The sequence below is a fragment of the Danio aesculapii genome, chromosome 14 (assembly GCF_903798145.1).
Source record: "Danio aesculapii chromosome 14, fDanAes4.1, whole genome shotgun sequence".
Lineage (NCBI taxonomy): Eukaryota > Metazoa > Chordata > Actinopteri > Cypriniformes > Danionidae > Danio > Danio aesculapii.
The window spans coordinates 51,046,749-51,183,307 of NC_079448.1; the positions used below are offsets into that span (position 1 = coordinate 51,046,749).

The 136,559-nt window shown below is 36.1% G+C and overlaps 6 protein-coding genes across 6 annotated transcripts in view; 4 read left to right on the top strand and 2 right to left on the bottom strand.

The window, feature by feature from the left end:
• Positions 1-1,762, top strand: part of mmp17b (matrix metallopeptidase 17b) — a 31,037-nt gene extending 29,275 nt beyond the window's left edge. The window contains 1 exon segment of the mRNA XM_056472749.1: positions 1,411-1,762. Coding sequence (XP_056328724.1) covers positions 1,411-1,739 — 329 coding nt within the window. The 3' untranslated portion in view covers positions 1,740-1,762.
• A 3,113-nt stretch (positions 1,763-4,875) lies between these two features.
• Positions 4,876-14,863, top strand: LOC130240387 (saxitoxin and tetrodotoxin-binding protein 2). The gene is made up of 6 exons (XM_056471870.1): positions 4,876-4,989; positions 7,713-7,855; positions 9,875-9,939; positions 10,024-10,134; positions 12,628-12,732; positions 14,741-14,863. Exons 1-6 carry the CDS (start codon positions 4,888-4,890, stop codon positions 14,785-14,787), a joined length of 573 nt encoding a protein of 190 aa, XP_056327845.1. The 5' UTR covers positions 4,876-4,887; the 3' UTR covers positions 14,788-14,863.
• A 5,636-nt stretch (positions 14,864-20,499) lies between these two features.
• Positions 20,500-89,946, top strand: zgc:154054 (Alpha-1,3-mannosyl-glycoprotein 4-beta-N-acetylglucosaminyltransferase B-like). Its single transcript, XM_056472222.1, has 15 exons — positions 20,500-20,769; positions 26,673-26,825; positions 31,419-31,550; positions 36,893-37,026; positions 39,122-39,168; positions 39,248-39,361; positions 39,449-39,524; positions 44,815-44,929; positions 48,090-48,220; positions 52,928-53,035; positions 55,080-55,273; positions 72,132-72,210; positions 78,269-78,344; positions 86,184-86,296; positions 89,704-89,946. Exons 1-15 carry the CDS (start codon positions 20,685-20,687, stop codon positions 89,719-89,721), a joined length of 1,575 nt encoding a protein of 524 aa, XP_056328197.1. The 5' UTR covers positions 20,500-20,684; the 3' UTR covers positions 89,722-89,946.
• An 8,567-nt stretch (positions 89,947-98,513) lies between these two features.
• scocb (short coiled-coil protein b) lies at positions 98,514-104,694 on the bottom strand. Its single transcript, XM_056472847.1, has 4 exons — positions 104,621-104,694; positions 104,121-104,223; positions 103,453-103,533; positions 98,514-100,941 (listed from the first exon to the last, which is right to left on the bottom strand). Exons 2-4 carry the CDS (start codon positions 104,137-104,139, stop codon positions 100,799-100,801), a joined length of 243 nt encoding a protein of 80 aa, XP_056328822.1. The 5' UTR covers positions 104,140-104,223; positions 104,621-104,694; the 3' UTR covers positions 98,514-100,798.
• Positions 104,695-113,983: 9,289 nt separating this feature from the next.
• Positions 113,984-123,995, bottom strand: si:dkeyp-121d2.7 (zinc finger protein 483). Its single transcript, XM_056472349.1, has 5 exons — positions 123,313-123,995; positions 123,026-123,147; positions 119,327-119,423; positions 118,275-118,516; positions 113,984-115,118 (listed from the first exon to the last, which is right to left on the bottom strand). The coding sequence occupies exons 1-5, from the start codon at positions 123,608-123,610 to the stop codon at positions 114,486-114,488; spliced, it is 1,392 nt and encodes a 463-aa protein (XP_056328324.1). The 5' UTR covers positions 123,611-123,995; the 3' UTR covers positions 113,984-114,485.
• A 1,377-nt stretch (positions 123,996-125,372) lies between these two features.
• On the top strand, positions 125,373-134,290 carry mif (macrophage migration inhibitory factor). Its single transcript, XM_056472978.1, has 3 exons — positions 125,373-125,634; positions 126,428-126,600; positions 134,069-134,290. Exons 1-3 carry the CDS (start codon positions 125,527-125,529, stop codon positions 134,133-134,135), a joined length of 348 nt encoding a protein of 115 aa, XP_056328953.1. The 5' UTR covers positions 125,373-125,526; the 3' UTR covers positions 134,136-134,290.
• Positions 134,291-136,559: the final 2,269 nt, after the last annotated feature.

Consider the following 136,559-nt stretch of genomic DNA (forward strand, 5'->3'; position numbering starts at 1 on the left):
ATGTACCGTACTGACATCGACGCTATCAAACAAAGGATCCGAACCCAACTGGATTTGTTTATAAGACTCTGAGTCAAATATTTAGCTAAAGAATCAATACTTTTACACAAGGTGCGATTTAATCCTCAGCTGGATGTTTTCATTCACAGTGATACACACTGCATGGAAGCTCATTTTCAAAAGCCCATAATAGGGGCTCTTTAACTTTAGATTTTTACATGCAATCTGATCCACACGTTCTCATATTACATCATTATGAAGTCATATTCTTACCTACCTTGTCTAATAATACAAAAAGTACAAAAGTAGCAAACACATTGCTTTGAAATGTCAATAATCTGCATATGTATAGCTCTGGGTTAGGAAGTTAATTGCAGAGCTCCTCTATTTAAATACAAACAAGTTCTCAGCCACCATAACGCAACGTAACGCATTACTTACCATAAAAAGAAATACAACTAGGTACTTTTTTGGGGAGTAGCAAGTGGCGTAGCGCAAAATGTGGGGGTGTGGGGGTGTTGGGGGGCCCTGCAAGGACTGTTGACGGGGGTCCCTGTCAGAAATCACGCTCAGTGGGGGAGTGGTGGGTATGATGGTCACGGAAATCACGCTCAGTGGGGAGGGGGGGTATAACGATCGCGGAAATCACGCTCAGTGGGGAGGGGGGTATAACGGTCACGGAAATCATGCTCAGTGGGGGAGGGGGGGGGTATGACAGTCGCGGAAATCATGCTCAGTGGGGAAGGGGGGGTATGATGGTCGTGGAAATCACAGTCAGTGGGGGGGGGTATGACGGTTGCGGAAATCACGCTCATTGGGGAAGGGGGGGTATGACAGTCGCGGAAATCATGCTCTGTGGGGGAGGGGGGGTATGACGGTCGCGGAAATCACGCTCAATGGGGGAGGGGGGGTATGACGGTCGCGGAAATCATGCTCAAAAGGGGGGGGGGGGGTGTTTTACGCGCGGGGCCCCTTGTCAATGCATTACTTTACAAAGTAACTTTCCCCAGCACTGCATAGAAGTTCTGTAACTCATTCAGGACATGCGTTAAGGCTTCCCCTACTGCAGTGGTCTTCAATTCCGGTCATCGAGCTCCCCTGCCCTCCCTGTACATTTTATATGTCTTCCTTACTTCAAACACCTGATTCAGATCATCAGCTCTTTATAAGAGAGATCTATAAACTGATCTTTGTCTGTCAAATAAGAGAGACATACAAAATGCGCAGGGTGGGGGGGCCTGAGTACCGGATCTGAGAACCACTGCCCTACTGTAATAAACCTAAAACATGGATTGTGGTTAAAACTTGTCAATGGCTGGGAAAGAGTTAATGCGCATCTTTACCCTATAGTACTGCATTCCATGTGGATGAATAGCAGTGTTTAATTATTGACCCCTGTACATCAATCAGGTTCAACCTACGTTTTCAAAGGCAATTCCTACTGGAAATTCACTCATCCAGGCTCCGCCCCTGTTGAAGGATACCCTCGTCTTCTGGCCTCTGATTGGCTGGATTGCCCTCAGGACTCCTCCTACAGTCCTGCTGACATCTCTCTGATCTCTCATTATGGCCAACAGGAGCTGCACGAACAGAAAAAGGAAACCATCATCGACCAGATCAGACACAGTGAAAATAATAAACCTCAGCGCTGGGACTGTCCCTGCCAGAACACTGCAGGGACTCAAAGGGGACATGCTTTACTGTTAGCCTTTCTGTTTCTGCTCACTGTCATGTGTTAATAAAGGGACAGTTGACCCAAAAAGTGAAAATTCTGGCGCCATTTTTTTAATACGAAAGAAGATATTTTGAAAAATGTTGGACACCTGTAACCATTGACCTCCATAGTATTTTTTTCCCCACTATAGAAGTCAATGTCCACTGATTTTCATTCATTCATTCATTTTCTTTTCGGCTTAGTCCCTTTATTCATCAGGGGTCACCACAGCAGAATGAACCGCCAACTTATCTAGCACATGTTTTACACAAGGGCTGTCCTTTCAGCTGCAACCCACTACTGGGAAACACCCATTCACACACACACACACACACACACACACACACACACACACACACACTAATGCCAATTTAGTTGATCCAATTCACCTATAGTGCATGTCTTTGGACTGTGGGGAAAACCAGAGCACCCAGAGGAAACCCACGCCGATTTCCAACATTCTTCAAAACATCTTAATTTAATAGAAAAAGAAATGGGCAATATTTTCTTAGTTTCTTTCTATTTTCTAAATATATTTTTTATTTTATTTCTAATTTATTTTTGTTTATTTCTATATTCTGTCACCCCTTTTTAACACAAAAAAGATATTTTGAAGAATGTTAGACACCTGTAACCATTGACCTCCATAGTAATCTTTCCCTACAATGGAAGTCAATGGTCACAGTTTTCCAACATTCTTCAAAATATCTTCTTTATTTGAAAAAGAAATGTTTTTTCTTTATTTCTTTTTTAAAAAGTAATGAGTATTTTTTTCTCTGTTTATTTCTATTTTAGAAATATATTATTTTATTTTATTTTTTATTTCAATTTTTTATTTTCTATCTCCATTTCTATTTCTTTTTATTTTTGTTTATTTCTTTATTTTGTTTAAGAATGGAAATTCTGTCACCTTTTTTTTTTAGCACAAAAGAAGATATGTTGGACACCTGTATAACCATTGACCTCGATAGTATTTTTTCCCCACTATGGAAGTCAAAGGCCCCCGATTTCCAACATTCTTCAAAATATCTTCTTTTACTAAAAAAAGAAATGAGTATTTTTTCTTTGTTTATTTCTGTTTTAGATATAGAAATTTTTTTTCTTTTTTTTTTCTTAGTTTATTCTTATTTTGGTTGCTAACACAAATGCAGTGGTTATTAACTTCTCATTCATATTAAACCTCATGTGTGTAGTGTAAAACAAATATCAGCAACTGACCTGACGTTAATCATTTATATCTGAGCGTCCGTCAGCTCACTGGAGACAAATATTTATTGTGCTAAAGTTTAAAAGTAGAATGACATCTCAAATATTTTGAGAAAAAAAAAAAAAAAAAAAGTGACTTTAAACAAAATGTGAATTGTTCATATTTTTTGTAATTTTTTGTTAATACTTGTATTCCTTTTTACAGGCTTTGGTTTATGCAGTTGAAATTATTAATCCTTCTGTGAATTTATAAGATTAATTTTAATAACTTATTTATGTCTTTGCCATGTAGTTATTCAGTGATTTTATTTGAATATATTTTGTAAGATACTAGTATTTAGCTTAAAGTGCAATTTAAAGACTTAACTAGGTTAAATTACACTGTAAAACTCAACAGTCAACTTTATCAAATGAAATGAGTTAAGTCAAAGTTTACTGAAAGTTGATTCTACTCATTTGAAATAAGTTTTTGAACTCAGTTGAAGGTAATCAGTTAATTAAATATCTCATTACTTCAACTTAAATGGAATAAGTTCACAGTACTCATATAGATTAGCTTTTTAACTCAAATGATTTGTTGCAATCGGTTTCCTCAAACGGTTTGAGTTGCCTTAACTTATTGGGGTTTACAGTACTCAGTTGGTTCGAGTTCTCTTCATTTATTGGGTTTTGCAGGGCTCAAATTGCTTCATTTACTCAAATGGAGTAAGTTTACAATACTTATCTAGATTAGTTTTTGAACTCATATGGTTTGTCGCAGTCGGTTTCCTCATTTTGTTTGAGTTACCTTAACTTTTTGGGTTTCACAGTGTACTAATAGGGGGAAATTCTTAAAGATGATAATAATATTGACCTTAAAATGTATTAAAAAAATTTTAATCTGTTTTAATTCCAGACAAACTAAAAGAAACTTTTCCAGAAAGTAAAAGATAATGTGAAAAGATAATGTAAAAGAAATGGTCTCGCTTTGTTAAATATCACTCGAGAAATATTTGAAAAATAATTACAATTTCACTGGAAGACTAATAACTTTTTATTCTGCATTAGACTTAATATATCTTATTTACACAGTTTTGTTCTTTTGTTGCTTTGGATGCAAACATCTGACTAAATATAATGTAAGTTTTAATTAATCAGAAAAAGACTGTGATAGTCGTATAGTACTGGGGAAAAATGAGTGCTTATTTAAAGTAATGTACTAATATTATGAGAAGAATTGTCAAAAATATGAACAGATCAATCAACTTCATTTTCTTTTCCGCTAAGTCCCTTTATTAATCTGGGGTCGCCACAGCGGAATGAACCGCCAACTTATCCAGCATTTATTTTACGCAGCGGATGCCCTTCCAGCTGCAACCCATCACTGGGAAACACATACACTTATTCACACACACACATACACTACGGACAAATTAGCTTACCCAATTCACCGCATGTCTTTGGACTGTGGGGGAAACCGGAGCACACAGAGGAAACCCACGCAAATGCAGGGAGAACATGCAAACTCCACACAGAAATGCCAACTGACCCAGCCGAGGCTCGAACCAGCAACCTTCTTGCTGTGAGGCGACAGCACTACCTACTGCGCCACTGCGTCACCCTTCAATCAACTTCAAATTAAAATAAAAAATCAATTTAAAAAATCAATTTAAATATGCTTCAATATATTTTATGTAAACTTCATGGTGTATTATTTTCTTTTTTCATGTACTCAAAACCTACGCCAACAAAAGTAGACATTATTTATTTGTCATGTTGTGTCACCAGCAGGAATTCCCTGGTCCTTTAAATCCACAATTTTACCAACTTCATTCATTTCACTTTACTGGCACTGGACTAAGAAAACAACCACTGTTGCATCACTTCAGAAAGTCCACGTGTTGATATGTGATAAGCAGTTGTATATAAGCTCTTGTTTCCTCTGGAGCTGCAGTATAATTTTTGTACATCATATTTCTGCTGCTATAATGGCTGCTTTTATGGCTTTGGCTGCTCTGGGTCTGTTTGGGACTCTGCCAGACTGTGAGGAGCTCACAAAACCACGGAGCCTGGAGGACGACTACAAAAGCGTGAGTGCATTTTTTATGTTGAAAACAAAATCATATATATATATTTGGGGTGGGGAGCGGCACGGTGGCTCTGTGGTAAGCACTATGGCCTCACAGCAAGAAGGTCACTGCTTCAAGTCCCGACTAGGTAGGCTGCCATTTCTGTGTGGAGTCTGCATGTTCTCCCTGTGTTGGCGTGGGTTTCTTCCGGGTTCTCCGGTTTCCCTCACAGTCCAAACACATGCGCTATGGGGGAATTGAATAAACTAAATTGTCTTTAGCATATGTGTGTGTGAATGTGAGACCATGTATGGGTGTTTCCCAGTAATAAGTTGTTGCTGGAAGGGCATCCTCTGTGTTAAACACATGCTGGAATAGTTGCTGGTTCATTCCGCTGTGGTGACCTCTGTATTATTCGCCCCCCTGTTTATTTTTTCGCAATTTCTGTTTAACGAAGAGCAGATTTCTTCAACACATTTCTAATCATAATAGTTTTAATAACTCATCTCTAATAACTGATTTATTTTATCTTTGCCATGATGACAGTAAATAATATTAGACTAGATATTCTTCAAGACACTTCTATACAGCTTAAAGTGACATATAAAGGCTTAACTAGGTTAATTAGGTTAACTAGGCAGGTTAGGGTAATTACGCAAGTTATTGTATAACGATGCTTTGCTCTGTAGATCAGTGTTTCCCAACACTGTTCCTGGAGGCACACCAACAGTACATATTTTGAATTTCTCCCTTATCTGACCCATTAACTTCAGGTGTAGGAGTCTCTTCTAATCTTCTGATGAGTTGGTTCAGGTGTGTTTGATTAGGGAGAGGTTGAAAATGTGTACTGTTGGTGTGCCTTCAGGAACAGGGTTGGGAAACACTGCTGTAGACTATCAAAAAAATCTAAAAGGGCTAATAATATTGACCTTAAAATGGTTCATAAAAAATTAAAAACTGCTTTTATTCTAGCCAAAATAAAACAATTAAGACTTTCTCCAGAAGAAAAAATATTATCAGACATACTGTGAAAATTTCCTTGCTCTGTTAAACATCATTTGGGAAATATTTAAAAAAGAAAAAAAATCCAAAAGGGGGCTAATAATTCTGACTTCAACTGTATATATTTTTTTATATTTTATTTTACCTATTTTTTTCCAAATATATTCCAAAATGAGTTTTTTTTATTTATTTATTGTCGTCTGTTTTGTTTTTATTTTTTATTATTGAAGGAAAAGAGTGTTTATATACAATAAAACAATAAAAATTACGTTTCCTTTCTATTTTTGTTTAAACATCCCAAACCATAAAGACCTGACCATCCCAAGGCAACTTCACAAAATAATTAGGGTCAGATACAATAGTTACATAGTCTGGAGTCATGCATGTCATAACATAACAGTGATGATGATCAAAAATTTAGTAAATAAAATAATAAAAATCACAAATAAAATGGGGAAGAAAAAATTCTGGACAAGCTACATTGAAAACAAAACACCAATATACAGATTTATAGAGATATACAGATTATTTTACGGCTGGGTAATTTTTTTCAAATATTTACAATATAATTAAGCACGATCTCCTCACAGCAAGAAGGTCTCTGGTTCGAAGCCGGCTCAGTCAGTTGGCGTTTCTGTATGGAGTTTGCATGTTCTCCCCGTGTTGGCGTGTGTTTCTTCCGGGTGCTCCGGTTTCCCCCACAAGTCCAAAAAAACCTGTGGTACAGGTGAATTGGGTAGGCTAAATTGTCCGTAGTGTATGTGTGTGATTGTGTATGGATGTTTCCCAGCGATGGGTTGCAGCTGGAAGGGCATCCGCTGCGTAAAACATATGCTGGATAGAATGGCGGTTCATTCTGCTGTGGCAACCCCAGATTAAAAAAGGGACTAAGCTGAAAAGAAAATAAATGAATGAATGAATTTACAATATGACTAATGACATCACAGCGGCGCAGTGGGTAGCATGATTGCCTCACAGCAAGAAGGTTGCTGGTTCGAGCCTCGGCTGAGTCAGTTGGCATTTCTTTGTGGAGTGTGCATGTTCTCCCCCGTGTTGACGTGGCTTTCCTCTTGGTGCTCCGGTTTTCCCCACAGTCTAAAGACATGTGCTATAGGTGAATTGGGTAAGCTAAATTAGCCGTAGTGTATGTTTGTTAATGCAAGAGTGTATGGATGTTTCCCAATGATGGGTTGCAGCTGGAATGGCATCCACTGCGTAAAACATATGCTGGATAAGTTGATGGTTCATTCTGCTGTGGCGACACATGATGAATAAAGGGACTAAGCCGAAAAGAAAATGAATGAATGAATAAATTTACAATATGATAAAATAGGTTCCCAATAAGTATAAACCCAGATTTTTTTACACTTCCATTTATTTATTTAGATTTGTCTGGAATAAATAAGTAAAATGACAGAATAAAAAGTAAAAATGGTCAATATTATTAGCCTCCTTAAGAATTTGATAGGTTACAAAACAAATGAATGACTGACCTAATTAACATAACATGCCTAGTTAACGTAATTAACTTTCAATTACACTTTACTAGTGTCTTATTAACTAGTGAACAGTTGTTAATTAGTTATTAAAACTATTTGGGAAATATGTATATATACTGTATATTTATATAAAGATTTAGGAGCACTGATAATTTTGTATTTCTGTAGTTCAGCTCAAGTGTTGTTTCATATTAAATCTAATTACACCTCAAGATGCTAAAACTGGTGTTTTCTTCTGAACAGATTATGGGTAAATGGATCTTTCATAAAGGTATAGCAGATCATCAGTTATTCACGCAGATCCTGAAGACGGTAAACAGCTCCTGGATTGAGTTTGGGCCAAGTGCTCTGGAAAACACTGTGACTCTGAGTCAAGGAAACATGCTGTAAGAATGACTGCGCCAAACCCAATAAATGCCATCATTATGAACAGTGCTGGGGTAATGCATTACAAGTAACCCAAGTTACTTTTCTAGTAACTAGTAAAGTAAAACATTACTTTTTAATTGCTGTTTTATCTAAAATCATCTTTTAATAAATAATGAGTTACTTTGTTGTTTACTATGTGCACTGAGAGAGCTCAAACAAGCTGCAAGATTAGAAAAAAACATGCATATGATGAGCTGTTAAGGTATATTTATGCATGTTGTTTACTTAATTTTATGGCAACCATTTTAGTCACTTTTCTTAAGCCGATTAATGTAGAAAAACATTGACAAACTGAAACTTGGAACTGTTGAATTGATTTAATTTTTATATTTATGCTCATCAGTGGTGTAGTCGGGGCAATACGCACGTATTACTCAGTATGCCTACTTTGTTTCCACTAGCTGTTTGGGTATTACGACTTTTGAGGATTATTAATTGCGTATACCCTCGGTACACTGAATAAAGTGTTGCATGCAAAACTGTTGCAAACAATTTATTTGTGTTAAATTTAAACAAACAAATTAAATTGAGCAATGTTTAACTTAATTTGTTTGTTTAAATTCAGCCCAAATAAATTGTTTACAACCACTTAACGTAAAAAATTGAGTAAATCCAAGGAATCATCTTTGAGTAATTTTTTTCAGTGTATACTCACTTGTTTTGCTGATTAGACTTGCCTAATTTACGTATATTCGCATCCCTTAACTGTATACCAAATGGTTTTTTTTTTTTACTCTCATCTTAATTTGTTGCAATTGGTGCATTTTTGTTTATATTTTGCGCCATTCCCCGCCCCCTGACAACCTCAGAAGCTGTGAGAAAAAGTCAACTGAATGATGTCTCGCTGAAACGTTCAGGTAAAATGCTAAAACAGCATGGGCGGGTTGGGGGGTTAATAGTACACCACTTTTTTTTTAAGCACTACACCACTGATGCTCATCATTTACTTCATTTCAAGGCCACAGGATTACTCACATTTTAAATTAAAGTCAATTAGCATAGAAAAACACTAACAAATTATATGTTGGAGCTGTCAAGTTGAAATCGTTTTTATATTTATGCACATACTTCACACTAGTATGTAGAGTATAGTTAGTATTTAGTACTTTTTAACGGGCCATGAAACCCCCCTCTTTCAGTTCAAGTCTTTTCTAAAAATGCTTCGAGATGAACGTGGATTACCACAATTTGTTCTATCATTATAAAGATAATCAGGTTTAAATAAAGGACTTCTCTCCTCCTCAATCTACGGGTCTGAATGCAGACACAGTGGAGCAGTGCAGCAGGTCTCTTCCTTGTCTATTTCAACCATTAACCCTGCCGGTAATCTGGAGGATTTTACACATATAGGCGAACACAGCAGCACGGATGTAGGCGATGTGTCTGAATGGTAACAAACTCAACTGATAAAAGACAAAGTCAGCAAATTCTCGTACAGCTCTCTCGACAAAAATGCTTTGCTGTATCAGCCCTGACTAAATCGCGAGGAAAAACGCCGTGGATCAAGGAAACAAACACATACGTCTCACCCAGTCATCGGGTCTCACAGCTTGGCTGGTCTGCCATGCTTTCGGAAAGCACGTGCTCTCATAAATAATTAAGAAGCAGGGTCTCCACATAGCATAAGTAAACTCCGCTATGAATATTAATGAGAACCGATGCATCATCACTCCACTAGCAGATTTACGCTACATCACCGATTTTTGATCTTGACCCAAAATTATTTTAATCCCGGAAGATGAAATTAGCTGACAAAAGCTCCAAATTATCCTGTTTTACCCACAATTAAAGCTGAAAGGTGCCAACGTTGTCTTAACTGATGCTCAACAAACCTGTTAATATTTCCAAAAATGTACTCCAGGATGTCTTGAACCTTCAAAGAAGTAACCGGAGATTGTAATGCATTACTTTTAAAAGCAACTTTCCACAACACTGATTATGACTGTCAGTCTGAATCTGACTTCTCTCCCTCTCAGAAATGGAAAGTGTGAATTTAGCACCATCAACGCAACTATTAAAGACAATACCATTTATTCCTACAGTAAGTTATCAAAGCTATTTCTTGCAGACAGTTAAAATTGAGTTCTGAGCACTAATGAATCTCATCCTGCTGTTTGCTCTCCAGAAAACGGCACATTATCAGAGGGAAAGTTTTTGCAGTCCTGTCCTGACTGTCTCACCATAAGCTTCGTCAGTCAATTCCGAAACGAGACCATTAAGACGCTGTACTTTTTCAGTAAGTCACAAACATCACCAGACACATGCATCTTCAGAAATGACATGTTGCTTTAAGGACCTGAAAACTGATTTCCAAAGGCATTTACTTTTCTGTCTTTTGTCACATGCTTAAATTTAACCCCTTACGTCAATGTATTATACTATATTAGCCATAACAAAAAAAGTTAAGCATTTAAACAGATAGCAAACCCAGCAGGCACAGGACGCCATCATGAAGTCAGATTGATGTTATACCCCAACGTTGTGACGTCAGAATCCTTCGTCAGGCCGACGTCAAACCTAAAATCAACCAAATATCAGCCTCAAATGATGTCACAGCTTGACATTGTGTGGACGTTGCCAATTTGACGTCTATCAGACGTTGGATTTTGGTTGTCATACATGACGAATAAATGTCAGTATTTGACGTCTGTATGTCATTGGTTTAAGATGTTGGCTCAGCGTTGGTTTAAAATCTAAAATCAACCAAATATCAACATCATTTGACGTCGTTATTGGACATCAAAATAACGTTGTCCTTAGATGCTGACTAGACATTCAATTTTAGTCACCTGACGTCACGACCCAAATCTAACCTAATATTAACGTCTTATGATGTTGTGTGCCTGCTGTGAACTTTTATGAGCTTCCTGTTTGTGTTGAACTCAAAAGAAGTTTTTTTGAAAAATGTTAGATAGGTGTAACCATTGACATTCAAAGTAGGAAAAACAAATACTATGAAAGTCAATGGTTACCAGCTCTGGTGAACTGTCGTGCCAATATAAAATCGCCACTTTTAAGATCTGATTTCTTTCAAACTCAGTGATCTTCACTGCCTGATTGATATATGATATAAAGTGGGTCTCAGACCGGACAATAAGCACTGCATTCAATTTTATTTCTCCATGCCATGTCTTTAAAACATGGAAATTTATTTTACCCCAGTATTTTCAATGGAGTTACTGTGCTGGCCTGCTGTTACTGACGTCACTAGTCTCATTTTACACTTCAACAAATAATTAAATGCAATTAAAAGTCTATTAAAGCGATTATATTTTAATTACATTACATCATTGATGTTGTAAAATGAACCTTATTAAATTAAAAATCGTCGTATCAACTGTTTCTCCTTTTTTGGCTGAAAAACACTGTACCTATAGCCCATTGGATGAACTAAATTGGCCGTAGTATGAGTGTGTGTGTGTGAATTTGAGAGTGTATGGGTGTTTCCCAGTACTGGGTTGCAGCTAGAAGGGTATCCGCTGCATAAAACATATGCCAGAGTAGTTGGCAGTTCAGAGCGATGCAGTGGTGCAGGTAGTGCTGTTGCCTCACGGCAAGAAAGTCGCTGGGTCGCTGGTTCGAGCCTCAGCGTTTCTGTGTGGAGTTTGCATGTTCTCCCTGCGTTCGCGTGGGTTTCCTCCGGGTGCTCCGGTTTCCCCCACAGTCCAAAGACATGCAGTACAGGTGAATTGGGTAAGCTAACATGTCCGTAGTGTATAAGTGTGTGTGTGTGGATGTTTCCCAGAGATGGGTTGCGGCTGGAAGGGCATCCGCTGCGTAAAAACGTGCTGGATAAGTTGGCGGTTCATTCCGCTGTGGCGACCCCAGATTAATAAAGGGACTAAGCTGAAAAGAAAATGGATGAATGAATGAGTTGGCGGTTCATTCTGCTGTGCTAAATCAGGAACTAAGCCAAAAGAAAATGAGTAAATGAATGAATGCACCATACAACTTCCCAGCAGTCGGTATTTTTAACCAATAAAACTGAACAAGGAGAGAGTGCTGAACTACTGAAGCGTATTTAATACTTTATATAAAAGGCTTTTTTGATGATGGCAGCTTTAGGACGCCTCTCATATGGAGAATGAAGTCACGTGAATTTCTCAGGTGTGAGTTTTTCTCAGACTTCCACAGAGTGTAAAAAACTTGATGGTTCTGTGGGTCTCGTCTATCAAATCTGAGCTTTACTTTGTATTTATTATTAGATTCAGGTCAGGTGATTGGCTGGGCCATTCTACAGCTTGATTTTCTTTCTCTGAAAGCATCCTTGGCTGTGTTTTGGATCATTGTCTTGCTGAAATGTCCACCCTGAGTTTATCTTCATCCTCCTGCTGATGTAGATGTTGAACTGAAGCAGCTGATTTTCATTTACACTGAGGAAGGGCTGAGGGTCGCTGAAGAACTACTGAGAGATTTCAGCTGCTGTCTGGGCTTTCACTGCCCTTTCTTCATGTGTTCAATACTTTTTCCCTGTGTCATTTCATTTTATCATGCATAACTTTATCTGTAAGCTAATTAGATTTGTTTTCTTTGCATTTTTGGATTTCTTTGGTTGTCACCAACATCACCAACACCAAAGTCAACAGCGCCTTTAGAAATAAGTTTTCTGAGAAAAATGTGACGTGTTCAATACTTATTTCCCCCACAGTAAATACACTGTCAGTCTATTTAAAAAAAAAAAAGCTGAATGTTTTATTTTCAACTTAAATGCATGTGTTTCTCCCTGCAGAAAGAGACAGTAAAGCAGAAGAGGTGGATGTAGACATGTACTGGAAGCGAGCCGAGTGTCTCGGGTTCAAATCTGAAGAGCAGTACACTTATGATGGAGTAACAGGTCAGTTTAAAGGTCACATGAAGTACTTTACATGCGCATTTTTATTCAGTGTTTGATGTAATCTCATCTGAAACATGAACAGAGGGTGGGACATAGAGTAGCTCCTCCCCCTTTTAAAAAACAGCCAATAGCTTTTAGATTTGATCACAGCTCTGCCAGTGAGAGTGGTTGAGCTCAAGCGCATCAAATGAGTAGTGTCTTGAAGGGGGCGGGGCATGTCAGATACTAGAGAGCATTTGATTGGTCAGAAGATTTGATGAGAAACTGAAGTATGAGGTGACCTGAATAAAATAGTTGATCTATTTAGGCGGAAGTGACAAACTTTATATGTCTATATCAATGAAATTTTGAATTTTGTCACTGTTTTGGAGCACACTAGCATATAGACATCAGTAAAATTAGCACTGATACTAACATCTAACAAACTATTAAAGTACTAAAGTATTTAAATGTTTAAATGTAATTTTAAACTGAGATTTTAGTTTAGATCTGGATAAAACAGGATTATAGCATGAAGTATAGCACAAAAAGATGGTTTAGATGCTCACAATACTGATGACACAGTATTGAAGCGCACTGAAGCTAAGCAGGGCTGGGCCTGGTCAGTACCTGGATGGGAGACCACATGGGAAAACTAGGTTGCTGTTGGAAGTGGTGTTAGTGAGGCCAGCAGGGGGCGCTCAACCTACGGTCTGTGAGTCCTAATGCCCCAGTAAAGTGAAGGGGGCACTATACTGTCAGTGGGCACTGTCTTTCGGATGAGACATCAAACCGAGGTCCTGACTCTCTGTGGTCATTACAAATCTCATGGCACTTCCAATAAAGAGTAGGGGTGTAACCCCGGTGTCCTGGCCAAATTTCCTCCATCTGCCCTTATCCATCATGGCCTCCCAATCATTCCCATCCACTGAATTGGCTCTATCAATGTCTCTCCACTTCACCTATAGCTGGTGTGTGGTGAGCGCACTGGCGCCGTTGTCCTGTGGCTGCCGTCACATCATCCAAGTGGATGCTGCACACAGGTGGTGGTGTGGAGAGACCCCCCTCATGATTGTGAAGAGCTTTGGGTGTATGGCCATACACGATAAATGTGCAATATAAATACACATTACATTCCAATAATTATTGACTGTTTATTAGAGAAGATTTATGACTACAGTATATTAATGACTATATTAATGCAAGCGAATTAACTGAATAAAATTGATTATAGGTTCAACAAAGAGTTAACTTAAGCTTAGTATTTGTACAGATTTATATATTTGTTTTAATATTCATTCATTCATTTTCATTGGGCTTGGTCTGTTTATTCATCAAGGATCGCCACAGCAGAATGAACTGCCAACTTATCCAGCACATGTTTTACGCAGCGGATGCCCTTCCAGCTGCAACCCAGTACTTGGAAACACACATACACTCATTCACAGACACACTCATACACTACGGCCAGTTTACTTACCCAGTTCCCCTATAGCACATGTGTTTGGACTGTGGGGGAAACCGGAGCACCCGGAGGAAACCCACAGCAATATGGGGAGAACATGCAAACTCCACACAGAAATGCCAACTGACCCAGCTGGGACTCGAAGCAGTGACCTTCTTGCTGTGAGGCGACAGTGCTAACCACTGAGCCACCATGTCACCCCTGTTTTAATATTATATATGTTTTTTATTTATTTGTTTTAGTTTATTTATTTAATTATTTAATTATGTATTTAATCATTACTTATTTTTTTATTTTCACTTAAATATATTTGTTAATCTGAATCACAAAAGTTACATAAGTGCACACTTAAATTCTATTAAATCTGCTTTAAATGAACTTAAAATCACTGTTATAATTTACACTGTTATAAGGCCAAAACAGGAAGTCTCGTTGTGGAGTCATATAATAATTTACACCAGAAGCTGTGCAATGTTTCTATTAAACCGATTCGCTGATTTCACTTGTTATGTAAAGTATTTTCCTTTAATATCTCATTTTTATCTGTTTTGTCTCTCATTGCAGAATTCTGTCGTGTTGCCAAAGACAGCTCATCTGTCCAGAAACCTTGAAGCTTGGACCGATCAGTTCAATAATAAAAGGCTGCTTTTTTGCATCTGAATTAGTACAAACACAAAAAGAAAAGAGAAATTAAATAAATGTCATTGTTAATATTATTAATCTCTTTGTGTTTGTTTTATTTAGGAATAACAACCAGTGTGCGAATTAAACATTGACAATCGGTGGGGGTCAACTTTTGCAGTAATGTTAGTTTGTGTAATACATCCTTCAGTCATTTATGTATTTATTCAAATTACATCTACTTTATTATTAATAAAATACACTAAGTTTTCAGTGTTTTGATGAATATTTAGTGTATTCTGACATACAGTATCCTCTGATTAGCTATTTCAGACGTCAAACTACACATCTATTTTGATTTTCAGGTTATTTGTACATGCAAACGCCTTGTAAACACTTACAATGTCTGGTGCTCTAGATCTGCCAGTTTCAGGTTGTTGAATGATTTTTTTTCTGGCACAGACTGATTGGCATGGTTATGCATTTGCAATGGTGTGAACTGTTATAGCGACGCGGTGGCGCAGTAGGTAGGTCACTGGTTCGAGCCTCGGCTGGGTCAGTTGGCGTTTCTGTGTGGAGTTTGCATGTTCTCCCCATGTTCGCGTGGGTTACTTCCGGGTGCTCCGGTTTCCCCCACAGTCCAAAGACATGTGGTATTAGTTAATTGGGTATGCTAAAATTGTCTGTAGCGTCTGTATTGTAGTGTGGGTGTTTCCCAGTGATGGAAACACCCATACGTAAAACATGTGCTGGATAAATTGGCTGTTCATTCTGCTGTGGCGACCCCTGATTAATAAGGGGACTAAGCTGAAAAGAAAATGAGTGAACTGTTATAGTGAAGGTCAAGTGTATTTATATTATTATTTCAATTATTAACATTATTATTTAAAATACAGTGAACTATTTCACAGTATTAAAGAGCTGAACCCCCACCCCCCACACCCATACATCGTTCGTTCGTTGATGTCTTTCAGGGGGGATCAAGCATTAACTAGGGAGGGTCTATCCCCCTGTAATTTGCACCCAGATAACAACCAATTCATATTTGGTTTTTGTTACTAATAAAGCCACTTAATTGTAAATACTTATAAAGAAATATGTTAATGTATTATTTGTACAGTTAAAAAAGTCAACAATGCAAACTGAAACATTTACTGTAAAATATACTGCTAATTTTGGTTGCCAGTAAGACTGTAAATGTCAAGCACACTCTAAATAAATAATTATGATTGTTCTGTATTTTTACTACACCAAATTGGGCATAGTGTATGAGTGTGTGTGTGAATGAGTGTATGGGTGTTTGCCAGTACTGGGTTTCAGCTGGAAGGGCATCCGCTGTGTAAAACATATGCCGGAATAGTTGGCAGATCATTCCACTGTGGCGACCCCTGATAAATAAGGGACTAAGCTGAAAGAAAAATGAATGAATGAATATATGAATGAATGAATGAATGAATGAATGAATGAATGAATGAATTCATTGACGATCGGTGGGGGTCAACTTTTGCAGTAATGTTAGTTTGTGTAATACATCCTTCAGTCATTCATGTATTTATTCAAATTACATCTAATTTATTAATAAAATACACTAAGTTTTAGTGTACACTATTCTCACATCCAGTATCCTCTGATTAGCTATTTCAGACGTCAAACTACACATCGAATTTGATTTTCAGGCTATTTGTACATACAAACGCCTATATTGCGAGAAAACAGTTCAGTGAACACTCATGATGTCTGGTGCTCTAGATCAGTGGTTCTCAAACTTTTAAACCAGCGACCCCCAATGTAAGATCGTCAAGAACTCGCAACCCCCACTACTGAAGCATATCCAAACAATAAAAATAACTTTATTTTAAGCTGTTCACAATATTTTAACTATATTTACTATACATTGTAGGGCTCTAAATTAACAATTTTGCTTGGTAGCTCTGGTGCTCCTAACTTTTTCAATTTAGGCGCACCAGCCAAAATTTAGTGGCACCCACCAATTATCGCACTGTTACTACAAGTTTTATAAACAGATTTATTGCATTTGAAATCAACACTAATCAAAACTAACAGGCAAAAAATATATGCATGTGTGTGGAAAATATGTCTCAACGAAATCCCGTTATCATGAGAAAAGACATTTTTATAACATAATAGGGTATATGCCAAGCTAGTGTGTTTCCCATACTGATAAACTTCCGGTGACCTGCTATTGTGAGGTTTTTTCCATTTTATACGGTTCCTTTTACAGCATCGATGTTTTAATGCAACTCAAATACAATCAGTTAAACAGACTTTGGCATTTATTTAGTTGCTCAAGCGTAAAACGAGACAAAAAGCCGTTTACTCGCACGCGGCCGTCAGAATCGGCAGGCTAGCGCAGAAGCTCCATTGAATACACTGGGGTAAAATGAATGCTCATATTATAAAGACATGGCAGGGAAAATGTTATTTAATGTAGTGCTTCCTGTACAATCTGAGACCGACTTTATATCGGATATCACTTAGCCAGTGGAGATCGCTGCTTTTTAAAGATAACAGACCTTAAACGCGCCGAATTTGCATTAGCATACAATTGACCGGAAACAATTAACCCAGGTTACTGGCAAATTAAAAGTCCTATTAGCATACTTCGGCATATACCTCACTGAGTGACCAAAAGATACACGGACGAACCGCTCACCAGCCCTGCACGCACTGTTTGACATGAATAAATCTGTTAACGTTAACTGTGCTGTGTTCTCACGGGTGGTGTCTGATATTGCAGTGATGCTTTTGACATGAAAGTATTTTTACATTATAATTGCAGTTATTATTTTACTGTGACAGTAAATAAATAAACAGTAAATCTGCAGGTATACAGTATTGTGTTTATATGCTGCCAACTGTTTACACAACTCTTTAACTTTTCTCATTTTGACTGTAGTGTAATGATGTGCACCTTTTGTATAAAATAAACGTGAATTGAATTGAGATCAAAACGAACTTAAAAAACATCTAAATTATTGCACTTTTTTTACAAACACTTTTGTAATAATTGGAGGCCAGACAATGCTTAGACGAACGGTGTGCTTATTACTACAGCCATACTTCCTTAACACAGCGTGACAACCATAGACTGTAAAATGATGATTACACAGGCATGCCTTACTCAGAGTGCTTGCGTCCCTTAAAGAGGCAGTACAACACAAAAACATATAACCCTTAATTTAAGTAATAATAACCTAACATCATCACATCTCCCTCCTAAGAGTCAACCCAACTCAATGTAATTTTTCACACCCCCTTAAGGCTAACTACTGACTTGTTATCTATACTCTACAAATTAAGCCTTTGTGGTGCTTTCCTTTGGCATTCTGGTCTCCTTAAAGTCTCTACAACTTTTAAAAACAATTAAAGATGTGTCACACATAATCATGATAGAAGAAAATAAAACGTATGATTATATGAGAGAGGAAACAAAAAGGCAGAAAATAACATGCAAAAACATGCCAACATGTTAATGGTCAGATCATAGAAATGTGACGAACTTTGCATGAATTACACAGTTCTTTAAATAAATATTTGTTTCTTAGTATAAAGAACATTTTGATAGTCAAAAGAATCTTGCTATAGTGTAAATAAATAAATTAATTAACAAACAATTTAATTTAATTTAACTTAATTTAATTTAATTTAATTTAATTTAATTTAATTTAATTTAATTTAATTTAATTTAATTTAATTTAATTTAATTTAATTTAATTTAATTTAATTTTAAATACTTGTGTATTAGAAATTTCTATGGATTCCTGTGCAAACCATTGAGGACCTTGTTGTTAGAGACTCACGACACTAGATGTCACCCTTCACACACAATAATCAGTCATAAAACAAGAGCTCATCCCTTATTTAAATATTACATTCATATAAATGTGTGTATTTAGACAATGACAACTCCACATGTAAAATCTCTTACCTTTTCTTTTATTTACTAAGCTCCTATGTTTAGGTCCAGTAATTCAATTTAACGACACAAAAACATGCAAATTAATTTTATTTTTTCACATAAGCATATACATTTTAAGGTCAAACACTTTTGATACAGTTTAAAAATGTGTAGCTTTAAATTCGCTTTATGCATTAAAATGTGTCTTGTTGATTTATTTGTCTTAAGCTACAAAGAAATACTGCATGACCTAGGCTACAATTATAATTCATAAATATATAGGCAATTATAATTCATATTCAATAAATAAATAAACACACAAATAAGCAAATAAATGAGTAGGCTGAATAAATCCATATATTCCTGCATAAATAAAACAATAAATGAATAAATATGCAAATAAATAAATAAAATGTATATAAAAATCCTCAAATCCCTGTATTCATTAAAATATAAATAATTAATAATTAAATAAATTTCATGAATGTTGGGTGAAAGGGAAAATGCTAAACTGAAGGTTGATTATTAATGTAACTATATTACGTAACAAAAATCTTGTCGGGTCTATTTAGAAACACTTGACTTATTGACATATAATTTACATTGTAATACGTTACAGCAATCCTTTTAACCTATTTGTCTGCAATAATTTTCTGCTAATTAAAAATGTAGTATAATCACATTATTTGAACTACTGCCGCTGTTATGGAAAGTCTAGTTGTTTGTTTGTAAATTGGTTTAATGTATAAAAAGTAGTACTTTATTTCTCTAGCTATTCTTTAGTATAATCACTTAAAATAACGAAGCAAAGAATTAGTATAATATAATATAATATAATATAATATAAATAATATAATATAATATAATATAATATAATATAATATAATATAATATAATATAATATAATATAATATAAATAATATAATATAAATAATATAATATAAATAATATAATATAATATAATATAATATAATATAATATAATATAATATAATATAAATAATATAATATAAATAATATAATATAATATAATATAATATAATATAATATAATATAATATAATATAATATAATATAATATAAATAATATAAATAATATAATATAAATAATATAAATAATATAATATAATATAATATAATATAAATAATATAATATAATATAATATAATATAATATAATATAATATAATATAATATAAATAATATAATATAAAATAATATAATATAATATAAATAATATAATATAATATAATATAAAATAATATAATATAATATAAATAATATAATATAATATAATATAATATAATATAATATAATATAATATAATATAATATAATATAATATAAATAATATAATATAATATAATATAAATAATATAATATAATATAATATAAATAATATAATATAATATAATATAAATAATATAATATAATATAATATAAATAATATAATATAAATAATATAAATAATATAATATAATATAATATAATATAATATAATATAATATAATATAATATAATATAATATAATATAATATAATATAATATAATATAATATAATATAATATAATATAATATTCATTAATATATCCTTTCATCATCATTTTACAGTCGCACAAACAAAAACACAAATTAAAACCAGCACCAGCCAACCAGCGGCAGCAACACCCTCATGAATATTAATAAGCCAGATGAATATTCATGAGCAGGACAGGTGGAGGAAGGCGCCGCTGCGGTTTGAAGGTGTGAGTGGATTATTTTTTAACCAAGTTCCTCGTGCGGTGTCAAGGCATCAGCTGACAGCACATTTCAACACAATGAGTTCTGCTAGTTTGCGTTGGAGAAAGTAGGAGTCATTTTACAAGGGCTCTCGTCAAATGCGGACATCAGTCCAGCTCGTTTAGACGCGGCTGCTGTTGTTGTGTCGTGTCTTCTTGGGGAGTTTGCGTGTATTTCTGAGGAATGAGGTGAAATGAGGCTCTGGAATGGAAAATTTTTATTTATCGCGGGGTTTGTGTGTATGTTGATGTTAACATTCAGACACACGTCCAGACCAGGTGAGTGTGGATACCTGTACATTAATCCCAGTAGCTATTGGTTGATTACATTCAATATTATTGCTATTTTATTTAGTATTTATGTTGTTATTGTCGTTTTATGTGTCAGTTTATTAAATAGACACTCTGTTGTTTTTTAAATTGGTAAAGTTCCCACATTAACGTACAACTTTAAGTCTGTTATCATTTCAGATTTAGACTTATTTACATTTTACTTTATATTTTATGTTATATTGGGGATGATTACACAACCAGACTTTATTTATTTAATATACTGAATATGTTTTGGTTAAAAAAGCATTTAAAAAGGATGAAAAAGACATATTAATAAGTATATTTTGTTCAGGATTCGATCAAAATATCTGAATGATAAGTTAATAAGTTACCAAGATCCTTAAAAGTCGTATATTTTCTCTGAATGATAAGTTAAAAAGATAATTAAAACTTATTTTTGTTCAGCTTTTGATCTAAACAACTAAATGATGAGTTAATAAGTTTAAAAGATTATTAAAACTCGTATATTTTGTTCAGTTTTCGATGTAAACGTCTGAATGATGAGTTAATAACTTAAAACGATCCTTAAAACTATTAGAATTGTTTCAGCCTTAGATCTAAAGATCTGAATTATAAGTTATTAAGTTAAAAAACATCCTTAAAACCTGTATATTTCTTTCAGCTTTCAGTCTAAACATCTGAATGAGTTAAAAAGATCCTTAACTTGTATATTTTGTTCAGCTTTTGACCTGAATGATGAGTTATTAAGTTAAAAAGATCCGTAAAACTCTTATATTTTGTTCAGCTTTTGACCTGAATGATGAGTTAATAAGTTAAAAAGATCCTTAAAACTCTTATATTTTGTTCAGCTTTTGATCTAAACACCTGAATGATGAGTTAATAAGTTAAAAAGATCCTTAAAACTCTTATATTTTGTTCAGCTTTTGATCTAAATCCCTGAATGATGAGTTAATAAGTTAAAAAGATCCTTAAAACTCTTATATTTTGTTCAGCTTTTGATCTAAACACCTGAATGATGAGTTAAGTTAAAAAGATTATTAAAATTCGTATATTTCATTCAGCTTTTGATCTAAACATCTGAATTTTAAGTTAAAAGATCATTAAAACTCTTATATTTTGTTCAGCTTTCGATCTAAACATCTGAATGAGTTGACAAGTTACAAGATCCTTAAAACCTGTATATTTCTTTCAGCTTTCAGTCTAAACATCTGACTGAGTTAAAAAGATCCTTAAAATTCTTATATTTCATTCAGTTTCAATTGAAACATCTGAATTATCAGTTAATAAGTTAAAAAGATCATTAAAACTTATATGTTTAGTTAAAAAGATCCTGTAAACTAGTATATTTCATAATTCGTTCAGCTTTCGATCTAAACATCTGAATGATGAGTTAGCAAGTTAAAAGATCGTTAAAACCCGTATATTTCTTTCAGCTTTCAGTCCAAACATCTAAATGAGTTAAAAAGATCCTTAAAACTTTTATATTTTGTTCAGCTTTTGATCTAAACACCTGAATGATGAGTTAAGTTAAAAATATCCTTAAAATTTGTATATTTCATTAAGTTTTGATCGAAACATCTGAATTATCAGTTAATAAGTTCAAAAGATCATTAAAACTCATATGTTTAATTAAAAAGATCCTGTAAACTAGTATATTTCCTAATTCGTTCAGCTTTCGATCTAAACATCTGATCTGTACAGATGGTCACAGTTGTTTTAGAGTGATGTTAAGAAGTAAAATATCTTTTTCTTAATCTAATACTCTTGTTTCCAAATGCTGAGTTTTAAAACTGTCAGCCTGTCAGAGTGTTGAAAAACAACATCATATGCAACAAGCCATAGAGGAACTTCTATAACTCATAAACAAACATGTGTATTAACTCCACAAAACTTCCTTATTGGATAACACTGTAGCGCAGAGCTTCCCAAACATAGGGCCCGCAGGCTAAAGTTGGCCCATGCACTTTTACAGTACCTAAAAAGTTAAGGGAAGTCAAATTGTTTGAGGAAACCGATTGCAACAAGGCATTAAAGTTCAAAAACAAATCCTAATGAGTACTGTGAACTTAATCCATTTGAGTAAATGAAGCAATATGAGCACAGTAAAATCCAATAAAGCAAGAGAACTCAAACCAACTGAGTACTGTAAAACCCAACAAGTTAAGGCAACTCAAACCGTTTGAGGAAACCGATTGCAACAAATAATTTGAGTTAAAAAAACTAATCTATATGAGTACTGTGAACTTACTCCATTTAAGTTGAAGTAATGAGGTATTTAAATAACTGATAACCTTCAACACGGAGTTCAAAACTCTTTTCAAATTAATGTTCAGTAAATCTTGAGTTAACCACACTCATTTCCTTTGTTGACTATTGGGTTTTACAGTGTAGTAAACTTTCATTTGGCCTACCATCCCATATGAGGAGAGAGTGAGAATGATAGGGAGGATCAGAGCGAATGCCTTTAACAGAAATCGTAATTTCTAATTTAACACAACTTTTTTTTATTCTTTTATTGCTGAGCTAAAAAAGGCAATCTGAATGATATATTTCAATTACATCTTTGTAAATGAATCAGATTTTTTAATTTAAAATAGAAAAATACTGTCATTTGACAGATGGAGGACAATGCAGAACATACTGGAATAACACACTGTGCTGTTATAACACACTTTAACTGCAATAATTTCATTGTAAAATTAAAAGATATATACTGCATTAGTTAAAATAAAGCAATGTTTTCTAGTTATTTTGATATATTAAGTAAATTAAGAAATCAACAATGGCAACTTTAATGGAATAGAGTTTGGTATATTTAGCTTAGGCCCACCACACTCAATCAAGTTTGATCTTCATAAGAAAAAGTTTGTGCAATCTCGCTATAGGGTATAGTTCATTCATTCATTCATTTTCCTTTGGCTTAGTCCCTTTATTCATCAGCGTTCACCACAGCGGAATGAACCGCCAACTTATCCAGCATATGTTTTATGCAGCGGATGCCCTTCCAGCTGCATCCCAGTACTCGGAAATAGAGCTTAGTTTGCGTTTGGAATATTTTTAGTTTGCAGAAAGCCAAAGAAATCAGTTTGAAGTGTCAACATTATATGGAAACTGCAAAAGAATACTCAAGTTAAAGTACCATTACTTGTCAAAAATGCAGTGCAAATAGAGTAAAAGTATCTGTTTTAAATACTACTCAGAGTATGAGTAAAATGTAGTGCTTCTTAAAGTACTAGAGAGTACGCTATGAAAATGATTCCACTTTATACCATGCAAATTATTAATGTAGTGTACATGAGTGCCATTTTCATTCAAGGGTGTTTGTTCAGTGCAATTTTAATTATTTGCCATTCATGGACCATACATTTATAATTAATGTGAGGTTAATTTAATGTGAGATCATAATTAAATAATAAATTATGCACCCATATGTTCTTAGCAGCAAATAATTACTGGAAACTTGGATTAAAACGAAACAAACTGTTTGCTAAAGTTGTTTGTTGTACACTGAAAACGGGAGCGAACTCCGAACACACACTGAGTCAGTTCATAAAGCATTCATTCATTTTCTTTTCGGCTTAGTGCCTTTATTAATCTGGGGTCACCACAGCGGAATGAACCGCCAACTTATTCAGCATATGTTTTACGCAGCAGATGCCCTTCTAGCTGGAACCAATACACTACGGTCAATTTAGCCTACCCAATTCACCTGTACCACATGTTTTTGGACTTGTGGAAACCAGAGCACCCTGAGGAAACCCACAGCAACATGGGGAGAACATGCAAACTCCACACAGAAATGCCAACTGACACAGCCAAAGCTCGAACCAGTGACCTTCTTGCTGTGAGGCAAACGTGCTACCCACTGCGCCACCGCGCAGCCGTTAAAGCATGTATAAAGCATATATAAATGTCAAATAATTATTTTATTTTGACTATAAACCCAATAAATGAAACCATAAAAATCATTCTTATTGTCATACTGAAGTTGAAGTCACAGCACTATGATAAGCCAACAGAAAGCATGTTGACGTGTTAAAAGGAGGGGGGGGGGGGGGTCTAGCTGTGATGCACTTTAAACTTACAGCATTGATAGAGTAATTAGAAATTGTGCATGTATTTGAAAACATGCATTTATTTATTGCTCAAGGCCATATGCAATCATACAGTTGGCATACATCTTCTTCACGTCAGTGATATTCAGTCTAAATAGCCTCTTCATCATTGCGTGTAATGAATTTGCATCTGCTTGAATGCTTTCCACAATTTCCCAGGATCACAGAATAGGCATGGGCCGGTATAAGATTCTGACGGTATAATAACTTGGATAAAAATATCATGGTATTGTGATTACTGCTCTAAATATATATTCTTTTTAAATGTCTGGGTAAAAAAACTAAAACTTTTCCCCCCTTTTTTATAATAATTTATTTCGGGGTTTTTACCTTTATTAGATAAGACAGTAGAGAGTATTGACAGGAGAGCGTGGGGAGCAGAGAGAGGGGAAGGATTGGCATAGGACCGCGACGCGGAATCAAACTCGGGTCGCTGTGAGCACTGGAGTGCATGTGTCTACGCACCAACCACTACACCACTAGCACCATCAACTTTTTTCCCCTTTAATCACAATATATTTTATTTTTTGAAAGATTTATAATAGTTTGGAGCAGTAAACATGTCAGGCTAAATGATTACACTGAATCATTGACTTCTGCTGTCTTCATTAGTTTAAAAACACAGATTTCTTTACAATTTACAACAGCATCTTTGGATATTTTTTCTGCTGGAGATACTGTTGTCCTAAAAAAAAAAAAAAAAAATGTAAATAAAAAAAATCTTGTACCTTAGGAACGGTATTACAGAAAATTTTGGCGGGTTTAAAACCTTGACTTTTACTAACCACGGTATACCTTGAAAACGGTTATCGTCCCATGCCTATCACAGAATGGATTATTCTACCTAGCCAATCACCATAGACAAGAAAAAATAAACTTACAAAAGCAGTGACTGCATGTTGAAGGAAAATATTCTGGTAAATGCACCGATACAACACTAAAAATCTACTCAAGTACACATTTTTTAAACCACTAAGTAGTGTACAATTCTTGAGAAAAACTACTCGGTTGCAGTGAGCGTTGGTCTCCAACCTGATTTAACCCACTAGGACATGTTCCTGGATTAACATCTATGTATGTTGATCCTTGAACATCATTCATTCATTTTCTTTTCGGCTTAGTCCCTTTAATAATCAGGGGTCGCCACAGTGGAATGAACCGCCAATTTATCCAGCATATATTTTACGCAGTGGATGCCCTTTCAGCTGCAACCCATCACAGAATCATCCATAAACACTATGGACAATTTAGTCTACCCAAATCCCCTATACCACATGTCTTTGGATTTGTGTGGGAAACCGGAGTACCTGGAGGAAACCCACACTCCACACAGAAACGCCAACTGACGCAGCTGAGGCTCGAACCAGCGACCTTCTTGCTGTGAGGCGGATGTACTACCCACTGCGTCACCCTGCAGCCACATTCCAATCAGCCAATCAGAATTAAGCGATACGTTTACAGTTGGTGCTCAGTTTAGGCTTACTGTTTATGCACTTCTACATGATTAATATCCAACTATTATTCTGCTCTGATTTTGTGAGTAATTTACAGTTAAGATTGGGTTTAGGGTTAGGGAATGGGTATAGATTACATTTTCAAACAGATATGATGTTCCAGGATCAACATAGATGTTAATCCAGGATCACAGCGTACTTGGCAAAATCATGACGTGCGGGAATTTGTAATGAGTTATTTTATACCAGTGATTATGATGCTGTGTTTACACGTCTGTAACTCAAATCTGAGGTTATTTCTGCTCTTTCTTTTTTTCAGACAATGTGCCATCGCAGCTGCATGAGGTCTATAAGCGGCTACTGCGAGCAGAGCAGCGCGGTGAGGTTTTATCACAGGAGCTGCTGAAGGTGCTGGGTCACCTACAAAACCGCAGCATTGCTCAGTCTAATCTCTCTATCAGCAACTCCTCAGGTCAGTAGAGCTCACTAGGACTGCACTGACAGCGTCATTTGCACATTTACATTTTTTTATTCATTTTTAAATACTTTTTTTGGAGTTTTTGCACTTATAATTTAAAGGAGTACATCACACCTTCCCTACCACAATCACCGCATGGAAAGAGAAGAGAAAATCAACAATATACTGTATACCTACACATATACACACACATTCATTCATTTTCCTTCAGCTTAGTCTCTATTTCAGAGGTTGCCACAGCGGATTGAACTATTCCAGCATATGTTTTATGCAGCAAATGCCCTTCCAGCAACCCAGTACTGGGAAACACCCATATAGTCTCACACCCACACTTATACACTACGGCCAATTTAGTTTATTCAATTCCCCTATAGCACATGTTTGGACTGTGGGGGAAACCGGAGCACCCAGAGGAAACCCACGCCAACACGGGGAGAACGTGCAAACTCCACACTGAAATGCCAACTGGCCCAGCTGGGACTCGAACCTGCGAACTTCTTGCTGTGAGGTGACAGTGCTAACCACTAGAGGAGTGAACCTACACTGGTCTCGCAGTTCGGTTACGATTATCATGCCATCGATTCGGTTCATTTCGATATCTCGGTGCATTGACGATGCTTTCCGTACACTGTTTTATATTTTCTTCACAGCAATTCTTGTATTAAAATGTATAAATATATTTATATACTATTTGTAATACAATTTTGTCCTTTAATACGAACAGTCAGATTTATAAACGTGTGCAATACGAGCATTTATAGCAAATAAACGCATAGAAATATCCCGCTCGCTTTCTGAGTCCTGTCTAGCAACAAGTTCTTTCTTACTCCCCTTTGATTGGTCACACGCTCAACTGAAAGGGCTGCGATTGGCTCTACGCGCTGGCGCTCTTCACAGATGAGTAAAGCCTGGTTTAAACACTGATAAACGGCAGTGGCGATCATAGCTGATCCATAATAGACGCGGTGGAGAAAACTCTGCAGACACACTCTCGTTTCTGTATTCAGAAGTATCGCTGTAACAGCCGAGAAGAGAGGAAACGTCACGCCAGCAGGTCAAATGGGCCACGGTGAGAGAGAGAGAAATGGAGTTTACTTTCATTCCCTCAATAACAGTGAAATAGGTCAGTGAAAGACTGTCCAGCAAACACCAAGCGGCAACCTCCCGCTCTCCCTCGGGAGGCCAATACGGAAGTAACTAAAAACTGCAATTCATCAAAATTCCGCTAGTCCTGGCTCCATAATAGAGCAAATTGCAATTGAGCCCACTGTTAGAATGGCCAACTTTACAGCAGAAAAAAAGGTGTTTACAGCCTGGTACAAAGAACGATTTTGGTTCATATAGCTATTATTACCCTCCATGACAACTGTGAGGGGGGTGAATTTTTTTATAACTCATCCATTTCCTTTATATTAGGTTATATTAAGTTTGCATAATTAAGGGCGTGGCCACTTGAGTGACAGCGAGGTCTCGCTGGTCGCCGTCACTTCACCTCAGCTGAATCCGGCAGATTAGCCACTGATCTCGGCATATTCATCGTATTTTTGTGTTGTTTCATGTGGCTTTACACAGTCAGCTGCCTTTTGGACTTATTTCTTACAATTATCAGATGATATGGGATGCTGTGTGCATTTAATTGTGCTCACAAACCGTTCACGTGGCCTCCGTTTCCCATGTGAGTAAAGTTATATACTAATATACCATCTCTATAAATGTATTTGTTTTATTTAAGATCATTTATCATTAATATTTTTCTTTAGACCCATAAAGCACTCCAGAATGTGACAGATTGATTAGCTGTAGGCTCTAGATCAGTCATCTGAAGCGTTATCATACAGTGTTGTACTGGATTTTATCAATAGTCTTGCATTTACTAACACACACACACACATCTGAAGTGTTTGGATGTAATTCGCGTTTACCTCCTGTAGAAAAACGTCATAAGAGCAATGTTTAGTGGCTCAATGTATTACAACAGTGTTCTTAAAAGTCTAAACACTTTATTGATATAGTGTACAGTCAAGCACATGTGGTCAGAACACAAACGAGTCCCAGGTAATAGAGTATCAAGCGTTTCTCCCAAAGTAAAGTCTGTCTGTCAGGTCTAAGCAAAGGGCCAGCAGGTGTCTGTAGCTCCGCCCACTCTCCGCCTCTTTGCCCTTGTTTGGTATCCCGCCGTGGGAGCGATGACGCGCGAACAAAATGGCGACGGTTGGCCGCGCCTACTTGTGGCTCCTTTTGCGCTCTTCAGAAACCTATGGGTGACGTCACGGATGCTACGTCCATATATTTTACAGTCTATGGCAAACACACACACAGTGAAATTGTGCACAGTTTCTGTGTTTTTAAGTAGTTAGAGCGTTGTAATTACTCGCACTCACCTCCCTCGCCATAGTAAGCTACGGCGACAAGCGCATATGAGATAAATGAAGTCAGTACATAATAACCGGTTATGATTTTTTGGTTATGATACCGAATTGTCATCGCAGTGCACCGAAGAAACAATTAATTTTGACACCCCTACTAGCCACTGAACCATTGTGCCAACTTGTACATGAAGAATAATGTCAATACAAGGCCAGTATTTGGAGTGGGCACCTTGTTAGTAAAGAGTACTTGTATAGAAGTGACAATGTGCTGTTGATGCCTTGACGTTGCTAAATATCTAGTGTCTGCCATGTATGTAAGATGTGTTTCCTCTTTTGGTTGTAAAGTAAAGCAAATTCACACTTTGCTGATGAAGCGTTAGCAAACACAGCAACAAAACTACCACATAACCTGCTATTGTTTTGTGTTTGCTTGCGCTTGCTTTTAATCTACACCTCCCTAAACATGTACCAAGCATGCACATGATATCATGTTTTATAGACTTTCAAGAGTTCGCACTTAGATATTGCTTGATAATAATAGCAGGTTTGGCATGCTGTCCCGGGAGAGAGCCCTGAGCTAGGAGATAATTGAGCTCAGGGCTCCCGCCTGGTCAGTGAGCATGTAAGGGGGTACGAGATCAGGTAGTTCTCAAGAGCTTCCCCTGGTAAAGGAGGAGATGGGGTGGATGGGGGGTTTCTTCGTAAAGCAAAGATAAGGGAGTAGTTTTAGATAGGCTACTTATAGTGAGTTTGGGTTAATCAGATTGGCTTACCATTGATTATAGATGAGAGACCAGCTGCGATCAATCATATCACGTGCTCCTCTCGAAATTAGTTTGTCGAACTTGTTTTACACGAACATGAAAATACCAGCGTTTTTAAAAACTGCTACTTTGAAAACCTGTTTATTAGATTTATGCAATTTCAGTCTCAAAAATGTCATGCAAATGAGTAGGCAAATGTACAGTTGAAGTCGGTATTATTAGCTCTCCTGTATATTTTTCCCCAATTTCTGTTCAACGGAAATACGTTTTCAGCACGTTTCTAAACATAATAGTTTTAATAGCTCATTTCTAATAACGCAGTGGCACTGTAGGTAGTGCTGTCGCCTCACAGCAAGAAAGTCGCTGGTTCGAGCCACGGCTGGGTCAGTTGGCATTTCTGTGTGGAGTTTGCATGTTCTCCCTGCGTTTGCGTGGGTTTTCTCCAGGTTTTCCCCACAGTCCAAAGACGTGGTACAGGTGAATTGGGTAGGCTAAATTGTCCATAGTGTATGAGTGTGAATGAGTGTGTATGGATGTTTCCCAGAGAGGGGTTGTGGCTGGTTGGCGGTTCATACCGCTGTGGCGACCCTAGATTAATAAAGGGACTAAGCCGAAAAGAAAATGAATGAATGAATGACTAATAACTGATTTATTTTATCTTTGTCATGATGACGGCACATAATATTTGACTAGATATTTTTTAAGAGTAGTATTCAGCTTAAAGTGACATTTAAAGGCTTAACTAGGTTAATTAGGCAAGTTAGTGTAATTAGGCAAGTCATTGGCTGCATCTAAAAACAGCATGTGAGCCGAGTATATCCGAATTCATAGAATTTGAAAAACAGTATGCAAGAAGCACCCAGATGACCTATTACTTCCGTTGAGATTCTGAAGTGCACATCTGATGGATGCTACACTATCCCATGATGCACCGCAAGGGAATTCATGAATAGGAGTGAAGCGTCACAGCTGACCGGGTAGGTCACGTGATGATGACAAAATGGCGAACATAGTGTGTCCGATTTCAATTCATACTATTCACATTCACACTGTATAGAGCACACAATTCTAGTACATTTAAATTCAAATGCAGTACTTACTAAGTAGTTGGCGATTTAGGACGCCATCATTGTATAACAGTGGTTTGTTCTGTAGACAATCGAAGGGGGCCAATAATATTGACCTTAAAATGGTTTATTAAAAAATTATTACCTACTTTTATTCTAGCTGAAATAAAACATTTTTTCTTCCAGAAGAAGAAATATTGCAGGAAATACAGTGAAAATAAATATTGGGAAATATTTGATCAAAGAAATAAAGTAAGGGTAATAATTCTGACTTCAGCTGTATATTAAAATTATTTTTTTGCTGAATATGTCATGTAAATGGCCAGTTAGTTCAAGCATTATTCTTTCTGTCATATTTGTATGTTGTTTGTTTTATCTGTCTTTCAGCTATATTGGAAGAGCGAGTCCTTCGGCTGCTTTTGCCTTCGCAGCCGAATGCGCTGGTGTATTTACCTCACCTGAAAGAGCACAAGGACAGTTTAAAACCCATCGTTCACCTGGGCAGACGACGCAAGGGAGGTCTGTCAAACATTTGCATTTTTGAGTTTGTTTTGTTTTGCAGTGCAGAAATTTGACATGCACTATCTGACAAAAGTCTTGTCGCCTCTCCAAGTTTTAGGAGCAACAAATAATAACTTGACTTCTAGTTGATGATTTGGTATCAGAAGTGGCTTATTTGAAAGGAAAAGGCCTCTAGATTACGCTTATTTTACTAAAATAAAATATGATCATGCCTTGATTTTTCAGTGATTTCATTAGGACAGTAAGGTCTGACTTTGCTTAGACTAAAGTCTTGTCACTGAACAGAAATAATGTCCAGTATAGAATATGTCGTCATGCTGCAGTGGAAACAGAATGAATATTGTGTCTGACTCCATCATGAGCTTGGAGGACTGCATCCATACATCTCTGCACTGACTCAAATCACTGATTAATAAAGTCATCTGGAATGGCAAAGAAAGCCTTCTTGCAGGACTCCCAGAGTTCATCAAGATCCTTTGGATTCATCTTCGGTGCCTCCCCCATCTCCTCCTTCCAGCCTGGAGCACCTTGACCTTCTTTTCTTTCAGGAGCTTTAATGTGGAGGCTGAAGTATGAGAAGGAGCGCTATCCTGCTGGAGAATTTGCCCTCTCCTGTGGTTTATAATGTAATGGGCAGCACAAATGTCTTGATACCTCAGGCTGTTGATGTTGCCATCCACTCTGCAGATCTCTCTCACACGCCCCCATACCGAATGTAACCCCAAACCATGATTTTTCCTTCACCAAACGTGACTGATTTCTATTAGAATCTTGAGTACATGAGGGTTCCAGTAGGACTTCTGCAGTATTTGTGATGATTGGGATGCAGTTCAACAAATGATTCATCTGAAATATCAACCTTCTGCCACTTTTACAAATGATCAACTAGAAGTCAGGTTATTATTTGTTGCTCTTACAACTGGGATCGACGACAATACTTTTGTCAGGTAGTGAATTGTGTTAAAGAGGGCATATCATGCATTGTCGTTTTTTTCCCTCAAAAGAGATTTAACATAGAACAGACTTGCCTAAATCACACTGACCTGTATCTTTTCCTTTCACCCAAACATTTACATCAGCATTTGAAATATTAGCATAATCCCTTAAAGGCATATGCAAAGAAAGTAGGTGAGGTTTCCTTGAACTGCAGTGCTGTCATTGTGATGTAGACATGCTGTGGTGTGTTTTAATGCAAAAACTCACCACTTTGAAACATTTTCCTGTCGTTGTGCTTGAAAAGTTGGTTCTGAATTATATAATTTAATAAATCCACAGCAATAAACAGTTATATGTGCTTTAGAAATCTTGGAATCTGAAAGGCTGTTTTAGAAATGCATTACATTTCTGATGCAGTTTTTGGGCCCATTTCCACTGAGTGGTATGGTATGGTATGGTATGGTATGGTATGGTATGGTACGGTTCGGTATGCTTTTATGGCCGTTTCCACTGTCAAAAGTACCAAAACGCAAACCGCACCGCACCACTTTTTGGATACTCTTTGCAAAGGGTCCCTAGCACAACAAAAAGGGCTCCAAAAGACGGAGCTAGACATGCAGCTGAACGCTCTTTGTTTACAGAGATACGTCACTCACTCGTCCAGGAGAATGAAAACAAAGGAAGCGCCATTTTAAAATACACAGCAGAGACATTACACCATAATAATATATACATATAATAACAGGCCATGGTCAACCTGAGCTCAAACAAACCTTGTCGTTGTCTTGATGAACAGCCACAAGCCAAAAATAACTAAATCTGCAGAGTCTTGTTGTTTACAAGCTCGTCAAATCATGTTCATAGAAAGGTTAGTAATGAGCATTTATAGAGTATTTATGTGTATAAAGCATCTGTTTTGTGAAGTGCTTCTCATATGATATGTGAAGGACCCGTACAGCTTTACTTTGACATTTCCCTGAGTGAGAATGGCATGGACTGACACTTTCAGTCGTACACCACGCCCACCATTGGTACCCTTTTGGCAGTGAAAAATCAAGCCTGATTAAGGTGACCCATACTGACCCGTACTGTACCGTACTTTACCACTCAGTGGAAATGGGCCATTTAAGTGCTAGCTAATTTGTACACTGCAAAAATGCTTTCTTACTGCAAAAATGTTGTCTTACTTAGAGTTTTTGTCTTGTTTCTTGTCCAAATATCAAAAAATTCTTAAATCAAGAAGCATTTTTTTAGACAAGCAACAAATATTGTCTTGTTTTCAGAAATTAAATGTAAAAATGAAGTGAGTTTTTTTTAACAATCAAAGTAATGTTAATTCAAAGTGAAAACAAGATTATTTAGCTTGTTTTAATGAAAAACTCACTTAGTTTTGACTTATTATTTCTGAAAACAAGGCAGTATTTTTGCTTGTCTAATAAAATGCTTCTTGATTTAAGAATTTTCAGATATTTACACTAGAAACAAGACAAAGACTCTAAGTAAGACAAGCATGTTTTAATGTATTGGCTAAACCTTACCATAACAACTATTGCAGCTTTCAAAATTTACATACATATTTATTACACGAATACTTGATTCTGATTGGTCAATCAGAACATTCCAAGTTATGTTATGCTAATAACAGGCTCGTCAGGATACTATAATCATCTTGAGAAATTAATAATTCAAGTAGGTTCGTTTTGGCTCCATCCAGTTGCTTTCTGCAAGCTTTACTTTAATTAAAAGAGCTAATACAGGGAGTCTGCAGGTCTTAAAAAGTGTTAAAAGTTGATCAATTAATTTAGAGAAGTTCAAGGCCCTTAAAATGTATTAAAAAGTCATAAATGTTATGTTCATTCATTCATTTTCCTTCGGCTTAGCCCCTTTATTCCTCAGGGGTTGCCACAGCGGAATGAACCACCAACTAATTTAGCATATGTTTTGCACAGCGGATGCCCTTCCGGCTGCAAACCAGTACTGGGAAACATCCACACATACTCATCCACACACGTACACTACAACCAATTTAGATTATTCAATTCCCCTATAGCGCATGTGTTTGGGCTGTGGGGGAAACAGGAGCACCCTGAGGAAACCCACGCCACAGGGAGAACATGCAAACTCCACATAGAAATGCCAACTGACCCAGCTGGGACTTGAGCCAGTGATCAGAATTTAGTAAATATACTGTAAGTTAAAATGTCACCAATGTTACAAAATGTATGGAAAGAGTCCTTAAAAGATGCTTAAAAGTGTGTGTGTATATATATATATATATATACAGTTGAAGTCAGAATTATTAGCCCCCCCTGTTAAATTTTTTCTCCCAATTTCTGTTTAACGGAGAGAAGATTTAAACACATTTCTAATCATAATAGTTTTAATAACTCATTTCTAATAACTGATTTATTTTATCTTTGCCATGATGACAGTAAATAATAATTGACTAGATATTCTTCAAGACACTTCTATACAGCTTAAAGTGACATTTAAAGGCTTAACTAGGTTAAATAGGTTAACTAGGCAGGTTAGGGTAATTAGGCAGGTTATTGTATAACGATAGTTTGTTCTGTAGACTATCGGAAAACAATATAGCTTAAGGGGGCTATTAATTTTGATCTTAAAATATTCATAAAAAAAAATTAAACTGCTTTTATTCTAGCCTAAATAAAACAAATAAGACTTTCTCCAGAAGAAAAAATATTATCAGACGTACTGTGAAAATTTCCTTGCTCTGTTAAACATCATTTGGGAAATATTTACAAAGAAATAAAAATCAAAGGGGGGCTAATAATTCTGACTTCAACTGTGCATATACACTCCAGTAATAAATTGGCTTGCACCTCAAGAGTGCGTCAGAAATGTAATGCATTTCTAACACATCCTTCAGCTATTTGGCTAATCACAACACACTCGGTTCAGCTGGCCAATCAGAGAGTTTCAGAAAGCTTGAGAAATCTAGATAAAAAATTTAGCTTTTATAGCATTGTATGGCCTCTTTAAAAATCTAATGATGAGTATCTTCATGTTTGAAATTAATGTCTCCCGTCTACTAAATGTACTGTTAAAATAAAATAACATCCTCATTTGTAAATCACTTTGGACTAAAGCAACTGCTAATTTAATAAATGTAAACTCTTTTAAAAATGCTGGGTTCCACACAATTCCTTCATGCTGTCCCAACACAAGTTAAGTTAACTTAATTGTTTTTGCAAATTTAAGTGGATTGAACATACAACAATTCAGTTGTTCCCAATAAACTCAATGATTGTGTTGATTCAGCTCATATGAAATAAGTTTGAACAAGTGTGTAGTATGACTGACCAATCAGAATCAAGTATTCCAGCGAGCAGTGTAATTACAATGCCGCTACCGAAGGTTTATTCACACATTATTTTTTTATTCCCTTAAGTTCTGTGCTCTTTGAAATTGTACTTTTATGCAATGCAAATTATTCTCAAATGTGCTTCATTAGATTAATAAATAATGATATTTTTGCTTGTGGTGGTCATACAGTGCCTCTTATTTACTGTAAATGATCTTAAAGGCATTAAAAGAAATGCTATTTGTATAAACAAGTTAAATAATGTCAAGTTTTACAGCCTTAAATGTTACTTTCTCCCATAAAGAATGCCTACAATGTAAAAAATGTGTTAAAACCAAGTGTTTTCCGTCTATTTACGGCTGTGAATTGTATTATGGGACGTTGATTTCTGCTTTGTTGACTATTGATGTTGAAAATTTTACTGTACAGTTTAACAAAGTGACTTTTATTGACATTTTAGTAGCTTGAAATAATATATAGAGAAATAAGTCTGTAAAATAACAGTATATGTACTGGCAGTTCATTACAAGGTGTTTGCAGTATAATATACAACACAAATCCAGACAATATAATACTGCAAAAATGTTAATAAACTCACTTTTTCAAACTTTTAAGGTTTAAAGTTGTTGGAAGAAAAGATCAAGCTCTCATAATGCAATTCAAAAGCATAAATAAACAGGGGAAAATTAACACATGAATCACAAAATACAGAAAACGGCTAATTATGGCTAGTTTTTTACAGTGTAGTTCTAAATTAAACACACACACAAACAAATAAATGAATAAATAAGATGATAATGATAACCACAAGCAAATATGTCATGCATATTAACTTCTGAATGTGTTGTAAGCCCTGCATATCTAATCATAATCAGAATCAGAAATGTAATATATACTGCATGTTATATATATGTATACTAATGTTATATATACTGCATACATGTTATTGTATGTTATATGTTATACATAATGTTATATACACTGCATACTGCATACATGTTATTTGACTTTATTTGAACACTGTAATGCAATCACCATAGGAAGACAAGCTGACACTCAGTATTAACTGTTCACACAGTGTCTATGGTGTTTGGCGTGCCCACCGTTCACAGGCAGAAACAGAGTTATCTAGTGAACACACTCCAATCTCTGCTTTTTGACCTTTCCACTGCACAGAAGAAAGATATTGTCATTGTAGTCTTTGTTGCTGAGGTAACCTTTGAACCCTTGTGCTCTTTGCTCTCTCAAATCACTTATGGCTTTATCTCTTTTATTGCTCTGGAAAGGTTTGCATGGGTTTATGATACTACATCAGGGTTTTATTTTCCTTTTAACCTCTCTGTTTGCTTGGGTTTCATGGTCCATTTTTGTAATTGTCTTTTTCTTTTTTTAAATAATTTTTAATTAAGCTTTTTTCTTTTTAAAGGGCACCTATCTTACTCTTTTTACAAGATGTAAGATAAGCCTTTGGTGTTTGCAGGATGTGTCTGTAAAGTTTCAGCTCAAAAAACCCATCAGATCATTTCTTATAGCCTCCAGAATCTGCCCATTTTGGTGTCTGAGTAGAGTGTAGCTGTTTTTGCAGCCTGTAGCTTTAGAAACTTCTCCTGCATTACATTAGATAAACAGCAGTCAGTGACGGATCAGATGCGTTTGAAGATGAAATACAGCTCATTAGTCCAAAATACCAAGTAAGTTTATTCCATGAATTTGTGGTGGAGTTTATTCAAGCCTTTCTGAAACGATAAGTCACACACCAATGCCGTTTGCAGGACACACACACACACAACTGGAAACTGTATGTTCAAAATAATCTAAAAAAACAACAACAGTCCTTTTAAAATGGTCAGAATTTGCAGTTTTGTTAATAGCAATGCATATTACTAATGCAAAATTAAGTTTTGATATATTTACAGTAAGGCAAAGCAAGGCAACTTTGTTAGTTTAGCATATTGCATACACAACTGTAATTAAAAGTGCTTTACATGCTTATTAATGTGGCACTTATTTGATTAAAAATAGAGTTCAAAACTGTAATATTCATTTTCCTTCGGCTTAGTCCCTTATTTATCAGGGGTCCCCAAAACAGAATGAATCGGCAACTATTCCAGCGTATGTTTTACGCAGCGGATGCCCTTCCAGCCACAACCTGGTACTGGGAAACACCCATACACACTGCCACTTTATAATTATCTTCATAATATTGTTATTAGCGTGAATGGGACTTAAGTAGTTCTTAGATTGATAGACTCTCAAATGGCTAATTTTTTGTCTCTGTTTGATTCATCTCTGTTCCTGTCCTTTATGGTGCACTTTCTTTATCTTTGACTGGTTCTTCAGATTCTTCTCTATTGTTTTTGAATGAATACACCCAATTGTTATTTACATTACGCACTACTGTTTAAAAGTTCGGGATTGGTTGACTGAAATGTTTTAGAAAGAGGCCTGTTATTTTTTTTATATGTGGCATTTATTTTTATCAAAAAATAGAATTCACAACTGTAAAATGACAAATAATGTGATAATTGTTCAAATTTATTCTAGTGCTGGACAAAAATTAATTAATTAATTGATAAATCGCATCCAAAACATGTTTTTTTTTACGTGTGTGTATATTTATTATGTATATGTGATACACACATATACAATCGAAACAAAACTACACAAAACTATTTTGTTACATCGATAAATAATAATTTGTATCATGTACATGTATATTTTATATCTACAGGTGACAATTTTCTCAAATATATGCATGCATGTATTTATATTCACATAATAAATATAAACAGTGCACACACTTAAATTGTCAAAGCAAACTTTTATTTTGCATGCGCCTAATCATGAAATGTTTTTGCCCAGCGCTAATTTATTCCTGTCATTCAAAGCTGATATGTTTAGCATCATTGCTCAAGTCCAGGGGTTCTCGAGCTCGGTCCTGGAGGTCCAGTGTCCTGCAGATTTTAGCTCCAACTTGCCTCAACACACCTGCAAGGATGTTTCTAGAAAGCCTAATAAGAGCTTGATTAGTGAGCCCGAGTATGTCTGATTGGGGTTGGAGCTAAAATCTGCAGGACACCAGCCCTCCGGGACCGAGATTGAGAACCCATGTTTTAGTCTTTAGTGTCCCATTGGTTTCAGAAACCAGTTATTTTTTCTGTAGCATTACAAATTTAACATTTAATAATGAATTTAATCCGTTCTTGCTGAATGAAATGATCAACTACTGTCGAACTTTACAACAGTAGTATTAAATTGAAATTTAATGGCATTTTGTCATTGACATGTTTGTTCGTTTTCCTCTTAGACTAATCCAGAGTTTGTAAAATCTGTTGTACAGAGTGTACAGGACAAGTGAGTGTCTCATTATTTATTACTCATTTACTTCGTTAGAGATATTTGCATGTTTCTACACACTCACAGTCCTGTTCAGTCTCCCAGATGCCGTCAGTTCTGGAGTGATTGAGGTGATCTCTCCGTCCCCTCACTTTTACCCAGACTTCAATAATCTGAAGGAAACTTTTGGAGATCCCAAGGAGCGAGTCAAGTGAGATATTTACCTGTGCTGAGTTGTGAAAATGCTGTACGTAATTACAAATCGATGGTGTTAATGTGAAGTGTATGCTGTTCACAGATGGAGGACCAAGCAGAATCTTGACTACAGCTTCCTCATGCTGTATGCGCAGTCTAAGGGCGCGTATTATGTTCAGGTATTGCCAATTTACAACTTATAGTTCTATATGTTTATATACAGATGAAGTCAGAATTTTTACCCCTCCAGAATTAATTAGCCCCCTGTTTATTTTTTCCCCAATTTCTGTTTAACGGAGAGATTTGTCCAACACATTTCTAAACATAATAGTTAAAGGGCACATATGGCGAAAACCTATGGTTTCACAAGTTTAACATGTTTTAAAACAGTGCATGTGTGTAATGAATTACAGAAATTTACTTGAGCTTTACTTCGACACCACAGCCGCGTGTTAGTACAATTATAAAGGAAGATGCTTCAATCCCGGTTTGTGGAAGTTAAATCAGGTTTATTTTGTACATTAATATAAGAGATATCCAAACAGCAGTGGAGATTAACCTGTATCCTGTCACATACGCGTGCAAAAAGAGTGCAAAGCTAAACGCGCGCTGTCTGTATGTATGTGCGTATCATGTCCGTGCTGGGTGTTAGTGTGTGTGCGCGTGTGCGCGTGAACTTTGTAACGACATTGTGTGTGACTCAACGTTGTAACTCAACACAACACTTGCATCAAATACTCATTGGTAAAGTTCTTTCTGTAGTATCTGCTTCCTTTATGTCTGTTTGTTATCTGACCCAGCCGAGGGAGGAGATTAAGGCACGCAGAGAGACACGTAGAAACGGTGGCCGGGGAGGACTAGGCTTAAAGGCACAGTACAGCAAAACAGCCACCCAGTGCAAAAATGTATAAAATAGAATCTTATAAAAGGTATAATGAAAAATCTGATGGTGTTTTAAGCTGAAACTTTACAGACACATTCTGGAGACAAAATAAATCTGAAAAAAGGGGTAACCTAGGTGCCCTTTAACTCATTTAACTCTTTTGCAATAACTAATTTATTTTATCTTTGCCATGATGACAGCACATAATATTTGACTAGATATTTTTCAAGATACTAGTATTCATCTTAAAGTGACATTTAAAGGCTTAACTAGCTTAATTAGGCAAGTTAGGGTAATTAGGCAAGTCATTGTATAACAGCAGTGGTGTAAAGTAACTAATTACAAATACTCAAACGACTGTAATTGAGTAGTTTTCCCAGGAATTGTAATTTACTAAGTTGTTTTAAAAATGTGCACTTTTACTTTCCCTTGAGTACATTTTCACTGCAGTATCTGTACTTTTACTCCACTACTTTCCTTTAACCTGTAGTCAATACTTTATGTTTTTTTTATCTGGAGATTAGAGGAATCAGTCCTGTGATTCTTGTCCAATCAAATCGCACATAGAAGGTAAATCGCATCATACTGAACTACTTCAAGACGTGGGCGCTTTATAAATGCAACAAACTGTTTGGAAGCATTAAAAGTGTCCAAGAAGATGTCCAAAATCTTTACACGCAATGATCCAGAGACTATTTAGATGCATGTCACTGATGAGAAGATGACAGGTGTTTACTGTAGGATGACGAAATGGTCTTAAACACCCAGCAGGCACAAGATATCCACATGACGTCAGGTTGACATTGTACCCTAACGTCACATAGAATAGACATTGAATTATGGTCACCTGACATCACAACCTAAATCTAACCCATTTTTAGCGTTTTACTGTGTAATACTCACTAATCACTACTATGGTCTACTATTTACTCATAATTTGAGTATTATTTACAACAGATACTACATTTTTGGGCAAATAAGAGTACTTTTACTTGAGTGCGTATGTTCAGTACTCTGTCCACCACTGTATAACAGTGGTTTGTTCTAGAGAAATTCGAAAACAAAATATCGCATAAGGGGGTTAATAATTAGATTAGATTAGATTCAACTTTATTGTCATTACACATGTACAAGTACAAGGCAACGAAATGCAGTTTAGGTCTAACCAGCAGTGCAATAGCAGCAAGTGCAGGATACAGGTATAAGTTATAAAGTGCAGTTATAGAAAAACTATGATATTTACAGATGGATGTACTATCAACATTATATAGAAATGTTATATACATAATAATATTTCCCTTATTAAAAAATGTAAAACCGCTTTTATTTTAGCCAGATATGTGTGTATGTCCAGATTGGGGGTTGAGTGTTGGGCTAACAACTCGCCTCATAAAAACTAGATATTATGAAATCCCAATATGGTGTGACTAAATATCAACTTCGATATAAATAGCCCTGTGAGTAAAAGCTATTGCAAACTGAATACGAAATTTTTGTCCATAATTTTTGTACGTTAAACAATACATTCGACCTCACGTTGTGTAAATTGTATTGTCACACTGCCTCTGAAGCTTTCGTCTGTCATAAAATAATCAAACCTGGTTTAAGAGGTGTTTTGATAGTTCAGAGCCACCGTACAAGCAAAAAGCTACATACAGAATGCTGTCATGTGCAATAGTATCTGGATGCAGCCTTTATGATGCAAGCTGAGATTGCATCTCTCATAGATGCAATGTCTGACACAATGCACTCAATAGAGCTAGTGACATCACTGTGACAGGTAGGGTTAGGGGTGGGGTTAGGTGAGCCCATTAAAAGGCTTGCATGCAGCTCTGATCGCATCTGCACCAAGGCCCAATCCCAATTCTACCCCTAAGCCCTTCCCCTTACCACTACCCCTGGTTTTGCGCGTTCACGTGAAGATTTTTCAGGACGACACTCGAAACCAAGGGGTAAGAAGATTTCCTAGAATACACCAGCCACAACGACAGTATAGCTGCACCCAGAAGTAAAGAGATCCATCATTATTATGAATTTTTACAACAAACAAGCACATGTTTTAATATATTCATGACTGCATTCCTGTTTTACTCTCATGCTTTAAAAAAAAAAAGCACTAAAAATAAAAATCGCTAAATTTGGCCATCTATAATCCATAATAATAACTCATGTATAGCAGTTACTGATACTCTATGACACTCGATAGCTGAAAATGAGCTTTTTACAGTGTCTGCTATAATGTTAATGTTGTTTTTGTTTGTTTGCATAGATGAATATGGCCACGGTGTAAATTCACAGCAGTGTTACGATCTTATTACCACATAATTACCATAATTACCAAAAAATAACACAACTGGAATAACTACAGCAGTCGCGATTGTCTGATCTCATATGAAGCAAGAGATGATGACCTCAAGCATGATGACATATGATGATGTGTGATGGTGCTGTAGTGCTGTCCCATTTCTTAGGGGTAAATTTTGAAGCCCTTCCCCTTCACACTCTGTTTTAAGGGCCAAGGGGAAGGGGTAGGGGTACAAAAATAGAATTGGATTGGGCCCAAGTCTGCAGCCAGACCACTCTCATCATTTGAGCCACAGATAACTTGATGACAAACACAGTGCATAAAATAAAGGTGTGTGTGCGTGTGCGTGACCGTGACCTTACATTTGACGTATTGACCTAGTTAGACTTTATAATAGAAAGTATGGTCCGCTTTTGGTCCGTTGCTTCGACACGTCAACGCAGCCACCATTATAATGTCTTTAGGTACTGCTAGTCTCTATTCAGGATTTGTTTACGTACGTGAATGTATGAAGTATCACAAGCAATGTATTCCACTGATTTCATGAAATAAACTTTGCATTTCAGGATATCGTAGCGCAGCTCTTTGATAATGAGCTAAACTCTCATTCCTCTTTATGTAGGCTGGTATTAAATGAACACAATATGTAGTCCATTCCTCTTTCTTTTTCTACTTTGGAGTAAAGAGAGGAGAACAAAGTATCTTAAACTGACTCCGAAATGTTTTGCGTTGTTTCGTGATGGATTCATTAATACACATCAGACTCGGTGTGCAATGTTGGTATATGTGACCAATTTTTCGCATATGAATATGGAAAAAACGCATACGGAAATTTCCGACTTCAGTGTGCAAAGAGCTTAAGTAAGTCATAATTATTCAACTGTATACAGTTCACATTTAATAAACAGGCCCAATTTAGATATATAGAGCATTTAGTATTTATGGCAGGGGGAGGGAACCTATGGCTCAGGAGCCACATGTGGCTCTTTGACCAAAAATATGTGTCTCTCCAGCTGTCTCTCTTCAATGATATTTAAAAGTTTCAAAAATTATAACTATCACTAGAAATCAGTTTCCTATTGAACATACAATTACAATTCCCTTTATGTTGTATTTCATACAGCAAAATGAGTAAGACTTTTTAACCAATGCGCATATGTGATGCTGGGGTTTAACTTGAATCGTGACACCAGTAAAGGGCAAGCAACTTACTTTCACATTACATTACATTCACACAACATTCATGAGTGGCGATGGCAAAAATAAAAAAATCTATAAATTGTTCATTGATCATACATTGCGATGCGACATATTCGTTTATTTTTGAGTTGGTCATAAACATAAACAAAAGTTTTGTTTATTAATAAATAAAGGTTTTGTTGTATACACCCCCCCCCCAATGGCTCTTTAAAAAAATACATTAGATAAACAAAATCAGAAATGGCTCTTTGCTGAAAAAAGGTTCCCGACCCCTGATTTAGGGTATGGTATACAGTATATGAAAATCTCTGGTAAATATCCATTCGAACTCAGAATATTTCCAAAGATGAAAGGTTTCTGAGTTGAAACTTTACAGGAATTTATGGGAATTTATTTTATTGTTCAGAAATTTTGAGGAATTTATTTACACTGTATATATAAAGTTAACTGTAAACATTTTGTTCATAAGCTGACATGCACACAAACTAATGCATATTAGAAATAACATTTTGGACTGATTTAATTGTAAGTGGAACTTTAAATCTTTCATAGAGCAACACAAAAGGATCATCTTTTTAGTGTTTAGGCAAGGCAAGGCAAGTTTATTTATATAGCACATTTCATACACAGTGGCAATTCAAAGTGATTTACATAAACAAGAATAAAAGAAACAAGTATAAGAGAAATAAAAACAAATAATAGAAATGGTAAAAATAAAATAAAATAAAAGCTGATAAAATGTGTTATAAAAGAATTAAAAAGAAGAGAAAAACATAGTTTATATGTGTTTCCACCTAAATGTTTGCTTATTCTGTGTATTTGTTTTTACCACGGTACATTTTGGTGCACAATAGCTTAGTAGGTTTTATGTTTAAAAAATAAATGTATGTAATTTAAATGGACAGATGATAATGAATATTAATTTGGGTGCACTTTGGGTGTATTTGTCAGCACATATTTGCACTTTTTTGTTTATTGTTGTCATACTAGGTTATATGATAGTTCTTCTGTTGCAGTCTTGATTTATTTATGAGTATGATAATACAATCTTCTAGCAAATGTTCTTGTGATTTTGTTTCAGCTCGAGGATGATATCGTAGCGAAACAAGGATTCTTTGAGACCATGAAAGCATATACAGATAATGTGCTTACAGAAGAGTGGCTTTATTTGGAGTTTTCCCAGCTGGGATTCATTGGTCAGTGTCTTCAAGTATATTTCTGTTGATCCTTGTGCAGTATTACTACAGAATAACCTGTTCTACCGCTTTTGTTTGAGCAGTTGTTTCGTTTCGTGCACTGTTCTTTTGTTTGTACAGCTGCGTTAGTGTAAAATAGTGGTTGTTCATAAATGCAAATAACTACAGTAGTGATGATAAGAGCTTTTATTAGTCTATGTAAAGAGGCTCAGAAACGGATGAGGAAATATGAGCTCTATCGGTTGAATAAAATTAATAAATGCATCGTCTGCTAGAATTAGTTTATTTAAATAGTCTGTTTTATCAGCTAGGTGACTTTCAGCTTCCTTATTTATGCTAAATATAAATCTGTGATACTATATACCAGTAAATAAACTAAAAGTAGACTAAATAAATAGACTAATATAGTATCTTAATAAGCTAGATAACTCTTAGCTCCTTTGTGCTAAATATAAAAATGTGATATATGTACACATGCTTTTTACACCTAAACTAGTATTAATAGATAAACAGTCGGCTAAAGCTGACTAGAGTAGTTTGTTAAATCAATTACATGACTTTCAACTTTTTTTTTTTTATTATGCTAAAAATATACTCACCGGCCACTTTATTAGGTACACCTGTCCAACTGCTTGTTCACGCAAATTTCTAATCAGCCAATCACATGGCAGCAACTCAATGCATTTCGGCATATAGACATGGTCAAGACGATCTGCTGCAGTTTAAAGTGAGCATCAGAGTAGGGAAGAAAGGGGATTTAAGTGACTGAATGACCGGCTGGTCTGAGTATTTAGAAACTGCTGATCTACTGGGATTTTCACGCACAACCATCTCTAGGGTTTACAGAGAATGGTCTGAAAAAGAGAAAATATCCAGTGAGCGGCAGTTCTGTGAGCACAAATGCCTTATTATATCTATAGCCAGACTGGTTCCAGCTGATAGAAAGGCAACAGAAGAGCATCTCTGAGCATACAACACATCCAACCTTGAGGCGGATGGGCTACAGCAGCAGAAAACCACACCGGGTGCCACTACTGTCAGCTAAGAACAGGAAACTGAGGCTACAATTCACACAGGCTCACCAAAACTGGACAATAGAAGATTGGAGAAACGTTGCCTGGTCTGATGAGTCTCGGTTTCTGGTGCCACATTCAGATGGTCGGGTCAGAATTTGGCATCAACAACATGACAGCATGGATCCATCCTGCCTTGTATCAACGGTTCAGGCAGGTGGTGGGGGTGTAATGGTGTAGGGGATATTTTCTTGGCACACTTTGGGCCCATTAGTACCAATTGAGCATCGTGTCAACACCACCGCCTACCTGAGTATTGTTGCTGACCATGTCCATCCCTTTATGACCACAGTGTACCCATCTTCTGGTGGCTACTTCCAGCAGGATAACGCACCATGTCATCTCAGACTGGTTTCTTGAACATGACAGTGAGTTCACTGTACTCAAATGGCCTCCACAGTCACCGGTTCTCAATCCAATAGAGCACCTTTGGGATGTGGTGGATGGGAGATTTACATCATGGATGTGCAGCCGACAAATCTGCAGCAACAGCGTCATGCTATCATGTCAATATGGAGCAAAATATCTGAGGAATATTTCCAGTACCTTGTTGAATCTATACCACGAAGGATTAAGGCAGTTCAGGCAATGGGTGTCCAACCTGGTACTAGTAAGGTGTACCTAATAAAAAGGCCGCTGTATATACATCTGTGGTACTTATTACATATACTATTACACTTTAACTAGAACATAGGTTAAAATAGACAAATAAAAAGAGTAAAATATGTTAAATAAGCTAGGTGACTCTCAGCTCCCTTAATTATGCTAAATATAAATCTGTGACACTATATACCAGTCAATACACTAAAAATAGACTAAAATAAATAGACTACTATTTATATGTAGTACTATTACAATAGTAAATACACTAAAAATAGACTAAAGTACATAGACTAAAAAAGTCATTTAAATAAGTTACATGACTCTACGCTTCTTTATTTATGCTAAATATAAATCTGTGATACTATTTACACATGCTTTTTGACATTCAAATGAGAATAAATCGATTACTAACAATAGACTAAAGTACACTAAAATACTCTGTTACATCAGATAGGGGACTTTCAGCTTCTTTATTTATGCTAAATATAAATCTGTGATACTATGTAGACATGCTTTTTACACTTGAACTTGTATAAATAGATTAACAGTACACTAAAGTAGACTAAAACAGTCTGTTAAATAAGCTAGGTGACTCTCAGCTCCCTTATTTATGCTAAATCTAAATCTGTGATACTATTTACCAGTAAATAGACTAAAATCAATAGAAATACATTGGCGATCCCTGGGTCTGGCGGGAGCACTTTTAGCTTAGCTTAGCTTAGCATAGATAATTGAATCAGATTAGACCGTTAGCATCTCTCTCAAAAATGAGTTTTGATAACTTTCCTATTTAAATCTTGATTATTCGGTTACATTGTGTACTAAGACTGACAGAAAAGGAAGTTGCTATTTTCTAGATCAAAATAGCTATACTCGTTCTGGAGTAATAATCAAGGAACTTACTATGCCATACGATGGCTGCAGCAGGCGCTATATTATGCACCGCCTGAAAAGCAATATAACAAACATGACCACCTGCTTTCTCAGGGAGTGTGTGTTGGTTAAAAGTTATCTAACTGGGGACTATTTTCAGGCACTGCGTAATATCATTGCACCTACCCATCATATGCTAGCAAATTTGCTTGATTATTACGCCAGAAGGAGAGTATAGTTCCTAACCATATCCATCTAGAAAATAACAACTTTTCTTTTCATTTTCCTTTGGTCTTAATATACAAATTAAGTACAGAAAAGGCAAGCTTTTAGATGGGAAATTGATAAAAAAACTCTTTGGTCATTTTTGAGTAGATGCTAATGGCCTAATCCGATTCAATGATTTATGCTAAGCTAAGCTAAAATGTTGCGATCAGACTCAGAGAACAGCTGAATGCATTCAAAAACTCTTAAAACTCAATTGTTAAACTCTAGAGGAGTTGTAAAATGAGTCTATGTACAAAACAATTGTGGAGTATTCCTTTAAATGTATGGTAAAAATCCCTTTCTGTGTCTCTGCATGAGTTCTCATATTGTGCTGTATATTCTAGGCAAGCTTTTCCGCTCATCGGATCTGCCGATGATTGTGGAGTTCATCCTGATGTTCCACAGAGACAAGCCCATCGACTGGCTGCTTGATCACTTCCTGTGGGTTAAAATGTGTAACCCAGAGAAAGACGCAGTAAGTTTGAAAATAATTTTGTTGAATAAATGTTCATGTTTATTTAAAGGTGCAGTGTGTAAGTTTGACACCCAGTGGTTGAACTAGGCATTGCATTCGTGGATCAAAACAAATGTAAGTGCAGGTTGCCAGATTGAGGACCAAGCCTAAAGGCTGATTTAAGTCATGTTCGATAAAATATTTCTGGTTTATAAAATATAAGTAGGAATATTTCCCATATTAAAAGGAGTTTTTGTTCTACCCAACACCCGAAATTTATATGTTAGAAATGACTTCTAGTTCTCACAGCTGAACATCAGAAAACTGACAATGATCACCTCAGATTTATTCAGTGTTAAATGCTAATAATGTGATTTTGAATAGCATTTTACATGACATTTATTGCTGTACTACTGAAAGCAGCAGCAGATAGTTCACCTCAGATCTTATATATGAAATAAACTGTTTGAAGTTAAACTTTAGAACTGTAACTCAAAACCAACACCTATCAGTGATTCAGCATCTACATTTAATAATGTTAAAGAGGATTAATATGTATTAATTAGATTATAAACCCTACCATTTGGTGAGTGAGTGCATATTCTGTTCTTCTGAATGACTGTATTTAAATTTCTGTCCTGTTTCGTCTGGATCAAACAGCCATCACTGCAAATCTCGTCATGTAGCGTGTTGTTAGGACATGGGGTTACAGTGTAACCTGCTCACCTAATGTTTACACTCGTAATATTTATATTATTTGCTAAATAATAATAATCATGTGGAACTTTGAATCTGCATCTCATTTCGGACGCTGCTGCTGTCCACCGGAGGTCGCATTTCGGTCGCAGACATGTGCTTTGAGAGCCTTCCTGACTGAATGAATGAATGAAATGCGCTGTTATCATGAAGGCAACATGGGGTGCTGAAATATAATTGGCTAAACTGGCAGTGGATGGGTTAAAAGAACCACAACAAAGGTGGCATTCCAGCACGGAAAACACATTTTCAAAGCAGAATATCTGACTTCAGCGTTGTTTTTCAGATAAACAAGAATGTTCACTTAGCATGTTTCTGAAATATATGCAAACATATTTTGGCATTGTTATGCTTGAGAAGAGTCAAAAACTTACATTCAGCACCTTTAAAGGAGTCACTGAGGCTACGTTCACATTGCAGGCAAATGTGGCCTGCATCTCCCCTCATGTGACTCAGGTAATGACAGTGTGAACAGCCCAAACCGCATCGAATCTGATCTTTTCAGATCAGATCTGTGTCACTTTCTTATGTAGTCTTAAATCAGACACAGATCTGATGTTTCTGCAATGCGACCGCAGTGTGAACTGTTATGTCGGATTTCATGTGACTTTTACATGATCTTCGAGCGACATGCGTCATAATTCTGTGATGCAAACATCATCTACTCCTCAGCAGCGTAGTAGAATGGCACACAGGGCGATTACTGTACCACAGAAAGTTGGTTGTTCATGTTGGATAAGATTTTGAAGGCAAAACTGGTGCTTGTTAACTAATCTGGTTAACGATTGAGGCACGGGTTGATCGCGAAGCTGAAGAGCATCATGGGTGTTGCGGATAGGGGATCCATGTGCAAAGAAGGGGGAACTTTCTGAGAGGAAAAAAAGGCAGGTTCTCGAGCACCCAAACCCCTCATCTGTACGTGTTTGTTGTTTATAATGAAGTAAAATTAAATAACTCTGCAAACGGAGATAAACCAGCTCCGCCTTCACAGTTCAGTCTGCGGCTGCTCATTAACCCTTGATGAGTTCACTACACCGCTGGTCAGAGCGCCACGCACCGTGCTTGTCATAAATCACAAATGATCAGTGTTTTCAATCACAAGAGAATTATTTTAGGTCTCAAATGGCGAAATACACATTAGTAGTAGCAGAATAATCATTTACAGTTCATGAAATACACCACGGTTGAGTAATAATCATAAGCATGATCTGACAACGTGCTTGCTTCATACAGTATACACATTGTGTGCATAATTAGACATTTTGTGCTGTCCGTATCAGTACTTTAGCGCATGCGGGTCAGTTTAAGAACAGGATCTGTTCACACTCCAAATCTGATATTGGCCACATTTATAAGAGCAGTGTGAACAGCCATGCAAAAAAATCTGATCTGAGAAAAAAAATCAGTTTTGAGCACTAAGATTCGCAGTGTGAACGCAGCCTGACTGTCTTATTTGAGGTCCAGTTTTTATTATAAACATTTTTACATCAACATTTAGAACTTATATTTTCTCTCTTGTTTTGACTCCTCACCTGAACTCAATGTTTGAATTATCAACTCGGAAGGACACGCCCACTGGTCTGATTGGCTGAGAGTTTTGAATATTTCAATATTTACAAAAGTTTGATTGTGGATTTGTGTGTCCATCGATGTCAATTCTACATGTATTAGTGATGCGGATAATCCATGGGTCGATGGGGAAATAAAAAATAAACTTTTATTAGTTGCGGGTGGGTCACTGGTGGATGAGTTTAATTATTAATGATTTTTGCTTTGTACTTTTTAAACACATTTGTTAAAGCAGAAATGGAGGCGAAACCGATCCGAGAAAAACTTAAAAAGGGAGAATTAAAAACAAAACAAAAGGAAGGAAAGAAAAGTGCAGCATGGGAGCGTTTTAGTAAAGGTTAACGAGGTTGAATCAAGTGCTGGGTATGTAATAGGTTATGCAACGGCTGTAAAGCGCTTTACATGAAAGCCACAAGACCGGTACCTCAAATATGAAACCTCATGTGTGTGCTAAATCGAAAGGACAGTCAAGTCAAAATCTGACAATCACTTTAAGTTCTTTCATTCGTCAGGACAGCAAAAAATACCACTGAAAGTTACGTGGATGCATGTGTGGACGGACCTGTGCTGCCTTGATATACAGTACACCCCTTCCATGTTGTCTCTGGCAAGGGATGCGCAGATTAGCTCACTGAATCTGCTGTTAATAACAAACAATCCACGCTTACCTATCATCATCATGCTTAAAACAAAGAATTAAAATGATTAAAGTGACAATCGGGTGCGGATATAGATATCACATAAAATTCGGGCGGGTGGATGATTAGTATGAAGCTACGGATTCGGGTGACATTTCAGCTGATCCGCGCATCTCTAACATGTATTGACAGCCTACATCACATTCATAGAAGGACACACTGCTTTAATTTGTTTGTTTGTTTGTTTGTTTGATTGTAATTTAAGTGTCATTTAAGTGATTTAAGTTTGAATTGATGGGCGGAGCTAACAGTTAGTGCTATAGAAATAGGCGTTAATCTTATTTTGTGGAGGCGGAGTTTAGCACATTATTATGTAACAGTTATTGTTTACTGTCTGCAGTATACGTCAGTGGGTGGGGCTAAACAGGCAGTGATGTACGAGTAGGCGTTGATTTTCTTCCATGGAGGCAGAGTTTAACTACATGATAATAAATGTGTTGTTTACAGACTTTGGTGTGAAGTGGTTGGTGGGGCTAAACAGGCAATTATGTAGAAGTGGGTGTTAATGTTATTGGAGGCAGAGTTCAGCCACACTATTATTTAACAGTCTTTATTTACTGACTATAGTGTGAATCGGTGGGTGAAGCCAACCAGTGTTAATATGTGCAGCAAATGTTTATTTAGTGGCGATGCGGTGGCGCAGTAGGTAGTGCTGTCGCCTCACAGCATGAAGGTCGCTGGTTTGAGCCTCGGCTGGGTCAGTTGGCATTTCTGCGTGGAGTTTGCATGTTCTCCCCGTGTTGGCGTGGGTTTCCTCCGGGTGCTCCGGTTTCCCCCACAGTCCAAAGATATGTGCTATAGGTCAATTGAATGAATTAAATTGGCTGTATGAGTGTGAATGAGTATGTATGGGTGTTTCCCAGTACTGGGTTGCAGCTGGAAGGGCATCCGCTGTGTAAAACATATGCTGGATAAGTTGGCGGTTCATTCCACTGTGGCGACCCCTGATTAATAAAGAGATTAAGCCAAAAAGAAAATGAATGAATGTTTATTTAGTTTTAGTCTTAGTCTTTTGACTAAAAGGCCATTTAGCTTTAGTCTGCTGTGTTATTGTACTTTTGGTTGACTAAAAGTCCGGTCATCTTAGTCTAGTTTTAGTCAATGAGAGCTTGACATTAGCAATAAGATTATTATTATTTAACCTTACAATCTACTTTATCACAGTTTTAATTTTGACAGCTATTTTTGATTTAGCTTTAGACTTTATGTTCAGAAGAAAATACTTATTAATCATAGTCATTTTTAGTGACTATGATTAGGTCTTGGTAGATTTATTATGTACTACATTACACTATTATGTAATATAGTGATTATTTACTACAGTGTAAATCAGTGGGAGGGGCTAACGGGTAGATATATAGAAAGGGGGTGTTGATTTTCTTTTGTTGCGGCAGATTTTAGCCACATTATTAATAGTTGTTTATTACAGACAACTGTGTGAATCGGTGGGCGGGGCTAGCAGGCAGTTATGTAGAAGTGGGCGTTAATCTTTTATGGAGGCGGGGTTTATCCACACTATTATGCGATGAACTGGCACAGTCACAGATGTTTTGGCAGATAGGCTTCAATATATGCCGCTTAAGACTCATTTTTGAGTTCTGAAACTCACAGGACAGGATGTTTTTATAGTACAATGATTTTAAATGTCAAAAAGATCAACGATATTTAGATTTCTTTGTTCATTGGTTTAAATCTTTGCACTTAGAAACACTGCAGTAATGAGAAGGCCCGACTGAAGAGAACCCACAAACCCTCCCTGTTTCAGCATGTCGGTCTGCATTCTTCTCTGCCTGGTAAAATACAAAACCTGAGGGTAAGAAAAACTTCTTCCTGTATGCAGATTTCATGTGTATACTGTAGGGTTTTGTTTACCAAAACTATTGAATGTTGTTTGCACAATAATAGGCATTAGTATATTTTGTATTTACAGTTAGGACAAAAAACACAAGGCAGTAGTCAAGGTCTTATTCTGTTTTTTTTTAAATGGCATATATGTCCTAACAAGTCCTGCAGGTATTACTATTTAATAGGGGGATTCCTAAACTAAAGTGTTTTGTTAGTTGCAAAGTAACATATGGTGACTTTTATGTATACAGAAAATACTTACATGTCTAGTTTTAAGTCAATAATATTGACCTTAGCAAGTTTTTTGATAATTATGTTTGATAATATTGAGAATAATATTTATAATATTGAGAAATATTTGAAAATATATTAAAAAATTCACATGAAGGCTAATAATTTAGTTTTTATTAATAACAATAGTTTTTGTTAAACATAAGCCTGTTTTTATTGATTGGTTGTTTGATTCATTCATTCATTCATTACTGACTTATTACTTACTGACTTACTTTACTTACTGACTGACTTATTTACTTACTGACTTTACTCACTGGCTGACTTATTGACTTATTCAGTTGCTGACTTACTGACTTTACTTACTGAGTGACTTACTTTACTAACTTTACGTGATGACTGACTGACTAACTTACTGACTTATTTACTTACTGACATACTGACTGACTTCCTTACTGACTCATAGACTTACTGACTTACTGACTTTATTCCTCACTTACTGACTCACTTATTGATTGACTGACTTACTGACTCACTGACATACTGACTTATTTACTTACTTGCTTACTGAATTATTTACTTATTTTCTTACTGACTTACCAACTTACTGACTGACTGACCTTTTTACTTGTTGACTGACTTACTGACTTCGCTTACCTACTGACTTCACTTACTTACTTACTGACTTACTTTACTCACTTTACTGACTGACTGACTTACTGACTTATTGACTTATTCAGTTGCTGACTTACTGACTTATTTACTTACTGACTGACTGACTTACTGACGCACTGATTTACTGACTGACTTACTGATTACTTTACTAACTTTACGTGATGACTGACTGACTAACTTACTGACTTACTGACTTATTTACTTACTGACATACTGACTGACTTCCTTACTGACTCACAGACTGACTTACTTAATTTCTTAATTTCTTACTGACTTACTGACTTTACTCACTGACTCACTGACATACTGACTTATTTACTTACTTGCTCACTGACTTATTTACTTATTTTCTTACTGACTTACCAATTACTGACTGACTGACCTTTTTACTTACTGACTGACTTACTGACTTCACTTACTGACTTAATTTACTCACTTTACTGACTGACTTACTGACTTATTTACTTATTAACTTACTGACTTATTTACTTACAGACTGACTGACTTACTGACTCATTTACTTACAGACTGACTGACGCACTGATGTACTGACTTTCTGACTTATTTACTTACTGACTTTATTTACTTGCTTTATTCACTGACTTACTTTACTTACTAACTGACTTATTTACTTACTGACTTCCTTACTGACTTACTGACCTACTTATTGACTTACTGACTTACTTCAATGACTGACTGACTTACTCACTTACTGACATACTGACTTATTTACTTACTGACTGACTGACTGACGTACTGATTTATTTACTTCATATGCTGATTTACTGACTGACTGACTTGCTTTCTTACTGACTCACTTACTGACTTATTTACTTTTCTTACTGACTCACTGAGTTCCTTACTGACTTCCTTACTGGATACTTACTGACTCACTAACTGTTTGACTTACTGACTTATGTACTTACATGCTTCCCGACTTATTTACTTATTGACTTATTTGCTAACTTACTGACTGACTTACTGACTTTACTTACTTATTTACTTACTTTACTTTCCCTACTGACTTTATTTACTTACTGACTTATTGACTTACTTTACTGACTAAATGACTTACTGACTTTACTCACTGACTTATTTACTTACAGGATAAAGACTTTGGGAAGCAGGTGCTTTTCAAAGGCCACTCAAACCCGTCCGCAGCTCTCAGCACCACTCTGGAGCAATATCAGACTCACTCTCTGGAAAGAGCTTATAACGGAGAGGACTTCTTCTGGGGTCTCACACCCAAACGCGGAGACTACATCCTCATCACTTTCACCAGACCTCAGGCCATCAAAGAGTGAGAAAACAGCACAGTCATTTCATTTCGTTTTCATTGATTTAATTAAAAACTAAAGCACTGTTATAGTCCCTTTAGAGGTTTAGGGTAAGGACCATAAACATTTACAAATGAATAACTGAGGAATAAGGTGGAGGGTGAAGACAGTCAAACAAGGGCACAGATAAAGCGAAATAAGCAGTAATTTATTTACAATAAGAGAACAAAAATAACTTCACGCGAATGAACAAAAATACTAAAGTAAAAGCAACAATGGTTGACCACTGTGCTGTACAAAAAGACAGAAGTTAGAAAAATATAAATATAAAATACATTTTAAATATACATTAATTTTAAAAATCATTCATATGTATATTACCACACAACTCTTTAAAGGTGCAGGATGTAAGTTTGACATCCAGTGGTTGAACTAGGTATTGCACTCCTGGATCAAAACGCATTATCACTTGGCTCCTCCTCTGATGAGTCCACGTAAGCGCAGACACATACTTTTGAGAGCCTTCCTGACTGACTGAATGAATGAAATACACTGTTTTCCACCGAGGCAACCAGGCGTGCTGAAATATATAATTGGCTAAACTGGCAGTGGATGGGTTAAAAAACCAAAACAAAGACCGATGTTCCAGCATGGAAAGCACATTTTCAAAGCAGAATATCTGACCTCAGCATTGTTTTACAAATAAATTCACTTGGCATGTTACTTAAATATCTGCAAACATGTTATGGTATGTTTATGCTTTAGAAGAGTCAAAAACTTACACACAGCACCTTTAACTGTAGGGGAAAAGACATGTGGTCCCTTTAAAAGTATTTGGTATTTATTTAGAGACACACACACATACACACACACATGTTGGTATTGGTGGTTTACAGGGACTCTTTATCAGTGTAATGTATTTTCTACAGTAAAAACAGCTTATTTAATAGCCTTACCCCTAAACCCAATCCTCACAGGACACCTGTAGCAAATTTTAAATGCCAAAAGACCCTGTTAAGTATTATTTTTAAGTGTGAGGAATTTGAATTACAATTATTGCAAGTCCTCATAAACCACCGTAATAGAGTACCGCTAGGTCATACATATTGTCACGTCTGACGTGTGGTGCAAGGAGTAAAACAAACGTGTGGATCCAAATGCAGTCCTTCCAGGTTTATTGATGATTCAAATTAAAACATAAACTAAACAAGGACATTGAGAACACTTAGACCTCATTAACATAGCATAACCGATCAATAACAAAGGGTTTCAACAAAGGGATATAGTGCAAACAATAAACAACATGATGAGGGGGTGAAGACTAAATAACTAAGCTAATTAACGAGTGAAACTCAAATAACCAGGCGTGACATGAAAATATGGAACTGAACTGAAACAAAACAGGGACCATTACACACATCTTTTATTTATTTTTATTTTGGTCACACTTAACAGTTAGGTTTCATTAGTTAATGTATTTACTAACATGAACTAATTATGAACAATACTTGTACAGCATTTATTCATCACAGTTTGACATTTACTAATGCTTTATTAACATCCAAACTCATGCTTGTTACCATTAGTTAATGCACGTGTGCAAAATTCTGCAGATTTCCACAGATTTTAAGCTCATCATTGATTCTGTTTATTTACTTGTGTAAATGTGTGTACATTTATATTTATTCAGTTTTTTAATTAATTTCAGTATAATTATTGACTAATATGAAAATATTCATATGATTTACTTACACTACAGTTTGTAAAGTAATATTTTTCTGTCTTTTAGTAGATATATCATATGACAGGCTTGCTTTGTTTACCAAATAAAGTGGATATATTTGGATTTGCATTGTAAATTAACATTAAAGACATTAAAGTTAAAATGGTATAACTTTTTATTTTATATATTAAGTTTTTAGTTATGATACTCCTAAAATCATTTCGCATAAATCCGCGGATTTTTCACAAAATTCTGTGCAGAAATAGCAAAAAATGTCCGCAGATTCCGTCTTGCCCTAACCATGAGCAGTGTTGCCAGATTGGGCGGTTTTGAATTAATTTTTGCGGGTAAAACATGACACAGGTGGGTAGTGAAAATTTGGGCGGTTTTGCAACGGTGTGCCTGCCAGCCCCAGTCTGCCCTTATAAACCTGTTTTAATCTCCCAAAGAGATGCCATAGCCCCCATTCCTCGCATACATACACTTGAAACAGTGTACAAACACTTGTGATCTCCCCCGCTCCTTAGCCTCAAGACAGGTTACTACATTCTGCTGATTGTTGGGCGGCGCTTTTTGGTTTTCAGCGTTTTTTCGACAGCTTTTGGGCTGGAATCAGTCTACATCTGGCAACACATGAACTAACAATGAAGTATAGTATTGATAATGATAGTAATAGCAATACGCATAATGATAGTATTGTTAACTAATGTTAACTAACATGGAAAAAAAATGCAGTAAGAAATGTATTGTACACTGTTTGTTCATTTTAGTAAATGCCTTAACTTATACAACCTTATTGTAAAGTGTTACATTTATTTATTTATTTTTTATTTATTTATTTTTTAGAAGGTTTTGTTGTAGGCTAAAGTCATGTACTGATATATTATTTTCTGGTTACTCCGAGAGAATGAAAAGAGTGTTATCTTAATAACCGTTCATGTCAGGAGATCACAGCACTTTGAGTTTTGATAATCATGCAAAACCATATCACATATCTCAGACATTGTTTGAATAATAAGGTAACCGGCCAACTGATGAGTAACACTGTTTCACAGACTCACCAGTGTTCAATATCACTCTCGTTTGGTGATTTACACTATGAGAGAAGTCATTTGAAAATGTTGTTTCCATGTATTTTGGTGGGTAACGCAGTGGCTAGCACTTTCGCCTCACAGCAAGAAGGTCGCTGGTTCGAGCTCCGGCTGGATCAGTTGGCATTCCTGTGTGGAGTTTGCATGTTCTCCCCAGAGTTTCCTCTGGGTGCTCCGGTTTCCCCTACAGTCCAAAGATATGCGCTATAGGTGAATTAACTAAACTAAATTAGCCGTAGTGTATGAGTGTGAATGAGTGTGTATGGATGTTACCCAGTACAGGGTTGCAGCTGGAAGGGCATCTGCTGTATAAAACATATGCTAGATAAGTTGGCGCTTCATTCCATTCCATTGCAAATGATTCAATGCGTGAGTCTGAGTGAATGAATCAAACTTCTGCTGATTCATTTGATTCATTCGATTTGACTCGCCTGAACATTTGAGGGATTCACAAGCATTTGATGGTTTTAAAAGGAGACATACAGTACTTGTTATGAGTCAGGGTACAATGGAGATGAGGATCCAAATGCAGTTTATTAAGAGAATCATCAAGCAGGCAAAGGTCAAAACAGGGACAGACAGGAGCATGCAGAGAATCCAAAAGCGTGGTCAGAGTTCAGGCGAATGGTTGGGAAGACACAACAAGGGAAGACAAGGAAAACACTTTATTATGCTCACTTACAGTTTACAAGACTATATATATATATTATAATGTGTGTGCGTGTGCATGTGTGTGTGTGCGTGCTGGTATTATGGTCCATCATGAACTTCCAGCTATGTGTGTATAATCAGGGGGAATAGAGAACTGGTGTGTGTGTGAGGTGTATGATGGGAGTTGTCGTTTGTTAAATTGGCAGATGTGTAGTTCTCTAGTGAGCTGCACAGGCTTGATTTCTGGTGATTGTGACAAACTTGTTGAATGCTCTCCCTGAATATTTGAGGGCTCTGCAAGCATTTGATGGTTTTAAAAAGGTGCAATAAGGCACAAGACCTGTATGGTGCGATTTGTTGTTATTTTCAGACCAGCACAACTCTAATTTTCATGTTTTGCGCTACTTTGTTTAAACAGGATATCCATTTGCATCACTTTGTGGACTCATGGGTGTGCTGGTCTATAAAGGAGGTGTGTTAAGGCACATTGTTGGTGCGTTGCTATTTTGAGGAACTAAAATAGACCACGCCCTTGACCAACTAAAAGCTGCTCTAAAGTCCAGCGCAGATCGCGTTATGTGCCTAGGCAGGTCCAAATGCTTACACATTTCTTAATACACACAGGATGTACAGCAATACCAAACATCTTTATATATGAAAACAATTAAAGGATTAAAATGACACAAAAATGATTATTTTCTACATAAATATAAAAGCCACTGCCTATATCAGCCTATATGCCTCATCTCGGGGGGCTTTTTCAGTTTAATCATGAAAATTTGCATTTGTATAATGTTGTTATTATTATTATTATTAGCAGTGTTATTATCTGCATATTTATATTTGTTTTATAAAAACAAGTTTAGATTTGTCCACCTGTCGGGTTTTGGAGACGTCTGCATCACCATATGGGGCATAAGAATAGGACGTGGGTTTGGATATAACTCAGTTTTTTGACCACACTTCATTATTATTGTTCATTTATTAGTTTGCTGGAAACTAGAACTGGATTTAGAAATAGTTTTGAAACAAATCTTTGCGCTTAACAAACTAAATTAAATATGTAAGCTAATGGATATGTTCAGTGGAGTGCATACAACATGGTTTCTTTATGAACGAAAGTAAAGGAGTAAAGTAAAGAGGCTGAATGGAGGAGGCTCATGCTTTATCCTCATGCTGCAGATGCTTTGTTTAACTGTGTTTTGTTTTCTCTCTAGTGAAGCGTTCAGTTTTCCCACTTACAAAGTCCACCATGTAAATAGCAAATGCGGCATGGCGTGACGCAACTGACTCTCAAAGGGAATGTTAGATGAGACTCTGATTGGTTTAATGCAGATTATGCTCAAAACACCCCCATAACTCATTAAGAGAACAAGCACAACCCTGTTAGACCATGCGCCAGGGCGCAGAGCGTATTTTTCTGTCCTTAAAATAGCAAAAGTGGATTCAGACATGCCCTTAATGCTTTTGCGCCATGCACTTTAGACTTTGCGCCTCGATCATTAAAATAGAGCCCTTAGAGTTTGTGTAAATCTTAGTTGGTAGCTGTTTTCTTTTTTGCTTTATTTTATCCAACCCAGGCTCATTCTGAAAACGTAGTCCCGTGGACGTTTCTGGAGACCGTGAAATACGTGCTGGAAGGTACGCATTTTTGCAGTTTTTGTTTTCCCGAATCTGTGAGAGGCGTCATCTCGAACGTTTCTTATGAGTGCCGTTTTGCACCCGCGATGTTCTCGCGTAAACCCACCAGAGGCCGCTGTCAAACGACCGTCTGTCTGTCTGAATGACAGAATGATTGACCGTGCGACCTGCCAATCGGCTGACCCACCCTCCTCCTTCCCTAAACCGAACCAATTTTACTGATTGACCCGCCCACCTACTTACTTCCCTTAACCCAACCAACGATTTACAAAAGCTGTCCGGAAAAAGAAAAGCCCTCGTCTGATTTTTACCACATTTTCAGATTTTACCACATTCTCACCTAATTTTGTTGTCTTACCTAATTTCTGGAACTGCTCTTCCCCGGACTCGAACCCGGTCGTCGTCTTCAGCTCCTCTCTGTGTCTTGAGTCCGCTGACGTACATGATGAGCTAACCGGACAAACTGGTTGCGGCGGGAAAGCCCTCCACACGGAGGTAAGCGAGCGGCCGGGTAAGCGGCAAAAGGAACGGCGTCACACCACCCCATAGCGTTCGCTTAAAAAACTAAATGCAGCCATACGTACCTCCAGCTACATAATTCGCAGTTTCCAGAAACGTCCACGGGACTACGTTTTCAGAATGAGCCTGGGTTGATTTTATCATGTTTCTTTTATAGCACTTTGAGATTTTACTTAAATTGCTTAATATGGCGCTAGTCTAAACTGCTAATAAAACCCTCCCACACACTTACACAAGGAAATTATTCAGGCCCGGGTCCAGTAAGGTTTAGAAATCTTCTGTTGTTCGGCAGAAGTAATTTATACAGGTACAGTTTTGGGTAAGTGATATAGCATGCATTGTAAATATGTCTTGACCTGAATATATAAACAGAAGTAAAAGGCCAGTGGCAGTGTAAACGTACACCCAGCGGTCTCTTATATAAAAGTGAGTTTGCTCTGTTGAACGAATGTGAACCAGTGGCTTCAGTTTCAGCAGGATACTCTATACTAGAGCTCAAAACACTCCCACTGTACTCTTAAGGTTAATTCCCCTTAAGTTAAAGGATTAGCTCACCTCAAATATTAAAATTATTCCATGGTTTACTCGCCCTCAAGGCATCCTATAGGTGTGTATTACTTTCTATATTTAGGTGAATCCAATTGGAGGTGTTTTTAAAAAGATCTTGGGATTTTACAGCTCTATAATGACAATGATTGGCTGACTTACATTTTTTTTAGAAGAAAACAAGTCTAATGAAGCACATCCATCTATAATAAAATACTTCACATGGTTTCGACAGACTCCTGTAGTGAATCCATGGGTTTTTGACAAGAAAAATATCCAGTTTTTAATGCAGTATGTCTAGGGATTGCTCAAAATATACTGGAATTTAATACCTCAGTACTGAAACTAAATACCAATATCATAGGCTACAAATAAAAAGCCTCAAGAGTTAAATGTTAAGTGAATTGAAAACTTTAATTTATATTATATAATTTATATATATATATATATATATATATATATACAAACACAAACACACACACGTTTTCACATTTTATGTGATCACATTTTGCTTTTATTGTACATTTCATGCTATTAACAAACCATTAACTAAGACTTTTAGCTCAATAAACTAATAATTTACTGTTTATTAATAGTTGATAAGTTAGTAGTGGGGTTCACGATACCTGACAAAAGTCTTGTCGCCTATCCAAGTTTTAGGAGTAACAAATAATAACTTGACTTCTAGTTGATCATTTGGTATCAGAAGTGGCTTATATGAAAGGCAAAGGCCTTTAGATTACGCTTATTTTACCAAAATAAAATATGATCATGCCTTGATTATTTAATGAGTTCATTAGGACAGTAAGGTCTGACTTTGCTTAGACTAAAGTCTTGTCACTGAACAGAAATAATGTCCAGTATATAATATGTGGTCATGCTGCAGTGGAAACAGAATGAATATTGTGTCTGACTCCATCATGAGCTTGGAGGACTGCATCCATACATCTCTGCAATGACTCAAATCACTGATTAATAAAGTCATCTGGAATGGCAAAGAAAGCGTTCTTGCAGGACTCCCAGAGTTCAGCAAGATTCTCTGGATTCATCTTCAATGCCTCCTCCATCTTACCCCAAACATGCTCAATAATGTTCATGTCTGGTGACTGGGCTGGCCAATCCTGGAGCACCTTGACCTTCTTTACTTTCAGGAGCTTTGATGTGGAGGCTGAAGTATGAGGAGGAGCGCTATCCTGCTGAAGAATCGGCCCTCTCCTGTGGTGTTTAATGTAATGGGCAGCACAAATGTCTTGATACCTTAGGCTGTTGATGTTGATCATCCACTCTGCAGATCTCTCGCACACCCCCATACTGAATGTAACCCAAACCATGATTTTTCCTTCACCAAACTTGACTGATTTCTGTGAGAATCTTGAGTCCCTGTGGGTTCCAGTAGGTCTTCTGCAGTATTTGTGATGATTGGGATGCAGTTCAACAGATGATTCAGCAGGAAAATCTGCCTTCTGACACTTTTCCAAATGATCAACTAGAAGTCAAGTTATTATTTGTTGCTGGGATTGATGACAAGACTTTTGCCAGGTAGTGTAGTTGTTGAGTAGGATTAAGGATGCATAATATGATCATACTTTTGAAGTGCTAATTAACAGTTAATATCTTAAGAATAGGCAGGTAATAAGCCAGTAGTGAATGGTTGAATAGTTACTTAGACTAAAGTGTTAACACAATATGTTGCATTTAGATGAAATAATATTACGTTTAAAACACATTACTGATATTAACAATTTCTGTTTTACTTTTAGGTCAGTTTACCTTATAAATTATAACAACATGTCATTTTGTTATAGGGTGGCACGGTGGCTCAGTGGTTAGCACTGCGGCCTCACAGCAAGAAGGTCGCTGGTTCAAGTCCCGGCTGGGCCAGTTGGCATTTCTGTGTGGAGTTTGCATGTTCTCCCCATGTTGGCGTGGGTTTTCTTCAGGTGCTCCGGTTTCCCCCACAGTCCAAACACATGCGGTCCAGGTGTCTGAGTGTGAATGGGTGTTTCCCAGTACTGGAATTTAATGAATTAAATTGTTCGTATTGTATGAGTGTGTGTGTATGGGTGTTTCCCAGTACTGGGTTGCGGCTGGAAGGTCATCCGCCACATAAAACATTTGCTAGAATAGTTGGTGGTTCATTCTGCTGTGTTGACCTCTGAAATAGAGACTAAGCCGAAGGAAAATGAATGAATTTTGTTATCATTTTTACTGTCAGGATTGTAAATCACTTGCTCATCCTGATGTTTTCTGTCAGTTTTAGTAGACAACGTATGAGATGCTAACGGTCTAATCTGATTCAATGATCTATGCTAAGCTAAGCTAAAAAAAAGTGCTCCTGCCAAACACAGAGATCATCTGAATGGATTCAATAATAGTAAAACTCAACTGTTTAACTCTAGAGGAGCTGTAAATGAGAATATTTCTAAATAAGCGTAATGTTGCTTTAAGCCAATGGTCTCAAACTCAATTCCTAGAGGGCCGCAGCTCTGCATAGTTTAGCTCCAACCACCTCCAACTCACACCTGCTTAATAGTCTCTAGTAGTCTTGAACACCTTGTTTAGTTGGCTGAGCTGTGTTTGATTAGGGTTGAGGCAAAACTGTGCAGAGCTGTGGCCCTCCAGGAATCCAGTTTGAGACCTATGCTTTAAGCACACACAGCTGTTGACCTTAGTCGAGCCCATTAAAACTATGTTAACATCTAAAAATGTGGTCCGATGACATTTGTAGGTAATGCAGTGTAAATGAGCCTGGGGAAACTCCTTTGTTGTGTCTGCTTGACTTCGAGTAAATTCCATTGTTGCTGCTTACCTAACAACCTTCATCGCCTTATGGGTTAAAGGTCACGTGAAGTGCTTTGAAATGTGCGTTTTTATTGGATGTTTGACGCAATCTCAACTGAAAAATTACAAGAGGGTGGGACATAGAGTAGCCACACCCCTTTTTAAAAAGTAGCCAATAGCGTTTTGTTTTTATCACTGCTATGCCAGTGAGAGTGGTTAATAATAATAATAAAAATATATTTTATTTATAACACGCTTTTTTAAAACCCAAAGCGCTTACAAGAAAGTAAAAACAACAAAGCACAGGAAAACAATAAGAAAATAGAGTAAAAAAACACAGTAAGACTAAAAGATATCTCAAATTAAAAACAGTCCTAAAGGGATGAGTTTTAACTTGAGTAGCTTTTTAAAACAGTCCAATGAACCAGCACTCCTAATATCAGTGGGAAGAGCATGCCACAGTTTGGGGGCACGGAAAGAGAACGCCCTACCTCCCATGGTGCTGAGTTTGGTTGAGCTCAAGTTGTATTATCTCATACATTATTGAGCGCAAATCATCTTTGCTGCTTGTCACATTATAACTCTGAAAATAATAGCAATGTGTTGATTCATGTTGAGTAAGATACTAATTAATTACTTTTATGCTGTATTTTACATCATTATTGTATTTAAATTACTTTAGTAATTACTAAAAATTAAGGAATTTTATTACTTGACTCAAAAATAGCTACAAATCCTTATAAATCTCAGCACATACATTAGAAATTTACCTGTTAATTATTTAATTTAAGTTAAATAAGGGCAACATGATGGCTCAATGGGTAGCACTGTCACCTCACAGCAAGAAAGTCGCTGGTTCAAGTACAGGCTGGTCCAGTTGGCATTTCTGTGGAGTTTGCATGTTCTCCCTGTGTTGGCGTGGGTTTCCTCCGGGTGCTCCACAGTCCAAACACATGCGCTATAGGGGAATTGAATAAACTAAATTGGCCGTAGTGTATGAGTGTGTGCGAATGAGACTCTATGGGATTTTCCAAGTACTGTGATGCAGCTTGAAGGACATCCGCGGTGTTAAACATATGCAGGATAAGTTGGCGATTCATTCCGCTGTGGTGACCCCTGATGAATATAGGGACTAAGCCAAAGGAAAATGAATTAAATAAATCAAACAACAGGGCTTTTAGCTTTATTTAAATAATAATACTTAAGCAGTGGTAATGTTATTCATTTTAACAACAAACTTTCATCAAATACACCTTTCTTTAGTTCTGTCAAGATTAAATACAATTTATCCAGTAGAAATGACCCAGAAACTGCTATTTGGGATCAAAAAATGTTAATAAATGCTGTGACTGCATATTATTGGCAAATGAAAATATTTTAAATGATTGAAACAGCTTCTGTAAGTTTCTAATGATTTTATTTATTTATTTGTTTATTTATTAAGTAGAAGCTAATATTGTAATTGTTATTTAATATATTAATATAAATATTCAATTTAATTTACAATAAGGTTATATTTGATATCATTAATTAGCATAAAATAACAAATTAAGAAATGGAGTAACTCTGCACAAAAATATTCATATGTATCACACCATATTTCATATTTCTGACTCAGTTTATTGTCTATAAAGCATGCGCAATTGTGTTGATAAATGTAGTTTTTTTACTTGAAATGTATTTTTTTATTCGAAATATGTTTGTATAACAAAAACATGACTACTCGAGAGTTCCGGTTATGGCGCCTGAGGAGTAGACGTGCGCGTGGTCAGCTCCCAAAAAACTTTTCAGTTTTGTCTATTAACATCAGTGATTTTGCTAGTTTCTGACAGTATTCGTTTATTTACTCTTCTGCGACATATTTTATTTTTGAAATGTCAAAAGGAAGGGGCAGACAGGTCGATAAAGAAGGTTCTCCTTCGCCGAATGCTAACGTCACGCTGGCCGAGATTCGTGCGCTACATGATGACCTTAGAGCCTCGATCGCAGAGGATTTTAAAACATCTTTTGAAAGTTTGGCAACCAAGCTTGATAATATTCAATCCACGGTGGCTGATCATGACCTTCGCATCGGAAACCTCGAGTCCGGTGCTACAGAGTTTAATCAACAACTCGATCAACTCAACGCTACGTGTTTGAGGCTCCAGAAGGACAATGAGTGGCTAAAAGCTAAAGTTTCGGATCTTGAAAGTCGCAGCCGGCGCCAAAACATTCGAATAGTCGGCTTACCCGAATCAGTCGAGGGGCCGCGACCGACGGCTTTTTTCTCTCAGCTTTTGGTCGATGTCCTTGGCTCCCAGGTGTTAACTTCGCCGCCCGAGCTGGACAGAGCTCACCGCAGCCTCGCGCCTAAACCTGCACCAGGCCAGAGACCGCGACCTGTCATCCTGCGATTTCATCGCTTTCAAACAAAGGATTTGGTCGTCCGTGAATCTCGCAAAAAGGGTGAGCTGCTGTATGATGGCCACAAGATTCGTATCTTTGAGGATTATTGCCCTGATGTTGTGAAACTTCGCGCCGAGTATAAAGACGTGATGTCATCACTCTACAAACGAGGACTCAAGCCTGCGCTTCTCTACCCTGCTAGACTTCGAATAACACTTCCAAACGGTGAGAAGAAATGGCTTGCTTCGGTTTCGGAAGCCAACAGTTTCATCCAGAGTTCGAGCTAGTAGCAAACGAGTTGAATTAGACTCTACTATGTACAGTCATTAATGTCTTTCTGGCCGCCTCCCTCTCCAAGGATGCTATAGGATGTACCTGTGGATTTGAGATATAAACCTGCTCAGTATTAAGACTTTTCCGTGTTTGAACTTAAAAGCTAATTTTATTTATAGTAGGCTGAATTGTAGGCTTGTAGTTTATTCTCCCCTTTTTTACATTATACATTTTACATTTATTTCCCCCTTTTTTTATATCGTTCTAATTAAGGGATGACTAGTACTTGGATTTTGGTTTAGATTCACAATAAGCTCAGTCAGGCTTTTTTATACTGCAAGCAGATATTACTTTTTGACCTTCTTTTATTACCTAAAGAACAGCCTGGGTGGTTGGCCCAGCGGATTTTATATTGGACATTATGTTACATTTGATAAAGCTATGTTGATGTTGCTTAGTTAAAAACTTATTGCAGACTCTTTTATGTTATGTTAAAATCCAATCTACTTAGATTTGTGCCTATTTTGTGAGGCATAGTGTTACTGCCCTTTTGTATTTTGTGTGCGATTGCTTCGCCTTTTTTCTCTTCCTCCAATTTGTTTTGCAGTCTAAGTTTGTCAGTAAGCATTGAATGAAAATCGAATTTTAATATTACTGATGTAACTATTATGTTTGGGAGGACTAGGAGTTAGGAAACTTGCCTGTTATGGTAAAGTGGGTTCAGCTGCAGTTCTTGTTGTCAGCTGGGGAAAGGGTGGGTTTAAGAGTGGGTTTATCTTTTTTTCCCCTTTCTTTTTTTTCCCTTTGTTACCGTTGTGTTTTGTTTTTTGTGCTTTTATTTTTCTTTTTCTTTTTGTATTTTTGTGTGCAATCACTTTCAACCACCTGCTATGTTGGCTGTGCATACTTGGGGGTGGGTTCTCATAGACTTGATCACGCTTATAGTATTTGTTATTAATGTCTCTCATGAGTAACAAGGTAGCAACGCGTGGTGTACTAAAATTCACTAGTTGGAATGTTAAGGGGCTTAACTCCCCGGTGAAGCGAAATAAAGTTCTTAACTACTTAAAACATTTAAATACTAGCATTGCCTTTATCCAAGAAACACACCTTATGCCTGCTGATCATCTAAAGATAAGAAAGGGATGGGTAGGTCAGCTTTACCATTCTAGTTTCCAAAGTAAGTCCCGAGGTGTAGCTATTCTCATCCACAAATCGATTCCCTTTTCAGTCTCTGAGGTTATTTCGGATCCTAATGGGCGTTTTATTATTCTCAGAGGACAAATAAACGGAGCTCGCTTGGTTTTGGCTAACGTATATGGACCTAATTGGGACGATGAGGCATTTTTCAAAAAAGTTTTGTTTTCCCTCCCTGATTTACACTCAAACCAACTAATTCTAGGTGGGGATTTTAATTGTTGCTTAGACCCTCTTCTAGACCGCTCATCTTCCAGACTCTGTGCACAGTCTAAATCGAGTAGGATCATTCAGCTTTTTATGGAGCAATATGCTGTTTCTGATGTTTGGCGCTTTTTAAATCCGAATACAAAAAAATTCTCATTTTTTTCTCCTGTCCATCGCTCTTTTTCCCGCATAGATTACTTTTTGGTTGATAATAATTTGCTTCCATTGATTAGTTCATGTGTTTATAATGCTATAGTAATTTCAGATCATGCCGCTGTTACATTTGATCTGGCTCTTCCTGGCTTTTCAATGTCTAGGCCACCCTGGCGTTTTAACTCCCTACTACTTAAAGATCCTGAGTTTATAGCAGTTATTAATGATCGTATTGATCTATTTATCTCTACAAATCTCTCTCCAGAAGTTTCACCTAAGACTATTTGGGAGGCATGCAAGGCTTACTTAAGGGGAGAAATTATCTCATATGCAGCATACAAGAAAAAAATAATGAACGAAAGTAGGGTCAAGCTTCTTAATTTGTTGTCAGACCTCCAGGCTAAATGTGCTAACTCAACAGACCCTGACCTTTTCGCTCGGTTTCTCACAACAAAGACAGAATTTGATTTGCTTACCACAGATGAAGCAATTGATGCATTACATAAAACTCATTCCAATTATTATGAATTCGGTGATAAATCCAGTAAATTGCTTGCTCATCAGTTACGTCAGTCTGCAGCTTCACATCATATTACTCAAATCTCCACCCCCACTGGTTTTTCAGCCAACCCACTAACTATTAATGACATGTTTAAAGATTTCTATGCCTCTTTATATACTTCGGAAAATATAGTCGAAGAGGCTCAATTTGACAGTTTTTTCAAATTTTTAAATTTACCCTGTATTGATTCTGATATCTCCTCTAATTTGGCAGCTCCACTTGCATTGGAAGAAATTAAGACTGCTCTAAATCTCATGCAGAATGGCAAATGCCCAGGGCCTGATGGCTTTCCTGCAGAATTCTTTAAGACATTTTCTGACAAATTGTCTCCTCTTTTACTTAACATGTTTAATGAGTCTTACAGTTCAGGTATCCTTCCTCCTTCTCTCCGACAGGCTATTATTTCCCTTATTCTTAAAAAAGATAAAGATCCCTCCCAGTGCAGTAGCTACCGTCCCATCTCTTTACTTTGTTCTGATGTCAAATTATTAGCTAAAGTTTTAGCAAAACGTCTAGAGACTGTTCTCCCAGCTATAATCTCACCAGACCAAACAGGTTTTATTAAAAATAGACACTCTTTTCACAATATTAGACGCCTTTTAAATATTCTCTACTCTTCTTCTTCAAATGCATCTCCAGAATTAGTTATTTCTATGGATGCTGAAAAGGCATTTGATAGAGTCGAGTGGAGGTATCTGCTTTACACACTGAAGAAATTTGGGTTTCCTGATCAAATTATAACTTGGATTAGACTTTTATACACATCTCCAATGGCCTGTGTACGAACAAATAACAATTATTCTAAATATTTTTCACTTGGTCGCGGTACTAGACAAGGCTGTCCACTCTCCCCTCTACTATTTGCAATAGCTATTGAGCCGTTGGCAATTGCTTTAAGAGCCAGTGCAATGGCTGGCATAAAAAGGGGGGAGTGGGAGCACAAACTGTCTTTATACGCCGATGATCTCTTGTTATACATGTCTGACCCTTGTACCTCTATTCCTTTGGTGTTGAAATTGCTAGCAGACTTCGGCCTGATTTCAGGATATAAATTAAATTTGAGTAAAAGTGAATTAATGCCTATTAATACAGCAGCCTTGGATTACCCATTAGGTTCTCTACCTTTCAAATCCTCCTTACAAAGTTTCAAATATTTGGGCATAAATGTCACAAAAAGCTTTTCAGACTTATTTGACCTCAACTTTGTCCCATTAGTAAATAATCTTACACAGGATTTTAATCGATGGTCTCTCCTCCCTTTATCTTTGATCGGTAGGGTTAACTGTATTAAGATGAATGTACTTCCTAGATTTATTTACTTATTTCAATGTATTCCTATTTTTATTCCAAAATCTTTTTTTGTTTCACTTGATTGCTCTATTTCTAGTTTTCTCTGGAACAGAAAAACCCCAAAGATTCGTAAAACTATTCTTCAAAGAACAAAAAAATTGGGTGGTCTAGCTCTTCCAAATTTCCAAATATATTACTGGGCAGCAAATATACGCTCTACTCTATATTGGCTACATTCATGCAAATTTGCGAATTCCCCCCCTTGGCTGCACATTGAGTCTGTCTCGTGCAATAAGTCGTCCTCTTTGGCTGCTCTTTTATGCCTCCCATATACAATGACCCCAATTAAATATTCAAATAATATAATTGTAAAAAACAGTCTCAAAATTTGGACCCAATTTTTGCGCCATTTTGGTTTTCATAATATCTCTTTGTTATCCCCAATACACTCCAATCCTCTGTTTTACCCTTCTATCTTGGACAATGCTTATGCCTCATGGAGAGATCTTGGATTGGCTTCTTTTGGTGATCTTTACATTGACGGTGTTTTTGCCTCTTTTGGTCAGTTGACCTCTCAATTTAATGTCCCTAAATCCAATTTTTTCAGATACTTACAAACTCGAGATTTTGTGCGCAAAAAATTTGTTAACTTTCCAAATGCACCGCCAACTTCAGATCTAGACACAATACTGGGCATAGATCCCTGTGCTAAAGGTTCAATTTCTAAATTATTTAATATAATTGTTAATCTTCAATTTTCTTCTGATAACTTACGGACCACCTGGTCTCAAGACATGGGAATTGAGATTACCGAGGAGACATGGAAAGCTGTCTTGAACAGGGTTAACTCCTCCTCAATCTGTGCACGTCACAGGCTAATACAATGCAAGGTAGTGCATAGAGCTCATTGGTCCAAAAGCAGGCTAGCTCGCATCAATCCGTCTATAGACCCTGAGTGCGACAGGTGTCATTCTGGTACAGCCACTTTATTTCATATGTTTTGGTCCTGTCCGTCCCTGCTTTCTTTTTGGAGACAAATATTTCTCTCGCTATCAGCTATTACCACTGTTGATATCCCACCATGTCCAATTATTGGTTTATTTGGGGTTCTTCCGCCCGACCACACTTTACCCTCTCATTTTGTAGACTTTGTAGCTTTCTTAACCCTTCTAGCTAGGCGATTAATTCTTCTGAACTGGAAGAGCCCTCACCCTCCTTCTCACTCTTGTTGGATAAGAAATGTTCTTTATTTTATGAAATTAGAAAAAATTAGGTACTCTTTTCACCGAACTAGCACTGTTTTTATTCATTTGTGGGAACCCCTTCGCAAATATGTCCAAACTCTTCAGCTTGACCCTGTTCCTTCTGATTGAGTCCCCACCCCCTAATGCCCAGCTTTTATGGGAAACTACTTCTGGTCAACACATTGTAGACTTGTTTTTTATGTATATAAGATTGCACTAGTGTTGTTGTTTTTTATTTTATTTATCTATTTATTTTCATTATCTTATTTTTATTTATTATTGTTTATTTATTTATATTATTACTATTTGCTCAAAATACTCTTCAGTGTATTTGCTTATTGTTACATGTTTATGTCTTTGTAAATTTTTGTAATGTTTCAAAATGTATAAATAAAACATTAAAAAAAAAAAAAAAAAAAAAAAAAAAACATGACTACTCTGCTTCTCTCAGTTGATTTATACAGAACTGTTGAATTTATTTACAGTATTTAAGACAAGTATATTATAAGTAACTGTAATTAATTGACCTAAAAATGAACAATAATTCCTACACCGTGTTGACACAAATCATCTTACATTTTATTAAATACGTTTTCGTTTTTTGTTTCGTGTTTGCAGGTACTTTTTTCGATCTGGCAATATTGAGACAAACGGTGACCGGTTTTACAACACAACAGTGGAAGTGCTTCCTGTTCATGTAAGTAAACATTTATGAGAAATAGAATCATTTGTAGCATTCAAAGAAACGTTTCTGTCTTATATTACAATTTAACCTGTTTTTGAGAAATAAAAATATAGTAATTTCATTTCTCTCTCACATACAGTGATTATTCACACTTATTGCAAGGAATTTTTCACAGCATTTCCTATAATATTTCTTTTATTCTGGGAAAAGTCTTATTTGCTTTAATTTGGCTGTAAGTAATATTGTATTGAATTTAATTTTATTTGACAGATTTTAAACAAAGTGTACAAAATACAAGTGTCCCATATGTTTTGACATAAAGCGGTCGAGGATAAAAACACAATAAAGCCCTGGGCTTGTTTCCATTGTGGTCCTTGCTGTTAAATAAAGCAAAGTATTGCTGCAAAGTACATTCATTCATTTATTTTCCTTCGGCTTAGTCTCTATTTCCTTTACTGCCAACTATTCCAGCATATGTTTTACACTGCTGATGCCCTTGCAGCTGCAACCCAGTATTGGGAAACACCCATGCATACTCATTCACACACACACACGCACACACACCCATACACCACGGACAATTTAGCTTACACAATTCACCTGTACCGCATGTTTTTGGACTGTGGGGGAAACTGGAGCACCAAGGGCAGTGCCACAGTGACACTGGCTGCAAAGTACAGTTAATGCATGAAACAAACAGCACCTCCATGTTTTAAAATTATTCACAATACATACTTTAACATAAAAAGACATCATCATCCATCTTGCAAACTAACAATCATCATCAAACAACCGTCTTTTGATTGCTTAAAGCATTGACGTCTTTAATTAGATTATGCCATTCATTCACAGTAATTAATTCAGATCTACACGTTGTTGTCATTGCATGTAGGTTTATTTCACAACTCTTTTTGAAATCCTTTAAATACTTTGAAATCCCTTAAAATCCCTTAAATCCTTTTGAACCAAAGCTGCCGACAGAATGGCTTCGGTTTGTTCAGCCCGGTTTATGTAGACTTTTCATCATCTCGTCAATAGTTGAAGATCTACCAAGGAGATATTTCTAACTATTAAAAAGACAAGGCTGCGTTTTAACATGATTATTATTATTTTATTTGGTGTTGATGTTTACAGAAAATAATCCTATCACACCTGTCTGTAGGTATCAAACAAGCCTGAAGGACTGAATTAGTTTGATCAACTGTGTTTATTTAGGGTTGGAACTAAACTGTGCAGAGCTGCGGCCCTCTAGGAACTGACTTTGAGCCAACGTTAGGTCAAATATGGACTGACCCAACGTTTGGTCAAATATGGACAAACCCAACACTGGGTTATTTTTATTTTATAATTAAATTTAAAATACATGGTTAGGTTTTCATATTTGACCTAACGTTGGGTTACAACAACCCGGTATTTTTAGAGAGGCATTATCACGCAATACATTTCATCACTGCATTTGCTCTGTTAGTTCATGTTAGCTGAGTTCTATTAAGAAATATTTAATAATGCGTCATTTAAATCTGACGTTGTAGTTTATTTTAGTACACTCTAAATAATGCTGGGTTGTTGTAATCCAACCGTTGGGTTTAAAAATCTAATTTTTGGAGTGATAATAACATGAACTAAATGTTAATATTAATTAAATACTATTAATAAATTGGTTTGAAGTATTTTATGTTAATTAATGGTATCAAATATAATCTTATTGTAAATTAAATTGAATATTTATATTAATATATTAAATAACAATTACAATATTAGCTTCTTAATAAATAAATAAATAAAATCATTTAGAAAATTACAGAAGCCGTTTCAATAATTTAAAATATTTTCATTTGCCAATAATATGCAATCACAGCATTTATTAACATTTTTTGCTCCCAAATAGCAGTTTCTGGGTCATTTCTACTAGATAAATTGTATTTAATCTTGACAGAACTAAAGAAAGGTGTATGAGATGAAATTAAGTGGCCCTAATTACCATGTACTTACATTATAATTTGGTAAAATGCACTTAAGTACATGTTTACATTGCTCAGTTCTATTAAATATATTTAACAATGCGTCATTTAAATCTGAAGTTGTAGTTCATTTTAGCACACTGTAAATAATGCTGGCTGTTGCAACCCAACCGTTGGGTTAAAAAGACTAATTTAAGTTGAATTGTAATGGCAACTCAGTATGTTTGAAGTGATTATAACATATAAATGTTAGTAGTATTTTATTAATATTAATATATTTGTTTAAAGTGTTTTTCATGATAATTAATGTTATCAAATATAACCTTATTGTAGTGTAATAAAACAATTAAATATTAAAATTAATATTAGAAATTACAATAAAAACTTCTACTTTAAATACAAAATTAATAAAATTCCAAAATATGTTCAAATCATTTGCAATCACAGCATTTATTAACCTTTTTTTACTCCCAAATAGCAGTTTCTGAGTTATTTCTACCTGATAAATTATATTTAATCTTGACAGAACATGAGAAATGTGTATTTGATGAAATTAAGTGGCCTTAACCACTATGTACTTACATTATAATTAGCAATTTGGTAAAATACACTTATGTACATACATGTTTACATTGAACTTATATATTTAAATAATCATGTTAGCTCAGTTCTATTCAAGCTATTTAACATTACAGTATTTAAATCTTAAGTTGTAGTTAATTTTAGTACACTCTAAATCAGGGATGGGCAAACTCGATCCCGGAGGGCCGGTGTCCCTGCATAGTTTTGCACCAACCCTAATCAAACACACCTGCTTGTAGCTTTCTAGTGATCTTGAAGACACTAATTAGGGTATTCAGGTGTGTTTGATTAGTGTTGGAGCAAAACTCTGCAGGGACACCGGCCCTCAAGGATCGAGTTTGCCCATGCCTGCTCTAAATGATGCTGGGTTGTTGTAACCCAACTGTTGGGTTTAAAAGTCTAATTTAAGTTGAATTGTTATGGCAAGACAGCATTTTTGGAGTGATAATAACATTAATTAAATGTTAATATTAATTAAACAATGCTAAAAAATCGGTTTGAAGTATTTTATGTTAATTAATGGTATCAAATATAACTCTTTTTGTAAATTTCATTTAATATTATATTAATATAATAAATTACAATATCAACTTGTACCTAAAAATAAACAAATAAATAAATAAAATTATTTAGAAAATTACAGAAGCCGTTTCAATAGTTTAAAATAATTTCACTTTTTCCAATAATATGCAATCACAGCATTAAGCTGCGGTCACACTGGGCTTTTCCTCCTATAGACTTCCATTCATACGTACGCGAATGCGTCAGACCGGAAACGCAAGGTCATGCGTCAAGTTTCGCATGTCGCTGCGGTGCAAAGTTCAAGCTTGGTGAACTCTGACCTGCGAAATCGCATCACTTGACTGCGTGAGACCAATCGAGGATCAAAACATGACCTCTCTGGACAGAAATTTTAAACATGGAGCAGATCGCTCACTTTTATAATGTCTAATAAGCTTGTTTAATCCCGCCCCTTTTCGCAGCGCCGCACGACAGAATTTCGCACACACAAACTCTGGTGTGACCGTAGCTTTATTAACATTTTTTACTCCCAAATAGCAGTTTCTGAGTTATTTCTACCTGATAAATTATATTTAATCTTGACAGAACAAGAGAAAGGTGTATTAAGTGGCCTTGATTACTATGTACTTACATTATAATTAGTAATTTGGTAAAATGCACTTATTATATACACTACGTTTATATTATATTTTATATATTTATACATTATATTTTTTACATCTGCATATCTGCCTATAATTACATTACATTTCTGTAATAATTACACTGTTGACCCAATATGAACACAGTGAGTACATTGTACTATTTTTTTGATGTATAAGCACCTAAGGCCACATAATATAAAGCTGGACCGATGTTTTAACTAAAAATGTCATCAGTTAATATGGGAAATATAATAATTTCAAGCATATCTCAAGCTTACATTCATTCAGACCTTAAAGCTCAGCACTTTCATTCCACTATCATCTTTGAAAAATTCCATTCAGTCAATAGCTCAAGATCACTGTGCTTGTTTTTAGTTTTTAGTTTTATATGTTATTATCTGCATTTGTGAAATTGTTATTGTATTGTGTCCCTACTGCTTTGTACTGTATCTGCTTTTCATGTTGCCTCTTGGCCAGGTCGTCATTGTAAATGAGAACTGGTTCTCAATTGACTTACCTGGTTAAATAAAGGTTGTTGTTATTGTTGTTATTATTATTATTATTATTATTCATTTTCCTTAAGCTTAGTTCCTTACTCATCAGGGGTCGCCACAGCAGAATGACCCACCAACTATTCCAGCATGTTTTTTTTTTTTTAATACTTTATTTCTAAGGATTTTTTATACATTTGCACAAAAAAAAAAAAAAAAAAAAAACAGTCAACAACAACAAAACAAAATATACAAACAAATATCCCCAACACTACTTTCCCTTTTGTGGCTTTAACAGAAGATATACATAGCTAACAGTCTGCAAATATAAAGTCCTCAAGCGTCACACAAATGCACAGCAAGTGTACGTATCGGTTGCATACACAACTTCAGTACAGTAATGGCAAACAGAAGAATAAATGTAAAAAAAGAAAAAATGCAAAAAGATAAACGATACACATAAAAAGTGAACAATTCAGTGTGTAATAAAAGGAGGGTTCTGTATACCTTTATTACAAGCACTGCCATTGTGAAAGACATTACAAAATTACAGTGACATGAAAGAGGAATAATAAAAAATAAAATAATAATAATAAATTAAATAAAAAATTAAATTAAAAAAGGAGGGGGGGGGGTCTTTTGGGATTATATGAGATTTTTCATATCCTCCTGCTCTAAACATTGTAAATTGTCAACGTATGTAAGAAAGGGAGACCATGTTTTAAAAGTTATTTTTTGAACCTCTGAGAGTAAATTAGATTTTTTCAAGCTGAATAAAATACATCACGTCTTTAATCCATCTACTATGTGTTGGGGCCTCAGTTTTCTTCCAATACAAAAGAATTTAACGCCTTGCCAATAGTGTGGTAAAAGCAATTACTCTACATATTTCTTCTTTAAGCACAATATTTTCTGGGCTGGTTCCAAAAATTGCCAACAGGGGTTCAGGTTCAATAAGAAAACCATACATATAACTAAATGATTGAAAAATATCTTTCCAAAACTTCCCTAGATTTGGGCAGAACCAAAACATGTGGGCAGTTCTGGCAGGTGAATTTGAGCATCTACTGCATGCTGGACTAACAGTAGGATAGATCTTAGACAATTTTAAATTTGTGAAATGTAAACGGTGAATATTTTAAATTGAATAAGGGCATGTCTGGTACAGTGTGATGATGTGTGTACTTAATTTAAAATACCATCCCATTCTGAATCTGTAAAGTCTCTGCTCAAGTCAAGCTGCCAAGAGGTTTTATTATGTTCTAGACTTTGAGGATCTATTGTACAAATTAGAGTATATTTGAGAAACTAGTCCTTTACTTTCGGGTTTTGAGTCTAACAATGCATTAATTACTGAAGCATTAGGTAATTCAGGAAATCCAGCATGTTTTTTTAACGTAGTTCATGCCCTTCCAGCTGCAACCCAGTACTGGGAAACACCCATACACTCTCACATTCACACACACACTCATACACTATGGCCAATTTAGCCCATTCAATTCCCCTATAGCGCATGTGTTTGGACTGTGGGGGAAACCGGAGCACCCGGAGGAAACCCACGCCAACATTGGGAGAACATGCAAACTCCACACAGTAATGCCAACTTGCCCAGCCAGGACTCATACCAGTGACATTGCACAGACATTTGTATTAAGTTGCATTCTGTAAGGAGGTGGATCCTTGTTATCCACCAATTTAAACACTTAAAAACGACAGAAAGCTGACACCCAAAAACAAACAAGCTCAAAGTTGCTCTCAGACCTGCTGGACTAGATTTTTTGAAATTTCCTGAAATCTCTCAGACATCTTTTTGACTGGTTTGCAGTGAAGTGTGAAGTGCTAACAGACTGTGCGTCTGCATGTTTTGCAGGTTTCTGTGAAGGAGAAAGTGTCCAGAGGAGAAATGGCCTGCTGTAAATCCTCCTCCGATGGCTTTGTCCAGATCGGTATGCAAACTCCTCATTTATTTCCTCTTTATTTCATGTCTTTCCTCGTTCTGAGGATTTGCATGAACACAAGCAGCAGAAGTGCACACATTTGTTTGTTTGCACTGTGTTAAGTGATACATTCATTCATTCATTTTCTTTTCGGCTTAGTCCCTTTATTAATCCGGGGTCGCCACAGCGGAATGAACCGCCAACTTATACAGCACATGTTTTACGCAGCAGATGCCCTTCCAACTGCAACCCATCACTGGGAAACATCCATACACACTCAATCACACACATAAACTACGGCTAATTCAATTTACCCAATTCACCTGTACCGCATGTCTTTGGACTGTGGGGGAAACCAGAGCACCCGGAGGAAACCCACACAAACACAGGGAGAACATGCAAACTCCACACAAGAATGCCAACTGGCCCAGCCGAGGCTCGAACCAGCAACCTTCTTGCTGTGAGGCAATTGTGCTACCCACTGCACCACCACCGCGTATATATACATTAATATATAAAACAGTGTATTGAAGTATGTAGTCAAATATACGGCAGTGAAGGCAGCATTGATTATGATTATTATAATTATAGAGTTGCTCAAAGTCTTGCAAGTACAAGTTTGTGAAAACCAGTTTCTCTTCTTTGAATAACCGGTTCTTGTTCAGTACCGGTTGTTTTTCCTGGTAACGGTATGAATGATTGTTATGACGTTACTTGAACGTCTGCATTTTTCCCACTATTGTGAAGTTCTGAGTGACTGAAATTATGACTAAAGGTGTTTTGTGAACAGATCTACAGAATCTACTTTTGGAGTTTATAAACAACAATACATGACATCTTATTTCTGGACAGTCAATCCACTTTCTATTTATTTTTCTCATAGGTTGTTTTATTTTTCAAGCAAATAATTTCAGGTAAAATATATAAAATACACACACACATACATATATACATATATACATATATATATATATATATATATATATATATATATATATATATATATTTCCCAAATGATGTTCAACAGAGCAAGGAAATATTCACAGTATGTCTGATAATATTTTTTCTTCTGGAGAAAGTCTTATTTGTTTTATTTCAGCTAGAATAAAAGCAGTTTTTAATTTTTTATGAACCATTTTAAGGTCCAAATTATTAGCTTCTTTAAGCTATATAGTTTTCCGATAGTCTACAGAACACACCATCATTATACAATAACCTGCCTAATTACCCTAACCTGCCTAGTTAACCTAATTAACCTAGTTAAGCATTTAAATGTCACTTGAAGCTGTATAGAAGTGTCTTGAAAAATACCTTGACCGACCACACGTAAAGCAAAACCGCGTTAAGCTGCTCATGTGTTTGCCGCAAAACATCGCTTGACCGCAGTCCATGTTCGGTCACCATAGACTTTATATACACCATGTATTCCACCAGGGGCGTCGCTAGACCCAATTCACTGGGGCACGTGCCCCAGTAAAAATCTCCAGTGCCCCAATAAATGCATTGAGATATGATTTACTTCATATGCAAGTGTATTTATTAAGAGTGGTAATTCCGAAATAAAGACGTTATTCTCTATGTGCAACTGAACCAACGCTGGTGAAAGCAATGTGTTTAATCAAAAAGCAAACTGACGCATCTTCGCATATGCGCAGAGAACACGTGCGCCTCTCTCACGCGCTGCTCTTCTTCTGAGAGTCCCGGTAGTAAACATGCGCGCCAAAAAAGCAGGCTACCTGCTTGTTATGCGCCGCTCATGCGTTGTAAAACCGGCGTAAGAGCCTTTTTTGATTTGCAAGTGGACAATACTAAAGTTTAAACAATATGATGGTGATCTTACTCAGCATGCCTCCTGATAGATTTTTTGTATGAAGCAAAAAGGAGGGATGACGAGTCAGGGAGGTAAAGACTTAATAAACCTAATTATCTGCCATGTGTCAAGTCTACAACAGATAAATCTATAACACATCTTTTTTTTTTTTGTATTTTATTGAATTTTCTATAGAATTTCATTCAAATTAAATTAATATTTATGCAAAAGTAATTTAATATAGTGTATTTTTATAGTGTGTATATATATTTTGTATTTATTTATATATATATATATAGTGTGTATGGGGGTACATGCCCCAGTAGAGCTTTATGTCTAGCAACGCCCCTGTATTCCACAGTACGAATTTACCGCACTCACCACCAACACTTTTCCCCGCCTCACTCCCAGTGTACGTTCTGCGTCACTTCCGGTGTGTGGGACATTCCCTTTCCGTAAGGAATCTTTCATTGTAAATTTGTTTCGGGACTTGAAAAAGTGTTTTGCGTTTTGTTTTTGTTTTTCCTATGTAATTTTGTCTTATGATTGGTAAAAATGTTTTTCAAAATGTAAATTTGTCTCGAGCTTTGTAAAAGTGTTTCACACTTCGTAATATTGTTTTGCACTTCCCGGCCACCATATTACGCAAATATTTTTTTAAATGACAAAAATGATCATTTTACGTCAATTTTCTACTTTGATTGATAAGTGCACGGGCATCGCCACGTGTTTGTGTGCATGCAAATGTATTATCCACTCTCTCTGTTAAATTTGATCCAATCCGTGCCCTGAAACACACTCTCTCTCCTGCTCTCACTTCTCATTCTCCGCATGCTTCGGTTTCTCCCTCAGTCCAAAGACATGCGGTAAAGGTAAATAGGGAAAGCTAAATTGTCTGTAGTGTATTAGTGTGAGTGAGTGTGTATGGATGTTTTCCAGAGATGGGTTGCAGCTGGAAGGGCATCCGCTGCATAAAACGTGCTGGATAAGTTGGCGATTCATTCCGCTGTGACGACCCCGGATTAATAAAGAGACTAAGCCGAAAAGAAAATGAATGAATGAATGAATGAATGAATATTTAAAAAATTGTTATATTTATTGAAAATAAATAAATATATTTAAATGATTTATAATAAATATTTTAAATGTTAATTAAAATATTTTAAATATGCATAAAGTCAACCACATAGTGTCTTTATTTTTTAGGATGGGGAAGGGGTATGTTTGGGGTGGTTTCGCCCAGGGTGCAGTTTAAACTAGAACTGCCAGTGGCTGTGGCGACCCCTGATAAATAAGGGACTAAGCCAAAGGAAAAAGAATGAAAAAAAACCAGGCCAGGTCATTTTCAACCAGGTTGAGAACTGATTCTTAATTGACTTACCTGGTTAAATAAAGGTTGTTGTTATTATTATTATTAATTTTCCTTAAGCTTAGTTCCTTACTCATCAGGGGACGCCACAGCAGAATGACCCACCAACTATTCCAGCATGTGTTTTTTACGCAGTGGATGCCCTTCCAGCTGCAACCCAGTACACCCATACACTCTCACATTCACACACACTCATACACTACGGCCAATTTAGCTCATAAAACATGTGCTGGATAAGTTGGCGATTCATTCCGCTGTGGCGACCCCGAATTAATAAAGGGACTAAGCCTAAAATAAAATAAATTAATGAATGAATATTAAAGAAATTGTTATTTATTGAAAATAAATTAATATATTTAAATGGATTTATAATAAATATTTTAAATGTTTATAATTAAAATATTTTAAATATGTATGAATATGTATGAATTTTAGATATGTAAAAATGAAAGTTTTTAAAGATGAGGGTTTACTTCCAGAATCTGACTGTAAACATGCACTGGATCATTTACATACAGTACATTTGTTGAACACATTAGTTATGTTTTTCATGAAGTATATTTTACGTTCATGAGGTTAAGTTCTTTCAGTGCTCTTCATTTCTTGTCTTCAAATAGACACAATTTGAATCAAGCCTGATTTTGCATATTTATCTACAGTATAGTATTTGCATTATCATTTTTAACTACCTTGCATGTCCATCTCAAAATTCTTGGAAGTTCATTCTTAATGTTTCAGCATGTAGTGTGAACTGAGGACAAACAAACAAGCAGAGTCGTCTGATTCAAGTCAAGTCAGTTTTATTGTCAAATATGCTGAACATTCTTGATATACAGCGCTGATGAAATTACAGCAAACAAGCAAAATATAAATATACAAAACTAAGTATACAAAACAGACATCACAAGTGCAAAACATGGAAGTCAGGTAGTGTGTGGTCGTGCAAAAGAGCAGAAAAGAGTTGAGCAGAGGAGGTACAGCTGGGAGGGAGCTGAGTCTCCTGACCGCCTGGTGGAGGAAGCTGTTCTTGAGTCTTCTGGTTCTGGCCCTGAGACTGCGCAGTTTCCTCCCTTTCGGCAGCAGGCTGAAGTACACTTCAAACTGATTCACGAGTCATTTTGGCTAGCTCATTCAAAAGAATCATAAGAGTCATTCTGAATCTGTCTCCTCCCTTTCGGCAGCAGGCTGAAGTATACTTCAAACTGATTCACGAGTCATTTTGGCTAGCTCATTCAAAAGAATCATAAGAGTCATTCTGAATCTGTCTCCTCCCTTTCGGCAGCAGGCGGAAGTATACTTCAAACTAATTCACGAGTCATTTTGGCTAGCTCATTCAAAAGAATCGTAAGAGTCATTCTGAATCTGTTTCCTCCCTTTCGGCAGCAGGCTTAAGTATACTTCAAACTAATTCACGAGTCATTTTGGCTTGCTCATTCAAAAGAATCATAAGAGTCATTCTGAATCTGTCTCCTCCCTTTCGGCAGCAGGCTGAAGTATACTTCAAACTGATTCATGAGTCATTTTGGCTTGCTCATTCAAAAGAATCATAAGAGTCATTCTGAATCTGTCTCCTCCCTTTCGGCAGCAGGCTGAAGTATACTTCAAACTAATTCACGAGTCATTTTGGCGTCATTCTGAATCTGTTTCCTCCCTTTCGGCAGCAGGCTGAAGTATACTTCAAACTGATTCACAAGTCATTTTGGCTTGCTCATTCAAAAGAATCATAAGAGTCATTCTGAATCTGTCTCCTCCCTTTCGGCAGCAGGCTGAAGTATACTTCAAACTGATTCACGAGTCATTTTGGCTAGCTCATTCAAAAGAATCATAAGAGTCATTCTGAATCTGTCTCCTCCCTTTCGGCAGCAGGCTGAAGTACACTTCAAACTGATTCACGAGTCATTTTGGCTAGCTCATTCAAAAGAATCATAAGAGTCATTCTGAATCTGTCTCCTCCCTTTCGGCAGCAGGCTGAAGTATACTTCAAACTGATTCACGAGTCATTTTGGCTAGCTCATTCAAAAGAATCATATTAGTCATTCTGAGTCTGTCTCCTCCCTGACGGCAGTAGGATGAAGTTGCTGTGAGATGAGTGGGATGGGTCACCTGCAATCCTGATGGCTTTCCGTGTACGACGAGAGTAGTAGGTGGATGAGAGGGTGGTGAGAGAGACACCCTCTCAGACATCTCTCGTCTTGCAGGTGATCCTTCCCATTCATCTCACAGCAACTTCATCCTGCTGCCATCAGGGAGGAGACTGATTCAGAATGACTCTTATGATTCTTTTGAACGACCTAGCCAAAATGACTCGTGAATCAGTTTCAATTATTCAGAGGTTTCACGTTTACTCATTTGCTTAATCAGCCTGAGTGCTTTTTACTCACCGCTATGCAAATCATTGATAGTTTTCAAAACTTTGCACTTAAACACTTGATGTTACGTGTTAGCAGTGCGGATATTTTAAAATAAATGTGTCAAGACTTCCACTCTAATAGACTTCCATTCATTTACAGCTTTTCAAAACAGATTGTTATGCTGATTGATGATTATTATTTGATGTTATTGTCATTTTAATATATTTTCATAAACACGCTGGTTTGTACAGTGTTAAAAATAAGAAGTCATGACACGTTTTTATGTTACTTTTAACTTTAGTTGAGTAAATAAGGTTTCATATTACATTTTTAAGTTGCACAAATTTTAACTTGATGTTTAGGTTAGTTTAATTGTTGTACGTTGAAATGACTTGGAAAGTTGATTTAATTTAACTTAAAAATTACACAGTTGTTGCAGAGCAGTTTTGCAGCCGTTGGCTTATATATATATATATAAGAATCACTAAGTCTGCCCTTGACATTGACATTAATTTCCTACACAGTTCGTTGTTTCTGAAGCTGCTGTATTTGTCTGACACATTTAATCTTCTTCAAGAGTTCACACTTAGCTGATGATTGATTATAAGCTTGTTTGGCATGCTGTCCCGGGTGAGAGCCCTGAGCTCATAAAATCCTCGAGCCCGGGGCTCCCTCCCGTTGCAAGGCGAGAGGGGAGTTTGAGCTCAGGTAGATCTCGAGAACTCCCCTGCTTTAATAACCAATGAACAGATAGTGATTGCTCTTGAGAGATAACCATTTACTAGGAGCATGTCTATAGTGCCGGTTTGGATTAGTCAATTTGCATGTTTTTTGGACAGTGGGAGGAAACCGGGGGAAACCTACGTGAGCACGGGGAGAAAATGCAAACTCCGCACAGAAATGTCTGCTGGTTTGGTAAAGTCTGGAACCAGAGACATTCTTGCTGTGAGGCAACAGTGCTAAGCACTGGGCCACCGTGTCACCCATCTAGGAAGGAGGAGGAGTAGGGGTAGATGGGGGGATTCTTCAAAACGAAGATAGCGGTGGTACGTAACCCAGGTTATTTGTAGTGACTTAGGAGTCATCTGATTGGTGCATTGAGAATTAGATAATGCGGCTCCAGCCACTAGCAATCATAAGCACGTGATCCTCTCGAAATTAGTTTATAAATAAACTTCACTCAGTTGAAAAATTTAGTTATTCTGCAAATATATTTGTATAATAAATTAATTTAATTTTAATTAATAAAATTTCAGCTAGGATAAAATCAGTTTAGAAATTTTAAAAGCTATTTTAAGCTCAATATTATTAGCCCCTTTAAGCTATATTTTATTTAGATAGTCCTACAGAAAAAAACCATCATTATACAATAACTTGCCTAATTACCTTATCCTGCCTAGTTAACCTAATTAACCTAGTTAAGCCTTTAAATGTCACTTTAAGCTGTATAGAAGTGTCTTGAAGAATATCTAGTCAAATATTATTTACTGTCATCATGGCAAAGAGAAAATAAATCAGTTATTAGAGATGAGTTATTAAAACTATTATGTTTAAAAATGTGTTGAAGAAATCTGCTCTCCGTTAAACAGAAACTGGGGAAAAAAAAATAAACGGGGGCGAATAATTCTGACTTCAACTGTATATATATATTTAATTGCAATTACTCTTCTTCTCTGAATTGATTTACACATAAGTGTTCAATTTATGCACATTATGCAAGTATATTTATTAAATTATGTAAACTTTACATTACTCTTTGAGCAGAAATGTAATTGGATTACAGTATCTATTAAAACCAATAGTAATATCAGCCGAATATTGTCCTATCCTAACAAACCGTACATCACCGGAGAGTGTATTTAATACAATTTCCAATAAAAAAATATGGCACTTACGACTGGTTTTGTAGTCCACGGTCACATATGTGGACTACAAATGTTTAGTTACATCCAGTTCTGGTTGCAATGTCTCAGAATAATATGCAGAGTGAGGCAAATTTGCAAGACGGGTAAAAATTCTGAGATAAAATTGAGTAATTACATATTTTCACCTGTGGCAGAAATGGCTTTCATTAGCAGGGTTTGGTAAAGTAACATTTAAATGTAATATTTTACAATTTTAATCTTTAAATCATATTGTAAAACCAACACAACTCATACATTTACATTATTATCTTAAAGTTACTCAGAAAAAGGGACTTAATATTGTAATATATTACTTTATAAATTTATTTACCCAACACAATGTTTAGTTTCATCCAGTGCATGTGTAATTTCTGTGTAATCTGAGATGAAACTACTCGATGTTTGTGTTTGTAGGCTCTTTCAAGAATGGAGTGGCTGAAGGAGAAGTGGACGCAGCTTTGGGTATATCAGAGGCCATGCGAATCCTGGTTCACTCGGACTCTGACGTCTGGGTTCTTCTCAGTGAGGTAAAAACATGCATATCGCCTTAATATAACCTTCAGAAACAGGCCTCGCCTCATCGGGAAGGGCTTGAGCTAAAAATAATTTAATTCAGACAAAACACACCAACTCCGTCAGAGAGGAGAGGAGCGTGGATGTATGAAAACCTATACCCAACCCAATTTTGTTGACATTTCTCCAGGCACAAAGGAAAGTACGTGCTAAATGATATGTCGGTTTTTTCTCCTTGCAGTAAAATGAAAGCGAGGTAAAGGTCGTGAGTCATCCGTGAGACAAACAAAACCAGTAAAGCTCTAGTAGAGCTTGTTTGGGTGGTTTATTGGGTCTTTCATTGAAATGGTAATGCTATGCTAGTAACTAGAGAACAGAGGTAAATAACTCTTAAAGAGCTTAACATTTCAATCAGCCGGGTTCCAGAAGTAATATGTAATTTTCTCCATATTAAGCAGATTTTAACTGTAACGGATAAACATTCACTGACAGATATGGGGCCTCATGTATCAACGCTGCGTACGGCAGATTTCACGCTCACGTTTGGATTTACTAACGATGAAATTAACATGAGACTACACGCACATTGCTATAAAGGCGCCATCTGAAGACAAATTTACATGCGTGAATCGGAAACATTTCCATTCAATAAAGGTGCAGATAATATGTGATGCTCAAATGCGCAAGGTGCAAGGTGGCCTTGGTCAACCCATGATTAATTCATCCTTACAGCATGGTTGGAATAAGGCTCCAAGGTGGCAGGCACTCGGTCAGTTGTAAAGCGGGCGATTGGGCTGAAAATGCTGGTGGTGCTGCCTTGATAAGAGCAGAGTGGTGCTGCTATACCGCCCTAACAAAGTGTTCCTCTGATCCACCTGTGTCTCCCACAGACACGGATACTACTCCAGACAGTAAAGTATCGCCCACAATTGAGGGAACTCTCTCCTCAAAGGGTGTTAGTTCACCATCCCCTTTTCCTCTGCCTGTTTAGTCCACACTTTGACGGTGCGCCCCTGTTCTCCTCTTAACCTGCACCTTTACATGGGACCATTTCTTTTTTAATTCACTCACAGTGCGATGTTCAGACCCCACTGCGTTAACCGCATCAGCTAAACTCTCCCACTCTATTTTTTTCTTTTGTTATTAATTCCGGAGGACAAACTAGCAAACAACAGTTTTTCTCCGGTCTACCTCCGATAGGAGCACCTCTAATTCACATTCTGTGAAGTTTCTCTTCTTGCTTGCCTTTGCTATTGCTTTTTCATTTGGTTTTGCCAAAGTGGAGTCATTACCATATTTATTAGGGGGAGGATGCAGGAAGGGGTTTGCGCTCATGCACGTGCGCTCAGTTTTACGTTAATTCGGATGTACAAAGAGAATATGGGTGGGATTCAGCATACAGTGTTTCATACATCTGAATTATTTACTGCGTACGCACATTTACAGCTTTGTCCGTACGCAATGTTTTAGTATGAATTCAACACAAGTCTTTGTACATGAGGCCCCTGATGTAAACTCTTCAGTACTGTTTAACTGTGGAGTTCATGCAGAAAAACTACATTACCTACGATGCTTTGTGGAACATTCCACCAATCAGAGAGTTGCAGTGAGCAAAACCCTAATCTGATTTTACCAAGTAGGACATGTTCCTGTATTAACATATATGTTGATCCTGGAACAACATTCCAATCAGCCAATCAGAATTAAGGGATATGTTTACTGTTTATGTTAGGCTTAGCCTTATGGTTAGGTTTATGCACTATTACATGATTGTTATCCAACTATTATTCCGCTCTGATTTTGGGAATAATTTACAGTTATGGTTGTGTTTAGGGGTAGGAAATAGGATTACATTTTCAAACAAAAATGATGTTCCACTCTGTTAAAGTAATTGGGTTAAAAATACCCCAACATATAACCCAACTATAGGTTATTATAGCACCTTCCCAACTATGGGTTATTTTAACACAATGTATTGGGTTATATAATTCAACCCAATGCATTGGGTTATTTTGATTAAATGTTATTTTTTTCATTCTGGTATTACTATGGCTACTATTACTAGTACTACTATTAATCTTATAATTATGGCTGTGTAAATAAATAACATACAGGATTCAAAAATACTGAAATAGCTTTTTTACATTGCGTTTTAGTTCCAGACGCTTTTGTTAAAATAAATCAAGAATCACAAACGATGAAGAAACAGAACAAAGTACAGACAGTTAAAAACACGCAAGCAGAAAATCATGTGTTGATTGAGCAGAATATGGAGCTCACTGTGCTGTAGAGACTGTCCAGCAGCTGCTGCAGGCTTCACTCAGTGTCCACAATGTACAATACATTTTAACCACATCCAAACACTTCTAAAAGATGGTCTTGGATGGTGAAACGGATATAAAAACATAACACGGAGAGGTAATTTGATAAAAAAAATAACAACAGTATTGTGTTATAGCTTAAATAACTTTTATAACGCAAAAAACAACATTACTATGTTACATTACTATTAATACAGCTGTTTTGTGTCAGTTAAATCAATTGACTGTTGAAATTCAAATTTTTACCACAACTGGTTGAGTTTTTAAATAAATAACTATATAAAGGTTAAAAATAACCCAACAAAGCACCAAATATTTAACTCAACTAGTTGGGTTATTAATAAATAATCTAATAAACGTTAAAATAACCCAACAAAGCACTAAATATGTTTAACTCAACCATTGTGTTAAATAAATAACTCAACGTTTTTTAGAGTGCAGGATCAGCATAGATGTTAATCCAGGATCACAGCATACTTGGCAAAATCATGACGTGCGTCAGCAAAATGCATTAAAATTGATGTTACTCACACAAAGCACTAATAAAGGGCATAATTGAGTCTCATTACGCTTGAAAATGTATTTTTGTAATACAATTTAAACAACTTCAACAACTTTTAATGAATAAACATATATTTTTCCTTCATTTTTAATTTGGTATCCATTACAGTGCTTCAGTTTTTCTGTCATTAAAGCTCTTTTGTCTTGTTTTTATATTAATACATAATAATGCATTAATGGAGACCTATTATGCCCCTTTTACAAGATGTAAATAAAGTCTGCAGCAACTGTGTGCTATCATGTCAACATGGAGCAAAATCTCAGGAATATTTCCAGTATCTTGCTGAATCTATACCACGAAGGACGAAGGTAGTTCTGAAGGCAAAAGAGGGTCCAACTCGGTACTAGTAAGGTGTACCTAATAAAGTGGCCTGCGAGTGTTTATTGACATTTTAGTTCTGTGCAATCATTCAGTATTGTTGGTGTCTATAAATAAGCGTTTGAGGAAGTAACGCACCGATAGCTGCTAACAATGCTGTTGAAAACGGTGACACGGTATCTAAAGTTTGCTTAAAAGTCACATCTCTTTCTGTTGACAGATCTTTATTAAAGTTTGATGAGCTCAGGAGAGAGGGGAAATCTGAGCCGCATGCTAACATGTGAAAATTGCGGCTCTTGACAACAGCGCGCTCTGCTGGCCTGGAAAATAACCACAACTGTGTGCCATCTTCAATTACAGGAGAATTCCCTCATCGGTTTGAGCGGGAAAACGTGTTTACATGCTTATTTGGGTAACACTTTACAATAAGGTTGCATTAGTTAGTTATTATGTTAGCTAATGCATGTACAATGAATGAACAATACATGTATTACAGTATTGGTTCATGTTTATTAATGATTGTTTATTGCTAGTTCACTCAGTTAACTCGCAGTGAGTTAACAAGCATGGGTTTGGATGTTAATAATGCATTAGTAAACGTTAAACTATGATCGTAATCATTATTAATATATAATATGTATTATAATAAATGCTGTACTGGTTGTACTATTGTTCATAATTAGTTCATGTTAGTAAATACATTAACTATCATTAACTAATGAAGGCTTATTGTAAAGTGTGACCCATATTTGTTTAATGTGGTCCATGAAGGTTGTTTATTAATTTTGTATAATTTATTTACGTTTTTAAGTTTATTATTTTGTGTTGCAAATACAACTTGAAGGATCACGCAAGGGATTTGACTATATTTTATAATATCTTATATCTAACTGTTAATAACATCTGACTTGAATGTCAATAAATGGCAGTGATATAAGCTGGTATTAATTGATGGCTTAATTAATTAATTGATTAATGGATGGTATTAATTGATGTGGTCATATCATGTTTATTATTATTATTAATCATATACTGAATGAAAGCTTGTTTTCACCACTGAAAAACATGTTAAAAAACTGCAATAAAATGCAGAACTGTGAGATAAACTTGCAAGACAAGTAGTTAAATTGTGAGATAAAATTTAGCAATACCTGTTTTTCACTGTGGCAGAAATGGGTTTTCATGAGCAGTGTTTGAAAAAGATACTTATAAAATAATATAATACAATCCAAAATCAAACAAAAAGTGCATAGGAGTAGGTTAATTCATGTATCGGTGCTCTTTGGGTAAGCAGAGTATATACAGGAATCATAGAGTGAATTCAATACCTTTTAACACCTTTTTTAAGAATCTCCATACATTTTAAGACCTTACAAGCACTTTAGGTTTCAACTGGAAACGCTGGCAGAATTTTAACTCAAAGTATATTTACTAAATATTAATGTTGGAAGCTAATTTGAAACTAAACCATTATTCATATACTGAATAAAAATCGATTAAATCTAGCTAATTCAGCAGGTTGGCGCCTATAGAACTGCAGAAATAAAGGTGTTGCATTGGTTAGTGCAGTAAACAAAGCAGCATGACATCAGATCTTGGATTTTATTGATTTCACAAAATACACAGCATCCGGATATTCGCAGAATTACTTCAGGCAAACTTTAGCATGCAACTTAGCATACATTGCTTATTCAAAAATGATATAAAATGTAATACTTAAGACTTAATTTAAGTTAAGTTTAAGTTAATAATTTAAGACTTTTTAATACTTTTTAAGGGCCTTAAATTTCTACATTTTAAGTTTTAATCATTTTAATACCCCGTGGACACCCTGGTAAGGAATTTATCAGAATAAACAGCACAAGAAAGGTACTCGAAAAATGTGGAAAAAATAATAAAATGCCTTTATTGACATGGCTATTCCTTAAATACGCTTGAACTTTCTTTTGCTGTTTAATATATTAAATCATAATCTTTTTTTATGCAAAATATCATAGCTCATATGATCACATTATTTCCTTAAAGTTACTTTAAAAAACATGACTTTAAATTGCAATATATTACTTTTAAAGCCCAACACTATTCAGAATCATTGCAAAATTTGACAAAGAAAATATTAATAAAAACAATTAGTTCCTTCACAGTATTTCCGATAATATTTTGTCTTCTGGAGAAATTCTTATTTGTTTTATTTTGGCTAGAATAAAAGCAGTTTTTAATTTATTTAAATAATAAAACAAAATTTAAGGTCAATAAGGAAGGCTGATAACTTCATCTGTATGTGTATATGTTAAACCCAAAAACTATCCAGGGGTGTGTTTCCGAAAACCAGTGTTAGCCAACTAAGGTCACAAGTTGTGCCGTTACAAACATAGTTCGTTAATTGGGTGTTTTTCCCAAATCAGTGTTCCATCAAACTTCTATGCTTGCAACGACACCTCTGGAGCTGTAGTTAGAAACATAGTTCTTGGCTGTGTTCTATTCCCAGTTATCTCCCCTATGCCTTATTCATGTAGAACATTCTGACATTTAAACTTGGAGTATTTTTAAAATAAAAAAGCATTGAAGTCATCTCTCTTAGGTGTAACTTGCTTTCAAAGTGTTTTACAGTTCCGTTTTAGTGATCTTCATGTTTATAATTGCGCTCCCTTCGCAGTGCACTTTGAAAACATTGATCCAATTTGGAACACAGCCATGGCTCATGGCGAAAGCTATAGATGACCTATTATTTAAAAGAGGAACTTATGTTACGTCTCCAAAGCTTGTGAAAACAAAAAACACAGCATACGTTAATGCTTTTAATTTATAGCAGGCTATTTATGAAGTATCTGTACTGTATATGACATGGTTAAAACAATTCTGCTATGGTTTACATGTGTCAAATTGTAAAAGTAGACTTTTTTATTTATATGATTTATATATGATATTAGAATACATGTTCGCTTTTGAAAGTGATTTTATTTTTTGTAATAGAATATGTAATGTTCTCAATAATATTCGTAAAGGAAACATATATAGGCTCTATATGTTCCATTTACATATATTTCAATTAATATGGAAAGCGAGTGCATGTTTTTACCAAAACTAATATTGGATTTTTTTCAAATGTGTGTACATGTAAAACAATATAATATAGGTGACCTATTATTTAAAAGCAGAATTTAGGTTACGTCTCCAAAGCTTGTGAAAACAAAAAACACAGCATATGTTAATGCTTTTAATTTATAGTGGATTATTTACGAAGTATCTGTACTGTATATGACATGAGCCTGCTGGTTACAACATTTCTGCAGTGCCAAGCTGGGGTATTGTTTATTCATGTAAACCATTTACATGTGTCAAATTGTAAAAGTAGACTTTTCAAAAAAATTAAATAAACAATACCCTACTTAATAATAATAATAATAATAATAATAATAATAATAATAATAATAATCAATATTGATATTATTAAAGTATGATTTATTTCATTTCCTAATTATTAAATTTCATTTCTTAATGAATATTATTTATTATTATAATAAACATATTATTTATTTACTTATTTATATGATTTATATATGATATTAGAATACGTGTTAGCTTTTGAAAGTGATTTTATGTTTTGTAATAGAATGTAATGTTCTCAATAATATTTGTAAAGGCAACATATATAGGCTCTTTATGTTCCATTTACATATATTTCAATTAATATAGAAAGCTAGTGCATGTTTTTACCAAAGCTCTTTTTTTAAATGCGTGTGCGTGTAATACAATATAATTTGCACAAATAAATTATGAGGGTTTTTTTTTTAAGAACTTGTTACTCCACCCTGTTTAGAGCATCATTATGGGCGTTTTACGTTATCACTAGCGTGGTTCAAACGATGAATCTGCGACAGAAACTACAGGTTATGGGTAGCGCCAGACGGAATCTGCGGACATTTTGTGCTATTTCTGCAGAGAAGTTTGCTATAAAAATCTGCGGATTTCTGTGGAATTATTTTAGGAGTGTCATAACTAAAATCTTAATATGTGAAATACAAAATAATATATTTTTAACTTGTATTAAATGTTTACAATGCAAATCCAATTAGATTCACTTTATTTGGTAAACAAAGCAAGTCTTTCATGTAATAGATTGTGTATTAGATGTATTGTACATAAATCAGATGAGCATTTTCATATTAGTCAATAATATTACTGCAATTAACTTAAAACTGAATAAATATAGATTTACACACATTTACTCAAGTAAATAAACAGAATTAATGATGGGCTAAAAGTCTGCTGAATTCTGCGCGTGCAGATTCCGTGTGGGCCTAGTTATGGGAAACACTCCTCACTACATTCCAAACGATGCATCATACTATGATAGTTCAGCTGCGAGTTACGTCGTTGTTTGGGAAACGCACTCCAGATAAACAAACTCGATGAAACCAATCCTTCTGTATCTACAAAGTTGTATTCTAGATGACACATTACTATTTACTCTTTTTAAGAGAATCAACCTGCTAATTAACCACACAGGGATAATTTCAACATCAAAAAATGTACCAATGTTAATATAAATCTCAGGCTTTTGCTGTAATCACTCCAGCACTGGTTACTGCACAGTCAATCATTAGTCTGTTTGTCCTTGCGAAGCACTTTGGTAACCCTGTGAAAGAGGGAGACACACATTCAGATGCAGATTCACAACTACAAAAGCAGAAACTGGAGGAGAGGAGGGCATCAGGATAATACAGCTACAGTATAGTTAACCCTGGCTCTTTCTAATTGAATCCTGGGTTATTTGGCTCAGGTTTTACACTTAGATTGCCCAAAATGCAGTTATGAACCAATTGGTTGAAAAACAATCAGGAATTTCTGTCTACTGTACAAGATATTTCTGAAGAATGATGGAAATTGGCAGCCATTGACATCTATTTAAGTTAATATCTATATAAGGAACCAAAAATACAGTGGAATTGATGACTGCTGCTTTTCAACATTCTTCAAAACATCTTCTTTTGTGTTCAACAGAAGAAAGAAGTAAATGATGAGTGAATTGTCATTTTTAGGTGAACTGTACCTTTATTTATCCATATGCTTGACACACATGGAAAAAAAATACTATAGGCTACAAATTTATAGTCTGCCTAAATGGCTACTATAGTGTTTTTGAACTGTATTGTATAATGCTGTATATATTATACTATATTATTTACATCTCTTCGTTAATGAGGGCTACGGGATACTATAGTGAACTGATAAACTGTACTAAATACTATATAAACTTTAGATTTACTACAATAAACCGTGGTGAATTGTAGTATTGCCTAAATGAAAACTACAGTATTGGTGTATAGCCTATACTATTGAGCTCGGGAACGTGTATAAGCAATATGCATTCTGGGTGTTTAGGTCAGGGTAGCCCGATTCCCATTGATTTCTATTGATTGTTTTTTTTTTTTTTTTGTGTGTGTGTGTGTATCATATATACACTCGTCAGCAATAACTGTAAGTGCTCGTACTACAGCTAATGCAGAAAATCACATGTGGAGATGTTTTCTTGCGGCAGCTCGTTGATGCCCTGTCAGTTACGGATACTTCACTTCACCGCTGGAGACAATGTGATGGAGTGCGTATTATCAACTTCTAAGACATGCAAAGAGCGTTTATAAAGGTATACACACGTTTAGTCTATTTTATGTTGAGTGTTTGTAAGGTGTTTTTCAACAGATATTACTATAAAACGGTCCTTTTTTCTGTTGTAATTTCCACTACTCCTGCGTTAGTTCACAAACATGGCCGACCGCAACTTACCGCGACGTAGATTCCCGAGCTCTATAGTTGTTGTATTACCACAAAAATTAATTCAAGTAGGCTACTTTACTATAGTATGGTGTTAAAACACTGTTGTGAGTTAGTCTATTTACTAGAATGTTATTTTTAGTCTTAATTGGGTGAGTAAATTGACGCTTAATTTGAATATAAAAGCGGACAATGCAAGCACGTGATCTGTTTACGTAATCTCCAGTGTTGCCGACTATCAAATTTAATTTGAATGGACTTTTCGATTTGTAAAGGTAAGAGTAACACTGATTTCTCTTTACTCTAAACGACGCGTTTTATTTTTGTTAATATTCGAATTGTAATATTACTACATTTGAGCGGTTAAAATAGGGATAAATTAGGGAAATGGTAACATTATGTCTGTTAGCAACGCTTAATGTTTTTTGCTGCACGTTTAGCTCCAAATTTGACTCGACCAAATGTGGTGTCGTATTCACAATATATTGATTCCAGCAGCTCCTAAATTGCCAATTTTGGGGGAAATGTATACATTTGTTAAAAATATGTCGTGTCAGTCCTGAATTGTTGCTCTGAAGTATTTCACAATAGCCTTTTAGCGCTAGCTCCAAAATCTGTAATCTCCTGGGCCCAGTTTTTCAAAAGTAATGCAGTGGGATTTTGGATCATAGATTGGATCAAATCTTGGAAATGGATTTTTCAAACGTAACTGAATTAAAATCAGAATCTTAATCCAATCTTACATTTGATTTAGATCAAACCTGCCCTTTGGGTTAGTCAAAAATTTGAACTCAGATTGAGATCTATTTAATAAAAAAGCAGGATTATCCTGATCTCATCAGAGGGGTGGATTCAGTTTTAATTTTTTTTATTACCAAATAAACCAAATAAAATGTAAAAAGTTTTATTTTTTTAAGTGAAGGATCACAAACTTAATGGTTACTGATGATATATAAATTCCTTCATAGCCTATTTGAAGCCTATGTGAGGCATTACATCTAATGAGATATGGTAAATAACAAAATAAAATCGAAGCAGTATTGTATTAGAACAAACTAAAAAATATAAAATGATTATTGATTGCAGTGTTTCTGTTTCTTTTCATTAAAACAACCAATGGCTAGGGCCAGACGGAATCTGCAGACGTTTTTTGCTATTTCTCCGGAGAATTTTGGTAAAAATCTGTGGATTTTTGCGGAATTATTTTGGAACTATCATAACTAAAATCTTAATATGTGAAATAAATAATAATATCTTTTTAACTTTTATTTAATGTTTAAAATGCAAATCCAATTAGATTCATTTTAATTAGGAAACAACGCAAGTCTCTAATATAATATCTCTACTAAAAGACAGAAAACATTACTGTACACACTGTATTGTACATAAATCAGATGAACATTTTGATATTAATCAATAATTTTACTGTAATTAATAAAAAAAACTGAATAAATTTAGATTTACATACATTTACCCAAATAAATGAACAGAATTAATTATGGGCTAAAAATCTGCAGAATTCTACGCGTGCAGATTCCGTGTGGACCTACCAATGGCTGTTTGTATTTGCTAAGCCAGTAGGCTACACTGTTGGTTCTATTTAAGGCTCTGGTAAACAGGATTTGGTCATCCTGAAAATTACAGGGATCCAACCCGATGTTCCTTTAAAAACTGTCATAAAAGTAAGATAGATCAGTTAATCCTGGATAGCTGAAAAAATCTGAATTTTCAAGTCTAGACCAATTTGATCCAAATTAAATGTTTTGAAAAACTGGGCCTTGAAAATACAAATTAGCCTTTAGACCATTTTGAGGGATGTAAACAAAAACAATGGTCCCAACATATTTCCTGTTTTACATTTTTAATAGCTTCGCTTAGCTTCAGGGGGCAACCATGTAAGAGTTGCAGAGAGCTAGCTGCTGGCACCATTTGATGCACCATTCACTGGCATAAAGCAGTATTTAATATAACTGCTAATTAAAAAAAGGTAAATACACTTAGGAAGGCTTGAGGGTATATAAATAATAGGAAAGTTTCATTTTGGGCTAAAAGCATGTGAAAAGCCCTTTATATGGGACTCAGTTCCTCACTGAGAGCAGATGAAATCCTCCACAAACTTCAAATATGTATTTAGATGCCCGTAGCTGGGGTGGTTTCGAACGACCCACCCCTCACAGCCAAAAGGTTCAGAATTTGTCCTTTTAATTACTTTATGTAATTAAAAAATAAATAAATAAATAAATATATATATACACACACACACATATATATATATATATATATATATATATATATATATATATATATATATATATATATATAGATATTATAATAAAGTGTCATTTTAAATAACTACGGCCAGTAATTCAAATCCCATGCAGCCTCAAAGCCACAATAATGCAATAATGTGACGCGAGTCATGTGACATAACCTACAGAGCGGTAATGTTTGAATCTTTGATGCGACATCCTCATCCATACTGAGTAATGCTATGGGTTAAAATGAGAAAGACAGACGAGAGAGAAAGCATGCAGCAGTGTCATTGGTACAAAATATTGAATATATGTTCAAAAAGACTGCCAAACAGGGTTAGGCTAACGTTACTTACTTCCTCTATCGCTATCATGAGGTTCTAGACTAACTGGCCGAATTAGACGTCCTGTATGTTGGGCATTATTAATTTGTTTTGTGACCTCACATTCCCTATTTTTGCCATTAAATTTCTTGAAAACTGTCCGATGAAGGCTTCACTACCAAGCAGAGTCCTCAGCCATCAGCTGTCACTTCACAGCAAAAAGCATGACGGCGCTAATCCAGTCAGGTGTGTGTTTTTGAGGCTGTTTACAATGGTCACTTGATTTATTCTGATCGGATATAAAGGAGGTCTCTAGGAGAATTCCCCATAAAAATGAAAACATGTAGTGTGTTTGGACTGACAATATTTGCACATGATCTTAATAAGCAACTTGACAAAACAGTCATTATTTTTGTGAAATGCATGCACATGACTCCAGAGGACAAGCTAATCCAGGACAAAATAATTCATACAATATCAGCTAAATGCTGTATTTAAACTTCTTAATCAAATACAAAATGTAGGGAACAAATGCAAAAAAAGGTCCACTTTTAGAGAAAAAGAACCCCCCCCACCTTTCACTAGGCTTGGTACGGGCCTGGTTTAGTGTAGAACTGAATCCCAGATGAAGCAAACCACCACAGGGATCTAAAGAAGCTAAACAAAGGACTCACAGCAAAGCAAATCATGTTTGTTTTAATTAAAACAGGCATCTGCAATGCCACACAATGGTAAGATTCTACACATACAAACTGATGAAGGTACAGATGTAATGCATGCCAGAGAACTCCCTTCTGTTGATAGCACCAAGAAAAGGGTCTTAAATTCATTCCCTGAAATGTTTTTCGTTTCTTCTCCTCTCAACTGAAGTATATCAGTGCTGATTACAGACAAACAGCTCAGTGGGAGAGAGCACCTGTCATGCACACACAACTGTACCCCAAAATAGAAAACACATATTACATTATTTGTTTCTTTAGCAAGACAAAACAATTTCAAATGGTACAAATGAATAGGAATATCATATGAACATAAACGACATGAAACAAATCTTAATTAACCATCTTAATACGTTTAAAAACTTATTTTAGCAACATAGATGTTAAAAAACGAAATGTAAAGAACATAAATACTGATAAATTAATGTAAACATTTACCATTTTAGTGGCACAGGGATCATTTGTATCCTAGTGTAAAGGTTATTGCACACTGCCTCCGAAACTTTCGTCCGTCATTAAGAATTTTCACATCCGAAAAAAACATTTTAGGAGGTGTTTTCACAGTTCAGAGCCACCGGACAAGCAAAAGCCAATACCCAGAACACTTTATGAGCTAATAAAGTGTGTGTACCTTGTATTTCTTAAATTGCATACCAAATGTCCCCACAAGTATAGCAATACCAGTATATTGTGACATTGTGGGTATATTTTTCTGGTACAGTATAAACATTATTATGTCTATGGGAAGTCCCCATAAAGATAGCTGTGTGTGTGTCCCAAACCTTCGACGTAATGGCAGTCTTAGTTCAAGATTCATTGTGTCGCTGCAGTATCACAAGTGAAATTTCACTGATTTCCTGAAATAATCTTTGCCTTTCACAGTATTTCCTCTTTCATTTTCTATTTTGAAGAAGAGAGAGGAAAACAAAGCATCGCTGCTTGAATTCACTCTGAAATGTTTTGCTTTTTTTCTTATATTAATACGCATCTGACTTAATATCAAGGTTTGTGTATGTGCCAAATTTTTCAGATATGAATACGGAAAAAACATACAAAACACATACGAAAATTACGAACTTCAGTGTGCAATGACCTTAAGATTATTGCACACTGAATCTGAAATTTTCGTCCATATTTTTTGCACGTTAAACACAACGTTTGACGCAATGCCTTGACGCAACGTTTGACGCAATGCCTTGACGCAACGTTTGACGCAATGCCTTGACGCAACGTTTGACGCAATGCCTTGACGCAACGTTTGACGCAATGCCTTGACGCAACGTTTGACGCAATGCCTTGACGCAACGTTTGACGCAATGCCTTGACGCAACGTTTGACGCAATGCCTTGACGCAACGTTTGACGCAATGCCTTGACGCAACGTTTGACGCAATGCCTTGACGCAACGTTTGACGCAATGCCTTGACGCAACGTTTGATGCAATGCCTTGACGCAACGTTTGGCGCAATGCCTTGACGCAACGTTTGGCGCAATGCCTTGACGCAACGTTTGACGCAAAAACTTTCATCCGTCAAAAAAAATAATAATAATCAAATCAGGTTTGATTTATTTTCCATTTTCACTTCCGAAAAGATATTTTTGAGAGGTGTTTTGACAACTCGATTTTTAGAAGTAACTTTTAGATTTAGTGGCTTATTTATATGAATTCGTGCAATCTCATTTATATAGTTTAGTATAATTTGCATATTCTCCCATTGTTGGGTTAAGGGGTGGGGTTGGATGCCACGCCTCCTTTTTAAAAGTGTACATTTTGGAACGACTGAACTCGTATGAGTTAGCCACCAAATTGACAAAATGTAAAATAGTTATGTTTCCTCATGAGATCAGCCTGGTTTTGACAATTCAGGGCCACCATGAATAGAAATAACTAATAAAAGAGAAGTTTTCTGTGGTTTATTGTATGGTAGTTTGTCGGCAAGCTTTGGTGTACGTGCGTGTGTGTCTGTCTGCGTCTCCGCAGCATAGACAAACTGCAGTCTCTGTTCAGGATCAATTGGTTGACAGAAATCGGTGGTCTTCTTTTTAAGTGGTTCCAGTATCTCTAGCAAAGCATCAAACTGAGCCACGGACATCCTCAGACATTTTCGGATTTGAATTTAAAAGACGCAAATGAAAATTTGGGACTTGAGTGTGCAAAGACCTTAAATGAGCGTTAACTGATCTGCTAATGAGGGTTGATCTGCAGGGTTGTGGTCTACTGTGGGGTCTGGAGAGAGAAACACTCCCTTACTTCCGCTTGCTCTTTGAGTCGGTGGTCTGAAACACACTTGATGCCGACATCAGGTTTTCGATGTATTGCCCCAGAACCTGATTCTCTGATTTCAGCTTCAGATTTTCTTCTTTTACTGCGTCCACACGAGCTGAGAGATCTACCGAAACAACACAGAAAATACTTATATACACACAGTTGTCTGAATTATTAAACCCCCTTTGAATTTCTTTTCTTTTTTTAAATATTTCCCAAATGATGTTTAACAGAGCAAGGAAATTTTCACAGTATGTCTGATAATATATTTTCTTCTGGAGAAAGTCTTATTTGTTTTATTTCGGCTAGAATAAAAGCAGTTTTCAATTTTTTTAAAACCAGTATAAGGTCAAAATGATTTACAAAACAAACCATTGTTATGCAATAACTTGCATTATTACCCTAACCTGTCTAGTTAACCTAATTAACCTAAGTTGAAGAATATCTAGTCAAATATTATTTACTGTCATCATGGCAAAGATAAAAGAAATCAGTGATTATAAATGAGTTATTAAAACTATTATGATTAGAAATGTGTTAAAATCCTCTCTCTGTTAAACAGAAATTGTGGGAAAAAAGCAGCAAATTGTGTTTTCAAAGCAGCAGCGCGCTGATACGGCAGCTTTTATGAGGAGACTGTTTTATTCCGCTTTCCATTTCGATTTTAAAAGACAGAGTTTGATGAACTGCATGAGCCTGTCTGACTGTCAGTGGATGGCAAATGAAAATGTCCCATACCTCAAAACTCTTTGCATTAAAAGAAAACACACTGTACAGTCAGAAGTGTAGCATGCAGTTTACTATACATTAAACGACAACACTGTTTTATAAAAGACAAAGTTAAGATGCTGTTCTTTTATCCCACATGGATACTATGAGGATAAACAAGAGACCAAAAAGAGATCAAGACCTTGAGTATAGTGAGAATGAATGAAGGAATGAATGAATGAAGGAATGACAGCTTCTCAAAGTGTCTGAAAGACATCCACTTTTTGCCCAGTAGACCTTGTGTTTTATTTGCTAATGTAAGCTATTTTTTAAAAGATAAATATAATGTATAAAACTACACATTATTTGTATTACTTCATAATATCTATACATCTGATAAGCTTTTTATATTAATGGACAATGCACGGATATTGATGTTTTTATAATGTTTTTACACTACATTAATTGAATCTACCAAACTTAGCTTACAATATTTACAATGTTCTACTTACATTAAATCTAAATCCCAAATATCAGAAATGACAACAGATTGTTAAGATTTAATTAATGTCAGTTTTAATGTTATTGATTAATGCACTTAATTGACAGATTTTATTCATTCATTTTCCTTCTGCTTTGTCCATGGTTTACCAGGGGTCACCACAGCGGAATGAACCGCCACTACTTGACAGATTTGTGTATTTTTAATTTTAGGTGGTTTGTGTTTGTGTTTAATGTTTGGTAAAATGATTTCTAATGGCATCTTTAGTGATTTTTCAGCTAATTACTTTTTCTTGTCCCAATAGCTGGATTTAGCTGGTTGACGCAAAAGAAAATTTACCTTGGTTAAAAACCAAAGAATTGTCTAAAGTGACATTTTTGAAAGATAAAAATTTTTATTTACTAGCTAAAAACCTTTTCATTACATATAAAATGAAACTTCTGAACCTAATTATATTATAATAGGAGCCCGATAGAAAATGCTAAATTACAAGAAAAGAGGTCTATATATATATATATATATATATATATATATATATATATATATATATATATATATATATATATATATATATATATATATTAATTAGCAATGCATATTACTAATCAAGTGTTTTAATGTATTAGCAGTAGGATATTTACAAAATGTCTTCAGGGCATATGATTATTATTTATTATTATTGCCAAAATTATATCTATGCACCATAACACAGGTTCTGTGGTCACCAAGTGTTGAAGACCCCTGTATTTGCAAAATCACAGCTATAAGCACAGTGAAGGTTTATGCACTAGGGCTGCAGAATACTGGAAAAATATGTGATATGCGATATTGTTGTTCAGTGTTCCGATAACAGTATTTCTTACTATATATATATATATATATATATATATATGTCATGATCTAAAATGATCTAAAAATCTATGTCATGATCTAAAATAAACAGGACATGGATATTTCTCTAAGCTAATTAAATTAAAAAAACATTGTCAAGGTGCTAACATTTAGACTTCAGGATACCACAAATGTCTGAAACATCGGCGGATATGCTGATTGTTAATGCCTGTTGTCATTTTCCTCTCTTGTCTCTCAGCGTTAGTATAAGATTTGGATAAAATCTATGCATGAGAAAACATTTATAGATTATTTATTGCTCTTCTCAGTGATATGGACATTGCATTTGCTATTTTCACGATAACAATAATTTTGTGATATATTGTGCAGACCTATTATGCACTACTGTACACCATTTTGTTCTGTAAGTAGTGCATTTACACCAAAAATTCTAAATCAATAAGTGCTCTTATAAAATATCCGGATGCTGTACATATTAAAATGATAAACAGAAATGTCACAGATTTGCTATTATTATTTGCTATTACATATATTATTTTACATAATGTAAAAACGGTGGTGTTGGTCTCTCACCCTCAAGAGTATTTTGCAATTCGAGGACCTGGTTTATGAGTCTGGTCTTCTCCTCCAACTCCACTTGATTTTCTATGTCACCTGGAAGATAAACATAGAATTATTATTGGATTTTATTTTATTTATTTATTTTTTTGATCAAACAAGGAGTTATTGGAAAAAATAAATAAATAATACAAGTGGAAAATAGAATATTGTTGTTATATTGTTATAATATATTAATAAACAATTATGTTTTTTAAACATTTGGAAATTAATTGGTACTTTTGCTTTATAAAACCACAGAAATACTGCTGTAGTTTTTATTAGCTTTATTTTTAAATTGCAGTGTGTATTGTCTGTGTACAACATGCATTTGTACCAAATGCTCATATATTATACTTAAAATAACTTTTGTGCAGTTTATATTTGTACATTTAATGCAGCATAAGCGTTATTTGTTAATAAAAGGTTATTGCAGTGATAAGGTTATTCTATATAAGCATTTTAAATGCAAGCAAAACGCAAATGAAATATCAAAGTATGAGTGAAATACAAAACCATTCAGAATCAGAATATCCAAGTTCAAATTTAAACAAAATACTTATTCTGAATATAAACACAACATCATATTCCCTACAGTGCATGCTTGTAAATGTACTATAAAGATGAATCCACCCATGTCTCACCATCCATGTCGGAGTTCATGGTGAAATACTCGTCTTGTGTTGTGAAATGCAGGGCTGCGGCTCGAGTGGACACTTCAATATGAGCTCCAAGGCCTGATGGAAACTGGGAATAACAGTTAGCAAAGAAGCGTTCAGTATTATTATCATGTCTAAACGCAAAGATGCTGCAATGCTAGGCGCTAAGAGTCTGAATAAGCAGCTAACAGTTACATGACGTATAGCTGAACTACATTGAATATAGTATATTAAAATAACATGATATAATCTTATAGATGACCTAAGTCAAAATACACAATAAATCGCAAAAGAGTTCAATATTTAATGATATGTTTAAATTGCTGCGGCTAGCTGGAGTTAGCGGACACACAGCTGATGAGGTAAACAAACCAAACATTAGCCGTTGTTATAGTCTCCGCTCAAAGTCGTGCCCTTCGCTTGATTATATACACATACTATAAAATCTGTAATATATAAATAAATCATGGAAATAACACCCAAACCTTTAAAATGCGAAATTAGACCGGCTGAAGTGATGATGCGCCACCGGAGCGATGCCTTCTGGAGAGTGACGTCATGGATTACGCGTTAACCCTTCAGATCGCGGAAAGAAATTAGGCCAGTGCTGTACTTTCCTTTGATCTAAAATACATAATTTTATATTATAATATTAGTACCAAAATTTTACATCTGAAGCACACTAGAACTTTAAAAAATATAAAGTCTTTTTTTTTAATTCGCAAACAAAAATTTGATGATAAATTCCTTTTTTTAAATTAAAATAAAATCTTTATATCTTAAATTAAAGATAAAGAAATAAAGAAACCTTAAAATAATACTGAAATAATACACATATTTTTAAATATCTATATTTAGGTGCTTTCCTTATACCATGTCATGTCAACCTCATTTATTATTTTTATATGATCACATTTTATCGTAATACTTTTATTGTATTGTTAGCTTTTTATGGCTTTATTTCTAACTAATATAAGAATTAGGGGCTGCACGGTGGCGCAGTGGGTAGCACAATCGCCTCACAGCAAGAAGGGCACTGGTTTGAGCACCAGTTTGGTAGTTGGCATTTTTGTGTGGAGTTTGCATGTTCTCCCTATGTTGGCGTGGGTTTCCTCTGGGTGCTCTGGTTTCCCCCACTAGTCCAAAAACATGCGCTATAGATGAATTGGGTAAGCTAAATTGTCTGTAGTGTATGTGTGTGAATGAGTGTGTTTGGGTGTTTCTCAGTGATGGGTTGCAGCTGGAAGGGCGTCCAGTGTGTAAAAACATATGCTGGATAAGTTGGCGGTTCATTCCGCTGTGGTGACCCTAGATTAATAAAGATTATTAATTAAAAGGGACTAAGGCAAATAGAAAATGAATGAATGAATTTAAGAATTAAGAAACCTAAAAAAAACCTCCTAAAATAATATACAGAAATACATATTTTTCATTCCCGTGTTTAAATGCTTTCCTGATACACAGTTGAAGTCAGAATTATTAGCCCACCTTTGATTTTTTTTTTCTTTTTTAAATATTTGCCAAATGATGTTCAACAGAGCAAGGAAATTTTCACAGTATGTCTGATAATATTTTTTCTTCTGGAGAAAGTCTTATTTGTTTTATTTCGGCTAGAATAAAAGCAGTTTTAAATTTTTTTACACCATTTTAAGGTCAATATTATTAGCCCCTTTAAACTATATTGTTTTCTCGATAGTCTACAGAACAAACCATCATTATACAATAGCTTGCTTAACTACCCTAACCTGCCTAGTTAACCTAATTAACCTAGTTAAGCCTTTAAATGTCACTTTAAGCTGTATAGAAGTGTCTTGAAGAAGTGAAGTTTAATATGAAACTAATTTCGAGAGGAGCATGTGCTCATGATTGACCCAGCTGGTCCACATTAGCTAATCATGATCCTCCAATCAAAGGATCTCAAGTCACTATATATATATCATCATTTCCTTTCTACAACTATCTTCGTCTGGAAGAAACCCCCCTCCTCCCCTTCTTCCACCTTTATCCAGAATGGGCGGCACGGTGGCCCAGTGACTAGCACTGTTGCCTCACAGCAAGAATACCAATGTCGTTGGGTCTTCACTGGGCTATCTGGCGTTTCTGTGCGGAGTTTGCATGTTCTCCTCGTGTCTGCATAGGTTTCCCCCGGGTTCCCCGGTTTCCTCCCACCATCCAAATGTGCTCTATATTATAGATAAAATAAGCCTAAATCTTTTTTCTAATGTCTAAGTTCACCTTGGACTCAGCAGCGGGGGAGTTTGAGCTCAGGTCGATCTGAGTCTCCCCTCTCCCTGTGAAAGGAGGGAGCCCTGGGCTCGAGTATCCCTTGAGCTCAGGGCTTTCTCCCGGGACAGCACGCCAAACAAGCTATGTATAAATCATGAGCTAAGTGTGAACTCTTGAATATTATTTACTGTCATTAAAGCAAAGATAAAATAAATCAGTTATTAGAAATGAGTTATTAAAACTATTATGTTTAGAAATGTGCTGAAAACATCTGCTCTCCTAACATCTGCTAAAAATATCTGGGGGGGTGGCTAATAATTTTGACTTTAACTGTATATCATTGTCACTTAATGTCATTCTCATTTATTATATTTAAGTAATTTTCTCCCTGTTTTTCTCTTGTAATAGTTTTATTGTTTGCATATGTGAGTGTTTAGTTTTTTATCACTTTATTTTCTAGCTAATATAAAAATTAAGAAACCAAAAAAAGGCTCCTGAAGTAATATACAGAGATATATATATTTTAAATCATCATATTTAAATGCTTTTCTGATATATATTGAGTTCATGTGTATTTCTATGACTGTATCTCTAAATAATACGCATTATTGACAGTTTTTCAAGCATTTATTTAAAACAACAACAAGAACAACAACAAAACCATGGAAAATAAAATGAAGGGCACATAAGGAAAGAAAATCCTGGGAAAAATATTCATTGATTCATTCATTTTCCTTTGGCTTAGTCCCTTTATTTTATCAGGGGTCGCCACAGCGGAATGAACCGCCAACTTATCCAGCATGTTTTACACAGCGAATGCCAGTACTGAGAAACATACACACCCATACACTACGGACAATTTAGTTTACTCAATTCCCCTATAGCGCATGTGTTTGGGCTGTGGGGGAAACCGGAGCACCAGGACGAAAACCCATGCCAACATGGGGAGAACATGCAAACTCCACAAATGCCAACTGGCCCAGCTTGGGTCGAACCAGCGACCTTCTTGCTGTAATGCAACAGGGCTAACCACTAACAGTTCATTTCTTTCAATAAAAACTGATCCAAGATCTGCTGTAAACTGGTTCAGTTAATTCATTGAAGCGATCTGAACGCTCAGTCAATCAATGTTAACGTTTATCTGTTGAATAAATAAATGGCAAAGCATATTTCATAGAGCGTTGACCGCCATTTATCTCTGGTAAATTAATTAAAGTAAATAATTCTGGAATAGGGGCGACATGGTGGCTCAGTGGTTAGCGCTGTCACCTCAAAGCAAGAAAGTCGCCGGTTCAAGTCCCAGCTGAGTCAGTTAGCGTTTCAGTGTGGAGTTTGCATGTTCTCCACATGTTGGCGTGGGTTTCCTCTGGGGGCTCCGGTTTCCCCCACAGTCCAAACACATGCGCTATAGGGGAATTGAGTAAACTAAATTGGCCGTAGTGTATGAGTGTGTATGGGCGTTTTCCAGTACTGGGTTGCAGCTGGAATGGCATCCGCTGTGTAAAACATTTGCTGGATCAGTTGGCGGTTCATTGGACCACACACGTTTCAGGCACACACAATCTAGCACACGATCTAGGCAAAACATATATAGGAACTAACTTACTCCTTAGGAGCATTATCGCCTATTGAATTTCACAAATATGGTTTCCCATTTCAGTCATAGTATTATTATATCGTAACGATCATTTTAACATCTCTGCAGTTTCTGAACTCAAATTATGTAAATGAAAATAATAAGTTAAAACACTTATGACTTTATTCACGTGTCCACATACACAAAGAAAACATAATAAACCGTCTAATTGTAGGATTAAGTGTAATAAACTCATTCAGGATCTTAATATTATCATACTTGGTTAAAATCACTTTGTATATAAAAAGCAAACAATAATGTGTCACATTAAAATGAATTACTATAGTTAATCATTTAAACAATTTATAATATAGTTTATATATATTATTTTATTTTAACTGATTATAAACTATCTTTTACTAAACTGTGATATATATATATATATATATATATTATTTTAATTAGTTATTAACAGTTAATTTGTTTGCATTACTGTATTTGTTGCATCTATAATTACCACTAATTACCAGTAATTTATGGTTTAAAAACAATATTTTACTTACTATAAATTACCGTAGTATTTAATATGGGAAATCATTAATAAAAAGTCATTAGAAAATTAAGCAAATAAATACTATTAAATCGCTTGAGTAAAATATAGTGTTACACATTTATTACATGTAAAAGATTTTTATTACATATAAAGATGTATTCTTGCCTATATTAACTTGCTATTATTTCCTTCATTATAAGTGAATCCATTATATAAATTAAACCTGTCCAATTTAGATCGTTCAGCGAGGCCAGCAAACGAGTATCTGCTGTATTGACTCTTTCAGATAGTAATGACTGATCATCTATGATGACTGATAAACTCTTCAGTCTATTATATTGAATGGCGATCGGACACAACACTCCCCATTCGCCCGTCTCGATCGCAATATTTGTGAAATAGTAAACACTATTGTTTATTGTGTACAATATTTATTACCAATATATATAAATATATTGATGACGAGGTTCGAGAAGACGTTAATAACATTAACATCTGCCGTAACCAGATATGGTTTGCCTAGATCGTGTGTGCTGTGTGCCTGAAACGTGTGTGGTTGTGCGGTCCTGCAGCTGGATATTATTGGTTCATTGCACTGTGGCGACCCCTGATGAATAAAGGGACTGAGCTTAAGGAAAATTAATGAATTCTGGAATAAATAAATAAATTCAACAAAAAATTCAAGAGTCAAATAGTTCAGTTCTCTTCCAGCTCCATTCACTTCTTAATTTATCTTTTAAATGTAGATATGATTTATAATAAGACGAGGTGTGCAGGTGTGTGCATTTGGATGGGATTTATTCACATTTACCATATTTTTCAATATGAATAACATGAAAATTAAATATTTGAATTACCATCAGCACAACGAGTATTGAACTTCAGTTCTGAGTAAAAACAACACATGAGTTGTATAAGAGGAGAAAAATACTTGAGACAATGTATTAGAACAGGGGTCACCAATTTCGGTCCTGCAGGGCCGGTGTCCCTCCAGGGTTTAGCTCCAACTTGCCTCAACACACCTGCCTGGGTGTTTCTAGTACACCTAGTAAGACCTTGATTAGCTTGTTCAGGTGTGTTTGATTAGGGTTGGAGCTAAAATCTGCAGGACATCGGCCCTCCAGGAACAACTTTGGTGACCCCGGTGTTAGAGGAATCAACAAGCTTCTATAAATATAATTTTCAACAAAAAACAAACAGACTGTTATAAGTAGTCTGACATGTAAAATAGAGATATCTGTATTTATACATTGCTGAAATCCGGACTGAGGTGTTCAATATACTGCCCTCTCTCTCTCTCTCTCTCTCTTACTAACACGATTGAATTTATATGAATTTATTTTCTTTTTCAAATCTTTCCCAAATGATGTTTAACAGATTCAGGAAATTTTCACAGTATTTCCTATAATATTTTTTCTTCTGGAGAAAGTCTTATTTGTTTTATTTCAGCTAGAATAAAAGCAGTTTTTAATCTTTTAAAACCATTTTAAGGTCAATATTAGCCTTCTTAAGCAAAATGAAAATTGACTGACTATTTACTCTCGCTCAAGATGAGTTTCTTTCTTCTGTTAAACACAAAACAATTTTGAAGAAAGCTGAAAACCTGTAACCATTAACTTTCATAGCAGGAAAAACTAATACTATGGAAGTCAATAGTTACAGGTTTCCAACATTATTCAAAATAACTTCTTTTCTTATTTAACAGAAGAAGAAAAAACTCAAACAGGTTTGTGTCAAGTGAAGAATGAGTAAATAATGACAGAATTATCATTTTAGGGTGAACTGTCCCTTTAAACCTGTGCCATGTATGGTCTCAGAGGAAGTGTCTAACATTTAATGACCTTTACAGTATACAAAAGTCCAATCTTGGGTCTGCTAAAGAAACAAAAAAACATGACTTGAGGGCGAGTAATTTCCCAAAAGAAAATGATTTATATTTCAGTGATCTATCCCTGTAAAGGATATAAGATTAAAGGGATAGTTCACCCAAAAATGAACATTTACTCACCATTTACTTGTTCCAAACCTTTAAGAGATTCCCTTTTCTGTTAAAAGATCATTTGAAAAATGCTGAAAACCAGTAACCATTGACTTCCATAGTAAAAATACAAATACAAAGTCAATAATTACAGGGTTGCAACATTCTTCAAAATGTCTTCTTTTGCATTCAACAGAAGAAAGAGACTCAAACAGGATTTAACAAGCGGAGAGCGAGTAAATGATGACAGATGTATTTATATATATATTTCAGTGATCTATCCCTTTAAAGGCAAGATTCTCATAAACACAATATATAATGTGACATTATAGGGATAGCTCACCCATAATATTACATTTACTCACTATTTACTCTCCCTCAAGTACTTCCAAAAGGAAACTCATGAAGAAGATATTTTGAAAAATGCTGAAAACCGGTAATCATTGACTTGCATTGTAAAATAACAAATACTAAGTCAATAGTTACAGAATTCCAACATTCTTCAAAATATCTTCTTTTGCATTTCAACAGAAGAAATTCAAACCGGTTTGAATAAGTGGTGGGCGAGTAAATAATGACATATTTCAGTGATCTATTCTTTCAAAGGCAAGAATCTATATATAAGATAAAAGGGATAGTTCACCCCAAAATGTAAATGTACTCCCCTTTTACTATTTCCAAACCTTTATGAGTTTCCCTTTTCTGTTTAACACAAAAGAAGATATTTTGAAAAATGCTGAAAACAGGTAACCATTGACCTTCAAAGTAAAAAAAATAAATCAATAATTACAAAGTTCCAACATTCTTCAAAATATCTTCTTTTGCATTCAACAGAAGAAAGAAAACTTAGACAGATTTGAACAAGTGGAGGGCGAGTAAATGATGACGGCTCTTTTTCAATTATTTCCCAAATGATGTTTAACAGAGCGAGTTGTTTTTCACAGTATTTCCTGTAATATTTTTTCTTCTGGAGAAAGTCTTATTTGTTTTATTTCAGCTTGAATAAAAGCAGTTTTTAATCTTTTAAAATCATTTTAAGGTCAGACAGATATATTTATCTCAGTGATCTTTCCTTGTAAAGGCAAGATTCTCATAAACAAAAGTGACATTATAGGGACAGTTCACACAAATAATTACATTTGCTCACTATTTACTCTCTCTCAAGTGCCTTCCAACCTTTTGTGATTTTAAAGAAAAAAGAAAATGTAAACTCATAAAGAAGATATTTTGAAAAATGCTCAAAACGGTTAATAATTACAGAATTACGACATTCTTCAAAATATCTTTTTTTATTCAACAGAAGAAAGAAACTCAAACAGGTTTGAACAAGCGGAGGGCGAGTAAATGACTTGAGTGATCTATTCTTTTAAAGGCAATCTATATATATATATATATATATATATATATATATATATATATATATATATATATATATATATATATATGATTAAAGGGATAGTTCACCCCAAAATGTAAATTTACTCCCCTTTTACTATTTCCAAACCTTTATGAGTTTCCCTTTTCTGTTTAACACAAAAGAAGATATTTAGATAAATTATGAAACCGGTAACCATTGACTTCCATTGTAAAAAACAAAACAAATACAAAGTCAATAATTACAAAGTTCCAACGTTCTTCAAAATATCTTTTTTTGCATTCAACAGAAGAAACTCAAATAGATTTGAACAAGTGGAGGGCGAGTAAATGATGACAGTATATATTTTTCAGTGATCTATCCCTGTAAAGGCAAGATTCTCATGAACACTATATATACCGTGTCTGTGGCATTATAGGGATAGCTCACCCATATTACATTTGCTCATTATTTACGCTCCCTCAAGTGCTTCCAAACATTTTGGGATTTTAAAGAAAAAGTAAACTCATAAAGAAGATATTTTGAAAAATGCACCCATTACTAGATCTAAACATTTATAAGTTTCCTTTTCTTTTTTTAATCACAATAGAAGAGATTTTGAGAATAACCATTGACTTCCATAGTAAAAAAAGACAAATGCTAAGTCAAAAATTACAGATTTCCAACATTCTTCAAAATATCTTCTTTTGCACTTAACAGAAGAAACTCAAATAGATTTGAACAAGTGAAGGGCGAGTAAATGATGACAGACATATTTATATATTTCAGTGATTGTCCCTTTAAAGGCAAGATTCTCATGAACTCTATACGTAAGATTAAAGGGATAGTTCACCCTAAAATCAAAATTTACTCACTATTTACTAGTTCAAAACCTTTATGAGGTTCCTTTTTCTTTAAAATCACAAAAGATGATATTTATAAAAATTGACTTCCATAGTAAAAAAACAAAAACAAATACTAAATCAATAATTACAGATTTCTAGCATTCTTCGAAATATCTTCTTTAGTGTTAAACAGAAGAAAGAAATAGTAAATGATGATAGAATTTTCATTTTAAGGTGAACTATCCCTTTAAACCTGTGCCATGTATAGTCTCAGAGGAATAAAAATATCAAATATAACATCCTCTACAGTGGACAAGTTCAATTGTGGGTACCAGGAGGCTAAAATTCTGCTAAAACAACTAAATTATTGATGACGTGAGGGTGAGTTATTTACCAAACCAAAAAACAAAAAAATATTACATATATTTCAGTGATCTATACATTTACAGGGAAGATTCTCATAAACACTATATACACTATAGCATTATAGGCATAGCTCACCCATAATATTACATTTGCTCACTATTTACTCTCCCTCAAGTGCTTCCAAAGCTTTTGTGATTTTAAAGAAAAAGGAAACTCATAAAGAAGAGATTTTGAAAAATGCTGAAAACCGGTAACCATTGACTTACATTGTAAAAGAAAAAAAAAATACTAAAGTCAATAATAACAGAATTCCAACATTCTTCAAAATATCTTCTTTTGCATTCAACAGAAGAAAGAAACTCAAACATGTTTAGAAACAGTGAAGGAGTTTAGAAAGATGAGAATATGGATGTACTAATGGGAGGACGAGTAAATAATGACAGAATTATCATTTTAGGGTGAACTATCCCTTTAAACCTGTGCCATCGATGGTCTTAGAGGAAGTGTCTAATGTTTAATGACCTTTGCAGTGGACAAAAGTCCAATTCCAGGTCTGCTAAAAAGCAAATGTAACTTGAATCCTTGATAATTTGAGGGTGAGTAATTGACTTCCATAGTAGGTAAAACAAAAAAAGTAATTAATTACAGATTTCCAACATTCTTCAAAATATCTTCTTTTGCATTCGACTGTAGAAAGAAACTCAAACATGTTTAGAACCAGTAAAGGGGTTTAGAAAGATGAGAATATGGATGTGCTAATGCGAGGATGAGTAAATAATGACAGAATTATCATTTTAGGGTGAACTATCCCTTTAAACCTGTGCCCTGTATAGTCTCAGAGGAAGTGTCTAATGTTTAATGACCTTTATAGTGAACAAAAGTCCAATTCCAGGTCTGCTAAAAAGCAAATATAACTTGAATCCTTGATAATTTGAGGGCGAGTAATTGACTTCCATAGTAGGAAAAACAAAAACTAAGTCATTAATTACAGATTTCCAACATTCTTCAAAATATCTTCTTTTGAATTCAACAATAGAAAGAAACTCAAACATGTTTAGAAACAGTGAAGGGGTTTAGAAAGATGAGAATATGGATGTACTAATGGGAGGACGAGTAAATAATGACAGAATTATCATTTTAGGGTGAACTATCCCTTTAAACCTGTGCCATGTATGGTCTCAGAGGAAGTGTCTAATGTTTAATGACCTTTACAGTGGACAAAAGTCCAATCCCAGGTCTGCTAAAAAGCAAATATAACTTGAATTCTTGATAATTTGAGGGTGAGTTATTGACTTCCATAGAAGGTAAAACAAAAACGAAGTCATTAATTACAGATTTCCAACATTCTTCAAAATATCTTCTTTTGCATTCGACATTAGAAAGAAACTCAAACATGTTTAGAACCAGTGAAGAATGAGTAAATGAGTATTCAGTTTTGTGTGAACTGCCCCTTTAAGCATTAAACACACACTGATGCTGCTTGAGCTGCTCGTTATCGCTGAACGTCTGGTTGCACTGATCGCAGTGCTGTGTGTTTTGCAGCGTGTGTTTCAGCATCGCGTCTCCAATATGGATGTGCTGGTGGCGTTTCAGATACTCCACACGACTAAAGCGTTTCCCACAAGCCTCGCACTCGTACGGCCGCTCCCCCGTGTGTATGCGCTGGTGTCTCTCCAGATTCCCCAGCCGGCTGAAGCTGCGTCCACACTGCGGGCACCTGTGCGGACGCTCACCTGTGTGCACCAGCTGATGGCGCTCTAGTGATCGCGAGTGTGTGAAGCGTTTCCCGCAGAGTTCGCAGTGGTGCGGCTGATCTCCCGTCTGGACGCATTCGTGGCTCTTGAGGCTCCAGGCGTGACCGAACGCTCTCCCGCAGACGGAGCACTGATAGGGACGCTCTTCAGCCGCGGGACACGAGTGTTTGATGAGGTCGGATGACGATGTGAAACCACTGCCGCAGCGCACACAGAAGTGCATCATGTCTGTGCTCTCCGCTCCTGACTCCTCGCCTTCTTCTTTGGTCGCAGGGGCTGATGGGAGTTGTAGTTCTACAGGGTCTCGACTATGTGATGAGGAGGACATAGCCTGTTGATAGGGATCGAAGATAGAGTGAGAATTATTATTTCATTTTCAAATATTCCCCAAATGATGTTTAACAGAGCAAGGAGTTTTTCCACAGTATTTATGGCATAAAATCGCTGTCATAAATATTTTGTGTGTAAATAAAATTTACGCATCTGTAATTATGAAAACGTAAAGGGAAACGAAACGTACTCGTAATTAGGTCGTCGTGTCCGTGGTGAAACTATTTCGTGTTTGTAAAGTACACCCATCAGTCATATACAAACAGACAAAGAAAATGTTGTATCTGTGTCTGTTATAAACGCAGATTTTGGAATCGAACCCTCGTAAAATTATGAGTACGTTTCGTTTTCCTTTACGTTTTTATGGTTACAGATGCTTGAATTTTATTTACACAAGAAATATTTATGACAGTGATTTTATTCCATAGTATTTCCTATAATATTTTTTCTTCTGGAGAAAGTCTTATTTGTTTTATTTCGGCTAGAATTAAAGCAGTTTTAACATTTTTTAAGAACTATTTTAAGGTCAATATTATTAGCCCCCTTAAGCATTATATTTGTTTTGATAGTCTACAGAACAAACCACTGTTATACAATAGTGGTGGGACAAAATATCGATACGCCGATATATCATGATATTTCTGGCCATGATAAAATACATCATAAAATAAGTTGGTTAAGTTGTGATAAGTGTCTTAAGTTTACAGAAAACTACAGTCATCTTTCCATTAAGCAAGTTCCTCGTGTCAGCCCAATGATTGATTGGTGACGTCACTGACCAGAGCGAGAGGTGGCAGTAACTCACCAAAAAGTTTGTTTTTCGACCCCCGTAAAACACGAAGAAGAATTCGCCATTCTCGCCATCATATGGATTTACTTTCATCGGCTAGACACCAGCTCTGTGAATGGTAGTGGCGTCACTTAGGCCCAATCCCAATTCTACACCATAGCCCTTCCCTTTACCCCTGCCCCTCATTTTGTGCGTTCATGTGAAGGGGTCTGGGGGTCCCAATTCTCTTTAGCTTAAAGGCGTAGGGCTAAGGGGAAGCGCTAGATACAGTTGAAACCAGAAGTTTACATACACTCTAAAAAAAGGAACATAACCATTTATAAAATAAAAATGTCTGATGGTAAATCATACTAAACGTTTACTATTTCAGGTCTGTTAGGATTACCTAAATGATTTACATTTGCTAAATGCCAGAATATATTTTTTTGAGAATTTTTTATTCATTTCTAGACAGTCAAACGTTTACATACATTTCCTTGGTATTGTTTTAACTTTGCTTTTAAACTCTATAACTTTGGTCAAATGTTTTGGGTATACTTCCACAAGCTTCTCACAATAGTTTGAAGGAATTTTGGCCCATTCCTCCTGATAGAATTGGTGTAACCGAGTCAGATTTGTAGGCTGTCTTGCTCGCACAAGCTTTTTCAACTCTGCCCACAATGTTTCTATAAAATTGAGATCAGGGCTTTGTGATGGCCACTCCAAAACATTCACTCTGTTGTCCTTAAAGCACATTTGAACTAATTTGGCAGTATGCTTAGGGTCATGGTCTGTTTAGAAAACCCATTTGTAGCCAAGTTTAATTTCCAGGCTGATATCTTGAGATGTTGCTTCAGTATTTCTACATGATGTTCTTTCTTCATGATGCCATCTATGCTGTGAAGCGGACCAGTCCCTCCTGCAGCAAACCAGCCCCACAACATGATGCTGCCGCCCCCATACTTCACAGTTGGGATGGTGTTCCTAGGCTTGTAAGCTTTCCCCTTTGTCCTCCAAATGTAACACTGGTCATTATGGCCAAACAGTTCAATCTTAGTTCCATCAGACCACAGGACATGTCTCCAAAAATGAGTCTTTTTCCCAGTGTAATTTAGCTCATTGTAATCTGGCTTTTTTGTTGATTCTGGCTTGTTGATTTTCCCATGTTGTCACACAAGGAAGCAGTGTGTTTGAGGTTTTCCTTAAATACTATTCTACAGTTGTGTCAAATGTTGTCAATTAGCCAATCAGAAACTTCCAAAACCTTGACATCATCATCTGAGCTTTTTCAGAGGCTTAATAACCTTATTGTATGTAAACTTGACTTTCAAGAAAAGTTATAACAATTTCTCAAATAATCTATCTCATTATTCTGCTATTAAGCAGAACAGAAACACATTTGACAATCCTGACTTACCTAAAAGAGAAAACGTTTAGTCACATTAACATCTACTTTTTTAAACGGTTATGTGCCTTTTTATACAGTGTATGTAAACTTCTGGTTTCAAATGTAGCCCTCGAAACTGAGATTTTTCAGGACCACACTCGAAACCAACGGGTAAGAAAATTTCCCAGAGCAGCATGGCTGCATACGGAGGTAAGGAGATGCACAAATTAGTATTTTTTGTCATTATTATCATTTACTATTATCATTATGATAACATGATATATGCCTTCAGTGATTTCCTGAATATAATCGCTGATATTGCAATATTTGGGGGAAAAATATCATGATATTATCGTATCGTGAATTAATCAGTGATTCCCACCCCTATTATACAATGACTTGTCTAATTACCCTAACTTGCCTAATTAACCTAGTTAAGCCTTTAAATGTCACTTTAGCTTAATAAGGTTAATTAGGCAAGTTAGGGTAAGTAGGCAAGTCATTGTATAACAGTGGTTTATTCTGTAGACCACAAGTGTGAAAAGCCAGTTCCTGGACGGCCACAGCCCTGCACAGTTTAGCTTCAACCCTGCTTACCTGTAGGTTTTAAACAAGCCTGAAGGACTCAATTAGTTTGGTCAGCTGTGTTTAATTAGGGCTGCAGCCCTTCAGGAAGCTTTGACACCTGTGATATAGACAATGGAAAGAAATATTGCTTACGAGAGCTAATAATTTTGACCATAAAAATTCAAAACTGCTTTTATTTTAGCCGAAATAAGACTTTCTCCAGAAGAAAAAATATTATAGTAAATACTGTGAAAATTTCCTTCCTCTGTTAAACATCATTTGGGAAATACTTATAATTAATACTCTTCTCTAAAGATACAGGGCTTTAACTTTCTCTCAGCTTATACATATAAATGTTGTCATTAATATCGTTATCGCAATAAATACCAAAAATTATTGTGATACATTTTTAAGCCCATATCGCCCATCCCTACCTGTTGAGAGCTGCACAAACCATCTAGTCCTATAAAAGCCACGCTTTCAGATCCGCACGGCTCTTGCGATGGGCTGCCCAGGCCGGACTCTGCCTCTTCCCGCTCACGCTCCGCTTTAAGAGCCGTCTCCAGTCCGCTCAGCTCGTCTCCTCCGCTCAGGGGCTGCTCTGAATGGGCCGCTTTATTTTCCCACCGTTCAGCAACAGAGGATTCAGGAGCGGCAGAGCCAGGGCCCATTTCTCCTGCACACACAAACAGATACACTAATCACTTTCACATTAAAGTACACATGAAATCAAAAGTAGACATATTGATTTTGTTAGCTCACATTGCTAGTTTTGCAGTGAACAATTCGCCTGTGCATGTTATTAAGAAAAACTAAATAGTTTGCCCCTTGTAATCTTTAATTGAAATCTGAAAATGCACTTCCTGTTTGTTTTCAGTTAAATCCTCAGATTAGGTCTGTCTGAGGTATTGGGGGTGTGGCTTACATACTTAACCACACCCCTCCAGCGGTCAGTTTTGACAACAAACTGAAACAGTGAGCAGGAGGAGGAGTCTGTTAGGTTGTAATAACTCTCCCCAAACCCTTTTCCAGAGCTTTCCGAATGAAATGCCTACTTTACTACAGCCAACCAGCTCACGGTAGAACAAAACAAGCCACGCCCACTGTTTCTCATTTAATATTCAGTTTCTCTAGGAGCTGCGTCACAATACTAAAAAAAACAGTCGCAGCTTCCGGTTCATGCAGACTTTAAGGACTGTTGTGAAAATCATCAAGATCTTAAAGGGGTAGTTCACCCAAAAATGAAAATGTAGAGACATTTTGATATTGTTTTATTGATTATTTTGGCTGTTAATTCAAACAGCATAGATAGATCAATAGACTGATTTTGGACAACATATGCATTGCAAAAAAAAAAAAATCACCTTTTTATTTTTATTGAAATGTGAAGTGAAACTAATTTAACAAAGCATTCTTGTTCATGCCTGCAATCAGAAGAAAAGCAAATGAATAGCTGTTTAGCTGAACAAAGCGTTGCAGTGCTCACCGTGGGTGGGACTGGAGGAGGGAGCAGTGCTTTCACTCGGGTTCATCTGCAGAGCCTCCTGCAACAGCCTCAGGGAGTCCGATCTGTAACCCTCCACCTTTATCCATCAGCCCACAGAAGCAGAAACATGCGGAGTGAGCAAGGTGTGAGAAATTCCCTTCGCCGAAAACAATGCATTGCTTTCAAGCAGATATTAACCATTTAAGGAGTAACCTTGATTTACGTACAAGCTGCTCATTTATTATCTATTTAAACTTGCTATGCAATGAAGGAGTTTTGGGTTAGCCTGTCAGGTGCTTTCCTACATATTAAAATAACATCAAATGTAGATGTAAATATGGTGTTAAAGGAGACCTATTATGCCCATTTGAACAAGATGTAGTCTCTGATGTCTCTAGAGTGTGTGTGTGAAGTTTCAGCTCAAAATACCACACAAATAATGTTTTATAACTCTTTAAATCTGCCCCTTTTAGGCTTTAATCTAATTGTGGAGTTTTGGTGACTGTCGCTTCTGTGCTCTTTTTCAATAGAGGGCGGAGCTACAAATGCCTGTGTGTCAGCATAGTGGCAGATTCAACACAGGACTAATGTTATCTGTGTGAAAAAAAATGCAATATCGAAAAAATAATATATTTCTAAAGGGGGCTAATAATACTGATCTTAAAATAGTTTTAAAAATTAAAACTGCTTTTATTACAGCTAAACTAAAATATAGAAGACATTCTCCAAAAGATATGATTCAGCCTTATGATCTTAAAATGGGAGCAAAATCAGCTGTTTTGTTGTCATTTTAGACATTACGCTAGAGAATCATTCAAACACTAGCTCTAAAGTGACGTTGGTGAATTAGTAACGGTTTCTGCTGTTCTGAAATCAGCTGCAGATCTAAATGAATGGCGGAAGAAAGTAGTTCCTAATACAAAAGAGCTAAAGAAAACTAAAAATATATGAGACATTCTCCAAAATATATATAAAACAGTTCTGTCTGGTACTTAATTCTGATTGGCTGATAGCCGTGTGATATTCTGTAATAACAGCACTGGTCCAGCAGCCCCTTCACCCTTGTATATTACTCCGCCCACATACAACAACAAGCTGAGGACTCTCTACAGTTTGACAAATATTGCTGTTGTTGGACAACATAATGTACTTTTGAGGCTTTTTGAGTATAGAATGTAGTTGTTTAGATTGCAACTATGCAGTTTATTTATAAGGATAGTGCCTATTTTAAAATATTTATAATTTCTGAGAGGCATCACGTCGCCCATTAGCCTGTCTTACTGAGCTGACCAAAGACAGTTGACGTTATCTATCCACAAGATGGCATCAGGACCGCATAATAAGCCCTTATAAGATTAAAACAGTGTAACTACAGCTGATCAAATCATTATTAAACAGGTAAGTGATATTCTAAGTCGATCTCTCTTTTGTATGCTGTAGTGCTGTATTTATACCATATGATTGTAGTGTAGATGTGTGTTGTGTTGGCAGAAAGAAAGAAGAAATGCCCGCATGTGTTTAGTGTTTTTCCTTATCTGCTTTTTTTCCAGGGTTGATTATTGTGATCTCCCGATTGCAACAGAGAAATACTGTAGGCTGTAATACTGTAAGGAGAAATCTCTGTAGACTGATGGCATTTCATGCCGTTCAGCCTTATAATCTTAAAATGTGAGCAAAATCACCTGTTTTGTCTTCACTTTAGACATTACTCTAGAGAATCATTCAAACACTAGCTCTAAAACGATGTTGGTGAATTATTAATAGCTTCTGCTGTTCTGATATCAGCTGTAGATGTGAATGAATGGCGAAAGAAAGTAGTTCCTAATACAAAAGAGTTTTTAGACTCTACGTGTTTGAATTTCTCTTTTATATACACGACTATGCAGTCGAACTGTTATAAACTGTATAACTGTATGAACGCAATATCACACTCGTAGCAGTGTGATGTGGCTGTATATCAGCACTGGTGGGACACTAAGGCACTCGGGCAGTGGCCTCATGCCAACGTAGGCCTCCCACTAGTGCTGATATACAGCGATATCGCACTGCTATGAGTGTGATATTGCTCATATATAGTACTCTGGAAATTTGCTTTGTTAAACATCAATAGAGAAATATATATTTAAAAAAATTCACAGTAGGGCAAATAATTGGACATCAACTGTATATAGTTCACTTTAAGAAAAGTATTGTTGGAGAATACTGAGTTTAATGTTATCCGAACATATGACCGCCTAAATAAGAAGTTATCTTCTAGAACAGGGGTGGCCAAACTTTTTCTTATGAAGGCCTAAAAACCAGACTGAGGGTTGTGGGCCGAAGGTAAATAGCAAACTGTTACATTACATTTCCATTGGGTAATTTCCTAATTTATTTTCCTAATATTAAAAACTAGAAAACTTTGCTTTATATGAACTAATGCAGTATAATTGAAAATATTATATATATATATATATATATATATATATATATATATATATATATATATATATATATATATATATATATATATAATTTAACTTATTGCAGTAAAAACAAAAACAATCCCATTTATTACACAATGGAGTTCAATGTCAAATAGCAACACAAGTCAAGTTACAGCATGGATTAGCTCGTGGTGTTATGTGCATTGTCCTCTATTCGTTGAGAGACAGTATTTACATTATTAAAAAGCTGATTCATTGACAACATTTAATTGAAACGCTTAATTTCAGTTTGCTTTAAAACGATAAAAGATGAAAAGGTTACATTAGATTACATTACAGGTTACTGTGTGGAGTTTGCATATTCTCCCCATGTTGGCGTGGGTTTCCTCCGGGTGCTCCGGTTTCCCCCACAAGTCCAAAAACATGTGGTATAGGTGAATTGGGTAAGCTATATTGTCCGTAGTGTATGTGTGTGAATGAGTGGATGTTTTCCAGTGATGGAAGGGCATCCGCTGCGTAGAACATATGCTGGATAAGTTGGCGGTTCATTCTGCTGTGGCGACCCCAAATTAATAAAGGAACTATGCCTAAAAGAAAATGAATAAATCTATTTAAAAGGGATTCTCCTCAATGATCCCATCATACTCTTTTCAGATGAGATGGTGGGCCAAATTAAAGCTTACCATAGGCCAACTCTGGCCCACGGGCCCTAGTTTGGACATCTCTGTTCTTGAAGAAAACACAGTCTCAGGCCCTGTTTACACTAATATGTTTTAGTTTTAAAATGGATCACTTTTGCTGCAGTTGGGCATTCTGTCCCCACCACCCTGGAGTTTTCGTGCCGCCGAAAACAAAGAGTTTTGAAAATGCTAAAGAGGTTGTTTTCATTTTAAAATGCTGGTACTCTGTATCAGTGTAGATGGGGGAAACGGAGGTGTGACTGCGTACACTGAAAAAAAATGGATTTACTATGGTTTTTTATGGTAGGTGGTTGCAAACAATTTATATGGGCTGAATTTAAACAAATTAAGTTGAAGACATTTATTTAGTTTAAATTCAGCCGATATAAATAAATAGTTTGCAACCACTTAACTTAAAAAACATTTAGTAAACCCAATGATTTTTTTTCAGTGATGACCTTCGGAGTAGTTTTGCATCCATCTAAATCTACTTTGAAGCACTGTTTGGTCGATGTTTCTTCACCAGTCTGTGGCCCTCTCTCTGTCTCCTCTACTCCTTGCAGATGTTTCCTCCCATCTGATTGGCTACTCACCTCCTCTTTAATGCTGGCCACCTCCTTCATCTCCTCCTCCTCATCCTCTCCTCCTCCAGTGTTCAGACGGGCACGAAACCCTCCTCCAGCCCGCTCCTCCCACGCTCCCCCCGGCTTGCCTCCTGAGAAACAGACGGGAGGGGGAAGAAGGAGAGGAGAGGAGAACAGGAGAGGGAGGGAGGAATGCAAAAGGAGGAGGAGAGGAAGGAGAAAAAAACATGAGAACTGAGGAGCAGGTCGCCATGATGGTTCTCGATAAAACAGCAGCATCACCCGCTGGATCTTACTTTGGAGATCCGCTTTGCGCGCTTTACGCACGGCGGTGTCCTCCGCGCCGAGCAGCCCCGCCGAGCGCCGACCGGCCGCCCAGCCCATGCCGTATTTGCGCTCATTTCTCAGTTTATTCTCAGTCAACCTCAGTCTCAATTTAAGAGCTTCGTTCTCTTTTCTGTTCAGAGAGATTTCCACCAGGTAGTCGTTGACTGTGTCCTGGAAGAGTTTGGTGATCTCGCACACTGACGCGCGGACCAGACTGTCCATAACCGCGGTCAGGTGCGCTTGGAAGGTTTTAACCGACTCCGCCATGGTTTGACAACTATTCACGTATGATAAATAAAGTTATGACTAACGAAATTCCCGTTTTTACGCCATATATATCAGCGATGGTTAGACTTCATATTTAATATGTGCACTACACTATTACAGCAAGTATAATATACACAAATAATCCGACATTAACGACTGTCACCCAACTTTGTAGCGCTCAGCCAGTGGAGTAAAGCCCCGTTCTTCTGTCCGCTGTCTTTAAGATCACACAAAGCGAGCCTTTAAATGATCAAATTCCATTGCAGGTGATCTCGCAAATGTGGCTGTAGATTAGAAAATATCCTCGCTGATGTTTTGCAGGCGTTTATGTGTTATCACAATTCCACCGAGTCGCGACCACCCCTCTCAACTCAAGAGGTTTTAATTCTCGCCTACAATATTATTTCCGGATGTCGCGTTCTGCGCATGCGCAGGAGCTACCGTAATTACTCCTACATAACTGTCAAGGTTTTATCTGGTTAGCATGGGGTTTGGTTTAAATGCAAATACTGATGAATATAATACAAAAAGTACTATAATGTCAGCTAAATAATAACTTTTGTTTGTTGTTGTCATGTGAAGTCTACTTCACATAGCTGTTGTGATGCTTCTTGTAAATCACTTTGAGCTGCATAACTAAAATGTGCTACACTAAAAATATTCATCCATTTTCCTTCTGCTTAGTCCCTTAATTCATCAGGGGTTGCCACTGTGGAATGAACCGCCAACTTATCCAGTATATGTTTTACACAGCGAATGCCCTTCTAGCTGCAACCCCCATACTGGGAAACCCCCATACTTAAATTTAAAAAAATGCGTTAAAGGGACCATCAAAATAAATTGATACCAAAGCAATTAAAAAAAACATTAATTTATAATCATTTACAGTAAATAAATAACCGTTAATAAAACAGTTACTTAATAAATAAACTGTAAGTTGAGTCATTTAATTGTTTTGATTGTTTACTGGCATTTATTTATGGTTATTTATGTCAAGATGACAGTTTCCACATCTCATGCTGCCCTCAGGGTCAAGTCTAAATGGGATACAGTGGACACTCACATCAATATAGCATAATTTGTGTGACACTGTACAACAATATTTAATATTTATATATTACTGTGAGGGCAACACAGTGGCTCAGTAGTTAGCACAGTCGCCTCAGAGCAAGAAAGTCACTGGTTTGAGTCCTGGCTGGGCCAGTTGGCATTTCAGTGTGGAGTTTGCATGTTCTCCCCGTGTTGGTGTGGGTTTCCTCTGGCTGCTCCGGTTTCCCCCACAGTCCAAACACATGCGCTATAGGTGAATTGATGAACTAAATTGGCCGTAGCTTATGTGTGTGAATGAGTGTGCATGGATGTTTCCCAGTACTGGGTTGCAACTGGAATGGAACGGCATCCGCTGTGTAAAACATATCCTGGATAAGTTGCCGGTTCATTCCACTGTGGCGACCCCTGGTGAATAAAGGGACTAAGCTGAAGGAAAATGAATGAATTAATGATATTACTGTGATTGGTGAGTTCAGGTTTTTGGTGTAGACGTTGATAAAGTACAATGTAATGGGTAATTTAATAAATAATATGAATAATACTCGATATAACTGTTTTTACTATATTGTGATGGTTGGGATAATGGTTTTGGTATGGATAGACGTTAGTAAAATATAATCCACGTTAACTTCTGTCCACAGCTGTATCCTTTCTAGCAACAACCGCTGCTGAGGCTGCATCAAATCTGCATCTTTATTTAGGTCACGCGGGGTTTTACGGTAGTCTACAAGAAGCACACTAGCATCGCGTTCTTACGCCCGCCTCATTCAACCCAGAGCCTCACATCTGTAGTCATTCCCACTAGAGTTTGATCCTTCTGCCTTGCTCTTCTTTGTAAACTAGTTTTGTTCGTCTCTGTCGCAGTCATGCCGATGTTTGTAGTGAACACAAATGTTGCAAAAGACTCGGTTCCGGCGGAGCTGCTGTCGGAGGCCACGCAGGAGCTCGCCAAAGCCATGGGCAAACCCCAGCAGGTCAGCAGAGACCAGTTACCTTATTTTACTACATCGTATGACTTTGCATATTAGTTTAGATGGAATAGGAAACTGTAAGTACTGTTACGTGTTTGCAAAACATACACGCTAGCGCAAGTTATCCTCTTAGCTGCAGCTTGAGGTCATGTCGGATTTTCGTTCTCTTAAATTTAAAGCAAGATATATAGGTTATGCATAATAATTAGTCTTGATTAAAGATTAAAAAGTGATTAGAAGTCAGACTCAGTTCCGTGAACCAGTTTAAAAAAAATGTATTGATTCTTTTACGTCATGACGCATTTACGTCATCTCGTATACGGTGCCACGTGCGGTGTGTTTCATTTAATAAATACGTTATGTTAAACTTTCTAATTAGTCATTCATTTTCCTTTGGCTTAGTCCCTTTATTCATCAGCCACAGCGGAATAAACTGCCAACTTTTCCAGCATATGTTTTACACAGCGGATGCCCTTCCAGCTGCAACCCAGTACTGGGAAACACCCATACACACTCATGCACTACGGCCAATTTAGTTAATCAATTCACCTATGGTGCATGTGTTTGGACTGTGGAGGAAACCCATGCCAACACGGGGAGAACATGCAAACTCCACACAGAAATGCCAACTGGCCCAGTCGGGACTCAAACCAGTAACCTTCTTGCTGTAATGCGACAGTGCCAACCACTGAGCCACCTAGCTGCCGAAACTAACATCTAAAATAGTTTTATTTTTATTCCACGGTACCTTAAAGCGCTTAACTTGAGTGTTTCTCTGTGTTTGTCTGTGTGACAGTACATCGCCGTACAGATTGTCCCGGATCAGATGATGATGTTCGGGGGTAAAGGAGACCCGTGCGCACTCTGCTCGCTCACCAGCATCGGGAAGATCAGCGGCGCGCAGAATAAACAATACTCCAAACTCCTCATGGGTTTACTCAACAAACACCTCGGCGTTTCTCCTGACAGGTACATTCACATTTTATTATGCACAGTTTAGCTTACAGTTGTGCATACAGTTGTAGTCAGAATTATTAGCCCCCCTGTATATTTTTCCCAACGGAAATAAGATTTAATCAGGACATTTCTAAACATAATAGTTTTAAAGGGCACCTATGGTGAAAAATCTACTTTTCAAGCTGTTTAGACCAACCTCCCGCTCTCCCTCGGGAAGCCAATACGGAAGTAGCTGAAACTGCATTTCATCAAAATTCTGTTGGTCCTGGCTCCATAATAGAGCAAGTTGCAATTGAGCCCACTGTTAGAATGGCCAACTTTACAGCAGAAAAAAAGGTGTTTACAGCCTGGTACAAAGAACGATTTTGGGTCATATAGTTATTATTACCCTCCATGACAACTGTGAGGGGGGTGAATTTTTTTATAACTCATTCATTTCCTTTATTTTAGGTTATATTACGTTTGCATAATTAAGGGCGTGGCCACTTGAGTGACAGCTAGGTCTCGCTGGCCGCCTTCACTTCACCTCAGCTGAATCCGGCAGATTAGCCACTGATCTCTGCATATTCATCATATTTTTGTGTTGATTTATGTGGCTTTACACAGTCAGCTGCCTTTTGGACTAATTTCTTACAATTATCAGATGATATGGGATGCTGTGTGCATTTAATTGTGCTCACAAACCATTCACGTGGCCTCATTTCCCATGTGAGTAAAGTTATATACTTGTATACCATCTCTATAAATGTATTTGTTTTATTTAAGATCATTTATCATTAATATTTTTCTTTAGACCCGTAAAGCACTCCAGAATGTGACAGATTGATTAGCTGTAGGCTCTAGATCAGTCATCTGAAGCGTTATCATCATACAGTGTTATGCTGGAGTTCATCAATAGTCCTGCATTTACTAACACACACTATATCTGAAGTGTTTGGAAGTAATTCGCGTTTTCCTCCTGTAGAAAAACGTCAGAAGAACAATGTTTAGTGGCTCAATGTATTACTACAGTGTTTTTAAAAGTCTAAACACTTTATTGATATAGTGTACAACCAAACACATGTGGTCAGAACACAAACGAGTCGCAGGTAATAGAGTATTAAGCGTTTCTCCCAAAGTAAAGTCTGTCTGCTAGGTCTAAGCAAAGTGCCAGCAGGTGTCTGTAGCTCCGCTCACTCTCCGCCTCTTTGCCCCTGTTTGGTATCCCGCTGTGGTTGCGATGACGCGCGAACTAAATGGCGATGGTTGGCCGCGCCTACTTGTAGCTTCTTTTGCAGTATTCAGAAACCTATGGGTGACATCACGGATACTCCGTCCATATATTTTGCAGTCTGTGGTTTAGACAGACATTTGTGTAGGTATAGTGTATAGACTGTCATATTGGGGTGATATAAACACACCCAGTCCTTTTTTTAAATCTATTTAACAACATAAAAACGGTGGACCGATTGGAGAGGTTTTCAAACCGACCGCAACCTGACTTAGGAGTGCGGTCCCCCCGGCCACCAATATTGATTGACAGCTGCGTATTAACATGTCTCCTAAGTAACGCATATAATCATATCAACATCTTCAGCAGCACGTGTGCTATCATGAGTGAAAATCTTAGGTGCTGGCTTCAGAATACAAAATACAGACAGTGCAAATACAACGACAGTGCAAAATACAGACAGTGCAAATACAGACAGTGCAAATACAACGACAGTGCAAATACAACGACAGTGCAAAATACAGACAGTGCAAATACAACGACAGTGCAAAATACAGACAGTGCAAAATACAGACAGTGCAAAATACAGACAGTGCAAAATACAGACAGTGCAAAATACAGACAGTGCAAATACAACGACAGTGCAAATACAACGACAGTGCAAAATACAGACAGTGCAAAATACAGACAGTGCAAAATACAACGACAGTGCAAAATACAGACAGTGCAAAATACAGACAGTGCAAAATACAGACAGTGCAAAATACAACGACAGTGCAAATACAACGACAGTGCAAAATACAGACAGTGCAAATACAGACAGTGCAAATACAACGACAGTGCAAAATACAGACAGTGCAAAATACAGACAGTGCAAATACAACGACAGTGCAAAATACAGACAGTGCAAAATACAGACAGTGCAAAATACAGACAGTGCAAAATACAGACAGTGCAAAATACAGACAGTGCAAATACAACGACAGTGCAAAATACAGACAGTGCAAATACAACGACAGTGCAAAATACAGACAGTGCAAAATACAGACAGTGCAAATACAACGACAGTGCAAAATACAGACAGTGCAAAATACAGACAGTGCAAAATACAGACAGTGCAAAATACAGACAGTGCAAATACAACGACAGTGCAAAATACAGACAGTGCAAATACAACGACAGTGCAAAATACAGACAGTGCAAAATACAGACAGTGCAAAATACAGACAGTGCAAATACAACGACAGTGCAAATACAACGACAGTGCAAAATACAGACAGTGCAAAATACAGACAGTGCAAATACAACGACAGTGCAAAATACAGACAGTGCAAAATACAGACAGTGCAAAATACAGACAGTGCAAATACAACGACAGTGCAAAATACAGACAGTGCAAAATACAGACAGTGCAAAATACAGACAGTGCAAAATACAGACAGTGCAAAATACAACGACAGTGCAAATACAACGACAGTGCAAAATACAGACAGTGCAAAATACAGACAGTGCAAATACAACGACAGTGCAAAATACAGACAGTGCAAAATACAGACAGTGCAAAATACAGACAGTGCAAAATACAGACAGTGCAAAATACAACGACAGTGCAAATACAACGACAGTGCAAAATACAGACAGTGCAAATACAGACAGTGCAAATACAACGACAGTGCAAAATACAGACAGTGCAAAATACAGACAGTGCAAATACAACGACAGTGCAAAATACAGACAGTGCAAAATACAATACAGACAGTGCAAAATACAGACAGTGCAAAATACAGACAGTGCAAAATACAGACAGTGCAAAATACAGACAGTGCAAATACAACGACAGTGCAAAATACAGACAGTGCAAATACAACGACAGTGCAAAATACAGACAGTGCAAATACAGACAGTGCAAATACAACGACAGTGCAAAATACAGACAGTGCAAATACAGACAGTGCAAATACAGACAGTGCAAATACAACGACAGTGCAAAATACAGACAGTGCAAATACAGACAGTGCAAATACAACGACAGTGCAAATACAGACAGTGCAAATACAACGACAGTGCAAAATACAGACAGTGCAAATACAGACAGTGCAAAATACAGACAGTGCAAAATACAGACAGTGCAAAATACAGACAGTGCAAAATACAGACAGTGCAAATACAACGACAGTGCAAAATACAGACAGTGCAAATACAACGACAGTGCAAAATACAGACAGTGCAAATACAGACAGTGCAAATACAACGACAGTGCAAAATACAGACAGTGCAAAATACAGACAGTGCAAATACAACGACAGTGCAAAATACAGACAGTGCAAAATACAGACAGTGCAAAATACAGACAGTGCAAAATACAGACAGTGCAAAATACAGACAGTGCAAAATACAGACAGTGCAAATACAACGAGAGTGCAAAATACAGACAGTGCAAATACAACGACAGTGCAAAATACAGACAGTGCAAATACAGACAGTGCAAATACAACGACAGTGCAAAATACAGACAGTGCAAATACAGACAGTGCAAATACAGACAGTGCAAATACAACGACAGTGCAAAATACAGACAGTGCAAATACAGACAGTGCAAATACAACGACAGTGCAAATACAGACAGTGCAAATACAACGACAGTGCAAAATACAGACAGTGCAAATACAGACAGTGCAAAATACAGACAGTGCAAAATACAGACAGTGCAAAATACAGACAGTGCAAAATACAGACAGTGCAAATACAACGACAGTGCAAAATACAGACAGTGCAAATACAACGACAGTGCAAAATACAGACAGTGCAAATACAGACAGTGCAAATACAACGACAGTGCAAAATACAGACAGTGCAAAATACAGACAGTGCAAATACAACGACAGTGCAAAATACAGACAGTGCAAAATACAGACAGTGCAAAATACAGACAGTGCAAAATACAGACAGTGCAAATACAACGACAGTGCAAAATACAGACAGTGCAAATACAACGACAGTGCAAAATACAGACAGTGCAAAATACAGACAGTGCAAAATACAGACAGTGCAAAATACAGACAGTGCAAATACAACGACAGTGCAAAATACAGACAGTGCAAATACAACGACAGTGCAAAATACAGACAGTGCAAAATACAGACAGTGCAAAATACAGACAGCATACTCCCAAAAAAAAAAAAAAAAGTCAGGACGTGCACAAAGCAACTGGGAATAAAAGGTTTGTTCAGTTCGCTAGGATCATCAATCATCATCAAATGTGATCAAGAGTGAGTTTCACAAGTTTAACATGTTTATTTTATTTAAAATGTTTTAAAAGTGCATGTTATTGAATTACAGCGATTTACTTCAGATTCACTTCATCAGCACAGCCACGTGTCAGAACAATTATAAAAGAAGACGCTTCAACGGTGGGCGGGGAGGACTAGCCTTAAAGGCCCAGGACAAAAAAACAGCAACAAGCTTTTCCCAGCTATAAAACAGAAACTTCAGACAGCTATAATAAATAATCTGATGGATCTGTATTAAATCTGGAAAAAGGGGTAACCTAGGTGCCCTTAATAATTAATTTCTAATAACTGATTTCTTTAATCTTTTCCCTGATGACAGCACATATTTGACTAGACATTTATCAAGATGCTAGAATTCAGCTTAAAATGACATTTAAAGACTTAATTAGGTTAATTAGGCAAGTTATGGTAATTAGGCAAGTCATTGTACAACAGTGGTTTGTTCTGCAAAAGTTTAATTGCATCCAAAAGAAAAATGTGTGTGTGTTTATAGACCATTTACTGGGGTTGGACAATGTAGAGTTGAAGTCAGAATTATTCGCCCCCCTGTATATTCTTTTCCCTAATTTCTGTTTAACAGAGAGAAGATTTTTTTTTTCATCACGTTTCTAATGATAATAGTTTTAATAACTCATTTCTAATAACTGATTTATTTTATCTTTGCCATGAGGACAGTAAATAATATTTGACTAGATATTCTTCGAGATACTAGTATTCAGCTTAAAGTGACATTTAAAGGTTGAACTAGGTTAATTAGGCAAGTCCTTGTACAACAGTAGTTTGTTCTGCAAATAATCAAAAACAAATATATTGCTTAAGGGGGCTAATAATATTGACCTTAAAATGGCTTTAAAAATGTAAAACTGCTTTTATTCTAGCTGAAGACTTTCTGCAGAAGAAAAAAATGTTATAGGAAATACTGTGAAAAATTCCTTGCTCTGTCGAGACGCATTTGAAAAAAACTAAATTCACAGGAGGGCGAATAATTCTGTCTTCAACTCTATGTATGCATATTAAATTAAGTTACAGCCTTTATAAAACAATACTACAGTAATTCTAAAATAAAGTCTAAAAACATCTTGCAATCCTTGGTGTACTCTGCAGGTGAGTGGGCTTGACAAACCACCTGTAAAAAATACAGTAAAAAAATACACTTTTAGGCATTTATATTTAGTACCTTAGACTCATCATAGCATCTATGCTAAATATTCATTCATTCATTTTCCTTCGGCTTAGTCCCTTTATTCATCAGGTGTCACCACAGTGGAATGAACTGCCAACTTATCCAGCATATGTTTTACACAGCGGATGCAATTCCAGCTGCAACCCAGTACTGGAAAATACCCATATACACTTATTTACACTTATACACTACGTCAATTTAGTTTATTCAATCCACCTATAGACTGATTTCACGCGGCCGCCATTTTTATAAGCGAAATTGAGGCTGCGGTGGGAAGAAACCCGGAGATATCGTTGGGAGTTACATTAGAACGTTGTGTACTTGGCTGTATATCTTATCAGCGAAGAGAAAGTGACACAAATGTATAATTTCACCGCCTTCTGAGTGATTCGAAGGTCCGTTCTGAATGAATAGTGAAAATATAAAGGGATATCAGAGCTCATTTTCAGCTAAGTTAAGGGAAACGGCACTAGTTAGCTAACGTTTTCTTTCCCAAACACTCGTTTTAGATGCCATTTATCAAACTTGAGTTAATGAACTGATTCTTTCACTATATTAGACTTGTCACGTTACTGAATTAAAAGAAAAACCATCAATTTCCCGCTAACATTTAAGCCACTGTTGATGGCTTTCTTAAAACAGCGCTGATTTGCCATGGTGTTCACATGCTCAATTGAAATGCTTGTGATTGGCCGAGAAGGTCATCAGTTTACCCTCTGCTGTTTACCGAGCACAAACCGGCACAAACACAGACGAGTGATTTGCGTGATGACTCGACTGATCTCCACGGCTGCTTCGCGCTCCAGTCTCCATGTATGTGTGTTTGCACTGGGTGAAGAGCGGTAAACTGAGTGCAAACACAGATACACAGAGACTGGAGCGCGATGCAGCTGTGAACAGTCGAGTCTTCCACGCTCAGCGGTGCTTCGGTGTTAGCCGGTTTTAAAACTTCAGTATCGGGACAACACTATTACAGACAACACGAGAGTGTGCTACAGAGGACTGCAGTGTTTTATCGCTCACCGGGTTACATAGACTGAAGCAGGAAAGCGTCCCCATGGTGTTTAACTGGTGCCATGTACTGAAGCCTAGGAGGACACTTGAGCAAATTACTCTTAAAGTGATGTTGTTTGATGCTAAATTGCTTTTAATTGGTTAAATTAAACGTACTGACTGATACTAAAGTGATGTTTACACCATTTCTGCATTTAGAAATCTCTGCAACAGCTGGAGGTTTGTAGTCCACAGCATGTCACTGCAATGTTTACAGTGCTGTTCCTATACTTCTGGGTTTCTTCCCACCGCAGCCTCGCTTTGGTTCTTTAAAATGGCGGCCGCGTGAAATAAGCGTATAGACCTTTTTCTTAGAACGCAAAATTATCCATTATGCTTTGCGTGTAGGAGAATTCTAAGAACTACCAGTCGGCAGCTGATGCATGTAAACGGTCACATTTGGGCAGCTTTGAAACGATAGTTTTAATCTAGTTTACCTGCTTTTATCATCTTTGAACTAATACTGTTGTCGATCAGCGCCACCTCCTGGACTGATCATTTAAAAAAAATGTGATCTATTGGATGGAAAACAACTGGTGTGAGGCATTTTCCCCTCGTTGTCAGACGGCATATCCTCTGCAGTTTAAATGAAGCCTCGTCATCGCTGTGGCGACCCCTGATAAATAAGGGACTAAGCCGGAGGAAAATGAATGAATGGATTTATATGCTATGGGTTGTTTTGCATGTAGCAAATGCAGTGATTTGTTTGTTTAATAAAACTGTCTTGTGTTTTTCTTTCTTTAGGATCTATATAAACTTTGTTGACATGGATCCAGCCAATGTGGCCTGGAACAACAGCACCTTTGGATAAATTTGATGGATGTATGGCCTAATATAAGGCTGCGGTTTGTCATTCCAGCTGTTGAGAGCATAATGCTATCAGTCGATTGAGTCTTAACACACAGCACTTGCTGCTTACGGCAGACACCATCTTGCTTTGACAATAAAGCTTCTTTAAACTGTAAATGAGATGTGTTATTTTTATTATGCAGATATTCTGGGATTAAATTGATTTGAATATTGTCTAAATAAAATCAAAATAATGAGTATTAAAACATTCATTCATTCATTTTCCTTCAGCTAAGTCTCTTTATTCATCAGAGATCGCCACATGGAATGAACCGCCAACTTATCCAACATATGTTTTACACAGTGGATGCCCTTCCAGCTGTAACCCAGTACTGGGAAACACCCATACACTCTCACATTCACACACACACACTCATACACTACGGCCAATTTAGTTCATCCAATTCACCTGTAGCGCATGTGTTTGGACTGTGGCGGAAACCAGAACACAGGGAGAACATGCAAACTCCACACAGAAATGCCAACTGACCCAGTCAAGGCTCAAACCAGCGCCCTTCTTGCTGTGAGGCGACAATGTTAGCCACTGAGCCACCATGCTGCCGTATTAAAACATTAATGTACAATTTGTCTTTCATGTGATTACATTAGACATGCTGGTATTTAATAATACAATGTATTGCAGTAACAGATAGGCACTACTGTGATTATGGGCCTGTCAATTCTTCTCTCTCTGATTTATTTTTATGTTTTTAGGCACACTTTATATAATGGAGGAAATGTAAGGCACTGCATGTAAGTTGCTATACAAAACAAAAAGGTTTAAGTAATACTGATCTAATAACACAATCATCTACGCTAAAAAAATCCTGCTTGCCTTAAATTTTTAAGCTGAATCAAATTTATCTTATGAGTAGAGCCAGACAGGATCTGTGGACATTTTTTGCTATTTCTGCACAGAATTTTGTAAAAAAAATCTGTGGATTATGCGGAATGATTTTAGGAGTATCATAACTATACATTTTATTTATGAAATAAAAAATAACACCCTTTTAACTTTTATTTAATGTTTACAATGAAAATCCAATTAGATCCACTTATTTGGCAAACAAAGCAAGTCTCTCATATAATATCTCTACTACAAGACAGAAAATATTATTTTACAAACTGTATTTTAAATAAATCATATAAACACTTTCATATCAGTTAATATTAAAATTAATTTAAAAACAATAAATATAAATGTACACACATTTGCAGAAGTAAATAAACAGACTTAATGATGAGTTTAAAATCAGAAGATTTCTGCACGTGCAGATTCCGTGTGGCTCTACTTATGAGTCATTGTAGTTATTATGTTAAACTGACTTAAACAGCTTGCGTTACTTATAAAATTAAGTTAAGCATGATTCATTTAGTTTAATTAGTTACAATGAACTAAAAACATATGCTGTCATGAGTATTTGATCATATAAATATTTACAGTGTAGGTAATGTTTATTATTACTTTTTAATATTTTAAAAGGATAAAAAAAATCAGAGGAGGGCTGATATTTTTGTCTTCGGTTGCTTATTTTAATTAAATTTGTACAATTTTACATTTATATATATATATGTGTGTATGTATGTGTTTATATATATATATATATATATATATATATATATATATATATATATATATATATATATATATATATATATATATATATGTGTGTGTGTGTGTGTGTGTGTGTATGTGTGTTTATATATATATATATGTGTGTGTGTATGTGTATTTATATATATATATATATATGTATGTATATATATGTATGTATGTATATATATATATATATATATATATATGTATATGTGTATATATATGTATATGTGTATGTGTGTGTATATATATATATATATATATATATATATATATATATATATATATATATATATATATATATATATATATATATATATATATATATATATATATATATATATATGCAATCGAAATCAATATATTTAAATCCATTAAATAATAAAAAAGCACATGTTATGTAAAAGGATCATCATAATGTATATTTTTATTAAATATTGCAAGTTATACATAGCAGATATGGCCAGGTCATCTGTACTGTAATACAATAACAGAAATGACAGCTAATAAATGCATAATTTAATTGAAATTATACAATTATATACCTGATCACTCATTTTTGAGATCATTAATACTCTTACGACAAACAAACATGATGTTAAACTTCAGATTTAACAACAAAACACATTCAATTAGATGACACAGTGGCTCTGCGGTTAGCACTGTTGCCTCACAGCAAGAAGCTGGTTCGAGTCCTGGGTGGGTCAGTTGTCATTTCTGTGTGGAGCTTGCATGTTCTCCCGGTGTTGGTGTGGGTTTCCTCCGGGTGCTCCGGTTTCCCCCACAGTC

Coding starts and splice junctions, on each gene's coding strand:
- scocb (XM_056472847.1), bottom strand. Junction 100,942..103,452: donor ATTGCAAAATACTCTTGAGG/GTGAGAGACCAA, acceptor TTGTTTCGGTAG/ATCTCTCAGCTCGTGTGGAC.
- si:dkeyp-121d2.7 (XM_056472349.1), bottom strand. CDS start 123,610: ATGGCGGAGTCGGTTAAAACCTTCCAAGCGCACCTGACCGCGGTTATG. Junction 119,424..123,025: donor TGGCCAGCATTAAAGAGGAG/GTGAGTAGCCAA, acceptor TGATGGATAAAG/GTGGAGGGTTACAGATCGGA. Junction 115,119..118,274: donor GTTTGTGCAGCTCTCAACAG/GTAGGGATGGGC, acceptor CCCTATCAACAG/GCTATGTCCTCCTCATCACA.
- mif (XM_056472978.1), top strand. CDS start 125,527: ATGCCGATGTTTGTAGTGAACACAAATGTTGCAAAAGACTCGGTTCCG. Junction 125,635..126,427: donor CCATGGGCAAACCCCAGCAG/GTCAGCAGAGAC, acceptor TCTGTGTGACAG/TACATCGCCGTACAGATTGT. Junction 126,601..134,068: donor CTCGGCGTTTCTCCTGACAG/GTACATTCACAT, acceptor TTCTTTCTTTAG/GATCTATATAAACTTTGTTG.
- LOC130240387 (XM_056471870.1), top strand. CDS start 4,888: ATGGCTGCTTTTATGGCTTTGGCTGCTCTGGGTCTGTTTGGGACTCTG. Junction 7,856..9,874: donor CTGAGTCAAGGAAACATGCT/GTAAGAATGACT, acceptor TCTCCCTCTCAG/AAATGGAAAGTGTGAATTTA. Junction 9,940..10,023: donor CAATACCATTTATTCCTACA/GTAAGTTATCAA, acceptor TTTGCTCTCCAG/AAAACGGCACATTATCAGAG.
- zgc:154054 (XM_056472222.1), top strand. CDS start 20,685: ATGAGGCTCTGGAATGGAAAATTTTTATTTATCGCGGGGTTTGTGTGT. Junction 31,551..36,892: donor GGGCAGACGACGCAAGGGAG/GTCTGTCAAACA, acceptor CTGTTCACACAG/TGTCTATGGTGTTTGGCGTG. Junction 72,211..78,268: donor TGGAAGTGCTTCCTGTTCAT/GTAAGTAAACAT, acceptor CATGTTTTGCAG/GTTTCTGTGAAGGAGAAAGT.